This window comes from Geotrypetes seraphini, chromosome 4 (assembly GCF_902459505.1).
Source record: "Geotrypetes seraphini chromosome 4, aGeoSer1.1, whole genome shotgun sequence".
Lineage (NCBI taxonomy): Eukaryota > Metazoa > Chordata > Amphibia > Gymnophiona > Dermophiidae > Geotrypetes > Geotrypetes seraphini.
Window position 1 is genome coordinate 55,996,634 of NC_047087.1, and position 144,179 is coordinate 56,140,812.

A 144,179-nucleotide genomic window follows, 5' to 3' on the forward strand; every position below is an offset into this window, starting at 1 on the left:
TGTTAAAACTTGTAATTGAAGCCAATTTACTAATTAAGTGCTCCTTTTACAAAGCCACAGTAGCAGCTGCTGCTGTGGTAATCACTATAATGCACATAGGGATTTAATGGGCTTCGGAGCATATGTTGCTCAGCAGCCACTGCCGCATTTTGTAAAAAGGGGGTGGCAGAAGGGAGTGGACATCCCTCCTACATTTTTTTTCAGGGGGGGAAAAGGGGAGGGGGGATGTTTGGGAGGGTGGCTGGTGTCGGGTTAGGCCTTTGGTGGCAGGAGGGAGTGGGCATCCTTCCTGCCATTTTGCTGACACAAGGGGAGGGTAGTTGGCATGGCAGGAGAGAGTAAGCATCCCTCCTGCCAAAATTTATTTCGCAGGAGGGAGTTGGCATGGCAGGAAGAAGTGGGCTTTCCTCCCGCCATTTTTGCTGGTGCGGGATGAGGCGCAGTTTGTGGTTCCAGTTGCCAGTTCGTAGAGAGAGCTGTCATCGGGAGGGGGGGAGGGGCAGTGTTAAATGGGACAGACATTGTGCATGTGTAGTATGCACAGCATCTGTGCCCATTTGAAAAAAAAAATAAATAAAAGGTTAGACAGGTAAATGACTGGTCTTGACCAGCCACTTTTTTTTAGATCACTAAAGCGATCACTTTTTTAGTGCATTAGGAAGCTATGTTAGAGCATAAATCACTCTATTAGTTTATATGGTATTTTAATATTAAACAGCTTATTTGCATGGTCGGATTGGGGAATGAGCGATCGTGCAGAAAACCAGGTGGTGAGCCATTTTCTGCATCGGGTTGGCAAATACAATCATCGCTAAAGCTGTTAAAACAGGTTTAGCAACGATTGCTGGCTTTAGTGCATCTGGGCCTAAGTGACTTGCACAGAGATACAGGGAGCAGCAGGCTGGACTCAGATTCACAACTAATACATCTACAAAAGATGGTCGACGGGATTGATCTAAAACTTTCACAATGTGCAACACAACTACCCACTTATTTTTATATACAATAAATTTTGTATAAAGAGAGGAAAAGGACCTCAGAAACCTGCTTGATTATCAGGAATTTGAACTCTGATCAAGACTTGCAAAGTTCCACGTTTCTATCATTGATCCTGAAAAAACTTAATTTCTCCTATTTATTTTATTTTCTGTGGTGATACTCAATATCAAAAACAACTGAGAGGTTTTTCAGAATCAATGACAGAAACGTGGAACTTTGTAAGTCTTGATCAAAGTTCAAATTCCTGATAATCAAGCAGGTTTCTGAGATCCTTTTCCTCTCGTTATATAAAACTTACTGTATATAAAAATAAGTGAGGAGTTGTTGCACGTTGCGAAAGCATCAAACTCACAAACTCAGGGTGCTGGGGCAGCGGCTGTAACCACTAGGCCATTCCTCTCCTCAGACCACACCTGCTCGCTATATATATGTACGGTATATGTTTTAGAAGGGTATATTCCAGTTTTGTAAAAATTGGGATTTAGATGTTTATGTCATGTAAATATCTAAATGCTGATTTATGATGTCTAAACCCCAAAGAGTGCTTTTAAAACAGGCACTATAACTTATTGTAAATTGCATGTGTAACTCTGACATTTAAGCATGAACACTTAGAGCAGCATAAAAAAAAAAAAAAAAGTCTAAGTTCGTTTTGGACCTAGGGCACTAGTCGTCCAAAGTTGGCAGCATCTAAAGTCCATTCTCAAAAAATACATCCAAAATAATTTTTTTCGAGAGTTGTCTAATTATCCGTCCAGCCGTTTGATCATCCAGACCGCCAAGTCATCTATCTTTATATCACATTCTCGTCCCAAAAATCATCCAAGTCCAAAATGCCTAGAACAAGACCCTTTGGACGTGGGAAGGGTCAGCAAAGTGACAGACTGGCCACCCAGTCATGGCAACAGAGTAGAGCGGCACCTTACAGAGCACTGCTGTGAACTTCACAAAAAGGGTGCCACCTAAACATCTCACCATAACTCCCTTATAAGTCATGGTGAGCCCCCCAAAACACCCCGAAACCTACTATACCCACCTGTCTACCTCCCCAATATCACTTATGGCTGCAGGTGCCTCCTACTGTATATGGCAGTACAGTAGGGTTTGGGGGGGTTTGGTGGGCTCATATTTTGCACCATGAATGTAGTGGTTAGAGTGGCTTATGGGCATGGGTCTTCCTTTCTATGGTTCACTAGCCCACCCGCCAGACTACTTAAGCCACCTCTGTGCAGCTCTATTAGACTTTCCTATGCCAAGAGATGTTGTTCTGGAGGCAGGGATGTATGCTGTTATTCCAATTTTTATGGCGGTGTGGGGGGGGAGGGGGTGTCAGTGATCACTGAGGGAGTGTGTGTGGGTCTGTACTTTGTCCCTGCAGTGGTTATCTGGTCACTTTGGATGCCTTCAGGGTACTTAGACGTGTTTTTAGATCGCCTAAGTCACAACGTATAAGTTCCATCTAGGCAATCTCATCAAACTTTCAAATAATTGCTGCAGGATGACTAAGTTTGGTCAGCCCACCTCCCGCCCTAACCACTCCTTGAAAAATGCCCCTTTTCACTCTCAGCACACAGTGGCAGTCAAGAGGCCTTATATGCCTCTAGATACATTTAAAAACCCGTTTCGATTATCGGCACTTGGACGACCTATCTTTTAGGTCATCCAAGTACTGATTTAGGCGGATTTTTAGATGTATTTTCGTTTCAATTATGTATCTCTTAGGGATTGGGACTTGTATACGGTCTTTTTTTGTAGTTATATATGTAACTACACTCAAAGCAGTTTTCATACAGGTACTTCAAGCATTTCCCCTATCTATCCCGATAGGCTCACAATCTATCTAATGTATCTGAGGCAGTGGAGGATTAAGTGATTTGTCCAGAGTCACAGGGAGCAGTGCAGGGTTTGAACCCACAACCTCAGGGTACTGAGGCTGTAGCTCTAACCACTGCACCACACTTATACCAGCACTTTGGCTTACATTTACATACTTGTGCCAAAATTCCAGGCAGGCATTTCATCTGTAAGAAAAGTAGGTATCCTCTAACAGAATTACCCCTACTATCACTTAGTAAATAGGACTTTAAGTGGTGAAAGGGCATCAGACTCCACAAAAATTGGATGTCATTTGGTACAGCTTCTGATACAGATTTCATCAAGACCTTCGTTATGGCATATACAGTAAATGCTTCAGTTAGAATTATTTTAAAAACCCTGAGAACATTGCATTCTGTTTTAGTGAACACAGTGAAAGAGGGGGAACCTTTTATGAAAGAGGTTTTGTGCTGCAATCTAAATAACTCATACTAAATGACTTTTCTTTTAAAATCTCCCAGACAAAGTCTAGAAACAAAAAAGGGGGGAAAATGAATACAAAAGTGAGACACCATAGAAAACCTGAATGATGGCTGCAAATTATTCTGCCACCAAATTAATGAAATTTGGGAGTGAAAGATTTAAAATATGCAAATCAGCTTGTACCAAATGTTGCATAGTTAATGGGGACATGAAATATGTCTCACTAAGAAGCCTGTAGGACTTGTGGAGGCTCAAAATACTTTTATTAAACTTTATAAATATGCAAAATTACTTTGGGAAAAGCAAAGCAAAAGAGCATCAGAAATCAGGACAGTGTTTAGGCTACAAGCCAACTGTTTTCTCTGCTTTATTTATTAGTTCTTAAGGTATTTAAAACTTGAGCATTAAAAGTGCGGAATGATTTGCAAATGAATGCAGTTGCAGTTGTGAAAATATAACTCACAGCTGAATGTGGGTTATTCAGACAAATGGCCGCTTTGTTAGAGGAGGGGAAGTAAAGTTCTGTGTTAATTTATTACAAACTGCAGCATTTCATCCTCGATGTCCAGGCAACAATGTTTTTTGGTTTTTTTTTTATTTCAAGTAATTTATAAGTACTTCCCATAGCACTTAACAGTGATGTCTTTAGTTGCTTTACCATACATAGAACCGTGGTGTATATGTATTTACTGTGGGAATTTGTTTTTAATAAAACTGTTGTAAGGCATTTTTTATTTTGTTTCTTTGTTACATTAGAACATCCACTGCATAAGTAATGCATTTTTTTTCCTTCATTGAAAAGCAACCAACTATAGTTGGGGCTGTATCTAGTTGAGAAAAATAATGCCTAGCCAAGTGATGCTTTTCGCAAGTAAAGCTGCTCAGCTGGCACCATCCGGTGCTTTTTGCGTGATATAATCAAGATTTTCTATGTCTGCATTGGTCTTTTTTACACATTGACCTTTGAAGAAAACACCAGGAAACACATGTAGATAAACAAATGAGATAAAATATACTGATACATTTATTTTTGAGGATGAGATCCACGAAAAATATATGGCTGGGAGGGAGTTAGCGTAAAAAGTACAAAGCTTGTAAATCACTTTCATGCATTGTTTTGAAACAACATTAACCCCCCCCCCCCCAAAAAAAAAATTAAGTTTATGCTGCAGCTGAAAGTGGAAAAATCTGAGAAAATAACAAATGAATGAAAATAGGTATTAAAGGCATATGGAACTTTTAAAACAAAGACTTACTCTAAGATCCAGTCATTTTGGCTCCATAGGGAAAGACCAATAATACTTTTGTACCTTTTGCCCTTGTTAGTAGGAAAAAGGAGGTATTGATGCCTCTGTATAAGACTTTGGTGAGACTTCATTTAGAATATTGTCTACAATTCTGGAGGCCGCACCTTCAAAAAGATATAAAAAGGATGGAGTCGGTCCAGAGGAAGGCTACTAAGATGGTATGTTGTCTTCATCATAAGGTGTATGGGGACGGACTTAAAGATCTCAATCTGTATAGAATACTTTGGTGGAAAGGTGGGAGAAGGGAAATATGATAGAGACGTTTAAATACCTACGTAATGTAAATTTGAAAGGAAACTCTGCAATGAGAGGGCATAGGATGAAGTTAAGAGGTGAAAGGCTCTGGAGTAATCTGAGGAAATACTTTTTTACAGAAAGGGTGGTAGATGCATGGAACAGTCTCCCAGAAGAGGTGATGGAGACAGAGATTGTGTCTGAATTCAAAAGGGCCTGGGAGATCTCAGAGAGAGAAAGAGATAATGGTTACTGCGGATGGGCAGACTGGATGGGCCATTTGGCCTTTATCTGCCATCATGTTTCTATGTTTCCTATATTGACAAAATCACACAAAACCCCCTCTATGTAGAAATAAATATGGGAACTAATTAAATTATTACCTCATAGTTAAATTTCTTTGAGTGACCTCAACCTGTTTCTTGTAGCTTCTAAACATGGCTGTAACATCCACAAAAAACCCACATAGTTCAATAAGATATGGCCCCAATAAGAAGAGCAACCAAAGCACACCGGAGGAGACAAAGGCCTAAAGGCCGAAACACGTGTCGAGTCAATTTTGTGACAATAAACCTTTACATTCAATGCCAATAGGACATTTTGGGCCTTTGTCTCCTCCGTTTTGCTTTGGTTGTCTTTTTCCTATGGTGGATTTATCTTCTGTTTTGTGCCTTCTTGCCCAATAATAATAATAATAATAATAATAACTTTATAAGAAGAGGCCGTGTTATTATCACATTTTTTTAAAAAAACTCTTGTTTCTTATATATGACAAATTGTAAAGAGCTTAGAGTGGTAGAGGTCTTTTTATTAAACTGCAATAAGCAATTAGCAGATGAATTGACATGCACTAAAAGGGCACAAACACAGTAATCATTACAGTGTGTGTGACATCACATGCTAACTGCATTAGCTATTATGGGGCAGGATATAGGTGGATTATGGATGAGAAATGGGTGTGGCCTATGTATTCAGATAGCCCATGCTACTTTACAAATAGCACAGATGCTCTTAACTTGCCATAAAGGATTTTACCGTGAAGTAAGTTTATAGTAACATGGACTGTGCAGGCCTTTATTTGCTGATAATTACTATGGCAATGCCCCCAAAGACTAGTACATATGTTATAAAGCTCAATAACTTATCTTAAATTTGTTCAAACTTTTACGACACCCCTCCCATAGGTCAAATTGACTTCATAAATGGCTTCACTGACAGCAATCTGAAGAGCCTACATAACATAACAGAAAATCGATGTCAGACCGCATAACCCAAAAGTTAAATGCGGTTCACAAAAGATTAATTAGCCAACAACATCAGGAAGGGATACAGAGCATGGGTGGGATATTAATTGCCTATGAGCTTTGTATAAAAATGGGTGTTCAGTTGTCTTCTAAAGTATAAGTAAGAGAAAGAGGTCAGTAGCAAGTGTCTAAAGTCCATGTCATTAGGAGCTGCCTGAAAAGAGGGGACCCAATAGTTCTTTTGCGTGGTGAGAATAACCTCACAATACTATCACAACAATATTCTTTTCACAGAAGCGCATTTTCTCATTACTAATTTCATAATAACATATATAACATAACTTTATTTTTCTATACTGCCTTAATCAAAAGAATTCTAGGCAGTTTCCAAAAATGAAAAACTGGACAATCAGTGAAATACAAAATAATAAAATAAGGAATACAGCCTGTTATATTAAAAAGACATTAAAAAATTAAAATTAATGGAATAAGTAAAGATAAAAGCACAGATTAAGAGATAAATTTGTCAAATAATACTGTCTTAATTTCTTTTCTAAAAGTGCCATAGGACATCATGGCTCCGCTGATATAATTACCCAACCAGAACTGTTGTTTGCTTGCTTGAAAAGCAAGCATCCTGTCTAAATAAGACATCAAATCAGAAGTACTATATAGGAGTTAAGACTTCCACCCGAGTCATACAGCTCCAGGCGGTGTTGTTCTTCATCATTCCCAGTACTTATTATTATTATAACTTTTTTTTTAATATAAATCTTTATTGATTTTTAAACTTTGACAATGCAATACAATTATCTGAACATAAATATTTCATAAAATGCATTATTAAACGTACAATTTATACGTAGAACAATCATTTTCTCCCCCATCTTATTGCCAGACTTCACCTTCGCGTTCCGCAGTGGACCCTGGCCTCGCAGTGGCGTCAGGATCGCGATCCGGTCTCCGCCAGGATCATGGTGACTCCTTCCTTGAAGCAATCTCTCCGCTGGTGGATGCGCTGTTCCAATCTTTCCAGAGGTTTTCTGTTTCACGCTCCTCTGGCGCAGAAGGTCTTGACAACCGACTCATCCGCCTATGCATGGGGAGCTCACCTCGACGGCCTCTGGACGCAGGGGCCTTGGTCCAGCGGGGAGCGGCGCTGTCACATCAACCTATTGGAGCTTCGAGCCATTTTCAACTTTATCTGTTTCGCGGCCAATTCCCCGTCCCGATTGCTTATTAACAAAAGCTAAGTTATGAACTTATTTATACACTTTATTTATTCTAAATAAAATAAGGATAAGATGAAATTTCAGGTTATTTAGGAACCATTAACAAGATACTGTAAAGACTGAAATTACTGCATAGAATAAATATTATTTTTTTTCCCTTTTGTTCATACACATCCAGGGTTGGGTGGGGGTGGGGGGTGGGAATATTTCATGAATTATTTTGCTTATGAATAATTGTTGGGTATAAGGGAGGGGGAATATTTGATGAGAGTTTGAATTTGATGATATATTAAGTGATGTTAAAGTATAAAATGATTATATTTTATGTTACACTTATTCTGAGTTTTAAAAATGAATAAAGATTTATTTAAAAAACAAAGTTATAATAATAATAAGTACTGGGAATGATGAAGAACAACAACACCTGGAGCTGTATGACTCGGGTGGAAGTCTGAACTCCCATATAGTACTTCTGATTTGATGTTGAAATAGAAATTAGTAATAAGAAAATGCGTATTTAGTATCGTCAGCGCTTCTGTGCATGGCTTGGGGGGGTGCACAGCCAGCCAGGTCCGGGTCCTCCTGCCAGGTCCGGGTCCTCCTGCTCTTCCTTTCCCCCGGTCCGCGCCGCTACAATCTTACCTCCCCACTGCTGCTGCGACAAGAAGTCTTCTTTCCAACGTCAATTCTGACATCGGAGAGGACGTTCTGGGCCAGCCAGTGATTGGCTGGCCCGAAATGTCCTCTCCGACGTCAGAATTGACGTCGGAAAGAAGACTTCTTGTGGGCGATTAGTTTCAGCAGCGGGGAGGTATGATTGCAGCAGCGCAGACCGGGGTGAAGGAAGGAGAGAGGCGCTTTTTTTTTCCGCGGCAGGGAGGGAAGGATGTAGGCAGGGAAGCTGGCTGGCTTTAGCGCGGCAGAGAGGGAGGGAGATAGGTAGGCAGGCAGGCAGGCTGGCTTTGGGGGTGGACAAAATCTGGAATGCAGTGGGGGACATAAGAAGGAGGCACTGGGGGCATTAAGGACATGGGAAGGGGGCACTATGGACACAGAACGGAGGCACTGGGGGCACTATGGACACAGGACGGAGGCACTGGGGCACTAAGGACACGGGAAGAAGGCACTGGGGGCACTATGGACACAGGACGGAGGCACTGGGGGCACCATGGACACAGGAAGGAGGCACTGGGGCAGGGCCGGATTTAGATGAAAAGAGGCCCTTATGAAGTTTCAAGTTTCAAGTTTCAAGTTTATTAAGTCTTGATGAATCGCCTATATAATTTGCTAGGCGATGTACAATAAAAATGACATGTATTAATAAATGAAACAAGTACATGAGAGATAATAAAATACATCACTGGGGCTGAGACCGATTCTCCTCCGGAGCCGGGAAAGGGGTAGGGGGGGGAGAGAGGAGCAGCGGGATCCGATACAGAGCTGGAGCACGTGTGCAATTCGGATTCCCCACCCCCGGCTGAATTTTGATGAGTCTCTGGCGCAGGCGCCATGAGGAGTGACACAGAAGCACACCTCACACCACCAGGACTCACGATATTTCAACAGCGCTTGCGCGCTCTAGGATTTTATTATTTATGATATAATCATGAAAATATAAAATAAAGCAGGTAATATACATTTTAAAATATGCAAATTAAAACATATGTTAAGAACTTACTTAGAATTCTGCGAAATGAAGATATTGTCACAAATAATTTTTTCAATAGTCTATAAACACTTCACTAAAGTATTGAACCTACTGAACTCAAAAGGTGAGAATCAAATGATCGTGTACGCAATCCTAAAAAAAGAATCTTTTCTAATAACATTAACACGTGTTTCATATTATCGAAGTAACACGAATATAACCGAACGTCGGGATATCAATAGGTCTGTTCGTTTGTCTGTTCCAATCTACACCAATCTGCACTTTATTTATGCAAGAACAAACCAGAGCTTAGTAGCACAAGGCACGTCAATATTTGCCATAGCTAAGTGAACGTATGAACTATACTTTGATGCAATCTAGTATATACAAACGAACAGACCCAATGAGCCGAACACGTTGATCTTAACCAATATATTTTTATGTTTGTTTATTAGTCATATGCGTAGAATTTCTCCTTATTTTCGATTCAGTGTTCACTGTTTTTAGAATAGTGTAATTTTAATTTTGCTAACAATTTGAATGTAGGCCCATCTTGATCTTGAGCCCTAGGCTGAAGCCTAGTTAGCCTATAGGAAAATCCGGCCCTGACTGAGGGCACTATGGACACAGGAAGGAGGCACTGGGGGCACCATGGACACAGGACGGAGGCACTGTGGGGCACTATAGACACAGGACGGAGGCACTGGGGGCATTAAGGACACGGGAAGGAGGCACTGGGGGCACTATGGACACAGGACGGAGGCACGGGCACTAAGGACATGAGAAGGAGGCACTGGGGCACTAAGGACACAGGAAGGAGGCACTGGGGGCACTATGGACACAGGAAGGAGGCACTGGGGGCACTATGGACACAGGACGGAGGCACTGGGGGCACAATGGACACAGGACGGGGGCACTGGGGCACTATGGACATGGGAAAGAGGCACTGGGGGCACTATGGACACAGGACGGAGGCACTGGGGGCACTAATGACATGAGAAGGAGGCACTGGGGGCACTAAGGACACAGGACGGAGGCACTGGGAGCACTAAGGACACGGGAAGGAGGCACTGGGGGCACTATGGACAGGAAGGAGGCACTGGGGGCACTATGGACACAGGATGGGGGCACTGGGGCACTATGGACATGGGAAGGAGGCACTGGGGGCACTAAGGACACAGGACAGAGGCACTGGGGGCACTAAGGACACGGGAAGGAGGCACTGGGGGCACTAAGGACATGGGAAGGAAGGAGGGAGGGAATAGAAAGAAATGATACACAGTCAATTAATAGATGTCCCCTTTTGATGAAAAAAATAAATGGTCACGTTACCTCTGACTTACTTTCTCTGTAGCAGAGTCGGCAGCCGCGCTGAGGTGCAGGAAGGTCCCGCAATGACTCGTCTGCCGGCTCTGCTGCAGAAGAAGTAAGTTACGTCGGAGTCTGCCAGGTCCACCCCCTCTGACCACATTGGGACCCCCTCACTCCTGTTTAACAGCTAAGTGGATTTTTTTCATCAAGTATGCAGTGACGTTTGAATGATATTAACAACAAGAACAAACCAGTTATTTTGAACTTTTGAAACAGTTTGAACTTTTTAGCCTTTCCAGGTCATGATCAAAAAAGATTTTTATAGAATAACAATAATAATAATAATAATAATAATAACTTTATTCTTCTATACCACCACAATCTTGCGACTTCTAGACGGTTTGCAATCAAGAGTGCTGGACATTCAGCGAAATACAATAAGTAGATATTCAGAGGAAATACAGAGATCAGAGACCTCAGGAGGCAATAGTATAGAAATACAATTTGCTGAGCGAAAATGTAATATGTACATTTTAGTAGGTAATGTCCGACAGGACCTGTTGGGGATAAATAGCAACGTAAAGTTACGATAAGATGAAGATAACAGATTATATTTATAACAGTGCTGTAAGTTCAGGCGGAATAGGGAGGGGGGAGGAAGAGGGAGAGTGTGTCAATTGTTTAGGTATTTCTGGAACAGGTATGTTTTTAGGCGTTTCCTGAATTCCCCGTATGTAGTGGGCGAAAGCAGTTGGTCTAGGTCTTTGCCCAATAGGACTACTTGGTGAGAGAGAAGGTGTGCGTGGTGTTTTTTCATTTTGCAGCCTCTAACTGGAGGGGAAATGAGTTTTGGGTGTGTGTTTCTCTTGAGTTTGTTATTAGAAAATGCGAAAAGGTCCGTTATGTACTTGGGGGTCAGGCCGTATAGTACTTTGAAGCAGAGGCAGGCAACTTTAAACCTTACTCGGGCTTCCGTTGGTAGCCAGAGCAGCTGCCGATAGTAGGGTGTCACTTGGTCGAATTTCTTCAACCCGAAGATAAGTCTGACCGCAGCATTTTGCATTATTTGGAGACGTCTCATATTCTTTTGTGAGATTGCTAGATAGGCGATGTTGCAGTAGTCAAGCTGACTCAGTATGAGGGATTGCACTAGGATTCTGAATGTTGACGTATCAAAATATGATTTAATGGTTCTGAGTTTCCAGAGAGTAAGGAAACCTTTTCTGAATAGGGAATCCACTTGTTCCTTCATTGTTAGGCATTGGTCTAGAATAACATCCAGTATTTTCATGGTGGGCTGCATAGGGTAGTTGAGTTTATTGATGCATAGTGGGGTTTTATTGTCAAGCGGGTGAGAAGAGGCAACGAAGAATTTTGTTTTTTCTGGGTTGAGCTTGAGCTTGAAATCTGTCATCCATTGTTCCATCTCATTTATGGCATCGGATGCCTTGGGAATGGTTTCCGAGATGGAGTTGGCGAATGGGATGATGATCGTAAAATCATCTGCGTAGCTGAATAGTTTTATTCCTAGTTGGGTTAGTTTCACACCTAATGAGGACATGTAGATATTGAAAAGCAGTGGGGAAAGCGGTGACCCTTGTGGCACTCCGGATGAGTTGTTCCAGGTGTCGGAGTGTTCGTTGTTAAAGCGTACCTGGTAAGAACGGGATGTGAGGAAGCCACGAAACCAGTTTAGTACCTCAGCTCTGATACCAATGGCGTCTAAGCATTGCATCATTTTGTCATGGTCAACCAAGTCGAATGCAGAGCTCATGTCGAATTGCATGATCAGGGCGTTGAGGCCCTTACTAAATAATAGGCGCAGATAGTCTAGGATGGCAGCGATTACTGTCTCCGTACTGAATAGGGTTCTAAAGCCGGATTAAGTTTCATGCAGGAGAGAGAATTGATTAAGGTAGTCCATTAGTTGGGTGTGTACTAGTCCTTCCATGATTTTTACAATGAATGGGATAGATGCTATTGATCTGTAGTTTGTTATTAGCGCTGAGGATTCTTTCCTATTTTTTGGGACGGGGGTTATTATTATGTGGCCGTTGTTAGTGAGGAAAGTCCCATTTTTTAGGTTATGGGTTAGGTAGTGTAATAGTGATATTCTGAATTCTGGTGGTGCCGCTTTCATAATCTCCGGAGGGCATGTATCTAGGATGCAGTGAGATTTAAAGTATTTGTTGTAGAGTTTGGTGTAGGTATCCCATTCTGGATCTAGAAAGGAACTCCAGATCATGTCTGTAGGTATTTCATTGTCATGTGAGTTAGCTATTTGGTAATTGCTGGGGATAATTGTTACATCGTTATTGCTTATACAGTTATTTTTTAGGTTTTTAATTTTGGAATCAAAATATAGAGCTAGGTCCTTCACGGTGGGTAACTTCATGTTGTGCTCAGGTGTGGTGTAGCGGGTGGTGTCAAATAGGTTTGTGACTATGTTGAATAACTCTTTTGTATTGATTCCTTGTGAACCTTTGCATGATAAGTTAATTTTGATGGAGTAGAACGCTTTGCGTTGGTCTTTTATCAGTTGTTTGTAGGTTTTTATGTAGGCTCTCATTTGTTGCGGTCTGTCAGTTCTCCTGTTTTATTCCAAATCCTTTCTAGTCGCCTAGCTGTTTGTTTCGTTTTTAATAGTTCAGTGTCGAACCATTTGTTGTATTTGTTTACGTTGCTTTTGCTTTTATGTATGGGGGCGATTTTATCTAGGATGGAAGTACTGGTTGTATTCCAATGGTCCCAGAAGTCTATTCCTTCCTCTATTACTGTATGCGGTTTGTATTCTGACCAGTATTCTTCTGGATTAATATAACCTCTTGTTTGATGTTCTTTTTTTATCATCAGACGTGTTTTAGATTTTCGGTGTGACCAGATCAGCTTAAAATAATAGGTGAAGTGGTCGGACCAGATGTCGTGATGCCAGGTGCCTTCAGTCAGAGAGATGATTGGGTCAAGGTTTTCCTTTTTGGACATGGCAACTAGGTCTAAATGATGGCCTTTTTCGTGAGTTTGTGTGGGTATGGGGATGTTGTAGTTGAGTAGAATTAGGAAGTTTTTAAGCTCTATTGTGTCTGTGTTGTTCTCTTTGTCTAGGTGTAAATTTATGTCCCCTGTGATGATGTTGTAGTTGGGGCTGATATAATTGTGCAGGACGAATTCGCAGAAGTCTTCTTTGGCTTTGGGCCAGCTTTTAGGCGGGATATAGAATAGTATGCTGGATAAGGATTCTTCTAGCTGGGTATTATTGATTTTACAGGCTAGGATTTCTAGGTTGTCGGTCATTTTAGAATCTAGAAGTTCGAACTCGAATCCTTCTTTAAGGATTATGGCTAATCCTCCTCCTTTTTTTCCTGTGTGGTTTAACGTAAGGATTTTGAGATTGTTTGGTAGAAGATCAGATATAATAGGATTATCTTCAGATAGTAACCAAGTTTCAGTTAGAAAGAGGCAGGCTATTTGTTTGCTGGTGATCCAGTCATTTATGAGGAATGCCTTGTTTCTAACAGATCTGGTATTAAGATATGCACATGGGATGGAGGTGGTTGCAGCATTTACTGTTGAGTTAGTGGTTTTTATGGTTTTTATTTCCCTTGTTCTTTTTTTAAGGGTATGGTGGTGTCTTTTTTTATATGAGATTATATGAGTGTCTTCTTGCAGGTTGGTGATGTAGGGGAAGGATAGAACAGGGTGGTGGATGGATTGTAATTGAGGGTAGAGAGAGTGAACGTCTTTGATGTTACCGCTTATTAGGTAGATCAGTAGGATTAGTAGGAGATTCATGATTGGGAGGTAGATTGAGTATTCCTGAAGTCCTGAGGCAGGGGAAGGTTTTGTTTCCCTAGAATTTTTTTTTTTTTGTGTGTGACCTGGGAGAGGAAGGTGCTCAAGGAGACCTGGCTGGCTGATCCAGGTGGGATTAGTTCTTAGGAGGTCCAGATAGTAGCGACTAATAATTGGGCATGTTTCTAATAGATATTCCTGCGACTGATTAATGTGTCACTTGCAGTTGACTCTTGTGGTTGATAAGATGATACTAATACATTCGACTAACATATGAAACTAACTTGTTGTACATGCATCTAACAATTATATATGCGCTTAACAGTTACTGAAAGGTAAACTCTTTACCCAAGGGAGGTTTTGTAGCCTTCCTTTCAGAGTTTCACATCTCTGAGTAATTTTATACAATATTTCTTGATCACACTTCAAAGGCTTGTCTTATTTACATGGTCAGTTATGTCTTTTGGAGTTTGACTCTTTCTGACCTAGTGTTTGTCAAATAATATCCCTGAACGTAATTTTCTTACCACCATACTGGTTCTGAGTACCTTTGTTGGCTTAAAGGATTTATGTTTATGAATGTCCCCTTTTTTGGTTTGATGACAGGTTTGGGTCTAGCTATATTCTTATATTTTTCACTCCATCCGTGGATGATTTTATGGTGCTGCCGTTCAGAGTTAGTTGGTAACTTGGGCTATTTCTCCAAGAATGATACTTTGTGAGATCAGACGAAAGCTGTGTTATTCATTTTGTATAATAATGAGCTACTATGTATGCATTTGCATGCTTGGTATCTCATAATTACTTAATCTGCACTGTACTATATGGGCAAATAGCATATGATTTTTCCATTTTAAGGTACATTTCTAAAAGTGTGAATAAACATGTGGACTAAGAATGTTATAATGCCCCTGTATCACTCAATGGTAAAACCTCATCTGGAGTATTGTATTCAATTCTGTTGCCTTATCTCAAGAAAGATACAGTGGCACTAGAAAAGGTTCAAAGAAGAGTGACTTAGATATTAAAGGGGATAGAACTCCTCTCATATGAGGAAAGACAAAAACGGTTAAGGCTCTTCAGCTTGGAAAAGAGATAGCCGAGGGGAGATATGATTGAAGTCTCCAAAATTCTGAGTGGAGTAGAAGTGGATAGATTTTTCACTCCATCAAAAATTACAGACTAGGGGACACGATGAAGTTACAGGGAAATACTTTTAAAACAAATTTTTTTTTTCACTCAGAGAATAGTTAAGCTCTGGAACATATTGCCAGAAGTTGTGGTAAGAGAGGAGGGCATAGCTGGTTTTAAGAAAGGTTTGGACAGGTTCCTGGAGGAAAAGTCCATAGTCTGTTATTGAGAAAGACATGGGGAAAACCATTGCTTGCCCTGGATCAGTAGCATGGAATATTGCTACTCCCTGGGTTATGGCCAGGTACTAGTGACCTCGACTGGCCACGTGAGAATGGAATACTGGGCTTGATGGATCATTGGTCTGACCCAGTAAGGCTATTCTTATGTTTTTTTGTAAATGCAAGTAAAATGCTTCTTATACCTCCAGTGAAGAAATATATGTGCAGTGACAACATGTGCACTTTTACAGAGGTTGGATGTAGACATTTTTACACCAAAAAAACAAATCCTTTGGGAATTAGGTTTAGTATGCAAAATAGTTTTTCATGTGCTTTGCTTGAGTAATGCATTATTAAATATATATTTTCTTAATAACAAACTGGAAAATTATTTCCCCAAAAAAACAAAACCCAAACCACTATATTTGGATGCCTGCAGGCTGCCTAACCCATATCTAACTCACACCTAGTAGGCGCCCAACTAACACCCAAAAGTAGACCTGGTTTTGCAACACCTACATTTTAAGCAAGAATATAGACGTGTTAGGATGCTGTGTGTCATTCGATTCTGTAGATGGATGTCCATATTAAAACCATGCCCACGCCTATTCTGTTAGGCGCATCTTTTTCCGATGGGTGTCTATGAAATTCTGGATGCCTATTTTCTGAATTGCGAACAGCCTTTGGATGTCTAACTTTCAATTATTGCTTGTTAAAGTCATCAATTGGGCTTATTATTCAATTTATTTGGACACCTAAGTGTTTTGATGTCCACATTGTGGACGCTTAACTTTAGGAGTCCTTTACAGAATTTAATCCTGAAGGCCCATGAAGCGCAGTATCACATTTCCAAAGGTGGCCAACCCAACTCCCAAGTACCTGGCGATATCCCAAGGAGTAAAAGAGATTTTATGCTGCTATCCTTGGAGTAAACAGTGGATTTCCCCAAATCATCTTAATAATGGCTTATGAACTTTTGTTTTAGGAAATTATCTAAACCTTTTTATAAACTCTGCTAAGCTTACTGCTTCACTACATTCTCTGGCAATGAATTCCAGACTTTAATTACCCATTATATAAAGAAATTTCTCTGGTTTGTTTTAAATCTACTACTTAGTAGCTTCATCACATGCCCCCTAGTCCTAGTATTTTTGGAAAGAGTAAACAAGCAATTCACATCTACTCATTCCACTCCACTCAATATTTTATAGACCTCTATCATATTTCTCCTAAACCACCTCTTCTTCAGGCTGAAGAGCCCTAGCTGCTTTAGCCTTTCCATGTGAGGATGTCGTCCCATTCCTTTTATCATTTTTGTCTTCCTTCTCTGTACCTTTTCTGATTCTGCTATATCTTTTTTGAGATGTGGTGATAGAATTGCACACAGTATTCAAGGTACGGCTGTACCATAGTGCGATACAAAGGCATTATAACATTTGAATCTTTGTTTTCCATACTTTTTCTGATAATTTCTAACATTCTATTTGCATTCTTAGCCGCCACCACATACTGAGCTGAAGGTTTCAATATATCCTCAATGAGGACACTTAAATCTTTTTCCTGGGTGGTGATTCCTAACATAGAATCCTACATCATGTAGCTATAGTTGAGGTTCTCTTTTCCACATGCATCACTTTGCACTTGCTCACATTAAACATTATCTGCCAATTTGATGTCCAATCTCAATGTCTCATAAGGTCCTCTTGTAATTTTTCACAATCCTTTTCCATTTAATAACTTTGAACAACTTAGGGTTCCTTTTACTAAGGAGCACTAGCCGATTTAGTGCATGCTAAATGATAACACGTCCGTTATATTCTACTAGTTTTTTAGCCCGTTACATTAACAGGTGCTAAAATAGATGTGTAGACTTAGGCCAGGGATGTCCAACCTGTGGCCCAAGGGCCGTATGCGGCCCCGTGAAGTATTTTATGCGGCCCCAGTCGAGGGTGATGCAGTCTTTTCCTCTGCTGCCCCTGGGTGTTTACTGTCTTGCCGGCTCCCTCCTCTGTCTTACTGCAGCATTTGCGCATTTGTGCGGCCCCAGATAATTTTTTTTCGGCCAATGCAGCCCAGGGAATCCAAAAGGTTGGACACCCCTGATTTAGGCTATTCTTTTCTTTCTTTCTCTTTTTCTGTCTCTCCCCCCTGTCCAGCAGCACCCCTTCCCTGCTCCCCCTGTCCAGCAGTAGCCCTTCTCTCTTCCTTTTACCTACCCATATTCAGGCTCCCATTTCCCCTTTTACCTTCCATATTTCCATCTGGCGCTGGTGGGATTTGGGTTCCGGGGAATCTGACTTGTGCAACGGGTGCTGACGTACTCTGGCGCGAGGCCTCTTCTGGGCCACGGGGAGCTGGTTTGCCCATGCTGTGTCTGTGAAGCTTGGTGTCCGGGGTTGTCAGGTAGGTCTTCTGGGCCGCGGGAGAAATAGGTTGTGTCTGGGAGCCGACAGGATAGTGCCGTGGCTCTCTTAGTCCTTTGCCGCCCCCGTTCCCTTCCCGCAGTCCCCTCGATACACACCACAGCTTGTTTAACTTTCCACCGGCTCCTCTCATGATCGCCGCCTGTGTTGGAAGCCTTCTCCGATGCAGGAGCGGCTCGTGAGAGGAGCCACTGCAGCGTCTTTTAACTTAAAAAGAAACTGTGGCCGGTAGGGCCGTATTTCTGGGATGGAGGACTGCGCGAAGTGGAGAGCAGGTATGTCATCGCTTTTCAATTTGTCTGGCGGCCACTGGCACAGCTAAGCGCGTATGTGCACTCTTGGTGGCCAGGGACCTATGGATCATGGATCACACAGGTAAGAGTGCGCATGCACGCTTAGTGTTTTATTATAGTACATGGATGTGTTAGCATTTAACATGCGCTAAATCAGCTAGCATGCCTTAGTAAAAGAGGGGGTTAGTGTCTTCAACAAATGTAGCCCCTCCCTTTTACTAAACTGCAATAGCAGTTATTAGCGCAGGGAGCTGTGCTGAATGTTCCGCGGAGCATTCAGCGCTGCTCCCTGTGCAAATAACCGCTATCACAGTAAAAGGGGTGGTTAATTATCTCAGTAGTTATTCCCAATTCTAGAGCATTGATAAATATGTTGAAAAGCAGTGATCCCAGTACAGACCCCTGAGGAACTCCACTATTTACCCTTTTCCATTGAGAATATTAACTATTTAACTATACTCTCTGTTTTCTATCTTTCAACCAGTTCTTTTTTATTATTATTTTATTGCAATTTCAATTTAATTTTACAAGAGATTGAAACATCTTACAGGCAACTCAAGAAATTTTAGACGAAAAAAGGAAAACAGCTTACATCTTTCTTAGACCATCTTAATTAAGGAGGAGGGTGCAATAGAGTGAAAAGATAACTCAAATATACATATTTTGTATTAGGAATAAACTTTATAGCAAAGTCCCCGCACAACCTTTGATCTATAGCTGTTCAAAAAGTTCTTTCTAAACCTTTCCGGCTGCCAATTTCTTCAAATCCAGGAAAGCTCGTAACTATTCTGTTGCAAAAAAGACATATTTCACTCCCAAACATCTTGGTTCTCATTCTCAGAAACATTTTTCTCTACTCCTGTGTGTTCCTCGTGATGTCAGGAAATAACCAAACTTTTTTCCCATGAAAAAAAAGTTTGAGAGTTACGAAAATATAGTCTCAAAATAGCATTAAAATTTTGTTCGACAACAAAGGAGATAAATAAAGTTACTCTCTTTGTAGTTTCAGATAATGTGGCTTCTAACATTTAATGGATCATCCTTATTTAATTCTTCAATTTCTGAATTAGTACCTTCTTCATTCTCCAATAATATCTTTATTAGGGTGAGCAATAGAACCATAACACAACCTTCTTAGCAGGCTAGTAGTATATATGATTTAAAGGTGAGATATGTTCATCAATCAAATATCTTTTAAACATTTCTGTAGGCTTCAGTCCCAAAGATTTTGGAAAATTCAATAAACAAATATTTGATCTACGATTATAGTTTTTTAATTTTCAATTTTTCTATGTAGGAGATTTTTTTAATGCATTCTATTAGTTAAAGCTTGCAAGTCCTCCACATTGTCCTTAACTTTTTTAATTTCAGAGGGAAATTCTTCCTTAGTATTATTTAAAGATTTCCCCAAACCATCAATGGTACTTACAAGATTGACTACTTCCCGGGAAGATCTGGCAACCAAAGAGTTCAGTCTTTTGAGAGCCCTATATAATCTTGAGGGTCACCACCAGAGGTTTTGATCTTCCTGAGCTAGTTTCCAAGCCAGCTCCCAAAACCCCATGCTCGCCTCAAATTCTCACAGCTCCAGCCCCTTCAATCAGGGTTTCCCCTGTAATTGGCCCTGATTCTACAAAGTGCGTCCTGATTTTAGGCAGCTGTAGGCGTCCTATAGCTGTCTAATCAGCCAATCGGGATGCACTTTTTTTAAAAAAATGTTCCACAGGCAGGCCGCCTATATTAAAGGCGCCTCCGGGAGCCTAGGGAGGCACGCAAGATGCCTAAGCTCGCCTAAGGGCCTTAGGCGAACCTAGGGGGTCCTATGCATCTCTCTAGTAGAGGAAGAGACGCTTCCAATGTAGGCCAGCAAAATGCTGATCTACATTGTAAGTAGACGCGGCCGCTATGCTTATAAGTATAGCGGCTGAGGCCGCCTGTCCGATTGCCGGCAGGAGGGTACCCAACCCCTCCTGCCGGAAGATGCCTCCACTCCCCCCAAGACTACCGACCACCGGCAGGAGGGTGTCCAATCCCTCCTGCCGGAAGACTCCCCCATCCGCACCCCCCCCGCGCTAACAGCCCCCAAACCTCCCCCCCCCACCAAACTAACCTTTAATTGTTGGCCAGATGGGTCTTGCCCGTCCAGCCAGCAGGCCCGCCTCGTCGAAATGAGGCGGGCCCGCCTCGTCCCGGCCCATCCTGCGAAGCCTAAGGCCTGATTGGCCTAGGCTCTAGAAGCCTGGACCAATCAGGCCTTAGGCATAGCGGGTCCGCCCATCCCCACTAAGCCTATAGAATCATGCTTAATGGTGCCTAAGCATCGTCAGGTGTCACTAGGCATCTTAACTTTAGGTACATCCTATTTATGACAAGGGTTTCTTTATCTAAATAGCTGTGCCTAACTCAAAAACATGTCTGCTTTTAGATAGGTCCCTATTTTTTTTATAGAATTGTGTTTTTCAAGTTAGGCGCTTAACTTTCAATTAAGTCCAATTAATGTCAATTAATTAAATGCCACTTATCAGTACCTATTAAGCCTATTAACCAATTAAGTTAGGCACTTACAATCAGTTAGGTACACCAATTTGTGTTTCGCATCAGCATTGTTCTGGCACGCTCTCAGAAAGCTTTGGATGCATTATAACTTGTATCTTTTTCATTATTGCTTATTGGACAGATTTGAACCCCTGATGAAGGCCATTTAATTGGCCGAAGCATGGACCATGTATGATCTTTTCTGCCAATTTCTAATGTCCATAACATCAACCTTGACCCCTGCTGTTATTTCTCAGCTAGATTGTGGGTCCCCTACCATTGACTATTCTATTGTATTTTAACATCCTTGTAACATCATTTACTCAAGTATTGTAACATCATCACTGAAGCTCCTGTATAGTAGCACCATTACTGAAGCTGTTATATCGCAATACCGTAATTGAAGCTAATGTAAACCGCTCTGAATTGACTCACAGTCATTAGTAGTGGTATAGAAGCTTTCAATAAACAATTGCCTGATATATTCATATTCACCTATGCTATATTATTTGCCAGCTGAACTGTTGCTGTGCATGACCACAGACTTGTGATGCACATCTTGTCAGCTGGATTGCATTTATCAGTTGGTCCAATTGTTTTTATCAATTGGTCCATTTGGCTAAATAAACTTTGTTGTTCCAGACCATTGTCTTCATCACTTTTTGTTTTCTGTATTTGTGACTCTTGCCATTCTTGTTGGAGTATAGAGGTTTGGGTTGTTTGTTTTTTTTTGTTTTTTTTGCTGTTTGCTGCTGCACCATTGTAGGCGCCTAACTTTAGGTGGGCTATATAGAACTTGCCAGTTTATGAATTAGCACACACTGTTATTAAATAACTCATGCTATTTTAAAGTAGCACAATTTATTGCAAAATAAAAAGAAACAAACAAACAAAAAATGCATGCCCCTGATTTTTAGTAGCAGTGATAACACACTGAAAATTTCTAGAACTACTGATGCTGCTTGAATCTGATATTCTATTTCTTTGGCTGAAAAGTTGGATTTAGTGAACATGAGACTTTGCGATGCAATAACTGCTAAATTACCTCAAAGCCCCTTAGCTCAGCTCTACACTAGCAGTTACCATGTGGTAAACTGTGTGCTAAGGCTCTGATTCTCCATTGTGCGACTCAAGTTGCGTGTGCAACTTAATTGTTTAATAAGCTAATCAGTGCCAATAATTGGCAATTAACACCTGATAACCAATACTAATTGACACTAAGTAGAAGTAGCACACACAACTTTCTAAGCACATTCTAGAAAGTGGTGCATGTAAATTCGGGTGTGCAAATCTCAAAAGGGGTGCGGTCAGAGGAAGAACATGGGCAGATCGTGGGCATTCCTAAAAGTTAGGTGCACTGTTATAGAATACCTCTGATCCCATGCACAATCGCTGTGATTCAATATATGGCAAGTACCTTTTATAGAATTGTGCTAAGTGCTTTTCTGATCGGCGCTGTTTTTTTTAAGTGTCATATATAGAATTTGGGAGTAGGTGCTTAATGTGGTTGATAAAAGGTCCCTTGGTTTGAATTGGTCAGAGTATCTGCATGTTCAAAGTATTTGAAATATTTAAGGATAATACAATTTTTTTGAATATAATTGTCATTTATGGAATTTAAGCCGAACCAAACTGGATCTTAATTAACTGTTCTGATTCATAGCCTTTCCAGTTGCGTTAAGATTTCTGAAATTTCATTGATTAGATTGAGATCAGTTTTAATCTGAGCTATTTTGGCCATTTCTAATACAAACTATGATATATGCGCATATTATTAAACTGCATCTCCTACAGCAGTACTGTAGGAGAAAAATTTATTATTAAAAATTATGGCCTTCATTTAATAACACTTAACACTAGTACAAATTGAAAAAAAACCATACTATTCTTCATACCAACCTATCAGTAATCATTATTTTCCTATTATCCTCAGTTTTGCAATTATATTTCACACCTTAGAGCAGTGGTCTCAAACTCAAACCCTTTGCAGGGCCACATTTTAGATTTGTAGGTACTTAGAGGGCCTCAGAAAAAATAGTTAATGTCTTATTAAATAAACTAGTCTTTAAGCGGGTGCTAGAATATATATTTGTCTGTCTTTCTTTATTTCTGTCTTTCTCTGCCGCTGTCTTTCTTTCTTTCTGTCTATCTCCCTGCCCCTGTCTCTTTTTTCTTTCCTTTCTGTCTCCCTCCCTCCCACTATCTGTCTTTCTTTCTCTCCCCACTTATTTCCAACGTCTGCTCCCCCTGTCCCTCAGACTTCCATTCAGCGGCTGTCCCTCCTCTCCCCCACACTTCCATTCAGTGTCTGTCTCCCTCTCTCACCCCTTTTATCTACTGTTCACCCTCTTGTTTTTCCCCTTCCATTCACTGCCCTCTCTTCTCTTTCCATCCAGTGTCCGCCTTCTCTCTATCTCTGTTCCATATGGCATCTCCTCCTTCCTTTCCCCCTTCCTTTTCACTTGGTGTGGCATACCTTCCTCCTTCCCTGCATGCCCTGCCATGTCTTCTTCCCTCTAAGCCATTCTCTCCCCCTCTGCTCCCTTTCCTCCTTGAACTTCATCGGGCAACAGCAGCATTCATAATTTATTGCTGTTGCCAGGCTTCAGGTCTTCCTCTCTGGCCGGTCTTGTCTTCATGAAAACAGGAAGTAGACAGGACCCGCAAAAGAGTAAGGCCTGAAGTCGGCAACAGCAGCGAATTTTAAATGCTGCTGCTGCCCGAAGAAGCCAGGCCTTAACAACAAAGCTCCCTCCAGTGTTGGCAGCCGCGAGAGCGAGGTAAGGAAACCGCTAGATTACCATGTTTAAAAAAAAAACAACAAAAAAAAACTTACCAACAATGGCGGCGGTGCTGGGGTGGGGGGCGGTTTGAAAAACCATCGGCCGTGAAGTATGCCACCTGCATACTTCATGGCCGAGGGTTTTTCAGGACTTTAAAAACTTAGCAACGATGGCGGCAGTGCTGGGGAGGGTTTGAAAAGGTGCCGCGGCTCTTCTGTCAATGCCCGCCTGACATGTCTCACAATAGCAGTTTAAGTCCGAGGTACGGTGAGAGGAGCCGACACGGAGAGCAGGAAGTCCAGTGCTAGCGGCGAGTGGTAGGTGCTGGAAACTTAAGTAAGGCTGGGGACTCGCGCATGCGCACTCCTGCAAAGCCTCGGACCTACATCTCACGGAACAGAGATCACAGAAGCACGCAGTTGAGTGCGCATGCGCGGCTAGCGTTTTATTATTTTAGATGACAATTTTGCAAGAGGTAAAACACTTTATAGTTTATTAATCTTTCCTTTTGGCTAAGTCTTAATAATAATATTGTAATTTATAGCTAAAGAAACATGATCAAGAAACTGTTTTATTTTACTTTTGTGATTATGCTAAATATACCGAGGGCCTCAAAATAGTACCTGATAGGCCGCATGTGGCCCCTGGGCCGTGAGTTTGAGACCACTGCCTTAGAGGCAACAGTTGTTAGGATTTGTTTCCTTCCAACTTATAAGAAAAAAAAACACAGCACCTTGATCAATAAAAAGTCAAGATACGCCATCTTGCATTGCGAAAGTCCTCTGTGTTTCCCTTTTTTAGTGGTATCTTTCAAGCTCATATTTCTTGCACAAGCATGGGTGGTAATACAATGAGGATTACATAGAAAAAAAACTGCATATTTTATTCACATTTTAACCTACTAAACATGCAACATACAGCTCGCCGTCTATCACTCTGTAAACAAAACCTTTGACGGAGAAAAACAAAACATACAGAAGGCAGATTTGTGTGTATTCAGAACATCTGCACTTTCTCAGCAGTTTGAAAAGAAACAAAAAATTGCCTAGTAGTATAAAATTTGAAGAAAAATTACCCAAAGCAGGAATGGGCATTAGTCATGCTTCACTTACCCCCTTTTTGTTGACTTTTGAAGCACTTTCTTCTCCCCCCCCCCCTTTTCTTTCTAATTCACAGTGGATCTAAAGAAGTGAATCGGTGGACAAAAAAATCCCTCTTTTGATAGGGTGGGTATGAAATATGAAGGTCCAACAATTGTCTGAGTTCAGTGCATTGGAATAACATTGGTTAAATTATGGATAGTTTTGAATAGTGTCACTTTTTTTCTCTGCAGATGGCTGTTCACACAAGAAGCCTGGCCTGCATAATTGTATCACTAATAAGCAGTAAGGCAATTAGTTGTGTAAGTGTGCTATAATCATTCTAACAGAAGAGATGACGAAGAGACAAAAAAGGAGGGGGGGGGACAAAAATGTCTTTTCTCAATTCATCAACTGACAGCCATAATTAGATATATATAATTGAAAATTCCACAGTAGGGGGGCAAGCCAATACAAATGAATGTTCTGTGCTTTTGCGTATTCATTTTTTCCCCCCTTTTCCTGAGCATCTCCACAGAAAAAGGCAGAAACTTGTCATTCTGGAAGAGTACAGCCTACTGTATGAACAAACTGCTCATTTGAGAGCGATGATGTCAGAATCCATTTTTTTTTTTTTTTGGGGGGGGGTCAAATCAGTATGAAACAGATAACTGCACTGAAATGGGCTTATTAACGTTTTAGTTTTTACCGCCGTTCCTCCCCCCTCCACCTTCTACTTCTTATCCGGATGCCGAAACGTGATCAGCTTTCAGAACATAAAATGAAACATCAGACTCTGGGAGACAGAGTCTCTTCTTAACATTTGCATGAAGAAGGGTGTTTTGTTGGTTCCCCCCCCCCCCTTATTGGAATTGGGGGATAAAGTTATAATAGAGTATTATATCATCAAGTATTATGGTAAGAAGGAGATTTCTATTGAGAGAAACTTGATTATCAGAGGCTATAATTAAATTTGGGCTAAACATGTTCAAGTGCTTATGAGTTTGTAGAAACTATACTCGTACACAGAACAGCTTTCCATTGAATTAATCAGCTTCTGAGTTTTCATTATTACGACGCGTCTCTTTTTAAACTGCAAGCTTAGAATCACAGCATTTTTTTGTAATCAACAAACTGTCCTGAAATTTAATTGGACAAACTTGAACTGTGATTTCCCCCCCCCCCTTAAAATGAGGGCACATTAAGGCCGGAGCTTGTTAATTAAGTCCTCTAAATGCCCCCAGCTGTGCAATATGAATATAATTTTCTAAGCAAAGCAACTGCACATTCATACCTAACGTTTGCTCTCTTGTTTCCGTTCCAAGACATTTCAGAACATACACACAAAAATTCCTATAAAATTCCTGTACGCCATTTGTTTACACTGGTTGAAAATAACTACTGCATAGTTATGTACAGCTAATTAAAAAAATGAACTATGCTGTTTTCATGGAATGACCTGTATAAATAAATAAATACATACACAAACAAACAAAATCCCTAGTCCTAAGTAACATATTTACACTGAATGGCAAGCATAAGATGGATAATGGTCTATTTTCACTTATCTGCTATTCTTTTTGAAAACAAAGTCAATGTACCTAACCTCTCTCAAGAAATGAAGCAACTATAAGTTGATGAACGAATGACCATGGAAGAGTCTGGCCAATTGATTTATCTTCTGAAAAAGTTGGATAAGTTCAAGTTTCAAGTTTTATTAAAATTTGATAAAAGGCTAGTCATACATTCTAAGCGTTTGACAATTAAAAAATTAAAATGGGGAACAAAAGTTAACTTCTCTAGCTGCGTGGAATAAAATAAATCAACTTGACATGTTGCTGTTTCCTTCATTAAAGAGAGAAGTTATCAACATGAGATATCGTTATGATGGGCTATTTTACTGTTAACCCAGATTAGTAGCAAATGAAACTGTGCTAACGTAGTATGATTTAGTTATAAAATAACACACCTTAAGGGTAGCTTACATCGATAATTTCCTTTTCAATCCCTAATTTTATAAATTTGTATAACAAAATGAATGCTTAATATGCAAATTTGCACATGCAATTTATAGAATAACCCTCTCTTCTATGAAACCACGCTAGCAGGTTTTAGTACAGAGATAGCACAGAGAGCCGCGCTGAATGGCCCGTGCTGCTCTCAATGCTCATTGAGTTCCTAGTGCAGGCCATTCAGCTAGAAACCGCTAGTGCGGTTTCATAGAAGAGAGGGTAAGTCTCAATCTAATCCAGAACACCGCGGCCAAACTTATCTTCTCAAAAAGTAAATTTGACCATGTCACACCGCTCCTATCCAAACTCCACTGGCTTCCCGTTATTTCCAGGGTCTACTTTAAATGTGCCTGCCTAACCTTCAAGATCCTCCACGGTATCCTTCCTCCTTTTATCCCTCTATCCTGGAATTCCTCAAATCCAACCTCCACTAGATCCACTCAAAAATTAAAACTATCCTACCCCTCCTTAAAAGGCATCTCCCTTGTTGGTAAACTTGGCTCTTCCCTCCCTTTCAGAATCACTCAGCTCTGGAACAGTCTCCCTTCCCCTCTCCGCAATTTGAGCCCCCTTCTACCATTCCGTAAGCATCTGAAGACCTGGCTCTTCTCCAGAACGTAACCCCGTCCCGCTCCTGGCACTCTCACACCAACCTCTCTTCTCTCATACTTATATAATTCCACTGGAGTTCCGTTCCTTCCCTAACCATGTAAACCGTGTCGAGCTCCATCTGCGGAGATGATGCGGTATATAAACCCAAGATTTAGATTAGATTAGATTAGATTAAAACAAGTTTTACCTTTAGAAGTCACAAGCTCAAATATTCATACAGTTCATGTAGTTATTCATATAAATTCAAGAAAAAGACCTCAGTGGCTACTTTCAAAAAGCATTATAATTTTGTTCTGTTTTAGACTATCATAGCCAGCCACAAAACAGAACAAAATTATAATGGTTTTTGAGAGTAGCCGCTGAGGTGTTTTCCTTGAATTTATATGAATAATTGCATGGACTGTATGAATATTTGAGTTTGTGACTGCTAAAGGTGAAACTTTATTTTGAGACTTATGATTTTGATAGTTTCTCCTAGTTCTTATATAGAAAGCCATAACAAGAATGGTTATTTATAGAATAAGGTCAGTTGTGTGAGCAGCCTAATTCCATGAGCGAAGGAGCATTTACCATGCTGGCTTGCAGTAGAAACATCTAGTGCAGCTTCATAAAAGGGGCCCTTAATAAATGGTTGTTAATTGGAGTTAAAAAACAGTTATTGGCTTAAGTTGGTTTTAATTGGCACTGATTGGCACCAACTAGCAGTTGTACGCCCAACTGTCTTTATCTGCTATTTTAAAAGTTGAATGCACATATTCTTTACTGCCAAAACTCTCAGGGGTGTGGATGTCAGAATGTCATGTCAGAGTGGATGTCAGGGTTATAGAAAATTAAGAGTTATGCGCCAAACTGATAAGAGTTAGCCAGGAGCACTTATACCATCCTTTGGCATGACATAAGTGCTCTCAGATAAAGTTAGGTACAAAACTGCAGACATGCAAGTATTCTACATTGTTATCCAAAGAAAAGCACACCAAAATGTCTTTTGTTATATCTTCCACAGAACTTGGCGATTCTTATGAAATTTAGTGCATCATGTCCTGAATGAAGTTGATGTAAAATGTTGTACATATTTCCCACCGCACCACAACACTACCTTATGATAATGAATTATAAACTGAATAAAAATACATCAAAAGGTTTTATGGTGTATCTTACAGAAAAATATAAAGTCAAAAAGTAGTATTTCAATTAAGCCGATGTTCGACATGCACTACCTTTGCATGAAGGCTTGCCCTCAGTCTTGGCCACCACTGATCTATGGACTTGTCAACGACGCTCTGCTTCAACTCAGCCCAAACAGAGATGAGGCACTGTTTAAGGTCCTCAGCGTCAGATATCACTGTTTGGTAGATCTGTTCCTGTATCAGCTTCCCAGATCTAGAACCGGGTTTTGATCTAGTGAATTTGCAGGCCAGAGATCTGGACTAATAAAGTCTGGGGTCTTCCGATATATCAATTCTATGGTGTCCTTTGCCCGATATGCTGGGGCATTGTCCTTTTGGAAGATAGAATAGTCTCCTGACATGGCAACAGCTTCTGCATCAAGAAGATGTTCTGGTAGTATGTGTCATTGATCTTAACCCCAGGATCAATGAAGAACAGATCTGTGAATCCAAGTTTCAAGATTGCGACCGAGACCATGCCTGATTGAATGAATGTCGGGCGGGTCCATAGTAGACATTTGGAATTAATGGCAATGCTTCACTGTTGTTGAAGGCACGTACAGGCAATCATTCTCTGTGTTAATCCATGAAACTACTGTAAATATCTGACACTGTGCTCCATATACGTGGTCAAAATCTACTTGCACCATTTCAGGCATGTGTCTTTGCGTAAAGTTAACTCTGGGCATGACGGTTTTTAAGACACTTTAATTTTAGATCATCATGAATTATCCTAACCATAGTTGTCTGGCTTATTCCTGCTTCTCTTGCTATTTGGCGAGTTGTAGCCTCCTGGCTCAGTACAAGATCGTGTACAACATCAATGTATATTTGTGTACATATCAAGCACGGTCATCCACTGCCTGGCTTATGATCCTCAGTGCCCATTGCTTGGATCTGGCTTAATAGCACATCAAGGCCGATTTTGTTCCCACCCTTCTGTGAGAACTCTTTTACTAATTGTCAACTACTGAAACCTTTTAGCAGTACCAAGCTCTTTATCAGAATTTGGTCTTCTGCAGTGAAAACCATTTTGATACAGAGACTGGCTACAAACTATCATCTGCTTCGGTGCATATCCCATAGCAACAATTAATTTTCACAAGGTAGTGTGGTGGTGCTGTGGGAAATATTTACAACATTTTACATCAAATGCATTCAGGACACAACACACTAAATTTCATAAGAGTTGGTCGAGTTTTGTGGAAGACACGACAAAAAAACATTTTGGTGTGGGGGGTTTTCGGTCCACAGTATATAATGGCAGTTCCATAAGGTGCTTTTTCTTGAATTTATCTTTAAATGTCTACTTTCAAATATAGAGACTTTCTTGAAGGATACAATGGACCAGATTTAGTAACAGATGCTACCATATTATAATGTGCTAATGCCATTAACATATTGGATATTAACATAAGAACATAAGAATAGCCTTACTGGGTCAGACCAATGGTCCATCAAGCCCGTTCTCACAGTGGCCAATCCAGGTCCCTAGTACCTAGCCAAAACCCAAGGTGTAGCAATATTCCATGCTACCAATAGAGGGCAAGCAGTGGCTTCCCCCAAGTCTTTCTCAATAACAGACTATGGACTTTTCCTCCAGGAACTTGTCCAAACCTTTCTTAAAACCAGCTATGCTACTCACTCTTATTTTATGCAATGGAACCTATTTCTTAATAATGTTTATAATGTTTATGTGTGTTAATATGGTACCATACTTTAGTTCAAGTTATATTTAGTCCAAAATAAGTAAAGAAGCTTCTTTTACTTTCTGAGTGTCATGCTGAATATTTTAATAACAGTTCTGCTGATAGTCAGCCTGCAATGATCAGCTTTTTTATGCTTTTATTTTTTAAACATCAGCCACTACAGATAGAAGATAATCAGTGGTGGTACCCAGGTTGTGACTGATACTGAATATCTGGATAATGCAGTGCACAAGCACTATCCAAGTAGCGGCAATATTTTGCCATTATCCACAAAATACATCTAGTGTTATGGAGGGCGGGGGGGGGGGGTCGGTGATCACTGGGGTAGTGTGTGGTGTCTGAATTATGTGTTTGCAGTGCTTATCTGGTGACTTTAGGTGGGTTTTTGTGACTTAGACCATGTTTTACATGGTCTAAGTCACAACGTCCAAGTTCCGTCTAGACTCTGTTGTAAAACTTTCGGTTATACATGCTGTACGACTAAGTCTAAGCCTGCCCACGTCTCGCCCACATCCCGCTCTCGACACTCTTCCTGAAACGCCCCATTTAGCTATGGTCGTTAGGCGGCACTATGAAGGCCTAGGTCGTTTAGAAATACGTCTAAAAACCGGTTTGATTATCGGCACTTGGACGTCTTTCACTTATGATCGTCCAAGTGCCGACATAGGCCGCTTTTTGGACGTTTTTTTCTTTCGATTATGAGCCCCTTACTCATGTGGATGTTGGTTTTCCATAAATTTAAGTGTGCAAATGCTGTTTAAATTTAGATGACCTGTGAATATTTGTCATTTTGAATTTATCTTTAATGATTCAGTGAAAATCTTAAAAAAATTACTGGGCTTTATTTTCAGCATCTGAGACTGCCATGAATACAGCATTTTTAATTTAGCACAAAGATATCATGTTTCTCCAAGAACAAAAGTGAGTAATACATTTAAGCATGCACAAAGACATATCCTTAATTAATAAAGTTCCATTTTTACGTAATGCATTTTTATTCTTTTCATTGTACCTGTTTCAGTTGTTATTTGCCCACAAACTGTACAATAGAAAAGAACATCAGATACTCTAAAAATATACTCAGCACCTTATTTGAACTTGTGTGATACTGCTGTATGAAATTATATGAGGCTTTATTTGATTTTATTTTAAAGAAAGAGCCTTGGCTTCCATTCCACCCTACACAATGACACACTTGGTTCTTTTGTATTTCTAACCCAGTAATGACGTGAGCTCCTTTAAACCATGAAAAATGTTGCATTTGACCAAACAAGAAAAGATGAACTTCTGGGAAATTCTATTCAATGGATCTTGAATGAAACCCAGAATAGAAGGATAAATCCATTCTTTTTTTGGCAACTACATGAAAAACCTGCCGTGGCTCCAGTGACTAAAGATATTGTTCCTTATTTACTCTGCAAAGTAGCCCAAACTTTGTAAAGCCCTTATGAGTCTGATTATGGAATATGTTAAAATAAACAGGACTGATTGAGTAGCCTTGCATTTTCTAGTTTTATCTTTTTAAAGAGCATGCTAGGCAAACTCCACACCAATAAATCCAAACACACTCAGATTTAGATTTATCTATGCTCTTTTCAAACTGGTGAGTAGTAAAACCAATAAATCGTAGACAAAACTCCTAATAATAGAGTTCTCAATTAGAGGTCTGTATGGGAACGGGGATCGCAGGAATCCCGCGGGAATCCCCCCTAACCCACGGGACTCCCACAGGGACCCCCCTCTGGCCCACGGGACTCCCATGGGGACCCCCCTCTAGCCAACAGGACTCCCACGGGGATGGAAGGCTTTGGAAGCAGGGTTCATCCATATAATATAATGGACACATCAGCCTTAGTAAAAGAGGGGGTTTATAAGTTAATTACCTGAACAGAAAACAAAAAAAGGGTTCCACCAAAGAGATTCCACAAGGAAAACAGCAGAGGAAACACAAAACAAACTGTGGAATTGATGATCCTGTCAGAAATAATTGCTGCTTTTTATGGGGACGGGCGGGGATGGATGTAATTCCTTGCGGGGATGGGTGGGGACGGAGAGGATCTTGACGGGGACATGTGGGGATGGAGAGGATCCTGGCAGAGACAGGTGGGGACGGGTGGGATTTCTGTCCCTGCGCAACTCTCTATTCTCAATCTCATGTTTTGGTCATAACAGCGGAACCTGGAGCGGCCCGCGGCCCCACAGCAAACACAACCTCCCCCAACCTACCTACCTCTAACTTTCCCAAGGAGACACATACACATGTGTTGGTGAAACCTGGCCACAGCCCTGTTTATTGAACATTAAACATATTTATATAACATTTAACATATCTTAAATACATATTAACCAACAACCATAAATAACACATTATTCAATTACCCAAAACAATGGTATCACTATTGTGACCTTGAACCCGAGCTACCTTAACAGATGTAACTGGCCCCCGACCCCGCCATCTAAGCAAGGGTCCGAGGGGTGGCATGTCCCCACATGCCCCATTGACCAGGGTCATCCGACCCACCAGGCATGGCTCCCAGCCGGACAACCGCTCATCCCTTGATGATCCCAGTAGCCAGTAGCTCGGGATACCTCCATTCTATCTCCAACTCCCCACCCCCTAACATAATGGGCGGGCGGGCGGGAAGGCTGCCTCAGAGGACCAAAAACCGTTAATGATCTTCTGAGAGCCCCTCTTTTAACCCCCCCCCCCACCCACAATCCCCTCCGGCCGCGACTGACCAATTGCAGGTCTAACCCTGGGTGGGAAAGACCTCCCCCACTGCGGATCTTGCCGCTCCTGCCCTACTGACCCCACCTTTTGCCTAACCACGGGCGATTCCGCGGGCCTCCCAGCTCCACGTTAAAGTCGCCCGTCGAGACTAGCTCTTGGGCTTTTCAATATAATGCAAAAATAGGGATTCTTAATGTATTAAAGCCCAAATCACCCCACAATATGATAAAAATGTTGAAACTGCATTTTTAAAATTTTTGTGGTGATAGAACCCATCCCATTTCTGATTGAAGATTTACTGAGATGCCTACTGTCCTCTTGACAACATCAAAGGCTCTTTTTGAAAGTTCCACTGACATATAAAAGATCGAAGGAAAAGCACAACATACCAATTGTTTTATATACCACTACAGCTTTGCAGTTCTGAACAGTAAACAAATGAGAGAAAACTAGACCATTTGAGGGGCTGCTGAAAAGTTCTCAGTCCAACCAACAAAGCTGAGGCAGTCTTCATCGAAGACTATGCACTTAGTCCAGTGGTTTTCCATTTTTTTCATTCCATATTTTTCTGATGCAATAAAAAAAAGTGGAAAATCACCGGACTAACCCCCTCTTTTACGAAACTTCTATTGCAGTTTCTACTGCGGGGAGCAGCATTGAATGGCCCGCGCTACTCCCGATGCTCATTGAGTTCCTATGAGTGTCGGGAGCAGCACGGGACATTCAGCGTAGCTCCCCATGCTAGAAACTGCTATCACAGTTTCATAAATAGGGGGTAAGTGTAGATCCCTCGATAGAGACTGCCTCAGCTTTGTTGGTTGACTGAGAACTTTTCAGTGGCCCTTCGTAATTCCAGAAATACACAATACTATCAATTAGTATAAGTTATGGTAAAACTAGGGGGCATAATTTGAGGATGCAGTTTCTCTTATAAACACTGTAAACCCCACTGGACTGTGAGGTTGTTGTGGTATATAAGTGAATTGTTTGTTATGTTATGTTATTATAATCATGACATTCCACTGGAGCTTGGCGAATGGGCCTTTATTTTCAATAGCATAATTTTTGTTGAATTATAGTATTTTTAGGAAGAATTTAAATCTTATTTTTTTATGAAGGCATTGTATGATTTTAACTTAGATTAAAAGCATTTTATTTTTCTTGGTAAATTGTATACTTTATTGTTTAAGTGTGTATGATTTTATTATGTGCTGTGCTATTTAATAAGTATTTTGATGTGTAAATTACCTAGAAAAACTATTTTTAGACAAGTATAAATTAACTAAATGAAATGTGCCAAATACAGACATTTAAATATTTGAAAGGCATTAATATAGAACAAAATATTTTCCAGAGAAGAAAAAATGGTATAACTAGAAGGCATAATTTGAGGTTACAGAGAGGAAGACTCAGGAGCATTGTTAGGAAATTCTTTTTCACGGAGAGGGTGGTAGATGCCTGGAATGCCCTCCCGAGGGAAGTGGTGGAGAGGAAAACGGTGATGGAATTCAAAAAAAGTGTGGGATAAATATAGAGGATATCTAATTAGAAAATGAAGAATGTAAATTGAAGAACTAAGGCCGTTACAGGACAGACTTGCACAGTCTTTGTCTCATATGTGGTGATTTGGTGTAGGATGGGCTGGGGAGGGCATCAATGGGAACGCCACTAACTTGGAACATGAGGATGTTACTGGACAGATTTTATGATAGATATCAGCAAACAGGATGGTTGGATAGGCTGGAGTGAGCTTGGCATTTGGAACTTCAGCATTTGGAACCTAGGACAATACCAGGTGGACTTTACAGTCTATGACCCAGATATATCAAAGACAAGTTAATTTAATCATATATTTGTAATGGGTATAACTAATGGGCAGATGGATGGTCTTTATCTGCTGTCATTTACTATGTTAAGTTACATGAAGCTAGGTAATACCATGTTTCCCTGAAAATAAGACCTACTCTGAAAATAAGCCCTAGCATGATTTTTGGAGTAGGTCTTAATATAAGCCCTGCCCATGAAAATAAGCCCTAGTCGCCAGCAGCAGCACTTTCCCCACCCCGCTTCCTCCCTCTTATCCAAACCACAACTGCGAGACTGTACCTGGTAACAAACGGCAGTGTCGGCAGCACAGGCTGCATCGTGCTCCCAGGCGTGAGGCTATGATGCAGGAGGAGGAGGACAGCTGAAGCGGAAGTTCTCCTCTTATGTTCCCACAGAGGCCTGGTTTGTTCACCATGGACCTGTACGGTAACTAGAGTGGTGAAACTTGCTGGTGCAGTTTGCCTGTCTGCGGTAGCAGCTGAGGTGCTGGAGGGGTGGCGGTAAGCGCGCAGATGGCATCTTGTCAGATATGCGGTGGCGGGTGAAGGTGTACATGCTGAACGAGAAGCAGCAATGGGATGACAGGTACACCAGACACGTCTTATCTACCTACGTAGAGCGGCTGAAGGGGATGTCTCTGCTAGTGCAGGCTGAGGCAGATGGTTCACTTCTTTTGGAATCAAAAATAAATCCAAGCACGGCATATTAGAAACAACAGGATGCCCTAATTGTTTAGTCAAAAGCCAAAAACTATGACTTGGCCCTTAGCTTTCAAAAAAAGGTTGGTTGTGATGAAATTTGGGAAAAGATTTGTCAAGTTCAAGGTAAGGACCCTTTAGTAGATGTCACACAGGACCTCATTGATGAATCAGAATAGGAACGCTTTGAAGAAATGCCAGAAACAAGTCAACTAATTGATCTTCCTATTTGTGAAATCAGCAAACTTGAAGAGATTGCTGACCTAGTGACCTCTGTTCTATCCTCTCCCATCTGTAAAGAAAAATTAGCATTAGCCTTGGAGACTGAAGGCTATATTAAAAAGCTGTTGTAGATCTTTCATACCTATGAAAACTTGGGTTCTGCTGCACAAGGGGAGGGAAGGATAGAAGCTTTAAGGGTTCTGCTGCACAGGGGGATGGGAGGAAGGGAGGGATATAAAGATACTGTATAAGGGGATGGGTGAGAGGGGAGGAAAGATGCTGCACATGTGGGGGAGAGAAAGGAAAGAGGAAGAATTGGGATGAAGGAGAGGAAGGGAGAGATGATTATTGTACATGAAAAAAATAAGACTTACCCCGAAAATAAGACCTAGTGCCTTTTTTGGGCCCAAAATTAATATAAGACAGTGTCATATTTTTGGGAAAACATAGTACATACTGTATTTCTGAAACATAAATTCTACAACAGGGTGCTTCCCTGTTACCCTGTTAATTTGGTATGAAAACCTATTTTGTATGGCCACTTGGGTGTCTAAATGCCCATACTGAATACTAGCATAAATCTAGTATTGGTGCATCAACATTTGGGAGGGGGGGACATTTGAGTGAATATTTATAGAATACAAATTAGCTGCCCTACTGGCCTTATCAGTACCGTAACTAAAGTGCATCTGACAAAAATGTGCCGACAATCCCATGCAGGACTTATGTGCGTGGCCTTAAAACAGTTCCTGTTAACACTCTGTGTGAGTGGGGGGAACCGCCCAGTAAACTTATAAGTGTTTGCGCTTCCATTGGGGGGGGTGGGGGAGGGAAAACCCCCATTACAATGGAAACTGACATTTTCTTTCGTTTTTTGGATATTCGGCAGTTTTCAGTGTAGTGAGGGGAAATCACCCCACCCACCCCCAACGGGAGCACAAATACTTATAAGTTTAGTAGGGGGTTCCCTCCACACCCCTAGTGCACTAACAGGAATTGTTCAAAGGTGGAGCGCCTAAGTCCTGCTCAGGATTGTTGGCATGGGATTGCCGGCGCATTTTTCTCTGGCCCGGTTTTGACATGTTATCGGCCTTATCACAGGTAATGGTACACTTAGGTGCAAAAAAATTCTGTATTTTATACATTTAGGTGCACAACTGTCTTATAAATATACACAACTAGTTTTAGAATTATGAGGGAGTACTGAAAAGTTCTCAGCCCAATCAAGAAGAAAATTATGTGGATGTGGTTCAATCAATGATCTAAAACAATGTCAAAACATAGAATTTTGTTTCTGTAAGTTGGCACTTAACAAAATAAGATTAAGAGTGCTTACAGTCTTATACTGTGAGCATATAACAGTGGCTTAAGCCTTCAAGTATAATTTGGAAATATGGTGAAGGGGGTACTAGAGAAACCGATGGAAGATATAGTGTTTAGATTAGGTGTTTGGTATGGGTGTGAGATGATTGGTTGGAGTGAAGGATAGAGAATGACACAGGGCCAAATTTTTCCCCATCTCCATGGGAAATCATTTTCCCATCCCACCCTTGTGAGTTCTTTTCCTGTCCCTGCCCCATTCCTGAAAACTTCATACTCATCTGCATGAGCCTCAAACACTTCAAAATCATAAGTGTCCAAGGCTTGTGCGGTTAAGGTAGAGCTTACAGGAATGGGGAAGGGACAGAAGCAGAACTCGCAAAGACGGGACGGGGAAATTGAGTTCCTGCGGGGATGGGGAAAAATTTCTCCCCGTGTCATTCTCTAGTGAAGGATTCTTTGACAAGTGGAACACTTGATTGGATGGTAGTGTTGGGGGGAGAATGCATAGGGATAAGGGAATGGGCTTGGAGGAGGTTATGTAGAGAATTTTGGTGGGTAGGGAGTCATTTTGGGGTAGGATGGAGTGTAGGATGGTGTTGGAGAGAAATAATTTTCCCACCCTGCCTACCCGCTGTGTGGTTCTGGAGGCTGTTGTGTGTGGGGGGGGGGGGGAGAGGGAGATCAGGGATTTATTGAAGAGGTTGTGGAAAAATAAGTTTTAAGGGAAAATGTATGGTTGCAGTATGGGTATGAGCAGTGGCGTACCTAGGGTATGTGGCACCCGGGGCCCATCATTTTTTGACCCCCCCCCCATGTAAAAAAATATTTTTTGTAATGACCATGAAACGGAATAAATGGTCAGAATAGAAACAGGCAGTGAAAATTTTCTTATATTCCAAACATAACATAAATTATGTCTGAATTGTCATGACATCAGAAGTACATATGGAGTAGTTGCAGGTGATGCTTGGGACAGTTCTGATTGTGTTAGTTTGGTTTTATGTGTTTTTTGAATAGAAGGGTTTTTATTTCTTTTTGAAGGTTTTGCAGTCTGTGGTCGATGTCAATTGGTTGTAGAGTTGGGGGTCGAGTGTTGCAGCTCGAATGGCTAGGAGGTTGTCGAACAGTATTTTCCTTTTGACGTTTTTGGTTGGAGGGTGTATGAATGGTGCGTGAGTTCTCCTATGTCTGTTTGAAGTGGATTGAATTATTTAGCTGAAGAAATTAGTTACCCCCTCATCCCACACACATTAATTCTCTTCCATTTTTGTTCCCATTATAAAAAACACTGATAAGTTCCCAGAAAAAAAATACATTAAAATAAGAAGTGAAAACAAAGGCCCCTACAGATGAGAACATAACATAAGAATAGCCTAACTGGGTCAGACCAATGGTCCATCATGCCCAGTAGCCCATTCTCATGGTAGCCAATCCAGGACACTAATACCTGGTCAAAACCCAAAGAGTAGCAACATTCCATGCTACCGATCCAGGGCAAGCAGACACTTCCCCCATGTCTTAATAACAGATTATGGACTTTTCCTCCAGCAACACCTTGGGTCCTGCTGGAAATAGGAATTTGGGCCATGTTGAGGACTAGTGGGGAGTGGGGCTAGTTCAACACCGAATAGCTCCAGATAGTGATGAGTTATGAAGCTACACTGAGATGCATAATGTGGTTTGAATTTGTAATTAAATTGTTAGTGTCCTGAGAAAATTTTGAATAAAGATGTGGCCCATGTTTTGCCACTCATTTAATACAGTAAAACCTTGGATTGCAAGTAACTTGGTATGCAAGTGTTTTTCAAGACAAGAAAAAACATTTTATTAATTATTTACTTGATTTACAAGCAAGGTCTTGTAATACAAGTACATACAGTAGACACACATCACATCAACACAACTGAGCCAATGGTTCTTCTCTCTCTCTCTCTGACACTGCAGGAGTGTAGTGACTGTTCTAAACAAGAAAGGTCTTGCAATATGAGCACATACAGTATTTTGTATTAAAGTTTTGGGTTGTGGAGTTTGCGAGTAACCCAGTTTGTGAGTGTTTTGCAAGACGAGCAAAACACTCAGCAAACTTTTGACTCGCAAACCGAGTGTTGACTCGATTTGCGAGCACCCCCCCCCCTCACGATAACCGGCATTGCTCCCCCCCCGCTCACAAAGGCCCACTCGCTCCAACCGGCACCCCCCCCCCCCCGTGCGAACCGGTCCCCCCGCCCGAACAGCTTAAACTTACCCCCCCCTGTCTAGCGCAGGCACAGATCGTGTGCCTAGAAGATCTTCCGGCTTCCGCTTCTGCCTGCCTGCCTTGAGCATGCATCTGCGCATGCTCAAGGACTTCTAATTCTCCCTCTAGAGGGAGAATTAGAAGTCCTTGAGCATGCGCAGATGCATGCTTAAGACAGGCAGGCAGAAGCGGAAGCCGGATGATCTTCTAGGCACACGATCTGTGCCTGCGCTAGACAGGGGGGGAGGGTGGTAAGTTTAAGTTGTTCGGGCAGGGGGGCCGGTTCATGCAGGGGGGTGCCGGCTGGAGCGAGGGGGCCTTTGCGAGTGGGGGGGGAGCGATGCCGATTATCGGGTGGGGGGGGAACGTATTAAAGCGAGTTTCCATTATTTTCTATGGGGAAACTAGCTTTGATAAACGAGCATTTTGGATTACAAGCATGCTCCTGGAACGGATTATGCTCGTAATCCAAGGTACCACTGTATTTCTTATGGGGAAATTTGCTTTGATATACGAGTGTTTTGGATTACAAGCATGTTTTTGGAACGATTTATGCTTGCAAACCAAGGTTTTATTGTATATTGTTTTAATTTGGTTGAATGCTGTAGAACATGAGACGTGTGCGAATACCAGTTATACTTTTTTCAGCTACAGTAGCAAAATAATGCTCAGAATTTAGGAACTTGGTTGGTTTGGCTGAGAAATTTTCAGCAACTCCTCATATGTTTAAAAGTGAAATAGAGTATTTATTTGACTGGTTCTATTTAATAATAATAACAGTTTATATATTGCAGGACCGTGAAGTTCTATGTGGTTTACAATAATTAAAAATGCTACAAATTGAGTAGAAATAACAAAGTTAGAAATTAGTGACTAACAGTTCTAGAGATCAGTTGTGGGAAAGGTTGTGCAGATCAGCTACCTAAGTACTTCAGGAACAGATATGTTTTGAGGTGTCTCCTAAATTCCCCATAGTTATCAGAATGCATAAGCTATTGTTCTAGATCTTTGCCTCATAATTCTGCTTGATAACATAAATTTCAGCCAGAACCCCTGAAGCTTCCCCCTAACCCCTGAATGTCCACAGCAGGAGGCATTCCCCCATGGGAGTGGCTTAAGAGATCTGGCCAATCCGAGTCTTAGGCCACTCCTAATGTATCCCAGAATACACTGGGGGAGAGGCCTAGGATTCCAGTTGGCCCAGGTGCCTTAGGTCCCTCCTATGGGAGTGGCCTTAAGCGCCTGGACCAATCAGGGCCTTAGGCCTCTCCCCAGTGCATCCCTCTGGCTGGCCAACTAAAACAGGTACTGATGGGGTCTGGATGGGCTTGGAGGGTTGAGGTGGGGGCATGCCTACAAGGGGGTTCCAGCAGGAGGGATTGGGTATCCTTCTTTCTGATGATCTTATGGGGGTGGGGGTGGGGGGGTTGAAGCAGGAGGGACTGGGCAACCCTCCTGCTAGGGAATGTCTTGGGGGGGTGCCAGCAGGATAAACTGGGCATCCCTCTTGCCGGGGGATGTCTCAGGAGGGGAGGCGGCAGGACAAATTGGGCACTCCTCCTGCCATGGACATTCGGGGGTGGGGGGGGTGGTTTTGGGGATTCCAGCCGGAGGGACTGGGCATCCCTCCTGCTGGGGGATGTGTCAGGGGGGACAGGTTCCCTGCCGTGGTCACTAAACTGATTGTGGTAGGGAGATTCCCTTGTCAAGATCAGCTCAGCGGCAATGCGATTCTCTAACTGGCACTTGTGACATGGACGTTGGTTAGAGAATCAAATTGGTTAGGCGGGCTTAGATGGACAGACACAATTCTATATAGGATGTCCGTGTGTGATTCTCAAAAGCCACTTAGTTGGCTTCTGAGATCAGCCGTCCTATACACAATCCAGCCCTATAAGTCTATCGATTATGTCAGGAACACTCCCAATAGTTATTGCACTTAGACCCTGATTTTATAAATGACACAGGCACTGATGCCTAACTTAAGGAACTGTTTATAGAATATGCACCTAAATCTTTTGGCGCACACGGGATTTGTGATGCCAAAATTCCTGTATTGTTGGTTTTATATTTGCAAGCCAGTAATTATTTACTCAATTAGTCCCCTGAAGAAGGCATTTCAGATAGCCAAAACTGGGATCCTATCAGGACTTTACTCTTGTGATCTGATCAAATAAACGTACTAGGACTTTTATACTAATAAATGCACCCTTTGGTTGTATTATGACATCTTGCTTGTCTTTGTTTGTTCCCTAAATCCTAAGCAACACTTCTATTTAGGCCAGGATTTTCTTGGCCTAAATGAGTACACCTAAGTCAATCCATGCCCAAACTCTACCCCCAATCCAGCCCTAATCATGCCTACTTGATGGTGCCTCAGTATAGATGCCTACCTCAAAGTGGTAGGCATCTACCTGCTAATTGATTTTAGACATCTTTTATAGAATCAGAGCCTTACTATAGAGTATTGTGGGCACATACATATGCAGACGTTTACTGCAACTAGGAAAAAGATCCCTTGCTAACTGACTCCTTAAAGTGTGTGTGTGTGTGTGTATGTGTGTGAAGGGGGAGGGGTGAAAAAAATTAATTTGACCTCTCATGCAAAAAAATATTAATTGATCTTGTTATATATAATCTGTTGCGATAACAATGATTAAAAAATTCCTGACAAAAAGTTGATTTCAGATTCTGATAAAGGAATTGCTCAGTTTTTTCCATTCTTTTCATAAAAATGTTTTTCTCTAGAGTTTTCTGCATCTGTATCTTGGAATTATAGGAATATTACATATTTTTTAAAATATTTTTTTGGGGAGTACTTTGCTCCCTTATTTTCCTGACATTTTCCTGCTTTCTGTTCTCACTGTTTGGGAAACTAACATGAATACAGCTCTTAATTTCTCTTTTAGCTTTCATTATAGAAAAATGTCTTCTCTTTTATTTAGTCATCAAAGAACTGCTTATAAGAATTTGAGACCAGTCACCAGGAAATGCTGCCATGTACTTATTAACTTTCTAAATGATGACTAGGCACAGATGTAATGATAACTCCTACAATCCCACAGTCACTTGGTTTAATAAGTCTTTACATTACATTACATTACATTACATTAATGACTTCTATTCCGCCTGTACCTTGCAGTTCTAAGCGGATTACAACAAAAAGATAACTGGACATTTCCAGGAATAGGAATACAATTAACGACGTAGGGCCTAATACATCTAAACGATAGCTGGACGTTTTCAGGAAGAGGAATACAGTTAGAGGCGTTAGGTCAAAATCACATTTTGAAGGGAGGATCCTAAGAAGGGGAGAGAGGGGAGAAGAGTGGGGTTAGGAAATTAGGATGTATTTCTTGAATAGTATGGTTTTGATTTCTTTTCGAAAAGCTTTGAGGTCAGTTGAAGCTGTCAGTAGGTTGGTGATGGAGGGGTCCAATTTAGCTGCATGTGTTGCTAGTAGGTTGTCGTACATCTTTTTGCGCTTAGTTCCTTTATAAGGGGGGTAGGAGAAAGGGGACTGGGTTCTCCTTTGTCTGGAATAGAGGTTCCTATTTAGGCGGTTGTTTAAGTAGGAGGGTGCCGTTCCGTTTAATGTTTTGAATATTATGCAATATAGCTTAAATTGGATGCGGGCTTGTATTGGAAGCCAGTGTGAATCTAGGAAGGCGTTGGTGATGTGGTCAAATTTTCGAAGGGAATAGATCAGTCTGAGGGCGGTGTTCTGGACAGTCTGTAGTTGTTTTATTAGGTAGGTGGGACAAGGAAGGTAGAGGATATTGCAATAGTCCAGTAGACTTAGGACTAGGGATTGAACTATGAGTCTGTATTGATCTTTGCCGAAGAATTTTCTAATTTTGCGAAGGTTGCGCATGGTAAAGAATGCTTTTTGAGTGATTTTGTTGATTTGCACCTGAAGAGTGCAGCATCTATCTACTGTTACTCCAAGGAGTTTGAGAGTGGTCTGTATAGGATATTTGGTGGTTTTTATTTCTAGTTCTGTTATCGAGGGGGTTTTGTCTTTTTCAAGCAGTAGAAATTTAGTTTTGTCTGGATTGAGCTTCAGTTTGTGTTCTGTCATCCAGTTTTCCACTATTTCTAGGGTTTTTACCAGGTTATCTGTTGTAGTGGGGTCTTGTGAGTCAAAGGGAAGGAGTATGGTTATGTCGTCTGCATAGCTGAATGAGGTTACTTCGTGTTTGTCTAATAGGGTACCAAGGGAGGCGATGAAGACATTGAAGAGCATGGGTGAGAGAGGTGAACCTTGAGGTACTCCGCAGGGATTGGTCCAGGTTTCCGATATTAGATCTTTTGTTTTTACTCTGTATGTTCTTGTTTTGAGGAATCCTTGGAACCAATTGTATACTCCGCCTGAGATCCCTATTGCTTCTAATATCTGAAGAAGTATACTGTGGTCAACCAGGTCAAATGCGGCTGAGAGGTCTAGTTGAATTATCAGCATCCTTCTTCCTTTGCTAAGGTGTTGTCGGGCTGTATCTAGAAGGGAGGCTAGCAGTGTCTCAGTGCTGTGGTTGGATCTGAACCCTGATTGAGTTGGGTGGAGTAGATTGTGGTCTTCAAGGTAGTTGGTGAGGTATTGGGTAACCAGACCTTCTATTAATTTAACATAGAATGGAATAGAGGCTATGGGTCGGTAGTTGGAAGGGGTGTCTATTGGTCCTTTGTGGTCTTTCAGTATTGGTGTGACTATGATTTCTCCTAGGTCTTGTGGGAATTGGCCTTCCGTGAGCGTTGTTTGGATCCATTGCAATAGGCAGGCTCTAAATTTGGGGGAGGCATTTGTTAGTAAATATGAGGGGCAATTATTCAGGTCGCATGACGCTCGACTATATTTATTGTAGAGTTGGTTAAAGTCCCACCATTGCACCTTATTAAAGTTGGACCAGTGTCTGTCGGCTGCAGTGGCTTCATCAGTTGTTGGGTTTATTATGATCTCTTCTAGGAGTGTCGGTGAATTGGAGAAGGAGGCTCTGATGGTAGCGATCTTGTTCTTGAAGTGGTCTGCTAGTTGGGTGGCCGTTGGAGGTTGGATTCCTTGAGTGGCTAGGAATGGCTGAGTGTCTGTGAGGCTCTTCACAAGTTGGAAGAGTTTCTTTGTGTCTGTGGATTCTGTGCCGATTAGTTTGGAGTAGTAAGCTCTTCGTTTTTCTTTAAGTTTGGCTTTGTATTGTTTTATTAGGTTTTTCCAGGCTACTTTGGTTAGTTCTTGGTTCTTTTTTTGCCATACTCTTTCGAGTTGTCTACAGTGTCTTTTTAGTTGAAGAAGTTCTGTGTCGAACCATTTGTCAGAGGATCTGCAAAGCTTGTGTTTTGTCTTTTCTGGGGCTAGTCCATTCAGGGTTGTTTCGCTCAGGGAGCGCCACTGGCGAATGAATAGATTGTGGTCTATGGAGGTGATTGCGGGGTCTACTGTGGTCCAGAATGTAGAGGGGTCGATTTTTGGTCGGGTTTTGAAGGTGGTTTTGTGGGTTTCGTGTTTGCTTGTGCTTTGTGTCCAGTTGATGTTGAATGTGAATTTGAAGTGGTCTGACCATAGAGAGGGGTGCCAAGCCCCATTGGAGATATGAATGTTAGGTGTATGGGGGTGTTGGGCCATGTAAGCTGCAATATCAAGTTGGTGGCCTTTTTCGTGTGTGGGTTGCGGATACAGAATTTGGTAGGAGAGTGCATTGAGGTATGAGATTATGCCTTCAGCTTGTTTAGAGGAGCTGTCTTCTAGGTGGAGATTTAAGTCGCCGAGAAGCAGGTTGTGTGTTGAGGTTAACGAGTTCCGGAAGATGAAATCTTCAAGATCATGTTTTGTGGTATTCCATTTTCCTGGAACGATGTAGCAGAGGATGCAAGTTAGGGTATCTTTGAGTGAGTTACTGGAGAGTTGACAGGCAAGCAGGTCTGAATGGGGGGTGGAGTGTTTGTCTAGGACTGTAATGGTAAGGTTATTTTTCACTAGGATGGCCAGACCGCCCCCTCGCTTTTTTTCTCGGCAGACTAGTTCGAGTTTGTATCCCTTAGGGCAGAATTCTGTAATGCTAGGGTCCGAGTCGGAGGATAGCCAGGTTTCGGTTAGGAAAAGGCAGCCTAACTGTTCTTTAACTATCCAGTCTTTTAATAGGTCTGCCTTTGGGCTGATTGATCTTATGTTCATATACGCACAGGGGATTGTGATTTGATTCTTGTGGATGTTGGGAATAAGCTGTGGGTGAAGGAGGTTCTTGGAAGAATGGGAGAGTTTGTGACCTGACTTCTTTGTGTTGTGGGGTGGTTTTCGTCCCCATGTGGTTGGGATGCTTTCTTGTGTGGTTGTTGTGCATTCTATCAGGTTTCCTATCTGAAGTTTCTTGTGTGGATGTGTCTGTCTGTGTGTTGTTGTTACTATTGGAATTGTTGAAAAGTGGTAGCCTTCTGTTTTCCAGTTTGTTGAGAGTAGGGAAAGCAGTAACATGATGCATAGGAGTTTGGTAGTGGGGGGTGCCATTTTGCTGAGAGGGGGAGAGAGGCTTGGGTCAGGGATCGAGAATAGAAACTTGGGGGGTTGGGAGCTATCAACTCCCTTGGCAGTAGGGAATTTGATGGGGTTTCTTTATTATCACAGGATGTGAGGCATGCCAGTTAATAAAATTAAAATACAAGATAAATATGATTATAATGTATCAAATTATGACCCAAATTACTAACAGTAGCATATGCAAAGAAAATACAGGAGCAGGAAAGCAATACAAACCCACCTCTTCCCTTGAACTTCTATGAAAGTGCACCAACCCAAATTCCCCAGACCTGAAAATGGCATCGGCCCTCCGCTGACCCAAGTCTCAAACACTAATGTGCTTTGTCCACTTTCACTTCAACACATTTGGAAGTTGATGTGATGCTCAACACAACAGAAACACTCTTAACTGGGTGTTTTTCCACCTTGCAAGGTGGTTTGTTTTTTCATCCTAAACATATTATTACGAGAGAAAAGTTTAATGTGTGTTTACACAGGGACTCAGACTCCTAAGGTCGAAACACGTACGTGTCGAGTCTTTACCAAAATAAAGAAAACTGACCACCACAGGTCACCTTCTCAGTTCTTTGTGTCTCTGCCTTGATAAGGTAAGATTTTCTGTTTGGGTGCTTTGTCCTACTTAGTGCTGTTTTCCCTGTAATGTAGTTGATGAGTAATGGCTGAAAATACCTCAAAGTGAACAATTATGTTGTTAGATATGTGTATGATGATTTATTGGGTTATTGTATATTTTTATGTTTTCATGCATGTTACTTTGGAAACTGCTGAGATTCCTGGTGGTATATAATTTTTTAAAAATAAATAAATAAATGTTTACCATTCTAATACTATGTTTTACCATACTATGCTCATCATGCTATGTCTCACAGGACAGGAGCATAGGAAGATTGTTTCTGTACTGCTTCACTGCAATACCACTAGGTTTTAAAAAAGTAAGTGGAGAGGTCTGGGAGGCGAAGGTGGGTCATCCAGACAAAACCCATGAATAACCAAAGTCATGAGTTCTAAACTTGCGAAAATTGAATGGGATGTATAGGGAAAATTACTAATGAAATAGGGTTGACAAGAAATCATGTGACCAAAACTAACCAAAAGAACATTGCTGGAATATGCAATTTATCACTGGATGTTAATGAAGCAATTGTAATTTAATTGGAAGATGTAACAACTACGTATGTTTAACAATGAATTTAGTGATATCATAAACCCAATAAAATGGTCAGTCACTTGTAATTTGGGGAGATTCTTGACTGGTATTTTACTAATTTAGTTAGTAGAATGCCAAGAACTTCCAAGGCCTCAAATGTTTAAACTATAATTTATGTGTCTGGTAATTATTTCCTTGGACTCCTCCAGAGATGGAAGAAAGGGCAGAGGGGTGTGGACCTGTCAATAGAGGTAGTCAGAGAAAACAGCTTTGTTCTATAACTCAGATCTATCTCTGGAGTATGCCATCAAATTTATATTCATTTAAGACTATGGTATGTCGTAAAGAAGCATGATGATAAGAAACTGGAGAAGATATTAGGAGAACCTGCTGGATATATTAAGATGCCATGAGGATAGTGTGGCTTTCAACAATCAGGGTAATGTTAAGAATTATGCTCATCTCTTGATGGCATCAAGTGATTAATAGAGTAAGGTTTCCTGTAAAAAGCATGACTTCCATGGGGAGCTGTTGCAGTCTGAGTGCCAGGATGAAATGGGAGGAGGCATAGCTAATGAATTAATGGCAGGAGACCGCACAGAAATGAGAGATTTATGCTTAAGTGCCAGCTTGAGAAAGATGCTGTGGTTTGAGAAAAAAAAGAGAGTTTGAGGTCTTTGTATAAGGTAGAAGAAGGTATATACCAAGGATCTAAGGCTTTCTCTGCTTTGGCAGTACTCTCATTTCCCTGGGTGTATGAGGAGGAGATATTCTGATTCTGAATGAAGGGAGACAATGTGCATTCGGAGAAATGCATCTTAGTTTCATGTGATCATAAATCACATACCCCTCTTTTTACAAAGCCATGGTAGTGGCTGCTGCATTGCAAATACTCCGACACCCATTAAATCACTATGGGCATTGGAGCGATTACTGCAACAACAGCTTCTATCATGGCTTTGTAAAAGGAGACCATAATCTTATAGCTTTCTTAGTAGAATAGATAATATAATCTTCTACCATTTTGAAGTTGCATGACTGATTGCAAGCCAGTGTTTGTAGACTAGGAATATTACTTTGGTGGTTTAAAGATCATAGGATGATGCACAGCACATAACACAGTTGCATACATCGATAGCAAACAATATTTATGTTTTATTTTGTAAAAAGTATAAAGCTTGTCCATAACATCTCATATGGTGTAGATACCCCTGTATATCCAGTCCAACCACAATACTAGCAAGTTATTTATTTTGATGTCAGGATTGATCCATAAAGAGCCATGTGTCGTAGAGGTAACAGAAAAATATAGTGTTACTATCAAAGTATTTAAGAACTGATATAGTCATGCATAAAATCAAATTATCTTGTAGATCTTTAGGCAAATTAATACCAATAATGTTTCATAATTGCAACGGAAATAGTAAACTATATTCCAGGGTCAACCAATTAGTTTCAGACAGTATGGAGATTGGAATAATCCAGTACATACTTTGACTCATTATGAATGCTCTGCAATATTCAAAGAAATCGGGAAAGCTACCCCCTTCACAGACTTTATTGCATTGTAACTTTTGTAATGCAATTCTTGGTGGTCTCTTTTGCTAAAGAAGTTTTGTATTTATTTAGTCCAGTGTTTTTAAAAAAATGATTTAGAACAAATATAGGTATCATTTCCATACTATACAACATTATATATGCAATAGAAATTTTGACAGTGGAAACTCTGACCTGCCAAGTTAAATATTTGGGAGACCACTTAGAATACAATTCTTTAAGTCCAGAGCTAATCCAAGCTTCATTATTTATTACAGTATCAACAAAAGTGCCTTATATTTTAATACACAAGTCCTTAATGCACTTTGCTTCCTATTTATAAAAGGGAAATCATTTAGAAAAGCTTTGGTTCAATGCACATTCCAAAGTAGACTCTCTATAAATGGTCTTTTACAATTTCTTATATTAAAGGCTATGGCCCAAATTCTGTAACCGGCGCCTAATGCTAGGCAACTATTTTGGAGGTGCCCAACTAGATAAGTGCATATCTACATTGAATAACAAGCTCAATTAAGCTTTATAATCAGCAATAATTGAAACTTAGGTGGCTATCAAGAAAAAGCGATTCTGTAACAAGGTGCTTCTAAAAAGTTAGACAGCCTTAAAAAAAATTGGCGCTATGCATGTTTGGTATGGGCATGGCTTCATGTTAGGCACCTTGTTACAGAATCGCTGCTCTTAAGCGTGCTTAAGCACTCACATGGCCGCCTAACTTTTAATTGTGCCTAGAGCTGGCCTATTTATTGGGCGCCTCCAAAATAGGTGCCGCTCAGAGTGATTCACTAAACTGTACCCAATTTTACTTGAATTGCGCTGAACGGTGCCTCTGTGTGCTAAAGTTGCTATTGATGCATAGCGATTAAAAACAAAATAGCATGTGTACTTACTGCCACCAATTTTGTAGTTGATAAGGCCCTGATTCTGTAAACGGTACTCAGCTTAGTGCAGAGAGCTACGCTGAATGCTCCACACTTCTCCCAATGCTCATAGAGTTCCTATGAGCGTTGGGAGGAACATGGTGCATTCAGCATGGCTCCCTGCGCTAATAACCGCTATCGTGGTTTAGTAAAAAGGGGGTATATTTTTAGTGTTCGTGTGAGTCAGGGAGGCGGAAAGTGAGTATGTTCTGTGCTAATTGATTAGCTTAGCTATATTGCTGTATACTAACCGATTAGCATGGGATTAGCGCATTAACTCTTACCACCTACAAAATAAGTGTTGGTAAGTGCACATGTGCTAATGGCCATGTGCGCTAAAGTGAAAAAGCATGTAGTTATTAATTCAAAAAAGAGAAAAAGCAGCCATTTTTCTCATATGGAAAAAATAGCTTTAGAGAGAACAAATAAAAAACAAGAAAAAACTGCAGACAGAATGTACAAGATGCAGGCTATGTTTATTATATAAAATATGAATGCGGTTAAAGTTACCACACTTCAAACAAACCTAGGGACTTGACACAGTCCGTGTTTTGGTAAACACGCCTTCTTCAGGGGTCCTAACAAATGTAAATGAAAATGGCTGAGGATATACAGCTACAGATATAAGAAAGCATAAAAACTAGACATGTGATATGATAATAAACTTATCAAAACAAACGATCATAAGAAATTAGCTGATAATCTAAATGCTGTGATAAATAGCTGTAAATATGTGATAAAAACCACCATGTGGTGTGCAAAGATAAAGAAACTGCATAACAGATATGAGTACATAAAACTACTAGATCAACCAAAGTGCAATAAAAAGGTGCATACAAATCAGGTGTGATGACATAGAAAAAAGCAGTGAAAGTGCATAAGTGCACGGTGCTATCTGGTAAAACATGAAGTGCAAAAATGCATATAAGAATAAATGTGGACAGCTGATGTGACCAAAATAAAATATTACATAAAGTAATAATGAAAATGGAAACCTACCAGGGTTTGTAAGGTTTGAATTAAACCACAATATAAATTGATAGTAAACTGAATTGTAAGAATCTATCCGTTAAAAATGTTAAAAATAGTTAATTTATTAAAAAATGAAAGTTATTGTAAAAAAATGAATAGATAAAAAGCGTGATGGGACTGATGGGACTTAAAAGAGAAAATAGTACATAATAGCGCAATGAAGAGAGATAATGAAAACAGCTACAAAGCTAGTTGATGCAATGTATATGTGTACCATATCATAAGTAAAAAATAAATAACAAGTAAAAGAAAGTAACTGACCAGATTTCAAAATGGAATCCCAAAAACGGAACAGTGACCTCATGCTCCCTAGAAGGTGAAGTAAGGTAAGGAAATATACTGACGGAGCAGTAGAGAAACAGACAGTTGCGGTAGGTAATATGCAAACAAAATATAAAACAGAGGAGGCAAAATAAAAGACATTGCTAAAACGTGTCTAAGTGAGAGGGACATTATAAAAGTCCATAAAACTAATATAGAACTAATATAAAGATTACCATAGGTCTGTAAAAATCTGGAATGAAACTGCATCGACAATCTCGGCAAAAACTTTCACCAAGAAAAACAGAAATGCCGCGGGGAATCGATTGAAAAAAATATAGGCAGTCTCAAAAACGTGGAGGACTGCGATTGGTCAGGAGGCGTGTCAAAGAGAACATGACAGAAAAGCTGTGCAATCGTAAAGAACAATAAAAAGATGTGGCCAGGGCATAAAAAAACTTTGGAAAAAAAAGTAATAGCAATGTAAAATAGCCATAACCAGATATAAAGCACAAAAGGACAGAATCAGAGAATGAAATGGGGAAAAAAATTAAAAAATAAGCTGAATCCAAGAGTGACAGTGAAGTAACCTGATTAATAATGCAAAGTAAATTGTTCCTTCATTAAAAATAGCTTTAGCCCATGGGAATGACCTACATATGCACACAATTAAGACCACTTTCTACCACATATTTGGAAAAAAAAAGGCCTCTTCAAGTGGGGTATTTATGCTCAAAAAACAAATTAATCCAAAAAAAAAAAAGGAGGAGCTAGGTGTGCTCCTAGGAAGTAATTCAACTATATTTGTTCAGCATTAAAATTCAGCATTGGCTGGTCAAAATTACCTAGATACTCTGATTGCTCAATTAGCTGTCCTAAAATTATCTGCATAACTTTATTCATATAAATTTGTCTGGTGCTATTTGGTGGCATATCTACAGGATAAGTTCTGTTGCTTATCCAGTCAAAATTATCTGGATATTTTACTTGCTAGATGGATTTTTCAACATGGATATGAACATTTAAAAATATCCAAAAATTATAATACAGCATTTATGCCAATGCTGGGTTCCATTGGTACCTATACAAATGGGTCGCATTGCACTCACTCCTATTCAAAAAAATTAAGGAGCTGATCTAACTACACCAACCAATTTCAGACCCATAGCTAGACTACCTTTGCTCAATAAACTACTTGAAACGCTGGCTTGTACAAAATTCACAACCTACATAGACAAATTCTCTTGCCTATATCCTTCTCAGTATGGCTTCAGGGCTCAGTACAGTGCTGAATTACTATTACTATCACTAGTCACCAAAATCAAACAGATGTGCACTGAGCAACAATCAATTCTTCTCCAATTTGACATATCAGCTTCATTTGACTCTCTTGATTATAAAACTTCTACTGACAGCTCAATGAACTAGGTCTGGACCGGAGCTGTCCTCAACTGGTTCAAAGGGTTTCTGAAGGAGAGGTTGCCTACGAAGCTCATAAATAGGTTGAAGAGTACTGGTGATAGTGGGGACCCCTGGGGCACTGCAAAGAATGCTTTCCAGCTTTGAAAGAAGGTGACATCTTTCTATAAACAGAGAATACTGTGAATAGAAAGATGTCCTCAGGCAACCTCTCCTTCACTGATGGTGAATGCTATCCTACACAGATGACATCTTTCTCTTAATCTCACTCAATACTTCCATAAAAGTCTCTAAACGCATTGACAAAATCTATTCTTGGGCATTATCCAACAAACTAAAACACCACCAATACTTTGGTTCTACAGTGACATACAGACGGTCCCCATGAGCTTATCATTACATAGAAAAAAACTTCCAAGGTACTTGAAATTCTGCAAGACTCCAAGTTTCAAGTTTTTTTTCAAGTTTTTATGAAAAATTTTATATATTCGCTTATCAAAACTATTAAGCAAGTTATAATTAAAATTGAGGAACAAGACAGACAAACATAAAATATTTTTCCAATTTAAAAAAAAATTAAGAAAAATAAAGACAAAATTGTGAACAAACGGACAAACATGACACAAATGGATAATTGGGTAAAAATACAATTTTAGCTAGGAAAGAGAGACAATTAAAGGAGAAAACAGAAGTATTTGGGATGTGGGAAAAAAATTAAAAAGTAGAATTCTAAGCGACAGGAGATAGAACCTACACGTAAATAATTTCTAAAACTTTGGTAAGAAAAACCTAAGCTTAAGGGATGAATGCTTCCTTAAATAGGTGACTTCTGAAGAGGACCTTAAAATGATCAAGATTTCTTTTCATCGCAAATAAGTACAGGTAAATTGTTCCAGAGCTGAGGGGAGACAATGGAGAAAATGTCATGCCATTTGATGCCAATTATTCTTAGAGATGGTATCATCAGTATGCCTAGGTTAATGGATCTGATGGCAACCTTTGAAAAAAAAAACACCCAACTTTCTACAGTTTAAAGCAGCTAAGACTGATCAAACCTTACTTCTATAACAATCACTTTGCTATACTGGTCCAAATGCTAGTCCTAACATAAGTAGGCTATTGCAATTCACTCTATGCTGACTTAACCTCTTCTCAAATGCACAAACTCCGAATAACAACAGAGAAAGCAGTGGGAACGGACAATGAGCAATCCACAAGAGCTAGCGGTATGAGTCAAAGCCTTATTAATTTTAATCCAGGACATACAGTAACATGGACCTGAACACAGTAATGTTTAGGCGAACATAAGCACCTGCATCAGGGGTCACTATGAATTGGAATTCACAAAGCAAAATGGCTTCTTCGTTGATTCATAAATCTAATCCAACAGAGCACAAGGTTCATGCGTCACAGTTGCTTGGATGCACAAGCCTTGTTCTCTGTTGGATTGGATTTATGCATCAACAAAGAAGCCATTTTACTTTGTGAATTCCAATTTACAGTGACCCCTGATGCAATGTTTGCCGAAACACAGTATTGTGTTGGGTCCATGTTACGGTACATCCTGGATTAAAATAAACAATGCTTTGATTCATACCGCTGGCTATTGTGATTTGCTCCTTGTCCATCCCCACTGCTTTCTCTGTTGTGCGGTATTTGTGGGATCTTGTCCTGCTGGACTCTTTTTGTGGTGCTCAAACTCCAAATGATTCAGAACACTGCAATCAGATTGATCTTAAAAAATATGACACTTTCTCTGCTTGTTATTGCACTAATGTTTAAGCCCATTACATTAACAGGTGCTAGAATAGATGTGAGCATTAAATGCTCCAACGCTCATAGGAATCCTATGAGCATCGGAGCGTTTAGCACTGCGGGCTGCGGTAGAAACCTCTACAGTGGCTTAGTAAAAGGGGGAGGGATTAACTTTCAAATGAATGCAAATTATTTCATATTATAAGTGAAATTAAAAAAAAAAAACCTGTTCATAAAATGTAAGTTCCTAAGGAAAACTGAGTTCAAATGTTCTTGTTCAGCTTATTGTATTCTTTTCACCACAGTGCAACCAGACAGCAGAAAGTGTAGCACGAAAGTAAATTATAACAACTGCTATATAAAAAAAAGAAACCCAAAATAAAGGCTGCATCACTTCTTCCTCACTTACAAAAAAATATACACGTGAAAGGACATTTAAGCTAAAGTTTAAAGTAATAGCTCTATATCCAATGAAATTATTTACTAGCCCAAATTTTAGCTGTCACCAGATATTCCTGAAAAGAACAGTAATAATTTACACCACACAAGTTGTCCCAAGTTTTCCCACGTCTGGTATGCATTCATCAATCACTTCTGGCCATCTGCTTAGACCTAAACCTTTTCCTTTTATTTAGGCTATTTGAAAAATATCAACAGAAACATTGATGTGGAGAATGTGAATGTATTTGCATGTATTCACAAAAGGTAGATTCTTTGTACCATTTAGGAAAATGAATGAGGCCTATACAAAGTGGCATAGCATCCTATGCAATAAGGCCAGAGCATGTATGTAAAAATCGTTCCACAAGACATTAGCTCATGCCAACTGGGCAGACGCAACAGCTAACCTGCAAATGTCAGTTCTAATTTGGTATTAGTGGGCACTTCAAAAATCGTGTTCATTCCTCCACATGCCATTTGGTGTGTGCTCACTGGAGCCTAGAATTTAACAGCTGCTTCACACTAGGTGTTAATTATTTCACAGCTATTTCAAGGGATCAATTAGCAGGATAGTTTGTGGGATATTGAAAGAGATGATGTTGCAAGAGCAGATATGGAGGATATGGTGAGGAGAAATGGAGGAAATAGTGAAAGAGTAAAACAAGGAATCTAGCGAGGAAAGGCCATAGGATACACTTGAAAATTTCCTAAATATCCATTTATTTAATTAAGATAATGTATTTTCATATCAAAGGTATACAATGCAAAACTTTTTTTTTTCCAAACACTGCACAATACACTGTATACTGTAAATGACGGCAGATAAAGACCTGAATGGTCCATCCAGTCTGCCCATAAGTTATACCCATTAAAAAATACATGATTAGATTAACTTGTCTCTTCTTTGATATTTCTGAGCCATAGACTGTAAAGTCTGATATTGTCCTAGGTTCCAAATACTGAAGTTGCCATCCAAGCTCACGCCAGCCTATCCAACCATCCTATTGTTTGCAGGATATCTACCATAAAGTTTGGCCAGTAATATCCTCATGTTCTAAAGCAGGGGTGCCCAACACGTCGATCGCGATCAACAGGTCGCTCGCTCAGGCAACCCCAGTCGATCGCAGAGCGGGTTCCCTTCTTCCCTTCTCTTTTTTCCCCTCCTGACTGGCCTGCTCCTGAATTCTGCTGCTGCCTCCGTTGCTCAACATTTAAAAAAAAACAAAAAAAAAACCCGGCTTGGAGAATTTATGCTCCGGGGCTAACATGTGCTTGTACCGGCTTCCCTTCTCTTCCTTCTGAAACCGGAAGTTATGTCCGGGGGGGGGAGGGGGGGAGAGAAGGGAATCCGGCACGCACATGTTAGAGCCCCATTCACGGGCAAAAGCGGGAGACAGGTCAGTGAAGCTTGCGATTTGCTCTTCTTGCTGCCAGGTCCTGCCTACTTTCTGTTTCCTCAAAGGCAGGACCCGGCAGCATTTCTCCCAATAGGTCGATCTTGGGCCGATCAGCCTTCCTCTTCCCGACGTCAATTCTGCCATCGGAGAGGAAGTTCTGGCCAGCGGAACTTCCTCTCCGACGGCAGAATTGACGTCGGGGAGAGGAAGGCTGATCGGCCCGAAGCAAGGAGAGCTGGGCCTGCGGCGGGCAGCTTTGGGGGCCTGTTATCCGATGGCAGCAGCAGTGGCTTGGGGGAGGGAGAAAGAGGGCAGGCAGGGAGACAGAAGGAAAGAAGAGAAACAGAAAAAAAGAAAGGGGGCATGAAGAGAAGAAGAAAACGTTGGGGGGGGGGAAAGAAGGGAAGAAAGAATTGGATGCACAGTCAGAAGAAGAAAGTGCAACCAGAGACTCATGAAATCACCAGACAAGTAGGAAAAAATGATTTATTTTAAATTTAGTGATCAAAATGTGTCTGAATTTATATCTGCTCTCTATATATTTTACAATATGGTACCCTTTACTAAACCGCAATAGAGGTTTTTAGCGCAGGGAGCCTATGAGTGTCGAGAGCAGCGCTGGGCATTCAGCGCAGCTCCCTGTGCTAAAAACTGCTATTGTGGTTTAGTAGAAGAGGGGAGGGGGTGGGTATTTGTCTATTTTTGTATGGTTTTACTGAGGTGACAGTGCATAAAGTCATCTGCTTGACCTCTTTGAAAAAAACCTCCGGAATAGGAATGATAATTAACAATTCTATGCGTACAGTGTGCGTTATGTTTTAAAAATTTATATTGTTGGTAGATCATTTTGACTTGGTCATTTAAAAAGTAGCTCGCAAGCCCAAAAAGTGTGGGGCACCCCTGTTCTACAGTATATTAGTGGAGTTCCCATTGATGCCTACCCCCAGCCCATCCTATACCGAATCACCATATATGGGACAAAGACCATTCAGGTCTGTCCAATACAGCCTTAGTTCTTTAATTTACATCCTTTGTTTTCTAATTAAAAATCCTCTATTTTTATCCCATGCTTTTTTGAATTCCATCACTATTATTCCCCTCCACCACTTCCCTTGGGAGGGCATTCCAGGCATCTATACCCTCTCTGTGAAGAAAAATTTCCTAACATTGCTCCTAAGTCTTCTTCTCTGTAACCTTAAATTATGCCTTCTAGTTTTAACCATTTTTTCTTCTCTGGAAAATATTTTGTTCTATATTAATGCCTTTCAAATATTAAATGTCTGTATTTGGCACATTTCATTTAGTTAATTATACTTGTCTAAAAATAGTTTTTCTAGGTAATTTACACATCAACATACTTATTAAATAGCACAGGCACATAATAAAATCATACACACTTAAACAATAAAGTGTATAATTTACCAAAAAAATAAAATGTTTTTAATCTAAGTTAAAACATACAATGCCTTCATAAAAAAAATAAGATTTCAATTCTTCCTAAAATACTATAATTCAACAAAAATTATGCTATTGAAAATAAAGGCCCATTCGCCAAGCTCCAGTGGAATGTCATGATTATAATAACATAACATAACATAACAATTCACTTATATACCACAACAACCTCACAGTCCAGTGGGGTTTACAGTGTTTATAAGATAAACTGCACATTTGCAGAGGAATTATAATGCAACAATTTAAAGAGAAAATTCAACTTTTCAAAAAGATAATTTTTTAACAATTTCCTGAAATTTGCCTCCTCTTTTCCTGAGGTGTGCTAATTGATTAGCGCACGCTAATTGAATTAGCCCTTTAAACGCTAATGCGTCTATAGACTAACGCACGCGTTAGCATTTAGCACATGCTAAATCAATTAGTGTGGGCTAATCAATTAGCACACCTTAGTAAAAGAGGGCCTTAAATGGGAATTAAAACATGAGATCAAATTACTAAACCTCTTATCCCAAAGGGCTGCCTGATAAGCGAGAATCTATTGAAAAAAATGCTTATAAAGATAACTCTTTACTGAGGGGAAAACAAAAAAAAACATGGAATCACGAGCAAAGCATCTTCTGTTAACAATTTGAAATGATCAACACACAAAAGTACCTGCCCTATTAAAAAATAATAAAATAAAATTAAAGCTGGCAGTATGTGTACTCTTTGTCTTTGTCACAATGTGAACAGCTGAAAAGTCTCCCTCAATTGATAAAGTGGCCAGAGGAATAGATCTTAGGACACTCATAGGGGATAATCTTGTATATTCTTTACACAGCATGCTACTCGTATGAAGGAGGTAGGCCAGTGTCTCTCAAACTGTGTGCCACGGCACAGTGGTGTGCCCCGAGGAGATTCCAGGTGTGCCATGAGAGATTCCAGAATTTTACTTTATTTCTAAAAATTCCCTTAAGTAGGCACTAGAATAAATGACATGCACACCACATACGCAAGAGTTTTTCAATGTTATGAGCGTCTGCGTGCGTAAGGATAAACCACCTAGACAAGCATCATTCTTTGACGTGCAAGAAATTTATTTTTATTTTCTATGTGATAGTTATCCTAATTTGAGCAACAAAGCAATCAAGGCTTTGTTACCGTTTGGATCTTCTTATGTTTGCAAACTTGGATTTTCAGCTCTGACATAAATTAAATTGAAAAAAAGAGAACGACTGTAGACGGTGGATGATGAAATGTGTCTTTGCTTGTGGACTATCAATCCACATTTTGAGTTAATTGCACTCAAAAAACAAGCACATCTATCGCATTGATTAGCAATTTTATTTTATGTACATTCACCATTGTTACAATTACCCATACATTGCTTAAAGAACTTTAAATAAATAACTCCCAAATTTAAATTTTTGTTGGTTTTGCAATTTTATAATGTGCCATAAAAAAACATTTGATCCGTTTAGTGTGCCAGAGCTTAAAAAAAGTTTGAGAGACACCGATTTAGGCAGTGCTACTATTTTGACTATGTGCAGAGTTGTGATAAAAAGCAAGGCAAACAGTTACACAACAAAGTGTTCTCTAAACCTGAACAGAAGGTATCATACAATGTGTGCAATAGCATAATTAATATTTTATTTCACTGGGCACTGCTAATCGAAGATGCTTTTATTTCCCTATGACTATATCTGCATTATGTGGCAAATCCATAACTGGGAGCCAAGGTTAGCTACTCAAAGTAAGCAGGGAGCTAATTTATTCTACAGTATAATGATGAGCATAAGTGTAATTTACATTATAGAATACTAGCTTAAGTCAGCATAAATGTGTCCATATTTAGGCCTATTCACTTACACTAGGTCTATGGCTGGATTAAATGTTAACACCTAAATGTGACACTTTAACACAACATAACATAAAATCACATTTGTATACTGTAAAACCTTGCAGTTTTATGCGGTTTAACAAACTAAGAAGAGTGAACAATCTCAGTGATTAACAAGTCAATTCTCCAGGAATTTTGCAAATAAATTTGATTTTAAAAATTTTCTAAAATGCATAGAAGATGAAGAAAGAAATAATAGGATGTGAAATTCCATATCCCAACTAGCTGCTTAGTAAGACAGAATCTTTGTAAAAAAACAAATTAAAAAAAAACTCTTATATGAACAACCATGAGCAAGCAGAAGGGAAAATAAGCAATGCAGTGGCTTGCAATGAGCGATTGGGATTGATGAATGTAAATTAAACTAAAATTGAAAAACACCCTAGCATCTACTGGCAACCAATGAAGTTCTTTATAATAAGGTGTGACATGATCTGTTTTATTCCAATTAAAAATTAAATGGACAGCAGTACTTTGTACAATACGTAATCTTTAAAAATTTTTACGATAAACTGTCAGATGTACTATATTATAATAATCCAAAATACTCAGCACTAAAGATTGTACCAATAACCTGAATGAAGTAGTGTTGAAGTATGATGTAATTATTTGTAGTTTCCATAATGTAAAGAAGCTTTATTGAACTAGAACATCAGTGTGATTACTCATGAATAGATTTTTATCAAATATACCGGGGGAGGGTGTGTGTGAATGCTTGGGGCTTGGGAGGCTGTTGGGGTAGAGAGTTCGGGGTATCAGCAGTTGGGAGGGTCATGGGTTTGGGGGGCCTACAGACAGGAGTGAGTGGACATCCCTCCTGCCTATCACAGTTGGAGGGGGTGCTTCAGTGTTTCCGGCAGGAGGGAGTGGGTATCCTTTCTGCTGATGTTGGGGGGGGTTCCCTGATGAAGCTGCTCAGCTGATTGTGGCAGGGGTATTTCCCCCAATCAGCTGATCCAGCGGGACTCCCCAAAGCTGCAGCTTAAAGTGTCTATCTAGCCACAATGCTAGCCACCATTTAGGCATTGGTAGGTGTTTCAACACCTACCATTTCTGACGGTGTTTTTTCAATTAACTTAGGCATCGATAATGCGCCTACTGATGCCTAAGTTTAGGCTTTGGTTATAGAAGTTCCTTGTAACTGATATTGCATGACTCCTTGCCACCTACAAAATAGATGCCATTATGTGCTAGTGTGGTAAATTTTTAAGGCCTAGTGCTAATGGTTTTTATCAATAGAAGAACCCAATAGGAAAAGATGAAAAAGTACTCTGCAAGGGAAATCTCTCCCCAATTCTAAATAGGAGAGCAGCAGTAAAAACCTAAACTGCAAAGAATTTATAAATGTGAAGGGAAGGTCCTCAGTCTTTACAACTCACCACGGTGATAAACCCCTCACACAGAGATGTCATTCCAATAAACCCAAAATGGTATTTTCTTGTGAAACATCCCAGGACCGTTCCCTCAATGCAAGTGAATATAAACTGTGAGGTCTCTTAATATGATAAAGTGTTTTTACAATAAGATTTTTACATAAGAACATAAGAATTGTCGCTGCTGGGTCAGACCAGTGGTCCATTGTGCCCAGAAGTCCGCTCACATGGCGGCCCTTAGATCAAAGGAACTTCTCTAACTTTGTCTTCAATCCCTGGAGTGTGTTTTCCCCTATAACAGCCTCCAGAAGAGCGTTCCAGTTCTCTACCACTCTCTGGGTGAAGAAGAACTTCCTTACGTTTGTACGGAATCTATCCCCTTTTAACTTTAGACAGTGACCTCTCGTTCTCTCTACCTTGAAGAGGATGAACAACCTGTCTTTATCTACTAAGTCTATTCCCTTCAGTATCTTGAATGTTTCAATCATGTCCCTTCTCAGTCTTCTCTTTTCAAGGGAGAAGAGGCCTAGTTTCTCTAATCTCTCACTATACAGCAACTCTTCCAGCCCCTTAACCATTTTAGTTGCTCTTCTCTGGACCCTTTCAAGTAGTACTGTGTCCTTCTTCATGTACGATGACCAGTGCTGGACACAGTATTCCAGGTGAGGATGTACCATGGCCCGGTATGGCGGCATGATAAACTTCTCCGATCTGTTCATAATCTCCTTCTTAATAATTCCTAGCATTTTTGCCATCGCCACCACCGCTGTGCATTGCACGGATGGCTTCATTGACTTGTTGACCAGTACTCCCAAGTCTCTTTCCTGGGGGGTCTCTCCAAGTACTGCACCGGACATCCCAATTGAACATTGCAAATAATAGCAGTGAGATAACAGTCACAAAAATGCTGGAGAAAATCAAAATAAACATCTCATTGGTATAAAAACCAAAATTTCTAAAAGCTCTGTGTGCTATTATAAATTCAATTCAATGGGGCTCCGTTTCGAAGGCAAGTCCCCTTTTCTTCAGGAACTACAGCACTGCTTCTCTCTGCTGATTGTGTTGCCAATCCAGCAATCTGTGAAGTATGAAAGGCAAATTTGAAAAATTGCGCTGCCAGAGTAGAGAACGCCACCAAACTAAAATGCAGAAGGTCAATAGACGTGATAATGTCACTTACGAAACAACTAAACTTTATGGACATGAACAAAATGTAACAATTTAAACGACACAATTCCATTCAATGAAATCGTTCAAATCCCGGGGAATAATAGTCTGGAATTCAAAAATCAAAAACTGTTCCCAGAGTTGTAAACATGCGAGTATGTCACCATTGATGTCATCTGGTATTTTTTCAATAATCAACTCCCTTAAATCAGAGAATGTGTGATTCATTTCTAGACAATGGTGAACCAGCATGGGCAAATAATAACATATATCACCCATTTTGATTTACATTTGGCAATGGCTTTCAATGAGTAAAATTTCTGTATATTTGGATGAGTCAAGGAACTGCAGGTAATCGTTGTTAAGCATATATGACACTGACTCCCTCTCCTGGGAGTAGATGAGAATCCTGAGTGGACAATGTGATCTGCTAAGTTCTTAGGACGGGAATAAGCAATACATGGAGGTTCTTGAAATACCTCATGTAATTGTAGTATATGCCAATGGCACTGTATACTCTTAGCTATCTGAGTTGCTTGATTAGAAAAAGTTAAGACACATACAATCTTATCTTCACTGGGTATATTATTTGCTTGCAGTAAAAGATCTCAGTTTGCATGAAGTGCTCTGAGAAAGGCTTGCTGTAGATCCCAATGAGGATATCCCCACTTAATAAAGCGGTCATACATGATCCAAACTTGAATCTTAAATTCTTCAACATTTGAACAGTCTACTAATACATAAGAACTGGCTGATAGGTAGTGATTGCCTGAGATGAGTCAGATGACAACTGTTGTATTGCAGGTAGTTGTTGATATTAACTAATTTCCTATAAACTGTTGTTTCCAATATCAGAACTTTCTTATAAATCTGTACGTCAAAGAATGCAATCTGATGATGGTCTGAAGTCATAGAAAATTTAAGATGTCTATCTTGCTTGTTGATCCATTCTACAAAGGAGGGCAACAAAGCCTCTGGCCCAGACCAGAAACAAAAGACATCATCAAGAAAGCATAGCCAAACCTTGATGTAACCATTGAGACTGGTATAAATGTGTTTCTTCAGACCTGGAAACATAAAGGTTGGCTATGCTAGGTGCTGCTGCTGTGCCCATGGCAACTCCATGTATTTGCAGAAAAAAGATTTTGTCAAAAGAAAAATAATTATGTTTTAAAACCAATTTAATAGGCGGTGCTGGGATCACTTGGAAGAACTGGATGCAGGCAGGAATTCGGACATTAGATGATGTTATATCTAATGGAAATCTGCTTGATTTTTTACAACTGCAACAATCATTTGGAAGTTTAAAATCTCAACAATACAGGTGGTGGCAGTTGAAGCAGGCTATTCAGTGTGGGTTCCCGGAATGGAAAAATTTTTAAACTTATTTTAGCTTGCAGATCCTTTGCTACCAAACAGATCTAGTAGGACATCAGGCTGCCCAGTGGTACAAATTGATTTCTGGATTTTTAAACAAAACCCCAAAAAAACAGTCTTAGAGACATTTGGAGCTTCGAGATAAAACAGTATATTTCTGTGTCTTGTTGGCCACAAATTTGGACTTGGAGATTGAAATGTACAACATCAGCATCTATGAGGCAAACATGGTTATTTTTGTTACTTAGGGATTTTTTGGACCCCGGTTCGATTAAATAATTAGATAGTTTCTAAGTCTAATAGATGCTGGCATTGTCATATTGATATAGGGGACTTTGGATCATCTGTTATATTTTTGTCCATTTATATTTATATTTTGGAAGTCAATTTGGGGACAAATAAATTTAGTTTTGGATTCGAATGTTCCACTATCATATGAGGCTATAATATGTGGAATGATATTACATGTGAAACCTACTCTAGATAAATATAAAAGTCGACTATTTATGATCAAGATGGGCATAGCCCATGCAATTGATCACGAGTAATTGGAAAAACCATGATAGAATAAGCTACACTTTTTGGTGGGTGAATGTACGCACTACATACAAATATGAAAGAATAAAGGTGGAATGTAGGGGATTTAGTGGAGTATTTAATAAAGTTTGGAGCTCATTAACTAAATTTATGGAGGTATGATAATATTTTTTTTATTCATTTCCTATACACATCCATGGGGGGAGGGGGGAAGGGAGGGAAGTAAATAAATACTAATGGTGACATTTAGGTAACTTTATAAATTATTTTAATCATATATTATGTTAAATGTATTATTATTTAATATATGATATTTGAAAATCTTGAATGATATATAAGTTGCCTGTACAGATAATAGTGTATTGTATGTAATACCTACTGTTCTTTATTTGTTTGGCACTGTTTTTAGTTTTAAAATCAATAAAGATTAAGAAAAAGAAAGTCTGTTTGAATACGAGGATGTTAGATTTCTTACATAAAGATCGATGTGATCAGCTAATAGTGATATTATTGCTTGGCTTTTAATGCAAAAAAAAAAAGGAAACTGGCTATTTTACTGCTGTGGTAAATATTGCCTTAGTGCAGGGAAAAAACCTACATTTGAACATACAAGGGCCCTGATTTTATAAAAGACACCTAAAGCTAGGCACCTAACTTACCCCTTCCCCCCTTTTATAAAATCATAGTGCAGTTTTTAGCACCGTCCGCAGCGATAACAGCTCCGATGCTCATAGGAATCCTATGAGCATTGGAGCTGTTACCACTGCGATTGGTGCTAAAAAGGTAGCATGGTTTTGTAAAAGGGGAGTGGTGGTTAATTATTTGATTAGGCTTAATTTGTGCTGACAATTGAAAGTACTATTAAAAACCAATTTTAAAAAAATTATCTGGTAGGTGTCTATCCTGAGGCACCTACCAGAAAGTAGGTATGGTTAGGGCAGATTCTGGCACATTTTTGGACATGATTTGACTTAGGTGCACTCATTTAGGCCAAGAAAACCCTAGCCTACATGGGAGTGCGCCTAAGGTTTCAATGCCAACTGATGCCTAAGATTGTTTAGGTGTCACTAGGCATGATTCTATAAATGGTGCTTAGCAGCTGATTGACAATTGCACTCAATGGTGCTTGAGTTTATAGAATCAGGTCCAAGAAGTTTGCCTTTCACTGCCCAAAGGCTGTCGGGGTGAATCTATCCCTTAGTTTTTCAATGCCAGTTCAGTATTCTGAATGGAAAGTATTATGTTAGAAATGCTTGAAAGCAAATATTGCTAACATGTTGAGCTTCTGGAATGGTCAATAGAAGGCATCTGTAGCATTTATTTATTTGAGAATTCACTTGATTTGCTTTTGTTATATTTCTCAACAACAATGCTCTATGGGTGGGCCCACTTAGAGCCCAAATAAAGAGATGCAAAATAACCTCATCATCAACTTTGATAAAATAACATCTATTATTAAATAAAACAGGGAATAGAATGGATGTACAAATAAACTTGTTTGTAAATTTGGTTGCCTAATTTGATGATGCTGAAATACTACATAATGCTATGCCTCTGGCACCCTGGGGAGACCAACAAAAAGCTCCAGACAGACCCAATATCACCCCACTCTCTACACCACCACCCTTTGTTATCTAGACCACTTTAACATAAATGGATTTATTTTATCTTTTTTACTCAGGGGCCCCAGATACTCTGCAAACCTAGGCAGAAAGAGTAATTTAGCAAAGAATAATTACATGTATTCTAGAGGAATTAAGGGAGGAAATAGAGAAATAAATCAAGATCCAAGTGTAGATATTGAAGTTAAATTCCAGCTCATAATTAAGGAATAGATTATTTCCAAATGCCTGCAGAAGTTCTGTTTTAGGTTTTAAGTACCTGAACATACTTTAGTATATAGTTTTTAAAGAGCTTAATTCACTTTTTTACTATAGGAGCAATATTCAGACCACAATATATCAAAGTTGAGAAGACTCAAAACTGAAACTGCAATACAAACACTTTCTCTTCCAAAACAAACACTGAATATTTGTGCAAACAATGACAGATAAATACACCATTAACAATAATTTAAAAAAAAAAAATGTGCTTACCTGCAGAATGTCCTGGAAATGTTATCTCACCTTCCCAAGGAGAAGAAAGTTGACCTTGGAAGCAGCTTCCTTCTATAGCTTGCCCTGCATACTTTTGTCATTTACATAGATACATATTTCTGCAGTCTTGAAAGATCATCCAACAGTTCTGTCTAGTCTATTTATGTTTTAATTGCTTTGAATACTTCTGAACAGCACTGGTGATGGTAGAGATTCCTGGCGAACACCTTTCTCTACTGGGCAAACTATCCATTTAGATTTTGCCTTTATTTCCTACTCTTTAATCTAATCTAATACTTGGTTTTGTATACCGAGACTTCAATCTAAGAGAGCTCGACTCAGTTTCCAATAGTTAGATTAAGCTGAAAGAAACATATGAAATGGATCTCAAAAAAGGATTAATTACCAAAATGTTTAGTAAACAGAATAGTTTTCAAAGCCTTACGAAAAGAAGAAAGGGAACCAGAACTTCTCAGGAAAAGTGGAAGATCATTCCAAAGTTGTGTGAACTTGAAGGATAGAGAGAGAGGCCAAAATATTGGTTCTTTTGATACCTTTACTAGATGGGGCAGGAAAGCTTAAGTTGTTGATGCGCCTCTTGCAAAAGAGAATCTATAAAGATTCCAAGATAAAGGAACTAAGGGAGTAAAAATACCAAGAAGAATTTTAAAAACAACACAGGCACATTTGAACTGGACTCTAAAATACACCAGGAGCCAGCGAAGGTTGAAAAGCAGTGGCGTCACATGTTCAAACTTACACTTCCCAAAAATCAGCCTGGCAGCAGTATTCTGGACCAATTGTAATCTGGAGAGACAGGTTTTGTGATACCGAGATAAAGGGCATTACAATAATCGAGATGAGATAGATGATTGATACCAAAATGGAGAAAGTGGTGTTGATGAAAAAGGTGCCTAACTTTTCTCAGCATGCATAGATTGAAAATAACATTTCTTAATCACAGAGCTGATCTGGTTCTTAAAAGAAAGCGATGAGTCAAAAAGAACTCCCAGGATCTTAGCAGAGAAACTCGATTTGCAGGAGAGAACCAGATATCAATGCTACAGAGCTAGGAAGACAATCAAGTTTAGGACCTAGCCACAATAATTTTGTCTTAGATGCATTAAGTTTCATCTGAACGGATTGGGCCCACATTTGAATTTTGGAGATGCTAAGATTTACTTTAGTGACTAAGGGGCTCATAATCAAAAGAGAAAAATGTCCAAAAACCGGCCTAAGTCGACACTTGGTCGAACATTTCTCAAAAATGTCCAAGCGCCGAGAATAAAAACAGGTTTTAGATGTATTTCTAAACGACCTAGGCCTTCATAGTGCTGCTCAACGTCCAAAGCTAAATGGGGCATTTCGGGAGGTGTGTCGACGGTGGGAGTTGGGCGGGATGTGGGCTGGCTTAGACTTAGTCATACAGCATTTATAACCGACAGTTTTACAACAGAGTCTAGACGGAACTTGGACGTTGTGACTTAAAACATGGTCTAAGTCACAAAAAAAACACCTAAACTCACCAGATAAGCACTGCAAACACATAACACAGACACCCCCACCCCCATAAAAATTTTATTCACAACTTTAAATTTCAGCCTCCAGACCATCATTACCTGGCCGCCTGGCATAGGAAAGCCTAGTCATCCAGCCCAGAGGCAGCTTAAGCCATCTTGGGGGTGGGCTAAGGACTCATAGAGAGGAGGACCCATGCCCATAAGCCCCTGTAATCATTGCATTGATACTGAAACATGGGCACTGCCCTATACACCCCCAAATCCCTTTTATACTGGCATATAAGTGGCTCTTGCAGCCATAAGGGCTATTGGGGTGGTAGATAAGTAGGTCTAGGGGATTCTGGAGGTAGTTTGGGGGGCTCACCATCACCTATAAGGGAGCTGTAGTGAGGAGAAGCCATGGCACTCTTTTTGTGAAGTTCACAGCAGTGCCTTGTACGGTCCCTCACTATTTAGGTGGCATGTCTGGGTGTGCAGTCCATCACTTTGCAGACCCCTCCCACATCCAACAGGGCTTGTTCTAGGCGTTTTGGACTTGGACGGAAAGTTGGACGGAAATATGGTATAAAGATTTAGCGGCTTGGACGATCAGATCAGACGATTTTCGAAAGTAAAAAAAAAGTTAGACGTCTGTTTCGAAAATGTATCTTAGGCTCTTTTTAACTTTGGACGACTTGCGAGATGGACATAAATGGACTTAGACGTCCCTTTCGATTATGCCCCTCCATGTCAGTAATATCCGTCTCTATCTCTATCAAAATATAGATGTCATTAGCATAAGTAAATAAAGTTTTATGAGTGGACCGCTCAAAGCTATTAAGAGTAGTCATGTAAAGATTAATTAATATTGGTGAAAGCGGGGAGCCCTGAGGGACTCCTCAGGAAGATTGCCAGGAGGTAGCTGTATTACCTTTAAAATGTACTGAATAAGAGTGGTATCGAAAAATTTTGAAAACTAATCGAAAACGATTTGGTGAAGACCAATATCAGAAAGCAACTGAAGAAGGATATCGTGATGAACAATATCAAATGCTGCAGATAAGTCAAACTGAAGTAATATGGAATATTTATTTTGGGATTGGATTTGCTGAATTTTAGAGAGAAGAGAAATCAGCAAAGTTTCAGTACTAAAATTGGAGCAGAAGCCATGTTGAAATGGCTGGAGAAGGGAGAATTTGTCAAGATAATCGATTAGTTGACTAGCTACAATAGATTCTAATATTTTCTGTCAGTAAGGGTATATTAGTAGTTGGACGATAATTGGAAGAGGCAGTAGGATCAAGATCTTTTTTTAGAAGCGGGGAAAGCGTTATTTGGCCCATAGAATGTGAATTTAGTCAATTACCTGTCCACAATAGCATGTTACATCCTATTTCATGTCTTCTTTATATTATTTTTATTTTTATTGAATTTTGCGTTCAACATATCACCAATCCATAGAGATATATAGAAACATGGAAATAATAATCCCAAAACTGAGAAAAGAAAATAAAAAAAACAGAAAAATAATATTATTAAATTGTCCACAAGTGAAGTAATGGATCCAAGATTTATCAAATTAACAAAGGAAATATTTTAAAATTGAGGTATTCATAATCACCCCCCCCCACACACACACACACACAACCCATCCCTTACAGCGACGATAAGGTTCTTATACAATTATATTAACATCCTATCTAGCCTTAAGAAAATCATCCAATTGTTTAGGATCAAAAAATTGAAAATGATTTTACCCTCAAAAGTTACAAAACAAACATAAGGTAAGCATAAAACAAATTCAGGGCTAAAACCTTAGAATGATAGGCCAAAAAGGCCTTGCACCACATTTGTGTACCTCTAGCTAAATCAGGAAACACTCTAATTTTTGAGCCAAAAAACAAAGCATCAAGAAATCTGAAAGACAGTTTCAAAATATTATTGTGGTCATGCTCGAAAAGTGAAAATTACTACCATAGTTGCTCTCTGTGTATTATTTCCAAAGAGGATTCCATGAAAGATGTTAAATTCATTTCAACGTGTTTAGAGTTCATATATACTGAGCTCTTGTTATCGGTGAAACTAAATTACTTTGGAATCTTCAAAGTTTCCACGAAAATATTGTTTCACCATATCAACAGGAAAGATTAAAGGAAATTTCAGAAAGTTCAAAAATCTTAAATTGTGCCTTCTAACTTGATTTTCCAAATACTCCAATCTACGTTGTATACAGATTTTCTCTTTAATTGAGGCAGTCTCACAACTTTCCAAAGTCTGAATCTTAGTTTTTAAGAATTCTCTATTTCAGAATTCTCTATGTATTTTCCTTAGAGTGTCTCAGGGAGACATGGCCAAATACTTTCTGAAAATCCAGATGTGCTATATTGACTGGATCACTGTCAATATAGCACATCAACAACATTTACAACATCAAATATTTATATTAAATATATAACAGAAGTCCACAACAAGCAAAGAAGATATAAGGAACCCACAAAAAACAACAGGTGTCCAAAACAAGTGGGAGTCAAAACAAAGGCCCAATGGAGAGTGACAAAGTAAATAGTTCTTTCAAAGCTCTTTATTAATATAATTCATATATGGGACTCAACATACACTGTGTTTCGACTTTCCTGCCTTCATCAGGAGTCCATATCAATTGTCTGAACGTAGTGCATTCACAGGCGTAAATGCTCTGCTCAGAGTAATTTATAAACCATGACTTGTTTCTACTGAAATTATCATGGCTCTCCTTCATAGGGAATGTGATTTAGTTTCAGTAGCTAAGTTCCATTTTGGTTAAAGTGGCACTCATTATATAGAATTCCATTTCCCAAAAAAGTCAGTGGAATGAATTCATTCTTAACCTAAGGAATTAAAAGCCTTCCATCATGTAGCATTTTCTCATCCACACACTGAGAATCGAGTTTAGCCTGCCTTTGGGGTTTTCATGTAGAATTGTGAGCATTAATGAGAATGCTGCTTTGCAGAGTGTGCAGTCTCATACCCAGAAGCCTACATTTAGCCTCCAGGTCCTCATTTTTCAACTACAAAGTACCATGACAGTTGGCTCCTCTCCTGCACGCTACAATATTTCATCTAGATGATGGGTTAGGTCCACTACTTTTGCACCACCAGGCAAATTGCCTAGTAATCATCAAGGCCACCCAGTTTTCTTCATATCTAATGAATGAGACACAAATAGCAATCTGACATGGCTATATATCCCAAGAGAAACTTATTTGGTGAAGGAAGATGGTGAGTTAGGTATCATTAGTCCTGATTCTATAAATGACAACTAGAAGTTGATTGACAGCTGTGTCAAATGACACCTAGGAGTCAGGCGCCATTTGTAGAATCAGGCCCTATAAATGCCATAATTGAAGCCACCTAAAATCCACACCTAACCTAAATAAAATCAATTAGCTTAAATGATGTGGTAGTTGACCACGCCATTGTAGTTAATTGAATAATTAGTAAAAAAAAATAATAATTAAAAGTAAGGTACAGAATTCTGTCTGGCACTTAGTAACACCTAAGTGGAGGTGCATTTATATGCCTAACGACGCCTACCTGAAGAGTAGGTGTGGTTTTGTTTCCTAAAATGGATATTTTTACTGCACATAGATGGCACACAGACGACCATTTTACCATGTATTTCAGAACAGGCTGTATATCAGCAGATACTACAGGAGGAGAGGGCTGAGGAGAGAAGCAGAAGGCAGGAAAGAGGAGACACGTGGAGGCAGAAGGGAAAGAGCAGGAGAGGAGCCAGAGGGTGAGGGGCTGAGGCGAGAGTTAGCTCCACCCACCCCCTGACATCACCGGCAGCAGACCCGGAGCTCCCCCTTAAAAGGGGAGGGGCTAAGGATCGCAGGCAGGCATACATATGCGGTCGATGCTAGGAACTGGATAGCCTGAAGAAGGAGGTCGGGAGACTGCAGGTCAGGGTCCAGGAGCTGGAGGGACTCCGCACCGCAGAAGAACCGTGCTGGGCAACTGAGGATACCACCAGAGAGAGCCATATCAAGGAGCAAGTTAGAGAGCTCGAGAGATTCATCGAGGAGGCCTGCAGGATGGTGGAGGCACAGGATCACCAGCAATTCAGAAGGGAACCAACAGATGGAGGACAGAATCCACCAGAAACCAGGGGAGAAGGGCCTTGCGGAGGAAACGAGCAGGCAGAGGAGGCGGAGACCCACCAGAACCCGGAGGGTGGACTAGCGGACCGCGTCACTGATACAGACCTGAGACCAAAAAGGGAAGCTGAAGAAGGGGAAATCTGCAATCGTAGTGGGAGACTCAATCCTGAGAGAAGTGGACAGTCACATAGCAGGAGGGAGAGAAGACCGACTAGTGACATGTCTCCTGGGGGCAAGAACAAAGGACATCACCGACAGAATCAAGAGAATCCTGGAAGGCGCTGAGACGGAGGAGACAGCAGTGATAATCCACGTTGGAACCAACTATGTCAGCAGAAGGAACTACAACAGGACTACACTAACTGAGCAGTTCAAGATCCTGGGGAGGAAACTGAAGCTGAGGACAAGGAAGATAGCCTTCTCAGAGATCCTGCCAGTACCGAGGGCGGATGCAAGGAGGCAGACCGAGCTGCAAGCAATAAACGGTTGGCTGAGGAAATGGTGGGAAGAGGAAGGTTTACACTTTGTACGGAACTGGACAACTTTTTTGGGGAAAAACAAGCTCTACAGAAAGGACGGACTGCACCTGAGCAAGGCTGGAATGAGGATGCTGGCACACAATGTCCAGAATGGCATAGACATGGCTTTACACTGAGGAGAAGGGGAAAGCCGATAGTCGATCTGACATCGACACATTGGACAAGAGTATCAAACAAGGATACATGTAAAAGAGGGCTAAAGATTGTGTGGGAATTTTTGGAAAAAGGACCCAAAGATGCAATACAGGGGCCCAAGGAAAAACGAAACTAAAGAGCAGGAAGAAGAGAGAACAGCAGGAGCCAGAGGGACATCCAAAAATGGGGAAGCTGGCTGAGGACGAAATAGACACACCACAGGAGGAGGATGAACGAAACGAGGCTCGGGGACTGGCAGCCCATGAGTGGGTCGGCAGGAGCACCAAACCACAAGGAAAACCAACAGGGAAGGTAAACAACCGGGACTTAAATTGCCTATACACTAATGCAAGGAGCCTAAGAACCAAAATGGGAGAGCTAGAAGTCATAGCCAGTAAGGAGGACCTAGACATAATTGAAGTCACAGAAACATGGTGGTCCGAGGACAACAATTGGGATGTGGTCATACCAGGGTACAAGCTCTATAGGAGAGACAGGACATACAAGAAGGGTGGAGGAATAGCGTTATATATAAAGGACTCCATTCTTTCAACCAGGATGGAAACAACAGTAAGGGCAGATGGCTTGGAATCACTATGGGTTAAGCTACCAGGAGGAAATGGAGCAGACATAAAATTGGGACTGTACTATCGCCCGCCAGGACAATCAGAAGCAAATGACCAGGACCTGGAGGCTGAATTGAGGCAGGTATGCAAAAGCGGAAGTGTGGTGGTGATGGGGGATTTCAACTACCCTGGAATAGACTGGTGTATTGGACACTCAAACTGCACGAGGGAAACAAAATTCCTGGAGGGTATGAGGGACTGTTTCATGGAACAACTGGTCATGGAACCAACACAAGGAGATGCCCCTGTCGTGTCCCAACAAGCTTTGTAGGAGGGCCAAGCCACTGATACACACTACAGTGATCATCAGGGCCACTAACATCCAGAAAGCAAGGCAAGCTCAAGGGAGCAGGTAAATAAATTAAAAAAAAAAAAAAATTATTGTGGGTCATGGACATTGACCCATGACCCAAATGACTCATCCATTATTGTTGACCCATTCGACCCTTATCAGTTCTGCTCAATTCAGCTTCTTAAGCTGGACATCCTGCAGGCAGTTCAGAGCATAGCTGGTTGGTATGAGTGCATACTCCTGGGCTGCTGAACATGTTCTCCCACTCAGTATGTAATCCTTGAGGTTTTAAATTGTGATTCTTGCTGGATTTCCAAAACTCAAGGTGAGCATTTGGCAAAAAACAAACAAACCAAAAAAAATCTGATGTGGATTCTGTAGGCAGAAAGGTAACCATTGGTCTAGAATCTGTGAGTGCCAGGGTAAGTGCTGCAATGTAAAAGGGGATGACGAACCAGTAATATGCATATAATTAATAGTATGAAAGATGAAATATAGTTAAATACTTTTCCATATTTAAAAGCACTTAATTAATTTATTTAACCTTAGCTCGAATGAACTTAATAACATTACACACCAATGAAATGTGAGGAGTGCTTGCCACACCGATTTGCTTGATCTTATTGATCTATTTATTCGGGTGGTATTCAGAAGATCCCCGGTGTGCATGAAAGCTCATTCATGACAGTTTGATTTACATCAGTGCTTTTTTTTTTTCGTATATCTTTATTGAATTTTCAAACTACAATTGTGCAACAAATAATTCATATACATATAATATTACAAGAAAAGCACAATAAACTTTTCAGACATTAATGTACAATTATATTTTCCCCCACCCTACCACCTAATATTCAAATAAAATAAAAACCTTCAAGAAACTATCCATACATTCCCTGAATCAAATTCCAGTGCAACTCCCTTCCCCCTCCCCCCCAACCCACGCTGGATGTGTATGTTTACAGGTCAATGAAATAAAATAAGTTATCATTCCTTACAAAATTAGGCAATGGCTCCCAAACATCCATAAAATTCCTGTAACGTCCCTGCTGTATGGCCATAAAACGTTCCATTTAAAAAAATATAACAGAGAGATTCCCACCAGAATGTATAATTTAACCTATTCCCAGTTCTTCCAATTTTTTAAAATAAGCTGCATGGCAACCCCTGTCATTATAAGGAGAAGTGCTAATTTAAGTATTGGAACCAGGGAGAGCAGATAAAGGAAATGATTCAAGTCAGTGGGAAGTCACAAATTGAAGATGAGTTAAATTTACAAACAGAAGTAAGTCTCACCTGTAGAGGAGAGTAAAAAGTGGGAATCAGTAAAGGGATGGGTGAGCCAAACCTGCATGGAATGATAACTAGCTAGGGAAAAGTGCATTGGATCTTACTGGGGAGCAGAGGGAAACAGAAGATTAGGAAAAGGGAAAATGAAAAGCAGAACAGGTTAAAAATAAAGATTTAGGGAGTACAGCAGGCCAAAAGCAATTAAATTCCCTGCCCCCAAATATAAAACATCAAATTATGCCTATGCAGGAGGAGAAAAATTAAAATGTACAGAGGGAGGATGGAGGGGGGAAATGAAATTAAGGAAAAATGAAAAAAATAAAATAAAATTGGGGGGAATAGAGTATGGTACAGATGGGTTGAGAGAAAAGAGAGACTGGTTGGAGAAGAGTGCCATAAATGGCTTGAATGGAGGGAAAGAGGGAGAGAAAGTATGATGCTGACATGCTGGGAGGGGAAGGAGAGAGTGGCTGGACCCTAGCTTTTGATTTGTCCACATTCCCTGCCCCTGCTCTTGACATTTACCCTCTCTTTTACTAAGGTGCGCTAACCGATTAGCGTATGCTAAACGATAACACGTCCATAGACTAACATGCACGCGTTAGCGATTAGCACGCGCTAAATCGATTAGCGCATGCTAATCAGTTAGCGCACCTTAGTAAAAGAGGGCCTTAGATACGGGCTGGTCATCACTACCATTTCCTTTCAGATGTATTTTATTTTTCCTTTTTTTTTTACTGGGTAAGGGGGAAATTTGTTGTGAGTTATTTTATATTAATTCATTTTCAAACTTACAATAAGTGTGACATATGTTCAAACAAATTAACAATAAATACATTACTTAATAATCATCATTGGTACAAAACATAAACTCTTATCACCCCCCCCTTCCCACCCTTTCCTACCATATAATCAAATATCTTATAGAATATGTAATAGTAAAATAACCTCCCCCCCCCTCACTATTGAATTTGTAAATTTAAGGGAAACAATTTCATCTAAACAGTACAATATTTTGTTAATGGCTCCCACACATCTTGAAATTTCCTGAAACATCCCCGCTGTATTGCAATAAATCTCTCCATTCCGTAGTTCGGTGGAGGCTGTGGGAGTCGGCGGAGGTCAAGCGGATGCATTTGTTGTGAGTTATGAATTGAGCACCTTCAATCATTTTCAAAAGTTGGCTCCATTTCTGTGTTTATTTTCCTCTACCTGTACTCATTGTGTGGCGTCAGTGTGTCTTGGCTCCAGGCCCACCCTTGCTCCCATTACAATACCAATGATCCCTAGCAACAGTCTCATGGTACTACTGCTACTATATAAGGGGCCTTCTAGGAGGCATTTTCAAGGGGGGCTTTGGGAAAGGAGAGGACAGCATTATTAATTTGGAAAATCTCTGGTTCTTTATGAAGACTCCCCTGAGAGTATTAAGACATGTGTTAGCAGGCCCAGGCTCCTAGGTAGGAAAAATAATGCTAGTTTTGAGCTGGCATTATTATTAATTTTTTTCATGATTAACACAGCTTGCAGAGTTCAACATGAGCTAAGTTATTCAATTTGCCTAATAATGAGGTGTTTTGAATGATTTGCATCTCATCATTATGCAGCTCACAGTGACTTATGCTAACATGTTTTACAGTAAAATAACGCATAATTTTGCCACTAAACATGCCTAAGTGGCAAAACTCATACATTATTCCATTAATGCATGTTAGTAACTACCCCTTTTGTCAATTTAATGCACATTAACAAATGAATTATATATGTTAAGTTGTTTAGCATGTTAGAAGGTTTTAATGTATGTTAACTTTTCTTTTATTAAAACAAATATGTAAACCAAACTGAAGAATGCCAGAAAATCCTCCAAAGTGAACCAGGCCTAGCTAGTTTATCATTCTTTATGGACTTATCATGCAGGTGCTTTGTCCAAACTTTTTTGCTATTTTACTATCATTGGCTTTTACAAAGCTTTGGTAGAGGTTTCTACCGTGGGCAAACAAGATAAATAATTTGACTATAAGTGTCGAAGCATTTACCTCACTGGCCCTTAGTAGAAACCTCTACCACAGTTTTGTAAAAGGAATCCTATATTACTAGCCTCAATCATATTGTCTGATAGTGGATTCCATAGCTTGGTTCATTGACTGAAAATTAATTTATAATTTTAGAATTTCCCTCTGAAGAGCCACCACCTTGTAGTGGTGGGGGGGCTTATGTGTTTCAGTGACTTGGGGAGGGCTATGCTGAAGACCTATGCATATCAGACAGGCCTCTGAGGATAAACATGGCAAAGAGTGTCCCGAACCTGCAGGAGTCAAGATGGTGTTTGAAGCACTGTGTTGGCATCTGTTTTAAAAGTAAACATTCAAAAGTTCCACAACTAACAATTGCAAAAATCAAAACAAAAATGAAACTTTAAATGTAAAGCTTATTAAATCATTTTTTTTCAGCGAAACGAGCTTGTCAGAATCAGAAAGAATCAAAATTAGTTTTTAGAATGATTAGTCTGATGCTACTAAGATAAGTGTTTTTTTTCATATTTTGTAGTATTTATATAATATAAATGTGATTTTGCACATTATACAGTATAGTGTGATTTTGAACATGAATTGGAGGTGGTAGGAGGAATGCCAGTGATTAAAATTTTTGTCTGCATTTGCTGAATGGACATTAGGCTGGATATATAGTCTCACGGCTTTTCCTCCCTGCCACAGATCATCTAACCCTTTATGGATTAGTATACTGAAAAAAATGATTTATTAAGCTTTACATTTCAAGTTCCATTTTTGTTTTGATTTTGGCATCTGTTTTAAGCCATTTTCTTCCCATTTGTGCTGGTTACAATGGAGAAGAAAGGGCAGCTTATGTACCTATCCATGGGTGTGAGATTCTATTCTGTGGACCCACTATAGTGCCTTCAGAAGGCCCAACATTTAGGGGTCCTTTTACTAAGCACACTAGTGTGTCTTAGCATGCGCTAAATGCTAATGTGTCCATTATATACTATGGACGCTTTGCCATGCGTTAGCATTTAGCGTGCACTAAGACGCACTAGCGTGCCTTAGTAAAAGGACCCCTAAATGAGTTGACTTTTTTTTTGTAAATAAAGGCAGTATATCAAATAAAATAGCTATAACTTTAACTATGAGTGTCAAAGCTGTTACCGCCGTGGCCGGCGCTAAAAACCTCACTACAGTTTTGTAAAAAGGGGTGGGTGAATTAGCTGGAATCCATAAAAGAGATGTTAATTGTTTGGCGCATCCTATATAATAAAAGGTTAGTGGCGCATGCGCTTTTAAAAATTGTGATTACTGCAGCCGTGGTGTGTGATCCGTGACCGTGTTCCATTTTAGAACCCGGCCAATGATCACTCTGGCCACACCCCTCCTCCCGCCCTCACTAACCCGAAGGAAGCTCAGCAGACCTCCCGCCCTCACCTCACCAAGCTGGAAACCATACCTTCCGCCCTCGCTCACCGCTGCTGTCGCTGCCGCTGATCCTCTTCTTCGAGCCAGCCTGCGATCATGGCCGGCTTTGGCGGGCCTTGCGGGCCGCTTTCCGGCCTCAGTGGCACGTTCCCTCTGACGCACGGGATTGCGTCGGGGGGAGCGTGCTTCCGGGTTGGGGAGCGGCCTGCGAAGTTCGCTGGGGCCGGCCACCACGATTGCGGCCTGCTTTGAAGAGGAGCAGGCCAGGTAAGCAGGGGGATTAATTCAGAGGGCCAGAGGGAGAGGGAAAGGGGCCATGGAGAGATAGGGAGAGGGAAAGGGGGCTGCTTTGGGGGGGGAGGTGTGCTGGGGACAGACAGTTTTACTCTGGGGGGAAGACAGAAGGGCCCATGGAGAGATAGGGAGAGGGAAAAGGGGCTGCTTTGGGGGAGGGGTGTGCTGGGGAGAGACAGAAGGGGCCATGGAGAGATAGGGAGAGGGAAAGGGGGCTGCTTTGGGTGGGAGGTGTGTGCTGGGGGCAGACAGCTTTGCTCGGGTGGGGGAGACAGAAGGACACAGACAGCAGCCAAGGAGAGAGAGATAAAGAAACACAGACAGACAGACACTCTATTCTAGCACCCGTTAATGTAACGGGCTTAAAGACTAGTTACCATATAAAGCCTTAAAACAATTAACATTTATTTTATGGATTCCAGCTAATTTTATTACTTCATGGAGTAACTGTAGCTTTAAACTTCAGTTTCCAACAGTTTTTAAAGTAATTAGGAAGAGTCTATTGGTACGATCATTTTCCTATCAGTCAGTTCAAACATGGAACAGTCTTCCTTTAGAAATAAGAAGTCTGAATTCAAATATTATTTTTCGTAAAGTATATTGTATTTTTTTTACTGATTTTTCTTTGATGATCCAAAGGCTCTGTAAGAACGTTTTGGGGATTCTGCCCAAGGGCCTTGGAGATGGGGCCATCTTACATGTTTAAAATTTCCTGTAATATGTCATGTAAAATTGGTTCATAGACAACACTGCGAAAGACGGAGGCGCGCGCCAAAGAAAATTACTGTTTTTAGGGGCTCTGATGGGGGTTTTTGTTGGGGAGCCCCCCCCAGTTTACTTAATAGAGATCGCACCGGCGTTGTGGGGGGCTTGGGGGGGTTGTAACCCCCACATTTTACTGTAAACTTAACTTTTTCCCTAAAAACAGGGAAAAAGTTAAGTTTTCAGCTGCTCCTGCCCTGAGAGTGAGAGGGAGTATGATTGTGTGCTCCCCATGGTACTCTAGAAAAAGCCTTTTGAGGTGAAACGGGTCCCGTCGGGCCTTTAAGTTGGGGCAAGCCAGAATACAATAAAGAAAAAGATTAAGATTCATTATCCTTGTCTGTCTGGATTTTTTGAAAAAGAAAGAAGTTAAAGTTGTGGAAGATTTCCCTTTATGAGTGAGGAATTGTTTGGATGCGAGAATTTTCGTCACCTCACCTCTGTCTTCATCATCTTTGTTGCTTTGGGGGTTACAACCCCCCAAACCCCCCACAACGCGGTGCAATCTCTTTTAAGTAAAGTGGGGGGGGGGGTTCCCCCCACGCCCTCCCCGTCGGAGCCCTAAAAACAGTAATTTTCTGCGGCGCACGCCTCTGTGCTGCACTCAATTGTCTGGGCGCGCCTTTGTCCCGGCGCGTTTTTGACCTGACACCGTAAAATTTAATGGTGGTGATTTATTTCTTGAACCCAAGCAATTGTTTACATTTTTGGTGCCTTGGGAGGGAGGTCCGACTGTGATTGTAACTCCCTTTGGTTAGCACGTAATCTGGCTGTCACTGTATAGGATTCATCTGCTTTATAATTAGGGGCTGTTGGTTTTTTTATGCTTGATTTCAGCAATATTGTGGTCTAATGAATGATACTCGTATTTATTTCCTGTATTAAGGGGTTTCCCTATATATTTATCTCTTGTTCTCATTTCTTTTTCAAGTATATGCTTGAATATAATGTTAAATTTGAAAATAAAATAATTTTTTAAAAAATTGAATTAAATTAGCTCTTAGTTATAACTTATAGAATGTCCTCTAGTCCAGCATTTGACAAACTCCAGGTTCCAGGTCACAATGATTCCGAGAACTTTCACCCTGGTTTCCAGGATTTCTTCAAATGCCCTTCTTCTTCGAAGCATTGATGTCAAACAGGTGTTTTCTTTGACTTGCATTGTGCAGCCCTCAGTCAGTATGAGCCTTATGATTCTGAATTTAGGCATCGGTCTCCACTCTAAGGAGACCAGTGCTGGAGCCTGAGCTCCATCTTACTGAAAGGCATGCAGAGCCAGCTGAATAAAACAGCTGTTTGACATCACCAGCTGTAAGGAGAAAGGACATTCAGACAGGAAAATCTTCCCCCTTCTGTCAAACTGGTAGCAGGTTTTCGTGAAGAATCAACAGAAGATAGGATCTTAAAGCTGTGTTTGTTGTCAAAAGTCCTGAACTGTGACAAATGAGGAAAAACTCCAGCTACAAAAATGCCATTTTTTTTCCTGCTACCAAAGAGACATTTTATGTTAGAGAACAAGGAATACATGCTAATGTCATTCTAACATTTATACTGGTGTATAAACCTTCATGGAGAAAAAAGCTTTTAAAGATTATTTTATCTGCATAATTGGAACTTATGCACTGATTCCTTTCTGACTCAGGGTTTCTCTGGGAGCTGTTATAGGAGTTTAGAGACTCAAAAATAAGATAAAGGTAGAGTAAACAGGAAAGATGCAATGGTTTACTTGACATAAGCTCAAAAATTTTTGAGAAAATCATTACAAAATGTCATCCTTTTTTTTTTTTTGTAAATCTTTATTGACATTTCAAACTTTATAATGTATACAATTGAAGAATCAGAAAAAATTGTATGAAAATACATTGTAATCATCACAATTATTACATTAAACAATTTTTATCCCCTTCTTATCCTAATTATAAACAATAAAATTATATATTATACTATCAATATAATAAAAATAATTAATTTTACTCTTCCAAATAAATATTCCACCCCCACCCTCCCACCCTCCCTGAATGTGTAAAGGAATCTAAAGCTGTATTACATCATATCGGTTCAACAGCAACAGTGACTTCAATGATAGCCAGAAAAAGTAAGAGGGAGAGATGGCTGCCTCAAACTACTTAGGGTTTGACTAGAACTGTAATTGGGGTGGGGGTAGAGAGGGCTGGGTGAGGGTGAACACAGTGGGGTCAAGTGTGGATTTAGGAAGGGGAAGACAGATGGGTATAAGTGCAGGGCTTGAGAAGGAAGGCTGATGAGGGATGAAAGATAAGACAAGACTGACAAAGACAAAGAGAATTAAGCGTGAGAAACTGGAGATTAGGTGAGAGGACTGATAGAGAAAAAGATATGGTAGGGTCCTAGGAAAGAAAAATATGCAGAACAGCAGCACATTAAGGACCTGATTTAAGGACCAGTTATTAAACTGTTGTAAAATTAACAATGTTACCGCAACAACAATTTACATGCCAGTTACTAACCTACTGTATTTTTCGTTCCATAAGACACACTTTTTTTCCACCCCAAAGTGAAACATAGAAACATAGAAACATAGAAATAGACGGCAGATAAGGGCCCACAGCCCATCTAGTCTGCCCACCTTAATGTCCCTCCCCTACCTTTGCCCTGTGAATAGATCCCATGTGCCGATCCCATTTGGCCTTAAAATCAGGCACGCTGCTGGCCTCAATCACCTGTAGTGGAAGACTATTCCAGCAATCAACCACTCTTTCAGTGAAAAAGAATTTCCTGGTGTCACCTCGTAGTTTCCCGCCCCTGATTTTCAACGGATGCCCTCTTGTTGTCGTGGGACCCTTGAAAAAGAAGATATCTTCCTCCGCCTCGATGCGGCCCGTAATATACTTGAACGTCTCGATCATGTCCCCCCTCTCTCTGCGCTCCTCGAGCGAGTATAGCTGTAATTTGTCAAGCCGTTTTTCGTATGGTAGATCCTTGAGTCCCGAGACCATCCGGGTGGCCATTCTTTGCACCGACTCCAGTCTCAGCACATCCTTGCGATAATGCGGCCTCCAGAATTGCACACAGTATTCCAGGTGGGGCCTCACCATGGATCTATACAATGGCATAATGACTTCCGCCTTACGACTGACGAAACCCCTTCGTATGCAGCCCATGATTTGTCTTGCCTTGGATGAAGCCTGCTCCACTTGATTGGCAGACTTCATGTCCTCACTGACGATTACCCCCAAGTCTCGTTCTGCTACCGTTTTTGCTAGGATCTCGCCATTAAGGGTATAAGACTTGCATGGATTCTGGCTGCCCAGGTGCATAACTTTGCATTTTTTGGCATTGAAGTTGAGTTGCCATGTCCTAGACCATCGCTCCAGTAGGAGTAGGTCGTGCATCATGTTGTCGGGCACTGAATCTTCGTCTGTTGTGCATTTGCCCACTACATTACTCAGTTTGGCGTCATCGGCGAATAATGTTATTTTACCTCGAAGCCCTTCTGCCAAGTCTCTTATAAAGATGTTGAATAGGATTGGGCCCAAGACTGAGCCCTGTGGTACTCCACTAATCACCTCCGTCATTTCGGAGGGGGTGCCGTTCACCACCACCCTTTGGAGCCTACCTCCAAGCCAGCTCCCAACCCATTTCGTCAATGTGTTACCTAATCCTATAGAACTCATCTTGCTCAGTAACCTGCGGTGTGGTACGCTATCGAATGCTTTGCTAAAGTCCAGGTACACGATGTCCAGGGACTCCCCAATATCCAGCTTCCCCGTTACCCAGTCAAAGAAGCTGATCAGGTTGGAAGTGGGTGAAAATCTCGGTGCATCTTATGAAGTGAAGATGCAAAATTTGTATCCCCCATACAGCTACAAAACATCCCCCCGTGCATCAGCCGCACCACTTTTTTAAACGCTGCCCCCCTGCACAGCAGCACTTTTAATCCCCGCCGCTGGACCACCTTTTTAAAACAACCACCACCACCGTTGTCACCACTGTACCTTTTTCAAGCAGCCTGGTGGTCCAGTGTATATACCTCCCTCGACGGCTACTTACTATTTCCGGGCAGCAGGCGCATGAGTCAGGAGCACAGACGTCAGGACCAAGCTTTACACACTCCCACTTGGGCCTGCACTGCTTTCAGAATGGCTGGCTACAGTTCTCACGGGACTCACGAGAACTGCTGGCAGCCATTCGGAAAGCGGCGCGGGCCCGAGCGAGAGCATGTAAAGCTTAGTCCTGACGTCCGCTCTCCTGACTCGTGCGCCTTCTGCATGAAAATAGTAAGAAGCTGTCGAGGGAGGAAGGGAAAAATTAAAAAAGGTACACGGTTTAAAAAAATTTAAAAAAGGCACGGGGAGGTATGATTTAAAAGATATAAGGGGGTATGAGGTACAAGGGGGTATGATTATAAATGAAATGAAAGGTACAAGGGGGGTTATGATTAAAGGTACAAAGGGTTGGGGGTATGTTTAAAAAAGTACAAAGGGGTATGATTAAAGGTACGGGGGAATGATTAAAAAAGGTACTGGGGATAATTTTAGACCTAATGCCAGTATTCCTCTGGCTACTAAGATACAGGAAGGTTTTGTAAACGCTGAATTAGTTACATACTTGGACAAGTTTAGCATTTTGCATAAGAATCAATCTGGTTTTCGGTCAGGATTTGGTACCTAAACAATCATGGCCTCTCTGTTTGATTATTTGCATTCATTATTCAGTCAAGGTTCAAGTGCGTTAATTCTGCAGCTAGATCTGAGCAGCGCTTTTGATCTGATAGATCATACTATTTTGTTGGATTGTTTGGAATCCATTGGAGTCGCAGGTAATGACTTGAACTGGTTTTGTGGCTTCCTGGGTAAAAGATCGTACCAAGTGTTTAAAGAAGATACCTTGTCTTATCGTTGGGAAAATTCCAGTGGGGTCCCGCAGGGTTCACCTCTGTCCCCCACTTTGTTTAATATTTATCTTGCTTCCTTGGGAAATCTGTTGTAAAGTTTAAAGCTCAAGTTCTACATTTATGCGGATGACATTACTATAGTCATCCCGTAAACTTGTCTGTCACCGGAGTTCATAAATTTTTTAGCAATTATTTTAAGTCAGATTGAATTTTGGATGACTGCTTATAAATTGAAATAAAATACAGAAAAAACTAAAAAAATTTTAGCAATTCCCAACGATAAGATTAAAGAAACAACAATATACGTGAACGGATTGGACTATAATATAGAACAATCCATAAATATATTGGGAGTAACTCTGGATAAACATCTCACATTGGAACAACATACGGATTTATTGTTTAAGAAATTTATCTCTGTGCTTTGGAAGCTTCGTACCATTAAGAAGTATTTCGACGAAACTTCCTTTCGTTTACTGGTACAGTCTTCTAACTTAAGTATTCTCAATTATTGTAACATTATATATCTAGGTGCTTACAAGAAAATTTTCAAAAAAATTGAGAGTGATTCAGAATACTGCTGTTCGTCTCATTTTTGGTTAAAAAAATGGGATCATATCACTCCTTTTTATTTGAAACTCCATTGGTTGCTAGAGTCGAGAATTCTGTTCATATTTTCTTGTATTTGTTATAAATCAGTTTCAGGTTTGTTACCAGGTTGTCTTTTGTCTCATTTTTCTTTGAATCACGCCAAAAAGACCACATGTAGAGTGCACTTGTTTTCATATCCTTCCATAAAATCCTGACATTATAAGAAGTTCCTTGAGAGAACCCTCTCATTTCAAGCCGCTAAATTGAATGTATGGCTTGGAAAAATTATGTTAGATGTCTCTTCCTATCTTGATTTTAGAAAATTGTTAAAGACACAACTCTGATAGGCTGGTATCTTAATGCATTCTGCTTCATTTTTTCAATCAAGTTCCTTATATTCAACTTGATGTATTTTATCTGTTCTATGTATTACTTCTTTCCCTGCCATGCCGGTATTTTCTGAATTATATTGTAAATGCTTTCTGTCTTTATCTGTTTTTAAGTCCATTATTCTAATTTGTATTTTATCTGTATCCCATGTATTAGCTCACCTTGTTGTGAACCACCTAGAACTTTTTCGGTATGGTGGTATATAAGAATAAAATTATTATTATTATTATATTATTAATGTGGGGGATGATTTAAGGTACTGGGGTGGTATGTGGGAGGTATGGGGCCTGCCTTCCACTAGGCCACTAGGCCTGACTGCCTGCCTTTCACTAGGCCACTAGGCCTGCCTGCCTACCACTAGGCTTGCCTGCTTTGTGCCCTGTCCCTGCCCACCCTCTTCCCTTTCCCGGCCTACCACTAGACCACCAGAGGGGAGGACAGGGTACAGAGCCTGGCAGGGAGAATTTGGTTCAGAATGTTTTTTTCTTGTTTTCCTCCTCTAAATCTAGTGTGCGTCTTATGGTCAGATGCGTCTTATGGAGCGAAAAATATGGTAAGTTTGTACTAGTGACTATTGTGTTAAAATATAATTTGCATTGTTTCAGGATGGAATATCAAATATTCCTGGTCTGAGCAATGTAAAGATAGTATACTCCAAGCTGAACCTGCTATCTTTTAAATGGTTGTTGCAAATTGTCAGCCTTCCACCCCAGTGCTACCTTATAGGCAGCAGACTACTTCTAGGGGGATTTAAATATCACATATGCATGAGATCTATTTGCATACAATAGAAGCAGTGCATGCAAATATATCTCATGCAAATTCATTGGGGAAATACTGAAAAACTGACTGGAATGTGGTCCTCGAGGACCGATGTTGGACAACCTACCTTACGGGGGGAGGGGGGCACTGAAAGGTTCTTAGCCCAACCAAGAAGAAAATGATGTGGAACTATTCAATTTACATTATTCCACACTTTTCTTGACACTTATCATTCCAATGATATGAAATGAAATGAAAAGTGTAGAATAACTTGTAACTTTCATTGTAACTTTCATTCTCTTCTTGGTTGGGCTGAGAACTTTTTAGCAGCCCCTTCTATGGTTTCCCCTGAATATCCCAAATGTTCTGCAAGCATTAGGATGAAACTGTAGCAGCGGTCAGTCTTCTCTTAAATCTTCTTATAGATTTAATTTGTTGTGTGGCCTGAGACAGGTCAAAAGGTTTTGGTTTGGGAGAGGAATTTAAGAAATAATCACCTTATAGACCTGCTAAATCAATCATAATTAATGCACTTGCCTAGTTCTGTCATCTGATTACTGCTAGAGGGGCAAAATAGAGAGACCCTTTCTAATACAATTTGAAAAGAGATCAAATCTGTCATTTCAACTAATAATTGGACCAAACGAGAAAAGAGAAAGGTCAAAGTTTATTAAGTGACCTTATGCAAACCCAATAATATATAATTCATTTTCATTTTATGGCATTCAAAAGATGCTATACACTGTTAAAACTGCTAAATGTTTGTTATACCACAGTTTGTTATAACACCACAGTTCTTGCTTATAAAGCTTACACTGAATTGCCAGAACTTTAAAGCAGTACCTAGAGGCAGAATAATCCAAAAGCTTTCAATTGGAAATAGTATTTAATTCATCCTTTCAAGCGTGTAATGTTAATAAAGGAATAAATCACTGGCAGCTCCTTTTAATATATGATATAAAACCTATAATTTTTTGAGTGATGCAAATACAGCTAATGCATGTTTTTATGATAAATATTTTCCTTCCTCGATTAAAGGTTTATTATTTAAAAATATAAGAAAAAGTGGCTTTATCTTGAACTCATTTTTGATTAGCAGGATGAAAAGGGATGTTTACAGACAAGGAATACTGCTAGTCAAATGGGATCCATTAATTGTTTACTGGACGTGTGAAGGGGCCTGTTTATAGAATATTTCCTGGGGTGATTCCAAACTGCATGAAACTGTTCTAATACTGAATACCCACCTGAACTACATTAAATGCTGAAACACAATGGTGCTTGATTACAGTTTGCTCATGCTGTGTTTATTTGCTGCAAATTCCAAATAACTTAGGACACAAACAGTGTAAGTATTAATTATATTAATGAGCCACAGTATATTAATGATTTAAGGGGTTGTGATAAAGTCTATGGAAACTACCATTCCCCCGACACGCCTTCATAATAGCAGAACCTTACATTTCCACCCAGGGAGGAAGTGACAAGGGAGGGGTGGAGCCGTAAGGATGCGGCCCAGAGAGTATAATAGCTCAAGGCCCAACTCAGTAGAGAGAAGCAGTGAAGACCATTGCATATGCCTCTACAACGTAAGTGTGAACTGCAACCACAACTTGGGACCTTGTAGAACTGTATCTCTGACCGCACTGGACACCAGCCAGCATATGTTATTGGGAAGGGGTAAAACGCGGACCTCACAGACCTCACGGACCTCGCGGATCTAAAACCGCACATCCTTAAAAATCTGAGGTCCGTGCCACTTGTAGTTTCTAGCTCTGACAGACCTCTATGACAATTTAGCTCTGACGGATCCGTCTCAGCATAGGGAAGGAAAAGTATTAGGATCCATCAGCGCTAAAATGTCATAGAGGTCTGTCAGAGCCAGAGACTAGTGCTGGAGCAGCTCTAAAATGAATCCATTAAACCAGTTTCCTGGTGAAAGAAAGTGAGAGGTGGTTGTGCTTGCCTATGGGGGTCTGCTTAAACCTGACTTTCTGGGCACTGTCTATTCTCATTCGTGTTTGTTTTCAGTAAATTTAAAAATCTGAGGTCTGCGCCACTTTTAGTCTCTGACTGACAGACCTCTATGACATTTTAGCGCTGACGGATCCTTATACTTTTCTCTCCCTATGCTGAGACGGATCCGTCAGAGCTAAATTGTCATAGAGGTCTGTCAGAGCCAGAAACTACAAGTGGCACGGACCTCAGATTTTTAAGGACGTGCGGTTTTAGATCTGCGAGGTCCGTCAGGTCTGCGTTTTACCCCTTCCCTATGTTATTTGCTAAAGATTGTACCGGGATCTAGCCCAGAGTCAAGCAGAGTGTGTTGCTTTGCTGAAAGATAATAGTGTACATTGTGGCCCTGTAAGTGCAGGCCCATGAGAGGAGGTTCCTACATCTAACAGTTAGTTTTATGTTCTCTGATACAAACAGGACTCCACTCCCAGCACCTTTAATAAAATATTATTTTTGTGTTCACTTTTAACCTGTTGTGTGGTTCCATTTATCAGTGCTCCAGGACAGCCTTCATTCACATTCACACAAGGGTCTTCTACTTGTATGGTAACTGCAAAGTTTGTGCAGTACAGGGGTGTTTTCAGCATTCACCTACCTTAAGTAATATGTTACCTGCAGTACCAGACACGCTATCTATTACTGCAAGTAATGTGGTGTGGCCCCACTCAAAAAAAAAGGTTGCACAGAGCTGCCATGGCGGTGCCTGCCCCCCAATAAAAGCACACCCCATACACATCTCCCCTTCATGCACCTCAGATCCAAGCTCTCTGAAACATCTAATTTATTCTATCACCCCCCCCAAAAAAAAACAACATATGCACCCCCCCCACCTGATATTGAGCCAGCAGCGGACTGTGCAACACCACAGAAACAAAGATGCATGTCTCCTAGTATTGTGCAAAATATAAAGACAGCAGATGTAAATGTGAAAAAATGACAAATAACAATCACCACTTTAGAAATTGATAGAAATAAAACAAAAATGGAAAATGAGACAACATCCCTGTCTCCTTCCATCTCTTCTACTCTTTTTCAAGCTCTGGCATCTCTCTACTCTGCTTTCTTTCCTTCCTATTCCACCCCATGCTCTGGCATCTCTCTCTTCTGCTTACCTTCCTTTCCATCCCTCCCCACCCATGGTCTGGCATCTCTGTCTCCTTCCCTTCCATCTATCTCCTCTTCTCTGCTTCCCTTCCTTCTCTTCCACATAGCCTGGCATCTCTCTTCTCCTTTTCCTGGTGTCCTTCTTTCTTCCTTCCTCCCTTCCAATTTGTCAGCTTTCTTCTTTATCCTTCCCTCTCTCTCTCACCACTCCCTCCAACCGGGTGCAACATTTCTTGTACCTCGCTCTCTGCTGCTCGTCAAGGGGGTGGGAGGATGTTCTGGCAGGAAGGATTGGGCACCCTCCTGCCGGTGATCTTCAGGGGGTGGGGGGTTCCGGGCAGGAGGGATTGAGATGTTTAAATACCTGTGAGGCATTAATAAGCATGAGGAGAGACTTTCATTTGAAAGGAAGCTCTGGAATGAGAGGACATAGGATGAAGGCTCTTTCTTGGGCCATCTCCTCTTCTCTATATACAGTATACCCACTCTCTCATTATACTGATCTCCTCCCATGGTTTTCAATATCATCTCTATGCTGATGACTCCCAGATCTACCTCTTCACACCAGATATCTCTACAGGAATTCAGGCCTGAATCTCAGCCTGCCTGTCCAACATTGTTGCTTGTATGTCTCACTGCCATCTCAAACTTAATATGGCTAAAACCAAACTCCTTATCTATCCACCTAAACTCATATCCCTCCTCCTGCCATTTTCTATCTCGTCAAATTGCAACCTCGGAGTGATCTTTAACTCCTATCTCTCCTTCTCTGCTCATATCCAACAAACTGCTAAAACCTGTCACTTCCTCCTCTATATATTTCCAAAATCTGACCTCTCCTCTCCAAGCATACTACAAACACCTTTATCCAAGCTCTCATCACCTCACACTTAAAACTACTGCAATATACTTCTCTCAGGTCTCCCACTCATCCATCTCTCACCCCTTTAGTCCGTTCAAAATGCTGCTGCATGACTTGTATTCTGTAAGAGCCACCACACTCACATTACCCTTCTCCTCAAGTCACTTCATTGGGTCCCCCATCTATTTTTGAATACAGTTCAAACTCCTCTTATTGACTTGTAAGTACATTCATTCTGTAGCCCCTCAATATCTCTCCTCACTTATCTCCCCCTATGCTCCCCTCCCCCCCATGAACTCTGTTCATCAGGTACAGGGACTTCCCTCTTATCTGTACTCTTCTCCTCCACCACCATCTCCAGACTCTGTCCCTTCTTTCTTGCCACGCCATATATCTGGAACAGGCTGCCAGAATCAATCTGTCTCTAGCAGCCAAGCTAAAAGCCCACTTTTTTGAAGCTGCTTTCAACTCAACTCCCACTCACTGTCAGATCTTTACCCATTGAATCATTTTTTCTACCAGAAACTCCTCAACCCTGACATGTCCTGTCTGTCCAAATTAGATTGTAAGCTTTTCTGAGCGCTACAGAAATGATAAATAGTAGTAATATTAAATAGAAATTAAGAGGTGATAGGCTCAGGAGTAATCTAAGGAAATACTTTTTTTTTTTTACAGAAATAGTGGTAGATGTTTGGAATGGTCTCCTAGTAAATGTGGTGGAGACAAAAACTGTGTCTGAATTCAAGAAAGTGTGGGACAGGCACATGGGATCTCTTAGGGAAAGCAGGAGATAATGGATGCTGTGGATGGGCCATTTGGCCTTTATCTGGCATCATGTTTCTATAGTAATAGGGTCCCTTTGTGTGTCTCAGAGTAGGAGTAAATGTGTGTGTGTGTACTTCGAGTGGGGTAACTTAAAAGGACAACTATTTTTAAAATTAGTCTAATCTATCAGCATACCTTCTGGACTTGTACAATGGCCTGTTATAAAATTACTCTCTTAGGGGGTGCTTAAAATTATCCTCTATTTATGTCTTTATCACAGACCTCTTGAAAATGATTAGCCCAAATATAAGCACAGGCAAAGCAAAATGAGATTTGTTTAGAAGCAACAGTAGCTTGCTTCTCTGGATTACTAATCATGAGTTTAATTTTTAATAGAAAACCATTGCTTGTACAATTAATGCTCAGTCAACATGTACATCCATAGAACCAATTAATTAAATTTTATTGATGCCTAGTTGCTCTTTAGAATTTGTTGCAAATGCCTCCAAATTGATTTTAAACTGTAGGAAGTGAAAGCTGGCTTGTGCTTTTGCTTAGCTGAAGAAATATTAACTACCCTAGTCATTAAACAGTTTGATTGTGGATTATATGAAGTAATTTTATCTTTTGGAATGAGCATATTAAAAAATGTTATATAAACTTCATGTGAACAATTTCCTACATTGCAAAATGCAAAACAAGATTAGTAATATGTGTAACATAAACTTTAATATCTTATGTGAATCATTACAGTATTACATTGAAACCAATATTTTGTCTCACTTATTCTTTTGAGTAAATAAAGGAATCAGGCTTACATTTCTAGAATAAATTTGAAATAACATACACTGGCTTTTACAAAGCTGCAGTAGAGGTTTCTACCACAGGCCAGCGAGGTACGTGCTCCATCGCTCAAAGAATTCCTATGAGGGTTGGAGTATTTACATCACCAGCCCACAGTAGAAATCCTTTCCATGGCTTTGTAAAAGAGGGAAAAAAGATCTCAGAATCACCTTTTGGGGATCATAGATTCCTCACTCCAGAATTGTATGGTGACGAGTCTCTATCATCGATCAAAAACCTCTATCCTATCCTACAAAATTTATAACATTAGCATTTGCATTCCCGTCACCTGCAACTGAAAGATAATCACCATCAATCAATAATCACACAACTTAGTTTTATTGGAATAAATATTTGGCCGCAGCTTTATTATCTATCTGAATATTATCTTCACTTACAATACAATCTGTGTCCAAAAACCAAAAAAACCCCAATGCATATTTCACACATATGTGAGCTATTTGGTGTCAAAACTAGCTCCTGTTAAGTCTTTAAATTTATAACATTCCCCCAAACATGGCCCACGGTGACGCAAGGCCATGCTTCCCCTCCCCTCCCCCCATACATGACCCACGGTGACGCAAGGCCATGCTTCCCCTCCCCCCAAACATGATCCACGGTGACGCAAGGCCATGCTTCCCCTCGCAGCGGTATCGCATACGAGTGTTACATTTATTTATTTATTAACTGCTCATCTTCCAGATCCAACTGGACCAAACCCCATTTTCCGCCCCACCCAAAGCTGCAACCACCTCCCCCCAACCCCATAAGCTCCACCAAACCCACCCAAGTCGACATATAACATGTACACCACCCCACCCCACAACACTGACACAAAACATAGAAACATAGAAGATGACAGCAGAAAAGGGCTACAGCCCATCAAGTCTGCCCACTCTGCTTACCCACCCCCTGTCTATGCCCTAATGACCCATAACACCAGCACAAATGGGAGGGAGGGAGGGATAATCCTTTCCTGAAGAGACTACTCTACTGTTCCCCTTTCCTCACAGAATTCACTCCAGCCTGCCACAACATCCTACCAATCATGTGACTGCTCCACTCCATCACCTTAGAAACCTCCCTAATCATTTTTCTTTCTTACAAGCTCTATTAACCCTTTCTTACCTCCTCTTATAAAATTGTCAATCCTTATTCCACAGACCCTTGATAACACCTCATATATTCCCCTCACCCTCTGTTCCCCCTCCCATTTTACCCACACCATCATTCAATAAATATTACCAGCCGGTGACATCAGCTCAGCTAATGTTATATCACACCAGATGAATCTGGTGTTCTTCTTTATATTATCTTTTTGATTTCTTTTTTAATTTTTTGTTTTCTTATATTTTAAATTCTCATATTATAAATAAATCAATGAATCAATGTAACTGAAACCAGCAATAAAGTAAATTTAAACACTTATCTGAAAATGATGTTAAATCAAAGTGTCTTTCTGCAAGAGTAAAATACCCAAAACGGAAAAAGAGTCGTTGCTTTCTCTGACTCAATGCTGGACTCAGTTAAAGAGCTTGGTGCATTATTAATCATCAACAGGTCCCGTTTCGCCCTGGTATCTGGGCTTTTTCAAGAAACGAGCTATAAAAGATATGCAAAAGAACATTAAAAGTTCATTAAAGTTAACAACATTGATTTTATAGTTAAAACCACACACAAGTTTACTTAATAATAATAACTTTATTCTTCTATACCGCCACAATCTTGCGACCTCTAGGCGGTTTACAATCAAGAAAGCTGGACATTCAGCGAGTTACATTGTGCAGATAGTCAGAGGAAATACAGAGTGCAGAAACTTTAAGGAAGCAAAATTATAGATATACAATTTTCTGAGCGAGAGTATAAGGTATACAGATTGGAAGAAATTTACAAGTGGGCCTGTTAGGAGGAGGCCGTGCAATTCAAAAAAAATATAGCGAAAATTATGATATGATAACAGTAACAGTTTACAGTAACAGTTTACTGAACCATGAAGTTCTATGCGGACTTAAGAGGGGAGAGAGGAAAAGGGTAAGAGGTCAGGGGGACTGTTATTGAGGAGAGAGAGAGGAGCAGGTCAGTTGTTTTGGTATTTCAGGAACAGGTGTGTTTTTAAATTCCTCATAGGTAGTGGGCGAAAGTAGTTGATCTAGGTCTTTACCCCATAAGGCTGCTTGGTGTGAGAGAAGTTGATCATGGTGTTTTTTCAGTTTGCAACCTCTAATTGGAGGGGAAACGAAGTTTGAATGTGTGCTTCTCTTACGTTTGTTGGTGGAAAAGGAGAAAAGGTCCATTATGTATTTGGGGCCTAGTCCATATAGTACTATGAAGCAGAGGCAGGCGAATTTAAACTTTACACGTGCTTCCGTCGGCAGCCAATGCAACTGCCGGTAATAAGGTATCTGGTTGATCTCTTAAGAATCACATTGAGTGTTAATAAAAATGGAGCTTAAATCTTACAAGAACGCTGACACATGTGCATTAGTGAAAAAAACCGGACAGTCTGATTGGTTGTCTGCCCGAACCTTATTCTTACTATTAAATAAATTAAACCAATACTATCCATCATGTTTGGCTAAAACATATGTTATTCATTTAGAAATAAGAAAACATAGAAAAACAAGATCCGACCAGCATGGATGTCAACAAGAGAATTTTGAATGCTATCTTATCATTGTTGTAGCTTTAGTCCAATAAAAGGAATCACCTACACGTGACTGGTACCTTTATTTCTATGTATTCAAAAGGGCCAGCACTGTGCTGTTTAATTCATTGATTTGGGAGGAAATTCAGATCAAGACAAATGCTTTGCTATTAACTTAGCTCTGAAGGCACAGGGAGAGATAAAGTAACTAGCCCAAGGTGACAAAAAAGTCAGCAGAAAAAAGTCTGCACAACTCATGACTCAGTATTTCTCCAACATCACAGCTCCATGCTCAGACCACTGAATCATCGTTCATCAATGACTGAACCAAGAATGCCAATAATGTTCTGCATCAGGTCTACTGTGCATAATATGTTGTAATTTATTTCACTTTTAAAGGTAATATAAAAAATTCAAAAAAATATAAGGCTCCTTTTACAAAACTGCGGTAGATTTCTACTGCAGGCCAGTGAGGTAAATGCTCTGACATTCATAGGAATTCTATGAGTGTCGGCACATTTACCTTGCCGGCTATAGTTTAGTAAAAGGCAGCAATAATACTATAATTAAATGTAAAATACTATTATAGATTTAGACATCCTGGTGTACTGGAGGGGAATTTGAGAAATGTGTTTGCTTCTTCATATTCTGTATATAATCTTATGTAATCTTGCAAATGTGTAAATGCTGCTTCAAATTTGATAAGATATGTTTCTAAAGTAATGGCCTAAATGTTTTAAGGCATTCCAGGTCACAAGTATCTGGCAGAAACTCAAATAGTAGAAACATTCTATGCTACTGATCCCAGGGCATGCCGTGGCTTCCCCCATGTCTGTCTCAATAGTAGATTATGAACTTTTCCTCCAGGAAATTGTCCAAGTATTTTTTTAAAGCCATTTTTTTTAAACCAGGTACACTAACCGCTGCTATAGCATCCTCCAGCAATGAGTTCCAGAGCTTAACTATTCTCTGAGTGGGAAAAAAAAAAAATTTCCTCCTATTAGTTTTTAAAGTATTTTCCCATAACTTCACTGAATGTCCCCTAGTCTTTTTATTTTTTGAAAGAATAAAATATTGATTCACTTTTAACCAATTCTACACAAATGTGATGCTAAATAATGCATGCTAAAGAATGTGCATACAAATTGGGAAATTATTATTTTTTTATTTTTGCACTGTTGTATTTTCTAAGCCATTAACCCCCCCCCCCCTTTATAAAGCCATACTTCCAACCAGCACGAGCTAAATGCCGAGCCGCGTATTCTAATCCTATGGACGGCTCAGCTGCTCGGTACTGCGGCTTGATAAAAGGGGGCGTGGTAAATATTTATTAAACAACATGCAACAAGAATGCAATCCTATACCAGCACACAGTCTCCAAAAATAAATCTGGTGCAATCAATTATTCTGTTTAATCACCACGTGATCATCGCACTATGAAGCCTTTCTTAAGTATTTAGTTGCCTCATTCATCTGCATGGTAGCTCACATGCTATGGTGGGCAGGGGTTCTATTATTATTGTATAGAAGAGTTGTTATGTATTGCAGTTTATGGTGCTCTATGCACTTTCATATACGTGAGTGATTATCTGGAGATACTTAACGGTCCTTTTACTAAGGCGCACTAACTGCATGCAGATTGTGAAAAATTGCAGGTGGACCTTAGGAAATTGGAAGACTGGGCGTCCAAATGGCAGATGAAATTTAATGTGTACTAATGCAAAGTGATGCACATTGGGAAGAATAACCTGAATCACAGTTACCAGATGCTAGGGTCCACCTTGGGGGTTAGCGCCCAAGAAAAGGATCTGGTATCATTGTAGACAATACGATGAAATCTTCTGCCCAATGTGTGGCGGCGGCCAAAAAAGCAAACAGGATGCCGAGAATTATTTAAAAAGGGATGGTTAACAAGACTAAGAATGTCATAATGCCCCTGTATCGCTCCATGGTGCGACCTCATCTGGAGTATTGCATTCAATTATGGTCTCTTTATCTCAAGAAAGATATAGTGGCGCTAGAAAAGGTTCAAAGAAAAGCGACCAAGATGGTAAAGGGCATGGAACTCCTCTCGTATGAGGAAAGACTAAAACGGTTAGGGCTCTTCAGCTTGGAAAAGAGACAGCTGAGGGGAGATATGATTGAAGTCTACAAAATCCTGAGTGGATTAGAATGGGTAAAAGTGGATCAATTTTTCACTCCGTCAAAAATTACAAAGATTAGGGGACACTTAATGAAGTTACAGGGAAATACTTTTTAAAATCAATAGAAGGAATTTTTTTTTTCACTCAGAGAATAGTTAAGTTCTGGAACGCGTTTCCAGAGGATGTGGTAAGAGTGGATAGCGTAGCTGGTTTTAAGAAAGTTTGGACAAGTTCCTGGAGGAAAAGTCCATAGTCTGTTATTGAGAAAGACATGGGGGTAATGTAATGTAATGTAATGTAATGTAATGTAATTTATTTCTTATATACCGCTACATCTGTTAGGTTCTAAGCGGTTTACAGAAAATATACATTAAGATTAGAAATAAGAAAGGTACTTGAAAAATTCCCTTACTGTCCCGAAGGCTCACAATCTAACTAAAGTACCTGGAGGGTAATAGAGAAGTGAAAAGTAGAGTTAGAGGAAAAATAAAAATAAAATAAACATTTTAACAAGACATCATTGATCTAAATACTTTGGAAGGTAGAAGAGAGGAGAGAAAGGAATAGAAGCAGAAGAAGTAGTCACTGCTTGTCCTGTATTGGTAGCATGGAATGTTGCTACTCCTTGGGTTTTAGCCAGGAACTAATGACCTGGATTGGCCACCGTGAGAACGGGCTACTGGGCTTGATGGATCAATGATCTGACCCAGTAAGGCTATTCTTATGTTCTTATGTTAATTAGATATTGTAATTAATGTCTCCAAATTACCTGTATCTAGTAACAAAAGGAGTATCAGGTAAAATGTCAAGGAAATGATACTAGTATCTTCATTGCATAGCCATGTCCACATCCAAGATCAGAACACTTCTGAGATTTCAAGATCCTGGACTTTTCTGAGTTATATTGTAAAAAATCAACATTAAAAAAAAAAATGTACAGAAGCATCTGAGAAAGAGGGTACAAAAAACAAAGGTTCACAAAGGACAGGTCCTGAAAGCAGAAAATTTAGCAAAGAAAATAAGAAATACAAAACAGGAGCCAGAAATAAGATGAAAATAATAATTTAAAAAAGATTAGAGAAATGAAAGTCACGGAACTGATGAGAAGGGTTAAGGGTCTTTGCAAATACTGGAGATAGCAAAACAGGTTTGTTTGCTGAATCAATATAAGTGAATTTTCAGCAGCCTGAGCTTATATGTACTTTTAGATGTCCTTTAACTAAAATGTGTTAAATGCTCAAATGAGCACGTATTTATTTATTTATTATTTATTTATAAAACTTTGTATATCGCCTGGAGTCACAGAGGTTTCCTTATAACTGCATACAGTATGTTAACTGCAAAAGTCTTTGGGCTAACTATTGGGGAGTGCCCAGCATCTGCCCATATACAAGGTCTGTTTAAAAAGTATCAGACCTTTATTCATCCTATATAATAAACTCTAGCCGCGCATGCGCACTCTTGCCAGCGTGTTCCATGATCCATATGTCCGTGGCCGGCAAGAGTGCACATGCAAGCTTACAAGGGCCCGCACTTGAGCGCTGTGGCCGACTCTTTTACACTGCATGACCGAACTCTGCAAATAGGACCCGATCACAGAACCCAAGGTAATGTTCTGACCAAAGTTAGTTTTAAGTTCTAAGCTGCGGCAGCGGATCCTCTCACGAGCTGCACCTGCGTCGGAGAAGGCTTACGATGCAGGCAGGGATCATGAGAGAACTTAAAACTAACTTCGGTCAGAACTAAAGGAGTCAAGGCCCCAATTGTAAAGGTCATCGGCGGCGTCTTCACCCTTTTCCCCGGCACATCCGAACCCCCATTCAGCTTCCCATCCAAACCTCCCTTCAGCTCCCTTAATCCCTTGCCGCCGCTCCTCTTCTCTTCCCGCGGTCCAGACAAACGTCCTGATTCCAGCAGCGGCCGTCTTGGCACTGCCCTGATTTGCTCTGCCCAACACGGCAGAGCAAATCAGGCCAGTAGAAGGCTGCGAAGCAGCGTGTTTAGAGTGCTGCGGCTGCTGCTGGATTCAGGACATTTGTCGGGACTGCGGGAAGGGGGTGGCCAGGGACTAAGGGAGCCGGCCAAACTGCGGGAAGGGAGGGTCGGATGGGAGGGAAAGAGGGCTGCTTTGGGGGAGGGGTGTGCTGGGAGGCAGACAGCTTTGCTTGGGGGGTGGGAAGACAGAAGGGGGGCCATGGAAAGACAGGGAGGAACTGGAGGGGGAGAGGGAAAGGGGGCTGCTTTCTAGCACCCGTTAATGTAACGGGCTTTAACACTAGTAAAAAATAATTGTATTCAGATACAACAATCTTATACTAATCTCCTTCAAAGTAGTCTCCTTGGGCTGCCACACACTTCTTCCAATGGTTCTGCCACTGTTGGAAGCAGCGCTGGAATCCCTCTTTTGAGATTGCTCGCAACTGGTCCGTCACATTCTGCATGATGTCTTCTCTTGACTGAAATCTGGTCCCTTTCAGGGGCATTTTTAGCTTGGGGGAAAAAGCCAGAAGTCGCACGGAGCCATGTCGGGAGAGTAGGGAGCCTGAGGAATCACAGGTGTGTTGTGTTTGGCCAGGACACTCCGTATCAAATGTGAAGACTGGACAGGTGTGTTATCGTGATGAAGCTGCCAATTGCCTGCAACCCACAGGTCCGGCTGTTTGCATCTCACAGTGTTACAAAGGTGACACAGAACCTCTTGGTAGTACCCCTTGGTGATTCAACAACCCTGCATCACCAGGGTCCTCACTTGGTCAATGACAATCTCATTTCTGAATGTTGAGGGCCTACCAGAATATGCTTCACTCTCCACCGAAGTGCGGCCATCTCTGAAGCGGTTGTACCACTCCTTTATCTGTGTGGTGCCAATTGCTTCGTCCCCGAAGGCCTGTTGAATCTTGCAGATTGTTTCCACTTGGGAATTGCCAAGCTTTACACAAAATTTAATGCAGCAGTAGCGTTGTTCAACTTTTCTGTCATTTTGTCAAAAATGAAAATCGAACGGCACTCATACTTCCTCACTCATCGGCAGTCTGCATCTGTAGGTGGGAAAAAATTCAAGCATGTGCATTAGGGTCACCTACGAACATGCACCAAACCATGCCTCCCTAGCTTTATTTGTTTATGCCAGAAAAATTAAGGTCTGATACTATAGACAAGAAATCTTAAACTTTATATTAACAGCAATGACATTGTGGATTAAATAATCTGCACTATATGAAAATGGTACTGCATGCAAGATGCAGTCTGCTATAGTCCATACCCATTTCCATCCCATTCACTGACATATTCCAGCTAACACATGAATTAGGGAATGTGAAGTGTTATGCCACCTCAGTCACTAGAGTTACCATATGGCTCCAGAGAAAAAGAGAATGGAAGTAAAACCCGAATGTTTCAATCTGTCCTCCTTTTTCTGGAGCCATATGGTAACCCAAGCAGTAACTATTTATTTATTTTAGATTTAATAACCACCTTTTCATGAAGATATTCACCCAAAGTGGTTTACAATTATTGAATAGCAATCAAGTACAGTACTCCCCTGAAATTCGCAGGGGTTCCGTTCCAGGAACACCAGCAAATTTTGAAAAACCGCAAATGCAGTTTAGGAGCAGATCGGAGGCAGGAGAGGGCAGCTGGGGCATCAGTGGGTGCTGAAAATTGGATGCGGGATCATTCGGAGTATTTTCTGACCGTCTCTTCCGGGAACTAAAGTCAGGCTACACCATCAGGAGCTGCTTTGACACTCTATCTGGCGTGTCAAACAGCTCCTGATTGGTGTAGCCTGTCTTTAGTACCAGGAAGAGACGGTCAGAAAATACCGCGAAAGACTAAGTCCGCGATTCGTGAACCACAAATTTACAGGGGTATACTGTACTGTTAAGTATTTTCCCTATCTGTATCTGCAGGCCCTCAATCTAACTGTGCTATCTGGGCCAATGAGGTGTCAAGTGCCCAGAGTCACAAGGAATAGGCTGAGATTAAAATCTCAACCTCTTACTTGTGGGACTTCCTAAATACTTGCTTAAGGCTCTTCAGATTTCTCAAAATGCCACAGCGTCTTTGATATGTTGTCACTTCTCATTCAAACCATATTACACCAGTGTTAAAAAGGCTACATTGGTTACCTAATCTATTCAATTTAGGATTTCAGCTAAGTTAGCATTGTTACCTCTTAAAGCTTTAAATGACATGTTTCCACTCTGTTTGTTGTCTAAACCAGTGCATAGATTGAGATGTGCGAACGAGGGACTGCTTGACATACCTTTCTTCAGACAAGTCAGATTGGCTAGGCACAGAGAATGAATATTTATGACTGCTGGACCAGTGTCTTGGAATTCTTTACATTGTGATGTCAGTGAAATAGATCTTTTTTTTTTTTAGAAAACAGATCAAAGTATTTCTGCTTATGCAGGCTTATACATAATTCTGGATCATTTTAAAGAGCTGATCATTTTAGAGCATATCAGTTCTGATGATGTATACTTGATTTCTTCAGTTATGTATGTGAATCGTAAGCCACCCAGAATTGTAGATGGGGCGGGATAGAAATGTTTTAAATAAATAAATAAAATAAATTCTATAATATGCCACGTATCTTTAGTGAATGTCCCTGACCCGCCCATTCCCCTTCCAAGACCCAACACCAGATCACAGTCCCAGAAAAATCAGTGGTGATTAACTTGTCCAATAGAGTATTGAGTCCATCAGAACTTAAGTTGTTAATACACGGCATGTCATTTGTACCATCTGCAGTGTTTGATGAATTCCAGTTCAATGTGGATTTAGAAAAGTTCATAAGAAAATGACAGTTAAGAATCTTTTTTGCAACTCAACCTTCTTTACAAGATCGCACTATTTTAGCTCCAAAAACAACTTGGTCTCCACTTATTCCATTGGATCCAACAGTGAGTACATTTAAGCAATGTGTTTTACCATCAGGCTTTTATAAGTGCGGGAAATGCAGCATTTGTAAAATCACGTTATCCCAAAAAGAGTTTGTGAATCCTATTGATGGCAAGAAATATGACATCAAACATTTTGTGTCTTGTACATCTGATCATATCGTATATGTGATAATTTGCCCTTGTAATAAATGGTGCGTGGGAATGTCCACAAGACAGTTCAAAATTAGAATGACAGAGCATAAGTCAAATTTGAATTGTGGTAAACGGAATGCTCCTTTAGTTGAACACTGTATTGAGATGGAACATCAATTTTTGGATTTAAGATGTTTCTGCATTGATAAAGAGGCTCCTTATACGAGAGGAGGAGACAGGCAACGCAAGTTACATCAACGGGAATCACGTTGGATCTTTAAACTTGGCACTTTAAAACCAAGAGGGCTGAATACAACTATAGATTGGTACTCATTTTTTTTATTTGTTTTGTATTTTTTTGATACTTTTTGATTTTAGAAGTTTTGGGTTACACATTAGTAAAAGGTATTAAGAGTTTTTAGCTCTAGGTAGTGGCATTAAAAACGCATGCGCTTTAAGTAAAACAAAATTATGACATCAGTTGTGGAGAGCTTTAAAGCGCTTGCTTGGCGTCTGTTAGTTGCCAGCGCCATTTTTGTACTGCATAAGCAAGCAGGTTAACACAGTGAGTATCCGCGGGTTTATGGTTTTAATTGTCTGAGAATAAAAGTAGCATAGTAAATAAGAATTTTTCTTTATTTGCAGCACACAGTAGAAGACCCCTGAAGAAGCCGATAAGTAGGTGAAATGGAGCCTGTAGGGCTAATAGCTGCAAGGAACAATGAAGAGCAGTAACGGCACAAGAACAGAAACAAAAAGATAAGTGCCGGTTTTTAAGCTCATAGTTCGTTGTTATTTTAATAAGTTGCACGTTATACAGCACTTTATTGTTTGGCACAGCATATGGCACTTAAAAAAAAAGTTGACAAATATAGCTCGCAGCTCGATGAAAGATACCTTGTCCCTGTAATAGCTGATTTAAAAACCTTGAATAATCAGTGCAGACATCTGAGAGCTTAGGAGCATTCTCTGACGATTAGGTCATTAAGTCCTATTTTTTACTTTGTCTAAAAGATTTGCGTGCACATCTTTATAGAACAGAGCACACAAATCCAAACTGTTGCCAATAATTGATTGCTAGCACGCAATTATTGGCCATAATGGGGGGGGGGGGAATTCATCAATGGGCACTATGGGCCAGATTCTATAAATGATGCCTAAGTTGGTAGGCACCTAGCCAAACAGTGACTACCACATGTCAGTCAAAGTTAGGCACCGTTTGTGAGCTTTCAGACTCACAGACTCTGGATTGATAGTTTGATATCAGACCACCTAATCCATACAGCAAATAAGAAGAAAAGAATTGCCGTACTGGGACAGACCAAAGGGCCATCAAGCCCCCCACTATCCTTTTTCCAACAGTGGCCAACCTAGGTCCCAAGTACCTAGCAGAAACCTAAATAGCAGCATTTCAGAGCTGAGATTGTGATGTCATAAAAGCTGGACTGTTTTGTGGACTAATAAATAAATTATATTAGGTTGGATTAAGACATCTCACTTGCCTCTTTGTGCCTAATAAACCGGCACCATTTAGAGCAGTGGTATTCAATCCAGTCCTCAGGGACCACCTGGCCAGTCAGGTTTTCAAAATTTCTGTCATCCATATTCATTGTGGATATCCTGAAAACCCGACAGGTGGACCTTGAGGACTGGGTTGAATACCACTGATTTAGAGAATCCGGGCCTTGATGATTACATTTTTTAAATATCCCCCGCCTCCTTTTCCTCTTCCTCCAGATGTCCTTATAGCATGCTCTGAATGACAATGTTAAAGAAACAATGATTGTAGTGGATCAATACTGAACATTTTTTTTTAGTGGGGAGAGATGATAATGAGATATGTGTAAGTGCGTCTCTGGCAGTGTTCAAAGCCCAGTTAAAAGCCCACCTCTTTGAGACTCCTTTTAACTCCTCACTTTGGGTTCTGCATCCCTAACCCTATATGTCATGTCTGCATGCATCTGGTAGCACTATAAGAAATAATAATTATTATTAGTAGTAGTAGTTGTTGTTGTGGTATTTTGAAGCAATGAAGAAACAAAAAACAAAGTGGAGAAATGATGTTCCTGAGATGGACTTCATTAATATTAAAACTTGGTGAACCACATAAAAACCTTTAGGAAGCAGTCTGAAGCAATGTCCATAGTAACTTTTCAAAAAGCGTTATAAAATGAATGTGCATTTATCAATTACTGTAGGGTTTTTTTTTGTTTTTTTTTTTTTAATAAAGCTCATTCTAATAGTATGTTTTGAATGCATGATACCCAGTTGAATTTAAATCAGTTTCTATTCTAGCTTTAGTAGCTTGGCCTTTACCAAGTTACAGCAATAAGAAGCAAGAAAGTGATGCTTCTGTGAAATGAAGAGGAAATATTGCAAAATTGCAGAACTAATTAAAAATAAAAATTGTTTCTATGCCAGGTGCCATTTTCAGGCATGTAAGCCATTTTAATGGAACTTTCCATTCTGTTTTTCATCTGTTCTAAAGCATTATTTAATCAACAACCCTAGAAGAACATGTAACAATCAAACCTGATAGTGCAGTAGAAACACCAACAGCTAACAGTATTAATTACAGGTTAATATTATCACTGCATCCAGAATTCATGTGTGGCTTAGTGTTAGATGCACTGTCCACCCAGTAGTAAGATTTCTTACAGAGGTTTACACAAACACTCGCTTTCAATATGGACAAAATATTTTAACTAAAATTTTCCCTTTGAAATGAAACTGAAAATCAAATCACATGTGGCTTTACTTTCTTTTCCTCCCTAGCCTCAGGTTTATTTCATAAAAATGTCAGCTATTAAGTTAGCATTATTTACAGGACTTTTGCATTGTACTTACTAAATGCAACCTGAGCTGAAGCCATAAAGGACTGACACTGATCCCTGCTTATATAAAACCTGATACAGAGAACCACTAAATAAATAACCTGTATACTGAATCGGAAACTTCTTTATGTATCACTGCCATGCTGATAAGGATCTGATTTAAGATGAACCTCGATAAGGGTCAAATCCTAGCACAAGCTGTAATATGATCTGCCACTGAGTGCTGATAACCTGAAACAATATGAAGAAACCCTCTCAGATAAATAAAACAAACCGGCTGTCAATTACACAGCTCAGGAAGCAGTGATAAAGTCTAACCAAAAAGCAAATACCTTAAATAAAGACTGCAACCAAACTTACTTAGGAATATTACATATACTAAACTAAACTAAACTAAACTAAACCTTAGGTTTGTATACCGCACCATCTCCACAAGCGTAGAGCTCGTACATAAATTTATAATAAAAAAAAAACCAAAAACAAACTCCAAATACTACAGAATACAGCCATTAGATTAGATTGAAAAAAGTGATAAGATTACCGTACACCTTATTTTTGTGAATTACATTGGCTACCTATAGAAGGGAGAATACTTTATAAATTCTATTGTATTATTTTTAAAATACGGTTTGATGAAACTCCTGATTAAATGCCACATCTCATTAAATTTTCTAATAATCCATCTTTGAAACTAAGAAACAATGATACTTTTTTATATCAAGTCATTAGGAACATTAGATACAATAGAACTTTTAACTCCACATGGGCTTATCAAGCAGCAAAAATGTGGAAAGCATTACTACTACTACTACAATTAATTATATCTATATTTATTTATTTGTTCATTTTTATAGCCCGTCCTCCTCAGGAGCCCAGAACGGGTTACAATAAAATAAAATTAGGTACTTGGAACTTCCCTAACTGTCCTGAAGGCTTACAATCTAGCTAAAGTACCTGAGAAAACAATTATGAAATAGTAAAGATATAACAATTCAAATAATAAAAAAATAAAAAGAATAACATTAAAATAAATCAAAACTTCAAAGACCCAAAGCAGTCCAAGCAAGACAGAGTAGAAGTCCGATTGGGCTCTAATCGGTGTAAGGCAACAGCAGGATACAATGGCCGAGAAGAACCCTCGATGATAGTCTATCACTGGCAATCTAATTTTAAATGTTTCAAAAAAGATTTAAGGACCTATTTCATGAATAAAAGCTGAAAAGGTGCCCAAACTGACCAGTTGACCACTGGAGGGATTAAGGCATGCCCCCCTTACTCCCCCAGTGGTCACTGACCCTCTACCACCACCCAAAGATCTAAAAAAACCAAAACAAAACAGTACATTCTAGTCTGTATTACGAAGGGATGCTGAAGTTCTCAACCCAACCAACCAACTTCCTAAATCCTGTAGCAGAAAAGAGTGTTATTTTGTTACGTTCCAATCTGCAGAAACAAAATTCTATGTTTTGATATTATTTCCGACCACTGATTGAACCCTATTCACATCATTCTCTTGGTTGGGCTGAGAACTTTTCAGCACACCCTCTTAGAACTTCAGACGGCCACACAGACAGCTGAGACCAGCAGTGAAGAGCAGAGGGGCACCCTCAGGGGGTACTGCAGTGAATGTCACATTTTAAAGTCCCAAGTACACATGTCACTACATCCCACCCAGAACCTACTATACCTACATAAAGATGACACCTTCAGGCATAAGGACTATTGTTGTAGTGTACAGGTGGGTACAGTAAGTTTTGGAGGACTCACCATACAATATAAGCAGGTTATAGTGGCATGCATACCTGGGACTTTTAAATGTGACATTAACTACAGTACCCCCTAGAGTGCCCCTCTGCTCTGCTCAGATGTCTGTGTGACCAGTTTGCTAATAATACGGGCTGCTAGGTTTCATATGGAAGTCTTTATATTAGAGAATGGCCAAAAAATAGATAGATGTACTAAGGACCAAAACCTCTAGACAGATCATTCCAAAAAACAAAAGATAGACATCTTGCTGTTTTAAAAATGGACATTTTCTCTACTGGATTTCTGGACGTCTTTCCCAAGATTTTCTAACTCAGACTTAGGGCTCCTTATACTAAGCTAAGCCCCGCACTACGCGGAAAAACTAATGCTAGCTATATGGAGGCGTCAGCATCTAGCGTGCGTGGCATTGTAGCGTACGCTAAGCGCACGCTAAAACCTCTAGCACAGCTTAGTAAAAGGAGCCCTTAGATGTCCTATCAAAAATGCCCCTTCATACATCATATTCATGAGCATTGTTTTCTATTTTTTTACTAGAAAAATCTTTTTTTAAAGCAGCACGAGCTTATTGGAGAAATGAGCCCAATAGAGGGGTATTGATAAAGGAGTATGTGAAAGTCTCCACAAATAGGTGGGGAGTGTGTGGTGCAGTGGTTAGAGCTATAGCCTTAGTACCCTGATATTGTGGGTTCAAATCTCTCACTGTTCCTTGTGACCTTGGGCAAGTCACTTGGGTAGAATTTGAGCCCACCGGGACAGATAGGGAAATATGATAAAGTGCCTCATTGTAAACCACTTAGGATATAAGTGTTACATAAATAAATAAATAAAGAGATTTTCTCAGTTTTAGACTATTGCAATGTTCTGCTGTCCCCATGATTTGCACTTACTGCACATGAACCTTTGCATTTAACACTTAGGGATCCTTCTACATATATAAAAATAGCCATGCTGGGTCAGATTAATTGCCCATCTAGTCCAGTATCCTGCTTCCAACAGTGGTCAAGACAGATCACGAGTATCTAGCAGAATTCCAAAACCTCTCTAGTGAATGTGGGCATCAGTCCCACTGCCTCTTGCATTCAAAGCACATGCCACCATTTGCGCTAATTCTCTAGACCACTTGATGTTTATTCATTTGCATTAATAAGCATTAATTTTCCAATACCATTAGAGGAAATCTTGTGAGAATTGTTCCCATTGAGGTGGGGTAGGGAATCCATAAAGTACCTAGGAATACAGATCCTAGAGAATATAATCCAATTATGGCCCCCTTTTATCAAGCCGTGTTAGGGTTTTTTTTTTATCACCGGTTGCTACGGTAAAAGCTCTGACGCTCATAGAATTCCTATGAGCATCAGAATTTTTACCGCAGCGGCCAGCAATAAAAAACCCTAACATGGCCTGATAAAAGGTGCCCTATATTAGTTATCTACTGAGATATGGAGGTTCTGGGTAGGAAGACCCTCTTATAGTTTAGAGTTAGACAGATTGTAGTAGTAAAAATGAACATCTTGCCCAGATTACTATTTTAATTCATGTGTCTACCCATCAAAGTTCTAGGCAAAGTACTGAAGTGCTTTCAAAAGAGATTTTTAACTTCATCTGAAAAAAGCTCTGAGAATAGCCCTGCAGATGTATTGACCCTGAGATAATAATGTGCCAATTTTTAGAGCCTTTCTACTAGTGCTTATGCTGCTTTACCTGTTTCTACTGCCTTAGGGTCTTCTTGTCAATGGATGATTTGAATCTTTATCCATGGTTAGGAAAAGCTCATGGGTTTGACCATGAGCACATTAACTTGGCCGAGCATGCATTGAGCATTTTAGATAAGGTCAGGAGACTGGGCAGCAAAGGGGGAGGATGTGAGTGAGGGACAGCTGGGAAAGATGTTGATTGGTGGGCAAGGGAGGAAAGGAGGAGTTGGAGAAGGGTATTCGGATTCAGGTTTTGGCGGGCTGGCATTATGTGGAAATTGGAAAAAGGGTAGTTGGGAGCGGGCAGGGAAAAAGGTCCTGCCAGCCCGCCCTGCTTGTTGGGGTGGTTGATGGTGGGTGGGGCTATAATCTGGAGTTTGTCGTGGCTGTGACGGAAATGGGAACAGGTGGGATATTGAAGAGTCTGCAAATCTGAGGTTGAAAAGGACATGGTTTGCTTGAGTGCGTCACCGCAATGAGCGATTTGGGTTTTCGGGCTCTGTGGTACCGCGGACCTATGGCAAGTAGATGACCCTGACAGCCAGTGCGATACCACATGGCTGGGGATCGACAAAGAATATGACATTGTTATGATATGTTAGTTGATGTAATTTTGTTGTGTTGACATGTTCTGTTGGCATGTTTAAAGGATAATAAAGCTGCGGCAATGTTCTTGCGACCACTGAGTGTCTTGGGATGTTTAATGGTTATTTTGGTAGGAAGTGGGTTGAAAGACAAATCCGTGTGAGTGCCTACGTTATATCCATTACCACTCTTCTGGTGCTATGGGGTGTTTCATTGTAATCTTGATGCCTCTGTAGTAGATGCTTTCCAGTGAGTTTTAAGAAATTTGATTAAAATTGAACAGAAAGCCCTATGGTTAGAGTACAAAATTGATCGCCATTAGTGTGGGAGTCCTTATCAACACCTAGAGTATTTAGTTGTTGGTAAGGGCTCCTTAGTATCAGCTGTGCTAACTAATTAGCGCTGGGCATGCCTACTCTCTGTGCCAAGACACACCCCAGTGCTAAAAAAATATTATCTATTTTTTAGCACATGGGTAGCGTCCAACGAATACAAAACTACTGTGGAACATCTAAGCATGCCCTGTAGTAGTGGATTTTAATCTGCGGAAAGTACATGTTAGTAAAAAGGCCCCTTAAATATGCAACCTCTATAGGAGTTATTCTATAAAGTGTGTACCAGCATTTAGACACTAGAATAAAGGTATGTACACATCTATGTGTGATATGCATGTTTAAATGACAAAAATCCAGCTATGTGTACCTACGTACATATTTTATCTCAAATGGTTTCTGAGAACTAGAAAGTATGAAGCAAGTGATACCATAGGGATGAAGTTTCTTCCAATTAGTTAAATTGATACTATCACAAATGTAGCTTTACATCATTTTTCAATACACCAGACTGTTCTCAAATGTCTCTGAAGCTATAAAGTAACAAGGAATTTATTTGTCATTATATTTTCATCTTTCCATCCCAAGTTAATGCATTTGGGAATATACATACATGCACTGAATACACAGCTATTCCAATTTAATATTAAGGGAAGATAGAACATGGCTTGGCGTCTTTTTCAAATGGCTGGCACATTTTAAATTTGTTTCATAAAAATGATGTGGCATGCTGCAGTCAAATAAGATACCATTATTGAGCAAAGTTCAAAAAAAAAAAAATGTGCATGTGTTTAAAGAAAGATGTTCAAAACTCTGTATTGCCTGCCATTCTTCACATAAACCATCTACACCAGTGATCTCAAACTCAAACCCTTTGCAGGGCCACATTTTGGGATTTGTAGGGCCTCAGAAAAAAATAGTTAATGTCTTATTAAGGAAATGAGTTTTCCATGAGGTAAAACTCTTTATAGTTTATAAATCTTTCCTTTTAGCTAAGTCTTAATAATAATTATGCAATTTATAGCTAAAGAGACATATGATCAAGAAACTGTTTTATTTTACTTCTGTGATTATGTAAACATACCAAGGGCCTCAAAATAGTACCTGGCGGGCCGCATGTGGTCCCCGGGCCATAAGTTTGAGACCACTGATCTACAGTATTCACCAGAGGCAGCTCAAGAACTAGAGCAAACTTAAGGGCTTTCTTTTTAAAGATGCATTCAAGGATTAAATGAATTGTCTATGCCTTTAATTCTTCCTTAATATTATAATGAATATCTCTCCCCTTTCCCAATGTGTTCTTTACCTTAATCGTTCCTTTTGAATTAAATTGTATTTCTTCTCTAAACTTTCCCTTTGTTTGACCTTGTATGTATTTATTGAATTTTAATATGTTTAATAATAGTTTTGTTAGTCATGTTATGTCATGTTAGGTATTTATTGAAATTTTAATATGTTTAGTAATAATTTTGTTAGTCATGTTTGTTTCCCTCGACTCTGTAATTTTTAACTGTACATCGCTTAGAATTTGGAATAGGCGATTAATCAAATCTTATTATAAACTTGGAAACATGGAACAGCTATGGCAGAAAAATTGATTTGGGTAGCATTTTATTTAGCTGAAGTTTGTTTTCATTGCTTTGAATTTGTAAAGGATCCAGAGTTCTGCATTATTGATACTGGTTGTTTTCAAAACTGTACTCCTCAAACTATAGTTATAAATAATTCAGATTTCAGTCCAGTTCAAAATAACATGAGATAGCTACAAGAAAACCTTTTTTTTTTTCGTAGACCCCCATAGGGCTTCTTTTACTAAGGTGTGCTAGGGCTTTAATGCGCAGAATAACATGCACTACATTGCCGTGCGTGCTAGGCCTTAACGCCAGCATTGAGTGGCGTTAGTTCTAGTAGCGTAGCGCTTGGTGTAGTACGAGGTAATTTCCTGCATGCGCTAAAAACGCTAGCACACCTTAGTAAAAGGAGCCCATAATTTTAAAGGTTTTCAGTTTCTTCTTCAAATAGTTCTGATCTCATCAACATATCCTGAACGAAAGGTTTGGTTTTTTTTTTCAAGGAGCCTCTGCGGCCAAATATCATAAAAAATTAAATTTGGGCCACTTACATGTTAGGATATACATTTATTAATGGGCATTCAGTTCATTAGAGTGACCTAGAACATTTAGGAACTCTTTTACTAAAATATGCTACAATTTGCATGTAACTCAGCTTAATGCAGAAATTTTGCACATGCTAACTGCCAATTTAGCGCTTCCCTTTCAGGGCATTTTCCTTTTGTTTTTCAGGTTGTTTGCTTCATTTTCAACAAGTTATCATAAGTATCGTGCAATTGCTTTATACTTTACTGATATTCATAGATCATCAGAAAATAAGGCATTAATCCTTCATTTGTTTCATAGAATAACTGCTTAAATCATCATCAATCTTTTTCTTCAATGTTTTCTATAATTTAAATAGTTTAGATTTTTTTAGTTTTCTAAAAACATATAGCTACATATCAGTTAGCTGAAGCTCTGCCGGATGGGGACTTCTGCTGACGTGTTTTGCCTCGCAGGCTGTATCAAGGCTGTCCCCTATACATAAAAGAAGAAATTACCACAGTGTTCTCTGATTAACAATTCCCAACAACATATTAATCCTATATAATAAAATGTTAGCCGCGCATGCGCACTCCTATCGGCATGCTTCCGTGATCAGTAGGTCTGTGGCCGCAGGAGTGCGCATGCGCGAATCCCCAGCACCTACCTACACTCGCCGGAAGGAATGGACCCCAGGCTGGACATTCTACTCTCCTGTCGGTTCCTCTCACAAGCCGCACCAGTGTTACAACGGCCGCACAAAGTTTTTCGCGGTGGCGGCTCCTCAATCTCGGCAGTCGGGCGGCAAGGGAGGCGGGGAAGGCAGCCGCTACTCCCGGAATTCACTGTTGTTGCCGTTGCCGCCACCCGGCCTGGGCGCGCAGCATGGGGAGTGGGCCAGCAACGGATGCAGCAGTAGTGGCGGCTCAGGGGGGTGGTGATAGCGGCGATGCCGGCAGAGGTTCCCCCGTGCAGGAAGTCTCCGGGTAGGTTCAGGGCGGCTGTATTTGGCTGTTTGTCGGACCCCTATTAGTTGCGCCTAGAGGACCGGCAGGAGAGTGGCAGTTGCGGTGGTGGTTTCACAATGGTGGCACCGGCAGTTTGTCCACTGTTGGAGGTTTATTAAGGTCATCTCGCTGGGAGGGAGACATAAGAGAGTTACCGAGGGTTGGGCTGGGAAGAGAGAGAAGCGATCTGCCTTGGGTGATTCAGGCAGCAGCAGCGTTTACAATTTGCTGCTGTTACCGGCTTCAGGCCTTCTTCTCTGGCAGGTCCTGCCTACTTCCTGTTTTCATGAAGACAGAACCCGCCAAAGAGGAAGACCTGAAGCCGGCAACAGCAATGAATTGTGAATGCTGCTGCTGCTGCCAAGAGGAAAGGGAGCAGAGGGGGAGAGAATGGCTTGGAGGGAAGAAGACATGGCAGGGCATGGAGGGAAGGAGGAAGGTATGCCAGACCAAGGGAAAAGGAAGGGGGAAAGGAAGGAGGAGATGCCATATGGAACAGATAGAGAGAGAACGGACAATGGATGGAAAGAGAAGAGAGGGCAGTGAATGGAAGGGGCAAGACAGAGGGTGAATAGTAGATGGAATGGGTAGAGAGAGGGAGACAGACACTGAATGGAAGTGTGGGGGACAGTGGGAGCAGACGTTGGAAGGAAGTGGAGAGGAGAAAGAAAAAGGTCACATGCAGGATTGAGGGAAGAGCATAGAGTTAGAAATAAAGATAGACAGACAGGGGGCCAGGGACAGACAGACAGAGAGCATCCAAGGAGAAAGAGACAAATAAAAAAACCCCCAAAAAACAGACATACAGACATCTACTCTAGCACCCGTTAATGGAGAGAGAGTCAGGGAGGAACTGGAGGGGGAGAGGGAAAAGGGGCTGCTTTCTAGCACCCGTTAATGTAACGGGCTTAAAGATTAGTATCTTATAATACTCTATCATACTTTACCATACTCTATGCTTACCATTTAGAATCACATTCCCCCATCTAGTCTGTCTATTTCTCACCTGTGACATCATTTTCAACAGGGGCATAGCCAGAAGTTGATTTGGGGGGCTGAGGGAGGACTGGAGGGGAGCAAGTATTTCCTCCCAGTCCCTATCTCCCACACTGCCACTGTTGTTGCTATTGCCGCACCCCCAACCCTCAACCTACAATCATACCTTTGCTGGAAGGGATGCTCAAGGCCCGCTAGCTGAACAGTTTCCAGCTAGACCCAGCCTACACTGCCTGAGCAGCAGGAAGTTGGCAGCCTGCTCCAGCTTCTAGCACCAGCACTTCAATGCATGCTCAGTTCAAATACATGAATTGAGCATACGTGGAAATGCTGCATCAGCTGCCAGAGTACCCTGCCGATTTCCTGCTGCTCAGGTAGTGCAGACTGAGTCTGACAGAGAAACTCTTCAAATGGCAGGGCTTGAGCACCCCTGCCAGCCTTGTACTGGTTGCTACAGTGTTGGAGGGGACAAAAGAACATAAGAATAGCCTTACTGGGTCAGACAAATAGTCCATCAAGCCCAGTAGCCCATTCTCAGGTTACTAGTACCTGGCCAAAACCTAAGGAGTAGCAATATTCCATGCTACCGATCCATGGCAAGCAGAGGATTCCCCCATGTCTTAATAACAGACTGTGGACTTTTCCTCCAAGAATTTGTCCAAACCTTTCTTAAAACCAGCTACTGTATCCACTTTTACCACAACCTCTTGGTTTTAAAAGTATTTCCCTGCAGTTTCATCGAGTGTCCCCTAGTCTTTGTAATTTATGACGGAGTGAAAAATCGATCCACTAGTACCCGTTCTACTCCACTCAGGATTTTGTAGACTTCAATCATATCTCCCCTCAGCCTTCTTTTTTTCAAACTGAAGAGCCGTAACCTTTTTAGTCTTTCCTCATACAAGAGATGTTCCATCCCCTTTATCATCTTGGTCGCTCTTCTTTTAACCTTTTTTAGTCCCACTATATCTTTCTTGAAATAAGGAGACCAGAATCGAACACAATACTCCAGGTGAGGTCGCACCATGTAGGATTACAGAGGCATTATAATATCTTTAGTCTTGTTAACCATCCCTTTAAATATAATTCCTAGCATCTTGTTTGCTTTTTTGGCCGCTGCCGCACATTGGGCTAAAAGTTTCATTGTATTGTCTACAATGATACCCAGATCCCTTTCTTGGGTGCTAACCCCCAAGGTGAACCCTAGCATCAGGACCTTAGCCTAAAGTGGGTGTGGCCCATTGTCCCAAGATCCCCCGGTGGCTATGTCACTGGTTTACAAGTCCTGAAAATTTTAATTTAGGATCCCTTATAACTACATGCTTCTGCATTAACTCTGTATTATCCAGTTAGTTCATGCTAATCATTACACACTAGCTGGTCAATGCAAACATTCCCATTTCCTACTTAAGCATGGCTCATTCCCAAAATATATATATTTTTTAATAAATATCATACAGTTTTGCACATAAGAATAGGGAAAATGCTACAAAGTACTTTAATGCAGCGCTTAGCATCCTTTTGTTATGCATTAAATTGATTTAATTTACACTAACCTATGAATTAATATATTCTGTCAGTTATTGTCCATTTAAACACTCAGGGGCAGATTCTCAAAACAAAAATGTGCCTTTAACGTGCTCACTAAACTGGTTCCAGCCAGTTTAGCGTACATGTATTTTAGTGGCAGATTATTAAAACAGCTTACTGTGGGCTTCGCCGAGTTTTCTAGCAGTTTCTAATACTGTCATGCAAATGTATGTAGTACAACAAGGTCATTAATATTAAAATGAGCACTCCAAGTGATTCCTTAACCTCACTGTGCTACATTTGTGACAAGAATTTGCAGACAGGTCTGAACTATGATTGCCTTACTTTCTGATCAGTGGCTGAGCACCAGTTGGCTCAGGCACTGTCAGGAAAGTAAGGCTTGACAGCTCAGACCTGTCAGAAAATGTTGCTTCCATCAAGCAACCCCCCAACATGATCCTGGCAGTGGGAGAGATGCCCACTCTCGCTACCAAACAATGCCGCCCTCCCAACACCCACCCCCAGCAGCGGGAGATATGCCCACTCTCTACCATTGCCAAGCAACATCCTCTGATACCCCCGACACCACACCAGCAGTGGGAGAGATGCCCACTCCCTCCCACCACCAAACAATGCCCCCCAACACCCCCCATGCCTCCAACGACACCCTGTCCCTCCCAGCAGGCCCCGAGGAGGGGCCTAAGGCTTTGATTGGCCCAGGTTATTTAAGGCCCCTGGGTCAATCAGAGCCCCTCCTGGGATAGAATTTGGGGGATCTGCATCTAATTAAAAAATGTGAGGATTTACATTAAGTTTAAATTGGTGTAAATCCTCATGCCCAAAGTTGGGCACAGATCCCAACACTATGGCATGGATTCTTTATAGGGTGCTGATATTGGTGACTATCTAAAAAGTGCCCGCTGATTGCATGCCAATCATGCAGTGGTGCCCTATAGATAATTGTACCTCTGCAAAACATAGGCATGGGAAATGTAGGCCAGGGTTTTCTAAGCCATTTCCATGCCTATGTAAGCCATGAATCTTGTCTTCATAGACGCTTTATGCCACCTAATGCCATTTCCAACATTAGCCACGCCCATAGTGGCATTTGGAAGCCTAAAGCACTTATATAGGTATGATTCTGGCACATATTATTTAGGCACTAGTAGGCGCTTTAACAGTGCCACTTTTTGCCATTTTAAACAGCATTTGTTAATTAACTTAGGTGCCCCTATGTGCTTTTCTATAAATGGTTCCCAATTTAGAGCACCATTTATAGAGCAGTGTTCAGTGCTCTTTTTTTGTTGTTGATAAGAACATAAGAACATAAGAATTGCCGCTGCTGGGTCAAACCAGTGGTCCATCATGCCCAGCAGTCCTCTCACGCGGCAGCCCTCTGATGTTAATATATACCTGTGAAGTTGAGGAGCTTTTCTGGAAAATGTTCAGATTGGAGCTGGAGGAATTATGGTACTAAGGATGTATGAGAGTGAAGCCCTTTTGGACCCAGGTTATGGGTTGTGTTGGGAAACTAATGGGATGTACTCTAAATTCTGATATGGAGGTGGCTTTGCTAAACTGTGGAATGGATGGTATTCAAAGGGAATGGTATAAATTGCTGCTGTTGGGGTTTGCCATGACCATAATTAGCTTTTTTTTCAATTAAAAAATCATTAAAAAAAAAAAAAAACTATCAAGAACATTCAAAATCGGAGTCCAATTGTCCAATTGTCATCTGGAAGAATTGCTGGCATGAAGGAGAGTGAGGAAGCCTTCCTGAAGGAAGACTTCTTGGATGCCCCTGAAATTTATGGCACATCTGGAGGATCTGGGAGCATGACCATGATGTCACAGAGAGTTGCCCTTGAAACACCATATAATTGAGCACTTGTATACCATATAATTGAGCATATAATTGAAGACTTGTAGCCCAATTGTCATCCAAAAGACCTGATAATATGAGGGAGAGTGATGAAGCCTTCCTGAAGGCCCCCAAACTTTCTGGCATGTCTGGAAAACCTGGGCACATGAGCGTGATGCCATCCAGAGCCACCCTTGGACCACATTAAAATCATGCAGCCCCTATGCACTCATTGGAGCCCAACTGTCATCTGAAGGAGCTGCTAGCATAAGGAAAAGCGAGGAAACTTCCTGTTGTCTCCCAGACTTTCTGGTGCATCTGAAGGTCCTGAGCACATAAGAGTGGAAGCTACCCAGAGTACCTTAAAATTCAGTGGTCCCTGTGGTGAATGGTCACAGGGTGTGGCCAAAGGAGTGTGCCCCTTGGGAAACCTTGGAATGAGTTTCTATATTATTATGGGGGAAGAAACATATGACTCAGTCCAAGGTTTCAATGACTATAAGTACTCCCCTTCAGGGTCTTTTGGATAAATATGTGACTTCTACTGCCAGCCAGCCTCCTCTGAAGAAGCTTCTATAAACTCACCATAGATAACCACCCCCATTCCCATCTCCTCCTTGCTTTTTCAAGTTACTACTCCATTTATTAGAAGGGATACGGTAATTGCATGTGATGGTTTTATCCCAGTATCATGAATAGGTGTCCCTTTGCCCAAGTCAGTTTCACTTGTTGGTTTTGAGGGAATTTCTCCCTCTACAATAGGACCATAAACAAGCTATAGCTAAATACATAAAAAACTGAACTTCTCTGGATTCACAAGAAAAATTGCATTCACCCAAGTTCTTCCTTCTCGTGGGATAATGCAACCCTCATAGCTAATAACTAAGTCTGCAGCCTGGGAATTATACTTGACTCTGACCTATTCCTTATGGAGCCATATCTCCCAAGTTGTATCGACCTCTTTCTACTACCTACACTTTTCTACTATCTATCCCGCATGGACTACTGCAATTCACTATTTGTAGGGCTATCTACCAAGAACCTACAAGGATTGCTATATATGCAAAATGCAGCAGTTTTCCTACTGAAAGAATTGAATATCTATGACCCCAGCACTGGCCGCTGTACACTGGTTGCCCATATTGAACTGCTGCATTTTCAAAGCACTGACTCTAGTCTTCCAATTCTTTGGCAAAATGGTCCCAGCCTACATGTCAAGAAAACTATCAACCTATATTCCTAACTGACTTCTATGATCACAATGAAAAAGAAGATTTGATATTTCATCAGCACGAGCCCTTTTACTAGAAAATGCCCACAAATACATTTACTCTCACTTCTTACCCAGACTATGGAATGAAATCCCACCAACCATCAGATCACTGGCAGGATTATTAAACTTCAGGAAAACAGCAGAAACCCATATTTTTACTTAATTACCACCAACAAGGATAACTCCTAATCCTAAACAAACTTTGACTACATCCCCTATATGCTATCTCAGGAACCCTCCTGAATGACTTATAAATAATAGTTACAACTGAATCGTTACTGAAATAAGACCCAACTCAAATGTTAGATTTCTCACACTGAGTAGAGAAACTGTTCTACCGTAAGAAGTCTGTGCCTTTACTGTTAAATTGACCTATATTTAATTGAAGTCCTCACTCCACCTGTCTTATTGCTAACTCATTGTAATCGGTCCAAGCGGTAATCACGCTTACTCCATCACCCACAGGCAATTATGGTCTTCTTTCTTCTCCTTCAACATCAGGCTCTGCTAAAACAACACCAGGCTTTGTTAAAAACACACTTCACTCACACACACGATCAGGTCCCTCCAGATACTTCTCTTAGTCACCACTGGGTCCTCTCCAACCCCTCCCTGGACTTCTAGGTTTTCAGGCAGCTTCCGGTACCATTACTAGTCTCTCCACTGGTTGCCATTAGCCCTGCGGTCCCTCAGATGGTCACTCACCAGTCACTGTCAATTCAGGCTCTCTCTCTTCACTGGGTCCTCTCCAACCCTCATTGGCCCTCCAGGTCTTCGGGCTGCTTCTGGTACCATTACCAGTCTCTCTTCTGGTCACTACTAGTCCCACTGTGCTACATTTAGCTCTCTCTAATTTTTATCTCATACTAAATATGTTAGCATGCCTTAGTAAAAGTTTCAGGTTTCAAGTTTATTTTGAGTTTGATGAATTGCTTATTTAGTTTTATTAAGCGAGGTACAAAATTGATAAAAATATAAACATATATTTAGACATACAATTTAAAATTTAGAATAATGGGTTAGGCAATTCCGGTCCTTGAGAGCAGGCGCCAGGTCAGATTTTCATGATATCCACAATAAATATGCATGAGATAGATTTGCATCTGAAGGAGGCAGTGCATGCAAATCCATCTCATACATATTCATTGTGGATATCCTGAAAACCCGACCTGGCTCTGGCTCTTGAAGACCGGAATTGCCTACCCCTGGGTTAGACAAATAGACTTACAGACCGACTAATACAGGGGTAGGCAATTCCGGTCCTTGAGAGCCGGAGCCAGGTCAGGTTTTCAGGATATCCACAATGAATATATATGAGATGGATTTGCATGCACTGCCTCCTTGAGATGTAAATCTATCTCATGCATATTTATTGTGGATATCCTGAAAACCTGACCTGGCTCCTGCTCTCGAGGACTGGAATTGCCTACCCCTGGACTAATACAAAAGGTAAGAGGGAACAGAACTATGATGGCAGATAAAGGCCAAATGGCCCATCCAGTTTGCCCATCCACTATCACCTCTTCTCCCTAAGAGATCCCACGCTGTCCCATGTTTTCACACAGTTTTTGTTTCCTTTTGGTTTAATACTCTTTTCAGTGATCTATTGAAGGTAACTTTTGTTGTTGTGTTTCTTTCTGACAGCAACTTTATGCTTTATTAATATAATTTGTAGTTTTGCTGGAGGGTGTGCTTGTTTCATGTGCAATGGTTTCATTTGTAAGGGATATGTGAAACTTGAAAAAAAAAAAATCTAAACATGTTCTGACTACTCACTATCAAGAAACTGAAGTAATGTGAAAAAACTTTCTATCCTGAAAATAAGAGACTGCTAATATTATTTGTTTTTCCTGACTCATTTACAGTGCAGTTCTCAAACAACTTTCCGAGAAACACTTTGAAATGTGTTCCATTGGAGCATTGAGGCAATGTAGTTGAAACAGTACCGTTTACTCCTTTCTTTCTTTTGTCCTTGCTCAAAGTGAATCCATTTTCTAACCTTTTCCATTATAGTGTTTATCTTTTTTATTATTCAAACTGTCTCCTGTTTGAATTGTTGAAAATCCTATCTAGGCTGCCTGAAACAACTTCTTCATCAGAGTGATACTCAGTCACAGAACAAAAGTTGTTTATTAGCAATTACCATGAAAGTCCTTCCTGTAATTAACCCCAGCTACACTGAGACTTGTATTTGTAATCTAGCTCTCTTATAAAGAGAGGCTCCATTCTATTATTATATGAGAAGATGAGTCACCTTGAAAGAATTCTGGTCTCAAGCCATTTTAACTAGCTTTTGTCTACATGAGATATTAGTCACTGGTACCTACAAGCAAGCTAGTCACTTTTATTCCTTCTCTTTTTTGCTTTTAACAAATTCAGGGTTCATCAATAACAACACTGACACTCACAGGCTCATAAAACTTTTGCCTATATGATCGCTGAATCATAGCCAAGACGACTAGTCCTACAGACTAAAATAAATAGCTCCAAACTGAAATCTTGCAAACAGTTTAATTTGTGTATGAAAAAAACTCCAAATATTTAAATATATATTTTTAGGATCATATGGATAATCCAGTCACTTCGTATTTCATAGGTCCAATATTATTTGCTTATACTTATTTAGTATGCACAGTAAAACCTTGGATTTCAAGTAACTTGGTTTGCAAGTGTTTTGCAAGTCAAGCAAAATATATTATTAAATTTTAACTTGATATACAAGCAATGTCTTGCAATACAAGTACATACAGTATGCACATATCGCAACTGGGCCGATGGGTCTTCTCTCTCTGATGCTGCAAGTGTAGTGACTGTTCTAAATGAGCAAAGTCTTGCAATGCAAATACTTATACAGCCTCTTTTACAAAGCCACGCAAGCAGCTGTGCTGCGCTAACAGCCCCGAAGCCCATAGAGATTTAAAGGGCTTCGGGGCTGTTGCCGCACGGCAGCCGTTAGTGCGGCTTTGTAAAAGAGGCCGATAGTATATTGTATTAAAGTTTTTGGGTTGTGGAACGAATCGTCTGAGTTTCCATTATTTCCTATGTGGAAATTTGCTTTGATATGCGAATGCTTTGGATTACAAGCATGCTTCTGGAACGAATTATGCTTGCAAACCAAGGTTTTACTGTACTTATCTTCATATATTGCAGAGTCCAATAAAGCACTATCAAGCATTCTGCATCATAAAGAAAAATATCTAGGCTATGAATTATTGATATGCTAATTACATTTGCTCTGGCATTTGACTTTCCTAGCAGGAACTTGTCCAACTTTGTCTTGAATCCCTGGAGGGTGTTTTCCCCTATAACAGACTCGGAAGAGCATTCCAGTTTTCTACCACTCTATGGGTAAAAAAGAACTTTCTTACATTTGTAAAAAATTCTGATTCCCTATCTCTAATAATTCATATGCATCCAAATAGTCCCTTAACTTCTGTATTTTACAAGAGGCTATGCCAGATCTGGAGCCCATCGTAAAACAGATGCAGCACTACACATTTTTGTCCCTCCATAACCAGTCAAGTAGCAATATAAAAAAAACTGCACACTTTTCACAATGGGGGAAAAAGACAAGTGCCAAGGGAGAAAATAGAGTGGGCCATCTAAAATTTCATTTTTAAATATACATATACACTTTTGCACCTGCACTTTGTACTCTAAGGCCCAGATTCTATAAACGGAGCCTGAAGTTAAGTGCCTAACTTAATTTTTTAATTGGTTTAATCGATGCTATTAATTGAACAGCACCATTAAAAACAATTTAAAAAACAAAACAATTTTTGGGTACGCACCTAACCCAAAACGTGTGCGTAGTTAGGTGCAGAGTTTGAGTGTGGAATGAGTTAGGCGCCGGCATTTTAGGCCAAGAAAACCCTAGTCTAATATACCACTGCCTAAGTTACAGATGCCTACTGGGGCCTAACTCAAGCTTGGCACCACTAGATCTATTATTACCCTTAGGGGTAATAACAGATATACCAGGAGATTCAGTTACTCTTTCACTTTCAAATTGACTGAGCTATGGAATAACTTACCAATCGTACTAAGAAGTGCGGGATCCTTCTTCCACTTCTGGAAAGCTCTGAAGAATTTCTTGTTTGCTAAACATTTTGAAAATTAGCCACTTCTGTTAATTTACACTTTCTGCTTTTGCTCTCTTAAAGTATTATGTTACCATTTACTGTTAACCGAGTCGAGTTCCATTTGGTTAATGACCCAGTCTGTAAAACTAAGGCTGTCTTTTGCTAAGGTACACAAAGCGCGTTTAACGCTAAATCAATGCGTGTGCTAACCACTAACACGTTAGTGTTTAGCGCATGTTTAGCATGCGCTCAAAAGCATAACGCACCTTAGTAAAAGAGGGGGTAAGTTTTAGTTTAGTTACTTTAGTATAAACGATGCCTATGTTTGAATGATGTGGTAGATGCTATTTTCAATGGTGCCTACTGATTTAGGTGTCATTTATAGAATCAGGCCTAATGTACACATGATAAAGATTGCTCCATAGGAAGTTTGTCTTTAAAAATTGTCTTGCAGGGCCAAGGGTAACTTTGGGATCTGAAATACCCCGTTAGAATTAAACAGGAGGATAATTTTCTGCAATGATAAAACATGGAAATGGGCTTTAGAAAACTTGCCTACCTTACTAACAGACAAAATTATGCATGTTATATAAATCTTCAGGTGAGATAAAGTTTAGAACTGTATACATACTTTTGAATTTCTAATGCTATGCATTTATTTTAATGCAGAAAATAATAGTTAAATAATTAGGTGTAGCTCGGGGATAATTTTTAAAAGTGAAAGTATATACATAGTTTTAACTTTGTAACTCCAGCAAAGTCCACAAAGTGAAAAGTGTGATTAATCTTTTCTCTCATGTGGAATGTTACAAAATTACCTCCACATGGGGCAAATATCAAATCGTTCACATTTGGACCAAGATCCCAAACACTTTTTACTTGCAGGGTTTGCTCCAGTTCTGAAAATGAAATAATATGATTTCATTCTAAAACTTGTTGCAGGTACCAAGTATGCATGGAACCGTTTCCGGTGACAGGTCAAAGGCGCGCGACGACAACCCAGCACAGACAACTGAGCGCAAGGCAGAAGCGCGCCAAAGAAAAACAGTATTTTAAAGGGCTCCGATGGGGGAACCCCCCCACACACTTTACTTAACAGAGATTGCGCCGACGTTGGGGGGGGGTTGGGGGGGCTTTAACCCCCCACATTATACTGAAAACTTCACTTTTTCCCTAAAAAAGAGGGAAAAAGATAAGTTTCCAGTAAATGAGGGGGGTTACACCCCCCCAAACCCCCCACAACGCTGGCGCAATCTCTGTTAAGTAAAGTGTGGGGGGGGTTCCCCACCAAGACCCCCTGTCGGAGCTCCTTAAAATACTGTTTTCCTTTGGCATGCTTCCACCTTGCACTCAGTTGTCTGCGCTTGGTTGTTAGCGTGTCTTTGTCGTCGCGCGCTTTTGTCTATGAACCATGGTTTCCTGTACCCATTTTTTTAGTAGGTACAGTTTGCTATAAAAAAAAATTGAGTAGAAATGCAAGTCCAACAGGTTTCTTCCTTACATGGAAACATATCCTCTCCATGCAGGTAAACTTTTTTTTGCCTTGTGGAGTGAGGTAAATTTCAGATAACTAATTTTGAGTAAAGTGTTTTTTTTAAATCTGTGTTAGTTGCTTTAAAATGTGTCCACTCGAGAATGGGTTTGATTGTAAAAAAAACAACACCACTCAAAACAACAATAGTATTATGTAAATGGTAATAACATTAAGTAAATGGTAACAAAATACAAAATTTTTAAACATAAGAACTGTTTTATACATTTTTCTTATCTAGTACACCCTGAAAGTCATTTGTGGTTAATGGGGATAAAACATAGTATATCTTGAATTCAATAAAAAAAGAAGAACTTATCAAATTTTGTATGTTTATATTTTAAGTGAAACATGTTAACTGTTAATTTAAATGTTATATTAAGTCTACTTCTACAATATTTAGAATATAATTAATAATAATAACAAAATAGTTTTCTTTCCCCCACTGGTATTTCACTGATCTTTTAGTGATTGGCAATCGCCTTATTTTTTTTTCACACAAGATTGATTATCTAGCAAAGTCATGACTGTTTGGTGCATTTTAGTTGTTTTTGCGTTATATTTAAATAGTAGAAAATGGCCCCTTCCTCCAACAACAATTTGTGTAAAATGCTTTGTTAAACCCCTTCCTCTCATTCGTTCTTCTTTAAGCATACTCCGTCTTCCCTGTTTTTGTATTTCCTGAAGTTTATTACGGGGAAACAAAAGGCAGCCACTGTGAATGATATGAAATAGCAAAGTGGCTAGGTAGCAGTTCCCTGGCCCTCCATATCAAGTTGCAAAAATGAAAAGGGGAGTTGTCATGTTTCAAAGCTGTCTCTCTAGTTGCACTTCTAGGCAGTGGAAGATACATCGTAGAATCAAGTCCTCTTTCTCCCTGGACATTCTTAACCTCCTGTCTTATGCATGGATCACTGCTTAGCTTAGAAATGCGCAGACACAAAAGGAGGAGCTGACGTGTGAAGTTTGATGGCAATAATGGCTGTTTATAAGCCTAATCCATCACATTTAGTGGACACCTCCATTTTTGTCCCTCTGAAAAGGTATAAATAATAAAATGGTATAGCTTCAGCTTGGAGGTGCCTCGGTAAATATTTTAACTATTTACGAGATTGGGCCATTGACAATGGAAGCATCTGTGCTAGCCGCAGTAGTGGCCTCTGAACCATTAAAAAGAGAACACAGATGGTTCTTACAATTTGTCAGCATCGCAAGTTCCTTGCTGCACAGCCTTTGTTATAAAGTTTGCAAATACTTCATATCATTCTGCTTACGGTCCTGACTGTGCCCTCTTTCCTTTTTATGAACTTATATTCCATTCTTTAACAGGCATCAGGATTAGCCTAGGCCTTTTGGAGGAGGATGGGCAGGGGAGGGCTTCAATGGCTGGGAGGGTGTAGATGGGCTGGAGTAAGTCTTAACAGAGATTTTGGCAGTTGGAACCCAAGCACAGTACCGGGTAAAGCTTTGGATTCTTGCCCAGAAATAGCTAAGAAGAAAAAATTCAAAAATTTAAATTGAATCAGGTTGGGCAGACTGGATGGACCATTTAGGTTTTTATCTGCCGTCATCTACTATGTAATCCATTTTCTAACTTCCAAAACCTCAAAGTTAAAATAAGATATATTATTTGAGAGCTGGACAAGCACATTAGTAACTAAGGCCCGGATTCTTATAAAAGGCATCTGAAGTTAGGCCTCTAAATTGGCAAGGCACTGTTGATTTAGGTGCCTAACTTAAATTTTTAATTGGCTTAATTTGTGTTGTTAATTGAAAGCGCCATTATAAAACAATTTTTTTAAAAAATAATTAGTCTGTAACCACCTCATGCCAAGTTTTTACTATGAGGCATCTACACAGAAAGTAGGCATGGTTAGGGGCAGAGTTTGGATATGGATTGAGCTAGGCACCACTTAAGTACCCGTATGTTAGGGCAAGAAAACCCTGGCTTAATATAGCGGCATCTAACATATTGTGAGACGGTGATTCCTGTCTCCCAGACAGGAAAGGGCTGAGGAAGAAGTCCCTGGCTGGGAAAGGGGGAGAGAATTAGTGTAATTATTGCCCATCCTCAAAAGCAAGCCCCTTTCAATCCCAAACGAAAGGAAGATCCCTGTTGGGATTGTAATCCAAAATCACAAAAGGGGGGTGAAGACAGTACAGTTTTTATCCGAGAGACTATAAGACCCTGGAGAAACCAAGAAAAAGGCAGACCTAGGTCCCATATTAAAAGGAGAGAAATACATTTCTTGCCTGTAAAAGCCCGACTAATCTCCTGTGGGTGAAGTAGAACCAACCCCTTTTGGGAACAAAATGAAAGGTAAGAGAATTCCCCAACAACAGAGGAGGAGCCCATGGAAGTGGGTGGGAAATGGGCAGATAGAGGAGAGAGAGCTGTTGGAAGAAACACGAGAAAGGAGAAAGGCAGAGATGGGAGTGTATGAAAAAGCTGAACCTATGGAAACACAAGAGCCAGATGATGAAATAGGAAACTCGGACTTACAGCTTGAGCAGTGGCATAGTAAAGGGGGTGCGAGGGGGGAGGTCCGACCTGGGTGTGGTCTTCTTCAGGGCGCCGGAACCCCTCCTCGTCTCCACTCCCTCTTCCCACTCCTCCCCCTGCCATGCACACAAGCCCATTCTCCTTCCCCCTATCTTTTTAACTTTGCCGCGAGCAGCGAAGAACTTAATGCCCACGTTGGCTTCGGCACTTTCCCTGACATCACTTCAGGGAGGCGATGCGGGCAGCAAGTTCTAGGAGGTGCCTTGGTAAATATTTTAACTAGATTGGGGTGTGGAAGAGGCCAGGAGAGGGGTGCCAGTCACCCTCACTAAGCCACTGAACCTGAGGGAAGTGAACTAGAAAATATTTGTATGGATTTTGAATAACCTTGATTAATCAACACAGAATGTGTGTTTGAAGAAAATGTCTGCAGCTTGGGGGGGGGGGAGGGGGAGGGTTTGAGCAATGCTAGAGGGCAAGAGAGTCTCTGGAAAGTAAATGGGACTAAGCAGGGGTCCATATATTATAAAATGTGTTTTGGGGTTGTGTTTTTGTTTTTGAACTATTAAATTTTAAGAAAATTTAGCTGCTAGGGAAGAATGTGGGAGTGCCTATGTTGCTATTCTTCACTTCCCCCATTTCAGTTTTGCCTTTATGGAACTGGTAGATATAGTTAAAGCCTACATAATTTTCATACAGTAGTGCAGTGTTGTTGTTTTTGTGTTTTTTTTTTCCCTGTGGAGAAAATAAAACCTGCTTTTAAAATAAAGAAAAAAAGAAGCTAAGCTTCAAGAAAACTTCCAGTGTAAGATCCTACCTGAAGAAGGAACTGTAAAGAGTTTGCTTGAGGAACTGGGAAACAAATGAGGCAGATGAATTTAATTAAAACTGAGTGAAACTTAAAGCACTATGAACGCTGGTAAGTTAGAAGAGCTGACTTTTTAGAACAAGTGACTGAGTTAAAGTCCAGTTGCGTAGAGACTTTTGTTGTAATCCACAAGTTCATTTTTAGGACCAGTAAGGACCCCTGAGGAAGACAATTGTGTCACAACACGGACCGTGTAGGGTCCATATGTTTCTAGAGGTTCCGGCCCTAGATGTATTTATGTGGATTACTTGTTTGTTTCAATAAAGCCATCAACTTGGACATCGATTCTCCACAAGTTCCTTGTTTCTTTGAAATTAGAAAAAACAACATAAATTCATGTATCTGGAATAAAAGTGTAAAAATGTAAAAGTAACAATGATAAAAAACATTAGTATATAATAATTGACTTAATTTCATATTTTAAAAAAAATTAATTTAACAAAGTTTAATTTGACAACTGATTTGTGAAACAGACAAATGAACATTTTCTCAGCATAGTGGCTCCCATCTTTCCAAATCTGGCCCAAAAAAAGTAACAGCTGCTTTTTGAATAAAAATATCACACCTTTAAATGAGCTCAAGCTGGTGCTGGTATTGTCCAGTGGAATGTGAGATTTAAATTTCACAGCTCTTTACCAAAGTAATGAATGCATCGGCTCTCAAAAAACAAACAGTCCAGCTTCATGTTGTTTCAGTGGCCCTCCATCAAAGTGCTCTTGCCACAAAGGAAAATATTTATTGTATTTGTGCTTAGTTCCTTCTGCAAACATGGCTGCAATAAAATAGCATCATAAAAAAGCATTATCACAGCTGAGCATGCTATTTAATAAACAAATTCCACAGCAGTTTGTAGAAGTCAACAATTAAAAAGAATCAGCTCCGATACCCATAGGGAGGAGCGATGGCAAATCGGCCGAAGCCGTTGCCAATAGTCGCCGGGGGGGGGGGGGGCGGGGGGGAGGAAGGGTAGATAAAAGAGGAGTGGGAGGGAGGACGCACCCCTTTTCAGCGACGCAAGAGATTAGAGAAGGAGGCAGCATTTCCACCTCCTTATATCTCCATCGCCACCCTTCTGCTTGTTTTGCAATAAAACAATTTAACAACCGACAACAACAGAAATATTTCAAATAACTAACCGTCCTATTTTCAGGTAAGAATCTTCTGCCTGCAGCGGCCACGTGGCAGCGGCCCTCAATTTGCCTCCCGGCCCTCAACGCTGCGGGCACACGTGTGCCAACGCAGGCTCGATCTTCTGCAGCCCTGCGATCCGCCTCACGTTTGTCATTCATCCCCTCCCTCGCACGCGATGTCCGACGTTGCTTTTCGTTCGCTGCCTCGCACGCGGATGGCGAGCCGCTGCCCCAAAGGGGGAGGGGGGTGGGAGGACGCGGAGGGCGCTTTCGGCGGTTTCGGCCTGCCCGGGAGCATCTGATCCGCTTCCCGCCGGCAAGCCACTGCCCAGAAGAGGGTTAGGAGGGGGGGGGGGGGGCCGGAGAGGGCGCATGCATGCTGGGGAGCATCTGCTCCGCTTCCTGCCGGCGAGCCCGAGGAGGTCGCGTTCATGCTGGCTGTGAGCATCTGCTCCGCTTCCTGCCGGCTAATATAAAAAAAAAAAAAAAAAAAAAAAAAAAACCTTAAGCCGGCGTTCTGCAGCGCGCTGCATTACTATCACGTGTCGCCCCCCCCCCCTCACCCAGCGGGACTGTAGCCACTAGGGCAGGGAACAGTCCCAGCGATCCCGGCTTCAGGAGCCCGAGGGTGATTCTATAGACCACACACGTGGCCCCTCTCTGGGCTGTACCGGAGCTTCCACAGCCCTTTGGAGCCCGAGGGAGAGAAGGTTGACCACCCACGCGGCCCCTCTCTAGGCTGTGCCGTGGCCCGACTAAGGTAAGATTTTATTACCTGCTGTGCTAGTATCCCATGCTATTGAATGCGATGTAATACTATATGCTGAAAGGCCATTCTAGGCTACTCTGAGGCCTGGTATGCTTGGCATAAAGTCTATTACATGCTAGGATATGCTATTGCTGGCTATTGGATTCTCTTTACATGCTATTTTATGCTATTATATGCGATTGGCCATGCTCTTTACATGCTATTTTATGCTATTATATGCGATTGGCCATGCTCTTTACATGCTATTTTATGCTATTATATGCGATTGGCCATTATATGCTATTGCTGGCTATTGGATGCTCTTTACATGCTATTTTATGCTATTATATGCAATGCTATTGCTGGCTATTGGATGCTTTACATGCTATTTTATGCTATTATATGCGATTGGCCATTATATGCTATTGCGGGCTATCGGATGCTCTTTACATGCTATGTTATGCTATTGCTTGCTATTGTATGCTCTTTACATGCTATTTTACGCTATTATATGCGATTGGCCATTATATGCTATGGCTGGCTAGGGTATGCTCTTTACATGCAATTTTCTGCTATTATATGCGATTGGCCATGCTCTTTACATGCTTTTCTGCTATTATATGCGATTGGCCATTATATGCTATTGCTTGCTTACAAAGGCGCTTGTCTCCAGCTGGACTTCTCGGAGGACATGACGGCTTTAGTCCTTTTGCATCTTATGCTGCTTATAGGGCCTGTCTCACTGTCTCTATTCTTTTAGTACTTTGTATAGCCATGCCGGCTCAACGCAAGCCACGAACAAAACCAGCAGTGCAGAAAAAGCCCTCGGCTACTAGTCAAAGGACTAGGACTACGCGTGCCACAACTACCAAGACTACGCGGGCCACAAAAGCAGCGGCTCGAGCAGCAGAGGCTTCCACGGCCTCAACTGCAGGGTCAGCTGCTCTAATAACCGAGGCTTCCACGGCCTCAACTGCAGCGGCAGCTTCTACGGCGGCACTTGCGCAGACGGCAGCGGCAGCTTCTACGGCTGCGCAATCTCATCAAGATCTGATTGACTTAATGGCTGAGTTCCAGAGGCAGATACTACAGCAAGGGGTTCAAAATGTGCGCCAACGACTTCTTGCTGGCCAGTCAACACGGGTCCCCATAGAGCCACCACAAGCTGCACCAACACCGACCTACCCACCTCCAACACAGCCGATGTTACCAGCACAGCCGCTGTTGGTCCCAGGTGAGACACCACCACCAACATACCCACCACTAGCACCTGATATTGCGTCCGCTACACGGGACGTGCTCTCTTCACACATTACGCCCTCATCTCTCAGGTTGGCTAGTGGACAGGCAGAGGATCAGCTTACTATAGCACGTACTATACGTGAGGCACTGTTGATCTTCGAGCAGTCTAGGGCTATCCCCCTTTCTGAGACTATTAACGCAGGGCCGTTAGTTCTAACAGACCCCATAGTTAACAGAGGAGGGGACGACATCACATGTGGTGTAACCACTCTGGCTTCGGGAGTCCCTAGAGCAGTGAAAGAAAAAATATGGAAGAGAGACTATGTAGACATGTTTTCCTTATTACAGAGAGAAACGGAGGAAGACAACTACATAGAGACAGATAAGATACACATCCAGTTAGACAGGGAGAGAAAACCAAAGATCTATAAATCCTTAGCTAACTGGACATCCGCCTTCCACATATACATGAGTGTAGTAGTAGAAAGAGAGCCAGAGATATCCCCCTATCTAATCAGATATGCGGACACAATTATCCGGGCGCATAAAAAATACGGGGGATGGGCCTGGCTCAACTACGATATCAAATTCCGGAAAAGTATGGCTGAAAACAAAACAATAACATGGAAGCACAGAGTATTTGACCTGTGGATGGACGAAATGTGCGCTTTGCGGCCATTTCTGCCCGATAGGTTCCCAGACAGATCCACTAGCGGGCCCCAAGGGTGGGGGCCCCAAGGGTTCGGAGGCAGAACATTGCCGCCTCCCCAATTTAATCGACAAGGAGGCCACATGTCAGGAAAGCAGATCTGCAGGCTATTCAACAGAGGCCATTGCACGTGGACCAACTGTAAATACAGACATGCCTGCCACTCCTGCGGAGGTACGCACCCTGCCAGCCAGTGCAGGAATGCAAAAGACCGCAGAACGTTTAATCAACCTGCCCCAACACACACCGATGCACTTGGCCCCCTCCCCCATCAAGGCTAGCGCTTTGCTCCCATGGTTGCGCTTATACCCGATGAGGGAGGACGCACAAGCCATCACGAGAGGCTTCTTAGATGGCTTCTCCATACCTTACACTGGCCCACTCAATCAACAGCATATACTCCCAAAAAACTCCAGATCATGCCAGGCCCACAAACTCATAGTCCAAGATAAGATCGACAAGGAATTACAACTCGGTCGGATAGCGGGCCCCTTCACCTCGCCACCTTTTCCAGCATTTCTTGTTTCTCCCATTGGAGTAATTCCAAAAAAAGAGCCTGGAAAGTTCCGCCTCATCCATAATCTTTCCCACCCTGCTGGGGCAGCAGTTAATGACTTCATCGACCCAGCGTTATGCTCCGTACAGTACACCTCACTAGACCAAGCTATTTCATTCATAAAAGCATCTGGCCCTAACACTATGTTAGCAAAAGTGGACATAGAATCAGCTTTTAGACTTTTGCCGGTACACCCCCAATCTTTTCCCTTACTGGGTTTTCACTGGAACGGGCATTTCTATTTTGATAAATGTATGCCCATGGGCTGTTCAGTTTCTTGTGCTTGTTTCGAGCAGTTCAGTACATTTGTCAACTGGGTATTTGGTCAGACAACATCACAGGGTTTAGCCGTCCACTATTTAGATGACTTTCTGTTCATCGCTCAGAGTCTGAATGACTGTGAACATTTAATGTCGTCATTCCACAGATTGGCAAAACATTTTGGCATCCCACTAGCCCAAGACAAAACAGTAGGCCCGTCAAGCGTACTCACCTTCCTAGGTATTGAGCTGGATGTGATTAATCAAGTTTCACGCCTTCCAGCAGACAAACTCGAAAAACTTCATTCGGCAATACAGCACATGTGTACAAGGAAAAAGGCTACATTACGCCAATTCCAAAAACTTCTGGGCTTACTGGGGTTTGCCACCAGGGTAATTCCCATAGGCAGAATTTTCGCTAGACGACTAGCTAGAGCTACAGTGGGAGCAGATAAGCCCCACCACCACATTAGAATCACCGGAACTATCAGGGACGACCTCAGACTATGGGACTCATTCCTGACCAATTTTAATGGACGTGTGTTCTGGCAATCGTCTACCGAAAATGCCGACGCCCTACAGCTCTATACCGATGCAGCAGGCAGCCAGGGATTCGGTATATACTTTCAGGGGGCATGGTCTTCGGCAAAGTGGCCCAGTTGCTGGGTTAGCTCAGGCATCCTCAAGAACATCACATTTCTGGAACTGTTCCCTATCATGGTCTCCCTACACATATGGGGTAGATTGTTAACTCATAGGTCCATAGTTTTTCGGTCTGACAACTCGGCCGTAGTCGAAGCCATTAATAGGTTAACCTCCAAATCCTTACCCATTATTAACTTGTTAAGACACATTGTACTGCTATGCTTACGCTACAACATTACTGTCAAGTCCCAGCATATACCCGGTTCTCAAAATGCCATGGCTGATGCTTTATCTCGCTTTAAGATGTCAACATTCCGGGCGCTGGCCCCGGCAGCAGAACAGCACCCAACAGCGATTCCAGACGAGGTATGGCGCTTTGGACCCCCGAGGTTTGGAAGTTGATGCTCAACTCGCTATCCCCATCTACACGGCGAAGATATATTCAACTGTTCACTGAATACACATCGGCAGAGATAGACTGCACACTGCCCTCCCTCGTCCACTTTATATTACACTCCAAACAGTCGGGCATACGAAGAACTAAGATAGCAGCCACACTCTCCAGCTTAAGTTTCTTCACCGATGCGATGGGCGCACCAAACCCCACGAGGGCGGCGGTAGTACGCCGCATGATGAGAGGATGGGAGCGCGAACAGGCTTCCCTCCCTGACCGCCGCCTCCCTATTTCCCTCGATTACTTAGTTCTGATTCTACAGGTGCTGCCAAAAGTATGCCGCGACTCTTACGAGGTGACGCTGTTCCGGTGTGCCTACTGCCTGGCATTCCATGGCGCCCTACGCGTTAGCGAACTGGTCCCAAACTCCAAACGTCCGGGTGCGTTAGGAGGCATGTTACTAGCCAACGTCCATTTCACAGAGACCTCCTTATCTATCAAGATACCGAGATCTAAAACCGACCAACTAGCCAGAGGCGCCTGGCTATCATTACATCCCTCCACCGATCTGCGGACTTGCCCGATACACAATTTTCTACGTTATATGGCCCTCAGGCCCATAGCACCCGGCCTTCTCTTGTTACATTACGACGGTTCGCCGCTGTCCCGTTTTCAATTTGCTAGAATTTTGCAACTCTCCATGATTCATCTAGGTTTACAAGACAAACATTTCCGTACGCACTCCTTTCGCATAGGAGCAGCTACCACCGCCGCAGACCAGGGTCTCTCTGACAATCAAATAAAAGTCTTGGGGAGATGGAAGTCTGCGGCTTTCAAAAAATACATCCGTCTACCCATGGCTCACTAATTAACTCTTCTCACATCTCCCTTCCCGGTTGCAGGTTCTCTGAAACACATCTGGATCTGCGGCCACTCCTTCGTTCATTGGGCCAAGAGAAGAACTCAGGTGAGACCTGGGGGTAATAATCTCGGCTTCCCGATGTCCGAAGCAGTGGTCACTTGGATGGGTACAAGGGGAATGCTATGGGATCAGCTCATGCCATCCATTCAATGGGCGCTACGGTCCCACTGCAGTCCTCACACACTCATTCTACACCTTGGAGGGAACGATATCACATCCACGAACAGCGTCCTGCTAGTGAAGAGAATGCAGCACGACTGTTTGTCTTTAGCCGCAATGCTGCCCCATACCACGTTAATGTGGTCGCAAATAATACCACGGTTAGTGTGGAAAGGGGCTAGATCCCATGCAGCAGTAGAGAGAACAAGAAAAAAACTAAATAAATGGATGTGCAAATTCATGCCTACCATCAGAGGTCTTTACATAATACATGACCTACTAGAGGACGGCAGTCCGGGCTTGTACCGACCGGATGGGGTACATCTATCCGATATCGGGCTAGACATATTCCTTAGTACCCTACAGGATGTCATAGAAGCGCTACTGATACGTCCCGGGCCGCAGCCATGACACTTGGGGGGAACCCGCGCTAAGCGAGGTTTCGCTAGGCACGGGTAGTGGAAGGTAAGCACAGCATATGTCTAAAAGGCATACATCTGGGCAGTGTTAAGAAATAGGGCATGTCACCTTGCTTGGACGGCAGGGAGGCCAGGCCATGAGCTTCACTGCAACCTAACGCTGATGAGAGGACACCTCCTTGAACGGGAAGGGTCCGGCGAGCCGGGGAAGCTTGTACGGCCCCCTAAATCGCGCCGGGAGATAGGCATATGCTGTGCGGCTGTTGTTATGTTATGTTGTTATGTTATGATTTATGTTATGTTCATCTGTTACAGATAAGTAATGTTATATTGCACTTATGGCTGCGGCCTAATAAATACCACTTTGAGTTGAAATTGTCTGAGTGTCGTTTTGTACCTGGTCCTACCTTCATGTAGAGCAACAAGTGCTGAGTGCACGATTTGAGAATCAGCTCCGATACCCATAGGGAGGAGCGATGGCAAATCGGCCGAAGCCGTTGCCAATAGTCGCCGGGGGGGGGGGGGGCGGGGGGAGGAAGGGTAGATAAAAGAGGAGTGGGAGGGAGGACGCACCCCTTTTCAGCGACGCAAGAGATTAGAGAAGGAGGCAGCATCCCTCCCACCCACCCTCGACTATCGTCGCAGCCATTCGCCTGGAAGGTAAGCACAGCATATGTCTAAAAGGCATACATCTGGGCAGTGTTAAGAAATAGGGCATGTCACCTTGCTTGGACGGCAGGGAGGCCAGGCCATGAGCTTCACTGCAACCTAACGCTGATGAGAGGACACCTCCTTGAACGGGAAGGGTCCGGCGAGCCGGGGAAGCTTGTACGGCCCCCTAAATCGCGCCGGGAGATAGGCATATGCTGTGCGGCTGTTGTTATGTTATGTTGTTATGTTATGATTTATGTTATGTTCATCTGTTACAGATAAGTAATGTTATATTGCACTTATGGCTGCGGCCTAATAAATACCACTTTGAGTTGAAATTGTCTGAGTGTCGTTTTGTACCTGGTCCTACCTTCATGTAGAGCAACAAGTGCTGAGTGCACGATTTGATAAACATAGATAAGGTTGAGTCTTTTGAATACCATTGTTATTAGAGATCAATAATTAAAGAAACCTCTAGAAATGTTAGACAGATAAGAAAATTATTTCCTCCCCCCTTCAGTGTTTTTTTTATTAATTATAATTTTCACGTCTGTATGAGCATATCTATTTTGTTCAGTTAATGCTTTGTTCAATTAATTGTAATTACAATTGTCCAATTAAAGTTTGAAAATGTAATTGCAATCAGTGCTCGTGCTGCTGAATTTTATGAAATCTACGCAAACAATTGAAGCATTTTTCTAATTTTGTGAAAGTAAACCTCTGCTGGAAAATTTATAGATGTCCATTTTAAAAAATGAGTACTGCAAGGTTTCTCCAAATGATCAATCAGATCTATGATGGCCATTTCAGTGGTGAGTTCAGGAATGAGGGAGGAAGTAGCAAGTATCTATTCACCAGTATCTAACATTCCATTTCTAGGAAAGGGAATGGGGACATGTATATTGCCTTTTTGTCACTTTGGCATTTTAAAGTTGACGTTCAAAGTAGTGGGCACTGGGAGATTAAGGCCTAGATTCACTAAACTCACCAATCTGAGCGATCCGTGGCCGAATCTTGCTGGGCGACCGATTCACTACAGAGTCCTCATGCAAATGAAGTGATCATGTGCATGCCCTACAGCGACCACACAGATCGATGCAGAGCGATCCAGACACATGAACAGTCTATCATCATTGCCTATAGATGTAATCCACACATGCGCTTGCTCTCCGCACAAGCTTGAGGTCAAAACGAAAGGGGGAGGGGTGGCTGCACTCACTGGCCCCACAAGAATCATTTCAATGGATCAGAACACGCTTTGGGGTTAAAACCATGGCTCACAGAAAGGCAGGACAGCAGAGAGCAGAGCAGCAGAGAGCAGAAAGCAGGGCACTTTTTGCACAAGGGAGATTTTTTATTTTGATGGTTTTATTTTTGATACTGGCATTTCAGGGCGGCAGAGAGCAGGACAGTCGGCAAGGATGTGAGCAACTGGTCTTCAGCAGTCGCTTTTTTGGGGATCAGCAAGCCCAATCAGCGTTCCTTCTTCTGTTTAGTGAATCACTGCCTTCCTACTTATGCAGGCAATTTCCCCTCATTTGCATGTGTGGATTGGATCAGAGATTGGTCGCACAGCTGTTTAGTGAATCGGGTCGGGGAACATTCGGGTCGGGAAATGATTGCAACACCATCGACGAATGGTAAGTTTTGTGAATCTAGGCCTAATTGACTTGCCCACGGTCACAAGGAGCAGCACCAGGATTTGATCTTACAACCTCTGGGTGCAGAGGTAGCAGCTCAACCAGTGAGCCACAGCTAGAAGAGAGAAGAGATAAGAACCAAATTTGCAACTCAAGCATTAAGAGTTTCTTTTACAAAGCTGAGTTCAAAGAAGCGTGGGATGAACACAGAAGATTTAGAATCAGAAAATAATATTAAATATTGAACTAGGCCAGTACTGGGCAGACTTGCACGGTCTGGGTCTGTGTATGGCCGTTTGGTGGAGGATGGGCTCGGGAGGGCTTCAATGGCTGGGAGGGTGTAGATGGGCTGGAGTAAGTCTTAACAGAGATTTTGGCAGTTGGAACCCAAGCACAGTACCGGGTAAAGTTTTGGATTCTTGCCCAGAAATAGCTAAGAAGAAAGAAAATTAAAAAAAAAAAAAATTAAATTGAATCAGGTTGGGCAGACTGGATGGACCATTTGGGTCTTTATCTGCCGTCATCTACTATGTTACTATGTAATAAAGGAGCTACTTGTGGCTTGAAAAGTGGAAACACTCCTCATGAAGGAACACCACTGGAAGGGATTGTGTGTTTCAATGTCAGAAGGCCATCCATATTAGAAAGGCCTCTAAAGATAAACTAGACTAAGTTGGTGACTGGAAGGAGTTGATGCTGCAGAGCTCTACAGTGGATCTAGTCCCTATAGAAAAAGAAATTAACATTGATGATTAACCCTTATGGATCAACTAATCTTTCCCAGATGGTTCAGGAGATTCTAAGATTTTGTGGAATGAAGCCATAAGTAGAAGTTTCAACATCTTTGGCCAAATTTTGGCTGTGACTTTGATAAAGCTGGCTACCCCTACCGCTCTGCCACAATCTGCACGTGATCTTTTCCCACAGCATTATTGATCACTTGACCCTGGTATGGCAAAATTTTAGCTTGACTCTGAAGGGGATGCTGCAGGTAGTATTTTTGACCTACTGTTTTGGGAAGAAGTGGAGTTATGTGGAGCAGGGTAGATACCACACTATTTAGCTTGCTCTTTAAAAAACCCTACAAACCGACCTGAGCCAGTGAAACCCTTCCAAGAAAAAATTGATTGTGCAAATCCTGATTCAATACTTCAAAGCCCAGGAAACGCCCAGGGCAAATGCCCAGAATAGCCCCCCTCCCCTTGTGAGAGAACCCAGATCCAAAACCTTCAATTGCTTTCAATCAGGCTCCAATGATGATCCAACAAAAATAATCACCATGCTATGACCCTCAGGATTCATCCTCAACTCATTCCCACCTAACCTCCTAACAGCCACAAAAGACACATTTGTCAAATCGATCCTACCACTAATAAATTCCTCCCTGCAATCATGAATGGCACCACAAAACTAGAAATCAGGCTGATTAAAACAAAAAAATGAACCTGGATCCATATGAATCTGGCAACTACAGACTGGTCTCCAACCATTCCTTCATCTCCAAGATCCTTGAAAAGACCGTACTATCGCAACTCCAGGCCTTCATCAACAAACGGAACACCCTCTCCCCATATCAATCTGGGTTTAGAAAATTACATATCACTGAAATGGTCCTAGAAGACATTATCAATGACTGCTGAAGCATACTAGACAAAGGAAACAATGGATTGCTTTTCCTTCTGGACCTTGGTGCTGCCTTTGATACATCAATCATCCTGCCTCCTCATCAGACTAGCAAATATTGGAATCAATGATCAAGTGCTCTGTTGGTTCTCATCATTCCTGAGCAACAGAACCCAAAGTATCCTACTAAAATCTATTCTATCGCAACCTAAACTGATAAAGTACCACAGGGGGCCCACCTGTCTCTTCTGCTTTTCAACCTCTATATCAGACCAGTTATAATCATCACCTTAAAATACCACATAGAACTGTAAGGTTATGTGATCTAGAAATCTGAGTAACATAGAAGTTGGACAGGTTCAAATTCAGACAGATCAAAAGAAAATAACTGTTTTGGAAAAACATCTTGAGGATCTGGAGAATCGCTCTCATAGAAATTATGTGAGACTTTTAGGTTTGGAGGAAGGGGCAGAAGATAAAGACGCTATTGCATTTTTGGAGTCTTTCATTCCAAAAGTTTTAAAGATAAAATCAAATATTCTGTTGGAAATAGAACGTGCTCATAGAGTACCGACAAAAAGGGTTAACAATCAAATGTATCCTAGACCTTTGATTTTTCATATGTTGCGTTATCAGCAAACCATAGAAATACTAAAGTTAGCTAAAGAAAATAAGAATCTGGAATATAAAGGGAAAAAAATTTTCTTTGTTCCCGATTTTGCCAGTTCAACGGCTAACTTAAGAAAACAGCTACTATCCCTCAGACCTCAATTAAAACAGCTCGAAGCAAGATTTGGCCTTTTCTACCCAGCTGCTATGAAAATTACATACAAAAACAAAACAACTCAATTCGATAATCCAGAAAAGTTAAAATAATTTATTTCCCAACAGGAGGAACCCATGAACCAATGAACTAAAGACTACAGAAAGGAGTGATCACATCGGAATAAAAGGAGAAAAGAAGAATTACATAGGTGGGGGTAGGACAGTCACTTTTATTTATTCAACTTTAATAATTTAACTTGGAAAGGAAAATTCATTTCATCTAAAAGGAAAAACAACATTAACGACATTTGTCCAGTTTGGTGGAACTGTCTTGAAAGAATAGTGACGTAATGATATGTTACCAGTGATAACAAAATGGCATCAGGTTCCAGCGCAGAATTGATGGTTGGTGTGTTGAAGGTTTGTATGATGCAACAACGTTCTTAAAATGAGTGATGATGATAGCGTTGATAACGCATGCGTCCAGGACGGCGTGCACGTCTTCTTTCTCTTTTTGTTTTCTTTATGTACTGTACTCCCCATGTGTACACCTCCTAGCATTTGTGTTCTGTGACTTGCACATTGTACATATGATTCATAAATGAGTTGCTCAAAGTTTTTAGAGGACAATTTTGTAAAGTATATGTTAACAGATTATGTGCAAATTCACACACATGTGCATTTATACATGTGCATGCTAAAATTACAGCTAAGTACAATTCTATAAATACATGTGTATCTTACATATGAGAGAATTCTATAAATGGCACTAAAAAATTTTGTGCTGTCAAGGCCGGCTCAACCATTGGATCAGGTGAGGCTCAGGCCCTGGATGTGGCAGAGGGAAGACCCAGGGCTGGCCGAAAGCAGCTTACTGTGAATGCTGCCGCTACTTGCAAGCAAGATAATGTTTAGAGGGCCGCAGGGAAAGGAGGAGGGAGGGAGAGAGGAAAGGGAGCAATTCTGGACTAGGGGCTAGAGAGAGAAGGGGAGAAAGCTTAAGCTTTGGGGTGAGGGAGGGCGTGCCACCAGCAGGGGGGCACAACCATTAACGTTGACTCAGGATGTCTTTCAGCTGGCCCTGGGTGCTGTTTACCTAATGTGACCATACGTCCCATTTTAAATGGGACCGTTCCATTTATGCTCACCTGTCCTTTTGTCCCCACGCACAGCTTCGGGATGCCGAAATGTCCCATTTTCAGAAGGAGCAGGACAGGTGAGCTAAAAATGGGCCACCACCGTCTATTTCTCCAAGCCACTGCTGCACTAACAGATCATCTTCGTGCAGCAGCTGCACAAGCCTTCCCGCTGACGTCAATTCTGATATTGGAGATGAAGTTCCAGGTCAGGCAATTGCTGCCTGGTTGGCCTGGAACTTCCTCTCCAACATCAGAACGGGAAGCGGGGGGGGGGGGGGGGCAGGGGGGAGGGAGGGGGGAGGTTCCTGTCCATTTTGAGGAAAAAATAAATGGTCACGTTATGTATACAGTCAGTTCTAAGCACAATTTTATAAAGGGCATGCACCCTTTATATAAACACACTTAGAGCCTGATTCTATTAATGTGCCTAACTGTGCCTAACTAGGTGTTGCTTATAGAATCACACTTAGCAGTGCCTAGGTGTACTTAGGCATTGCTAGGTGTCCTTGTAGTATGTGCCAATATCTTAGGCCAAGTTTATCCTAGCCTCATTTACCAGCACCTAACACAGACACCTTGTGATTCCTAAGTCAACTATGCCTATTCTACACCACCTAACCATGCCTACTTTTCAGGTAGGTATCGTTAGGCGCCAGTAGGCGCCTCAACTTAGGTGTTGATAGGTACTGCAATTAACTACTCTAATTAACTAATTTTTAAAACCAGTTTTTAATGGTGTGGTCAATTATCATGCCAATTAAAAAATAATTATGCACAAATAAGAGTTATTAGTGATTAGGGAGCTTAGTGGCACATAACCTAGGCATTGTTTTAGAATTCTACCCTTAATACTATGCCTAAATTTAGACGCCAGAATTATGCTTGTTGAAACCTAGTGTAAATGGCTCTTTGACTGAGACAGGGCAGGTATCAAAAGAGCTGCCTTATTGAATCTTTGGTCCCAAGTGCCTAAGGTTGGGCTTTGTCCTTTGTTGGAGCTTCATGTTAACTGAGACCCTCTAGTCAGCTCCACCTCTGTACATTGCTGGGATAGTGAAACTTTTCTCATTGTGATAGTTAATGTTGTTTTTAATTGTTGTGCATCACCTTGGGTGAATCTCTTTATAAATGAATGAATCCTGGCATGCAAGTTAGGCATGCTGAGGCCATACTCTATAATTCTATGTGCAACTTTTTGGATTGCCACTGAGAGCTCATGGCCAGGCCCCCTCCTGAGTTACATGCTAGTACAGATAGGCACTATGCGTTATGGAGTAGCACACAGCCAGATGCACACACAAAATTTTAATGAGTGCTAATTAACTTCAATGGTAGTTAGCACCCAGTTACTGAGAGTTAAGAGTTCATTACTCAATTAATTTCCACACATATCTTGTTATCCTAAATCAAATCTGGAGGATAGTGTGTATGTTAAGGGAGAGTACATCTGGGCAGGATATGGGCAGGGGGGTCACAACTAGCACATAATTTATAGATTACTCATATCCACATATACCCAGCAAGATAATGAAGGGAATAGACTTGGTAGATAAAGACAGGTTGTTCACCCTCTCCAAGGTAGAGAGAACGAGAAGGCACTCTCTAATGTTAAAAGGGGATAGATTATGTATAAACGTAAGGAAGTTCTTCTTCACCCAGAGAGTGGTAGAAAACTGGAACACTCTTCCGGAGGCTATTATAGGGGAAAACACCCTACAGGGATTCAAGACAAAGTTAGACAAGTTCCTGCTGAACCAGAACATACACAGGTAAGGCTAGACTCAGGGCACTGGTCTGACCCAGCAGCGGCAATTCTTATGTTTTTATTATTGCCATAAAAGCTAACATCTTAATTATAGGCACCTATAGGGCATCTACTAGGCGTCCAGTTATAGAATTACGATCTTACCACACATATGACCCCTAGCAGTAGTCATTTTGAGGACAGCACCTAAAGTGGCTAGAAGTGATTCGCATCACTCCTGGATGAAGTACCCCAGGAACTCACATCACCCCACCGGATCCCAGAAGACTCTCCAGACCCCATCAGATCAGCAATGCTGAAATATCAAGGTACCCACTAGGGGTGTGGAGGAGCGGGGGTTTTGCATTGATGGGGTTGTGTCAGGAGCATCAGGACACAACTTTGCGTGACCTAATGCTTCCAGATGGTAAAACAACTCTAGCAAAAAAGATGGGGTTATTTTACAGTGTTTTTGGTCCTAACGGGACTTGCAGTTTATCATAGTAATGAGATGCATATTTTTCATCTCATTACTTAATAACGGACAACAACTTAACAATGGCAGTGCTATTTGTAAAAAAGCAGCATTAGGGCTGTTTAAGTTGTATTAAGAACCAATTAACACAACTTACAACCCTAATGTCACTTGATGAATTCTGTATTATTTTTCTTCCGTTGTACTCTTCTTAATTTCTGTCTGCCTGCCAAGAATATATTGTAAGATATCACATTTCTTTCAGTGAGGAGTGTTTACATAACCATTTATCCTTAAATCATATGAAAGAATACAAAATGTACAGAAGAAATGTAGAAAAGTTTCATATACTGTAATTATTTTTTATGTGTAATTTTTAAATATTTTTGACTTCTAGATTAAATTGTAAGAAATTCAGGTTTTGTCCATAGCCTTATTGTAAATGCTTTTTACCTAATTAAGGGGTAATTAATAATTTGTATTGGGGCCTTAATGCAAATTATTTGCCCCTAAATACATGTTAAAGGTCTATAACACATTACATTACCGTAACACTCATTAATATGAGTTACCATGGGATGCATAATAGATACAAAACATGAAAATGCATGCAAACCAGTTCATTACTAAATAAATTGAATAACATAGCTTGCAGCAATCACAAGTCACATTTCTCTATCCTTTTCTGTAGCCACAATCAGCTTTGGAGTACATAGAAGTGAAGGGGAAAATAGTTTCATAAAATGATATAGTACCATAATGGATAAGCATAAATGGTGCCTAGATCATAGACACCAAGAAAAATATATCTACCACATATCAATCAGATCTAGGTGCCAGTTAAAGAATCACGCTTAGTGGCGCCTATATCTGGCACACAATACTAAGCACATACCATGTGCCTAGTGACACCTAATTGAAATTCTCACAGAACTTTAATTAATGTTTTTTAATCATTTTAAATTAAGTTTTAATGGCATTTTCAATTAAAATGACAATTAAGCTCAATTAAAACAAATTATCTTCTACATAAATTTCAGTTAGGTGTCACTAGGCACCATCGATCTAGGCACCTAGCGGTGCCTAATTTATGTATAAAATGGTTCCCAAACTCATGCAAATTGTTCTTGTGCATATGTATTGGGGTAAACTTGAAAATCAGACTGGCTAGATGGGCCTTTACAAATATTTTCATTGGCTAATAGGGTTGTTTGGGGTTTTTTTTTCACTCAGGGCACTTGGTGGAATCTTTAAAGTACATGCATGCTTTGAATTTGACAATTATCCCAAGGTCACGTTAGTAGGGCTCAGGAAGCGTGTTGGACCACTTTGGGGTAGAGGGATTGTCAGGAGGGAGGGAAGATCAACCACACCTTCGGCCACTACCCAGAAACTATGCAGGTGTCTGCTGATAGTCCTTGTTGATACCCCACATATCATGTTTCCCCGAAAATAAGACAATATCTTATATTAATTTTGAGCTGAAAAAATGCACTAGGACTTATTTTTGTGGTAGGTCTTATTTTTTCAAGTACATGATCATCTCTCCCTTCCTCTCCTTTACCCCAATAATTCCTCTTTCCATGTGCAGCATCTTTCCTCTCCTCTCACCCATCCTCTTGTGCCTTCCCTCTGTAGCATTTTCTATCCCTCACTTCCTCCCATCCCTGGTGCAGCAGAACCCTTGTACAGCTTCTATTCTTCCCTTCCTTACAGCATCTTTCTATCCCTCCCTCTCATCTCATCCCTCATGCAGCAGAACCCTTGCACAGCTTCTATCCCTCCCTTCTGTACAGCATCTTTTTATGACTCTCTCCCATCCCATCCCTCATGCAGCAGAACCCTTGCACAGCTTCTATCCCTCCATTCCGTGCAGCAGAACTCTTCAGCATTCCCCCGCTCCCGCTGTGCAGCTGAACTCCTGCTGACCCTCACATCCTTCCATCTCTCCCTCCCATCTGAACTAGAGAGTTGCGCGGGGACAGAAATCCCACCCGTCCCCACCCGTCCCCGCCAAAATCCCACCCATCCCCACCCGTCCCCGTGAGGAATCCCTCCGTCCCCACCCGTCCCCGTGAGGAATCCCTCCGTCCCCACCCGTCCCCGCGAGGAATCCCCTCCGTCCCCACCCGTCCCCGCGAGGAATCCCCTCCGTCCCCACCCGTTCCCGCGAGGAATCCTCTCCGTCACCATCCTTCCCTATAAACTTCAGAAATAGTTATTTTATTTAATTATGCTACTGAATTAAAGGCTCTGGTAGAGACCCATTTACAAATAAGCAAAGAGACTATTAATTTGGAAATATTAATTGGGAAGAATACATACTTTGTAAATGGGTTTCTACCAGAACCTCTAATGTAAATATAAAATATAAATACTCAGCTGATGAGAACCCACAAACTGTCAGCTGAGGACTTCCTTTGCAGTTGGCCTGGGGTCCCTTTTGCCAAGCTTGGCAGGCAGCAGTAGCGTCCCTGAGTCACAGATGCTGGCACCTCAGTGGCTCATGGATGCTGCCAGCGACTGCTGCGCTTGGTGGAGGGGAGTTCTGACCATCTCTAGAGGAGGTCCTCTGCTGGCGGTGCTTGGGGATCCCCACCAGTCACAGCAAGGGCCAACAAGTACTTCAACACTGTAGAAATAAAACCAGAAATGCATTTCCTTTTCTTTTGAACACAAAACAAAGATATCTGCCATATACATTTCCCAAGGCAGATGACTCTATGCAATGTCACCTCGGTAACAAAATACAAAAATAGACAAATACACCCCCTCCCTTTTTACTAAACCACAATAGTAGGTTTTAGCACAGGGAGTTACGCTGAATGCCTCGCGCTGCTCTCAATGCTCATAGGCTCCCTGCGCTAAAAAACAATATTGCGGTTTAGTAAAAGGGAGCCATAGTGCAAAATATAGACAGCAGATATAAATTCTCAAAACAGACACATTTTGATCACTAAATTGAAAATAAAATCATTTTTCCTACCTTTGCTGTTTGGTGATTTCATGAGTCTCTGGTTGCACTTTCTTCTTCTGACTGTGCATCCAATCTTTCTTCCTTTCTTTCAGCCTCCTGTATGTTTCCTCTCCTCCAGACCTCATTCTCTCCCCCAACTTTTTCTTTCTGTCTCCCTGTTCCCCCTTCTTTCTGTCTCTCTGTCTGCCCCCTTTCTTTCTTTCTCCGTGCCCTCCCCCAAGCCACTCGGTTTGCTGCCACCGCCATCGGGGAATAGTCCCCAAGCCACCGCTGTCCCAAGCTTTCCCTGCAGAAGCGTCGCGCTGACCAGCATTCCGCTCCCTGACGTCAATTCTGACGTAGGAGAGGAAGTTCCGGGCCAACAAGGCATTTCTCCTCATTCCATCCAGCCTGAGCCCCATCTCTCCTTGATCCAGCATTTCCCTTCTGTGTCTGTCAGAATTACCATTCCACCTATTTTCCAGCATCACCCTTCTTTGTGTCCATCTCACCTATATCCGTATCTCACCACTTTTTCAGAATCTTCATTTGTCTCTGTCCTTGTCTTTACCCCATATTCACCATTTGCCCTTTCAATGTCTTTATC